The sequence below is a fragment of the Bombina bombina genome, chromosome 3 (genome assembly GCF_027579735.1).
Source record: "Bombina bombina isolate aBomBom1 chromosome 3, aBomBom1.pri, whole genome shotgun sequence".
NCBI lineage: Eukaryota > Metazoa > Chordata > Amphibia > Anura > Bombinatoridae > Bombina > Bombina bombina.
Genome location: NC_069501.1, coordinates 478918849 through 479063027, shown reverse-complemented (window position 1 = coordinate 479063027; position 144179 = coordinate 478918849). Strand labels below are relative to the sequence as shown.

Genomic DNA, 144179 nt, shown 5'->3' with positions numbered 1-144179 from the left:
GTAGCCACCATTCACTAACTAGTTCACAGTAGTGCACTGCTGCTTCCTTGTCTACATAGGTATGCTTTTTTTCTTCACAAAGTATAGCAAGCTTAATTATGACTTCCATGTTCAAATGTTATTGTGTATTCAATTTGAGTTTAGTGTCCCTTGGTTTCTTAAAAAAATGGCATACACTCACAGCCCGAGACTTACTGCATTCAGCTTCAGTAAACATTTAAAAAATGTACTGATTTTACATCTCTACACTAAAGCTACAATTAACCTTACAAGCTACCTAATTAACACCTTTACTGCTGTGAAATACAAGTGTGGTGCACAGCTGCAATTTTGCTGCCTTCTAATTAACAAAAAGCTATGGCAAAGCCATATATGCCTGCTATTTCTGAACAAAGGGGATCCCAGAGAAGCTTTTACAACCATTTGTGTCATAATTGCACAAGCTGTATGTAAATAATTTAAGTGAGAAACCCAAAGTTTTTTAAACAAATTAGTTTTTTTTTCTTTTATTATTTGGTGGTGGAATGGTGGCATGAAATATGCCAAAATATAAGCAAGTTCAAGATGGTGTTCCTTTTTATACTAAGCATGTTTCCTCTCAGTCTTATAAGGTAATGGTCAATCTAAGATACATACATGAACATTCTAGTGGCTGCTGCACATAACTATTTTCTCAGATTTGTCATGGGAAGTTAGATTCTAGTTTTTGTTCTCAGGCTTTTACTATGAACCTTTAGAAATGTTCTAGTTATGCCCATTACAGTGCTCAGAAAATAATGCGTGCAAGAATATCATTATCTAGATTATCTTTACATTCGAAGGATCCTTGTTATGGACAGTTCATTTTTTTTTTATAATTATGTTTTTTATTGAGGTTCTAGAACTTATAAACAAAAGCAAGGTTACAAAATAGTTGTGGACATAAGCATATGTCTACACATTGGCGGGACTGTCAATAAAGTCCATCATATATACCAAAATTTTAACATGCGGTACAGTATTTTTTGAGTTTAAACAGCATAGTGGTAAAGAATTTTAACAGTACACCTCTAGTACATTATAAGATAAAAAGTAATTTTATACTTTTAGACATAAGCACAACTAGGTATTGTAATTAACCTATATAATCAATGTCCAACCTCTTGTATTTATGGCGGACTATTTCCCATTTAAATAGCTGGCCACTTATGGACCAGGAATAATAAAAATATGAAAACTTAGGAATAGTGTTATCGAGATCAAGAGGATAAGGGATATACTGTATATGTAAAGAAGCATGTTATGAAATTATTTTAGTGGTATCAGGTCAGTTAAAGTGCAGCTTATGCCAGAACTAAGAAGTAAGGTCTATGATACGTGAGTATTTTAAAAGAACGAAGTAGAGCCTATTTCCCAGCTACATATTGCCTCAGTATCTGCAATGGGGTATCAGTTGGGTTTACTAATATGTATGTATATTCTATCAGCCAATCGGAATTAAGGTAGAAAAAATCCTATTGGCTGATGCAATCAGCCAATAGGATTGAGCTGGCATTCTATTGGCTGATTGGAACAGCCAATAGAATGCCAGCTCAATTCTATTGACCGATTGCATCAGCCAATAGGATTTTTTCTACCTTAATTCCGATTGGCTGATAGAATTCTATCAGCCAATAGGAATTGAAGGGACGCCATCTTGGATGACGTCATTTAAAGGAAAGAAAATAAGTTTTGGCTGGGAATGAGATCCCTCATTGGATGAAGAGGATGCTCCGTGTCGAATGTCTTGAAGATGGACCTGCTCCGCGATGGATGGATGAAGATAGAAGATGCCGTCTGGATGAAGACTCCTGCCCGTCTGGAGGACCACTTCTGCCAGATTCGTTGAGGACTTCGGCCTGGTTGGGTGAAGACTTCTCCCGGTAAGGGGATCTTCAAGGGGTTAGTGTTTTTTTAAGGGGGTATTGGGTGGGTTTTAGAGTAGGGATGGCTGTGTGGGTGGTGGGTTTTAATGTTGGGGGGGGGGATTTGTAATTTTTTTACAGGTAAAAGAGCTGATTACTTTGGGGCAATGCCCCGCAAAAGGCCCTTTTAAGGGCTATTTGTAATTTAGTGTAGGGTAGGGCTTTTTATTTTGGGGGGGCTTTTTTATTTTGTTAGGGGGATTAGATTAGGTGTAATTAGTTTAAAAATCTTGTAATTTGTTTATTTTCTGTAATTTAGTGGGGGGTTTTGTACTTTAGATCATTTTATTTAATTGTATTTAATGTAGGGAATTTATTTAATTATAGTGTAGTGTTAGGTGTTAGTGTAACATAGGTTAGGTTTTATTTTACAGGTAAATTTGTATTTATTTTAGCTAGGTAGTTATTAAATAGTTAATAACTATTTAGTAACTATTCTACCTAGTTAAAATAAATACAAACTTGCCTAGGTGGCGGCGACGTTGGGGGAGGCAGATTAGGGGTTAATAAATGTAAGGTTAGGGGTGTTTAGACTCGGGGTTCAGGTCAGGGTGTTAGGTGTAAACATAAATTTTATTTCTCCATAGGAATCAATGGGGCTGCTAAACACTGCTTTTTTGCAGGTGTTAGACTTTTTTTCAGCCGGCACTCCCCGTTGATACCTATGGGAAAATCGTGCACGAGCACGTACAACAAGCTCACCGCTGACTTAAGCAGTGCTGGTATTGGAGTGAGATGTGGAGCAAAATTTTGCTCAACGCTCACTTCTTGTCTTTTAATGCCGGGTTTGTAAAAACTCGTAATACCAGCGCTGTCTGTAAGTGAGCGGTGAGAATAAACTACTCGTTAGCACCGCACCCCTCATAACGCAAAATTCGTAATCTGTCCATAAGCATTTTACTACTATCAAATTTACTGTGTTCTCGTGTTTTGTATAATTAAAGGGACATTAAACCCAAATTTTTGCTTTCTTGATTTAGGTAGAACATACAATTTTAAGCAACTTTCCAATTTACTTCTATTATCAAACGTGTTTCATTCTCTTGGTATCATTTGTTGAAGGAGCAGCAATGCACTACTGGTTTCTAACTGAACACATGGGTGAGCCAATGACAATCGGTATATATATATGCAGCCACCAATCAGCAGCTAGAACCTAGGTTATTTGCTGCTCCTGAGCTTACCTAAATAAACCTTTCAGCAAAAGGATAACAAGAGAAGGAAGCACATTAAATAATAGAAGTAAATTGGAAAGTTGTTTAGCATTGTATGCTCTGTTTAAATCATGAATGTATAATTATGCCTTTACTGTCCCTTTAAATAGATACCTAGGTGTAAGTATCATGCATGTGTTTTGAACACTATATGGCAAAAAATGTTAGCACAATATATAACTGTTGACAGCAGTGTTTGTACAATATGTTAAAGTCATTCATGCAAAACTCTCTCCATCATCATGTTTTTCACATTGACATATAAGAGATAAAGCAAGTGTTCTAGTGGATGGTACAGGCCAGTCTGGAGCAGGGCAGGCCTTTGACCATTAGTAGATTTTTTTTATACATTCCAGCACCCTAGGATTTGCAGTAATTTTCACAACTTCCTTTGCCCAAGGCTGCTGGATGCCACACAAATTAATATTGCTAATTGGGATTTTGAGCATTTGACTTGGCTCTTCTGTGTTATTCAAGATCTTCTTAAGTGAAAAGTCCTCTCAAACAACATAGCAGTGGTGTCCAAAGTCAAACTCCAAGGCAGATGATACAATTGTTAGGCATACTTTTCTTAGTCACCAAGAGGTTCCTGTAGTTGAATAGAAGCAACGATCTGGAAACTTTAATGAAGTGTTGTTTTTTTTTAGGTATTAACTAGATGAGTGTTTAAGCTGCAAGTGCTACACTGCCATTCTCACTATTTGATTTATTTCCTAAAATGATGAGGGTCCAGAGCCCTCCATAACATACAGGATATATTTCCCGCCACTAGGAAGAGGTCAAGAACCCATACAAGAGCTTTAAATCCCTCCCACCTCCCATTTCTCTCTTAGATTTGTTCTTGGCCATGTAAGAGAAGGTTGAGAATAGATGAGGGACCCAAAGTCTCTTACTTGTGTATACTATAGCCAGAGGATGCATATACATAATATATATATAATTTCTTTCATACATCTCCCTACATCATTTCTCAGTTTTTACAAACTTTGCCTCCTTAGGAGGTGGTGAAGCATGATGTGCTTGATTCTTCAGTGAAAGGTGCTTCTAAGGATATTGAAGCCCAGTTCCTCTCTAAGTACAGTGTTTATCTGAGGGATGTGATACCATGTTTTCACCTATGAGAAATCTATTTATAAGGCTCTCTGTAAATTCGGTTGCAGGGATTAATCTGCTGCTTCCCTTTATAGATCAACATTATACTCCTCTACCATTACTTCTGCTGATATGTTTCAGTACTGGTTTGGCTGTCTGCTATATGTGGATGTTTGTCTTATGGTAAGTATATATCTTTTTTAAGGGACACTCTCAGCTATGGAAAGGCACTTTATTTTGTAAAGTTCTGAATGTATATGTGTAAATATATTGGTCATGAGACAGGTTGTTTTTATTGTTGTCTCTTTTTCAGAGAGCTATAACGCTTGTTTTTATTCATCATATTAACTATGACGTTTTCTTTTTAATAAGCATTGTTTCCAATTCCTGAAATATGCTGTATTTAAGGAGAATGTGATATTTTGCAACTAATGTTACTTTTTATTTTTGTTTGTTACATTTATTTGCCATGATGTCTCAAGCTGAACCTGCCTCTGATATTTCTACCAAAGCTAAGTGTGTTTGTTGTAATAAAGCTGATCTAAATTCTTCAGCTCAATTATGTGGCTTCTGTTTTGATAAATTATTACATGCTGATAATATTTCTATGAATACAAATGCATCCACTATTATTCCATTTGAGTCTAATGCAAAAGGCATTCCTGCAGAAATTAAAGATTTTATTGCTGCAGTCATAAAAAAGGCTATGACTGCTATTCCGCCTTCAAATAAACATAAAAGGACTTTACAAACTTTTCCTAAGTCTAGTGAATTTTGTACTGACCAATTAGCATACTGATGTATCTTCTACTAATGGAGGTTCCTCTGATTCAGAATATCCTACATCAGAGACAGAAATTGATAAATATTCTTTTTTAATTTAAAATTGAACATAGTCGCTCACTTTTGAAGGAAGTTTTATTTACTTTGGGTATTGAGGAGTCTAAACCTCCTGATGATAAATCTTGTAATCGTTTAAATTCTGTATTTAAGACTACTGTTATTACACCTGAAGTTTTTCCAATTCCAGATGCCATCTCTAATGTGGTTGCTAACGAATGGTCTAAACCTGGTACCTCTTTTAACCCTTCTTCTAGGTTTAAAAAAATTGTATCCTTTGCCTATTGCTAATTTGGAACTTTGGGAAACAGTCCCTAAGGTTGATGGAGCTATTTCCACTCTTGCTAAATGTGCTACCATTCCTATGGAAGACAGCATTACTTTTAAAGACCCTTTAGATAGGAAGCTTGAATCTTATCTTAGAAGGGCATATTTACATACTGGCTATATTATCAGACCAGTTATATCTATGGCTGATGTTGCTGCTGCTTCTACTTTTTGGTTAGACAGTTTAGCTCTCTGACAGCACAAGGAGTTTGGAATCCTCAAGAGGAGAGGTTACCAATCAATATTTTGGAACTCCGTGCTCTCTTCAGAGCTCTTCAGGCTTGGCCTCTATTGAAGAGGGAACCTTATATTTCTTTTCAGACAGACAATATCACTACAGTGGCATATGTCAATAATCAAGGGGGAACTCACAGTTCCCTGGCTATGAAAGAAGTATCTTGCATACTTTCTTGGGTGGAATCAAATTTCTGCCTAATCATGGCGATTCATATCCCAGGTGTAGACAATTGGGAAGTGGATTATCTCAGCCGGCAATCTCTTCATCCAGGGGAGTGGTCTCTCCACCAAGATGTATTCTATCAAATTTTACAGATGTGGGGTTCTCAAGAGATAGATCTGATGGCCTCTCGTCTGAACAAGAAACTTCCCAGGTACCTTTCGAGGTCCAGGGATCCTAAGGCAGAAATTATGGACCCTCTAGCAGTTCCCTGGTTTTACCAGCCTGCTTACATTTTAATGGAACAATCCTATGTGTTTCTTATAGCACCAGTGTGGCCTCACAGAATTTGGTATGCGGACCTTGCCCTCTTCCTCTAAGACCAGGCCTTCTGTCTCAAGGCCCGTTCTTCCATCTAGATCTTAAATCTCTACATTTGATGGCATGGAAATTGAACGTTTAGTCCTCAGTCATAGAGGTTTCTCTGACTCCGTAATTAAAACTAGGATTCAGGCTCGTAAGCCTGTTTTAAAGAATATATACCACAAGGTTTGGAAAACCTATATTTCTTTCATGTAATTAGCAAGAGTCCATGAGCTAGTCACGTATGGGATATACATTCCTACCAGGAGGGGCAAAGTTTCCCAAACCTCAAAATGCCTATAAATACACCCCTCACCACACCCACAATTCAGTTTTACAAACTTTGCCTCCTATGGAGGTGGTGAAGTAAGTTTGTGCTAGATTCTACGTTGATATGCGCTCCGCAGCAAGTTGGAGCCCGGTTTTCCTCTCAGCGTGCAGTGAATGTCAGAGGGATGTGAGGAGAGTATTGCCTATTTTGAATGCAGTGATCTCCTTCTACGGGGTCTATTTCATAGGTTCTCTGTTATCGGTCGTAGAGATTAATCTCTTACCTCCCTTTTCAGATAGACGATATACTCTTATTTATATACCATTACCTCTGCTGATTCTCGTTTCAGTACTGGTTTGGCTTTCTACAAACATGTAGATGAGTGTCCTGGGGTAAGTAAATCTTATTTTCTGTGACACTCTAAGCTATGGTTGGGCACTTTGTTTATAAAGTTCTAAATATATGTATTCAAACATTTATTTGCCTTGACTCAGAATGTTCAACATTCCTTATTTTCAGACAGTCAGTTTCATATTTGGGATAATGCATTTGAATCAATCATTTTTTCTTACCTTAAAAAATTTGACTCTTTTTTCCCTGTGGGCTGTTAGGCTCGCGGGGGCTGAAAATGCTTCATTTTATTGCGTCATTCTTGGCGCGGACTTTTTTGGCGCAAAAAATCTTTTCTGTTTCCGGCGTCATACGTGTCGCCGGAAGTTGCGTCATTTTTTGACGTCCTTTTGCGCCAAAAATGTCGGCGTTCCGGATGTGGCGTCATTTTTGGCGCCAAAAAGCATTTAGGCGCCAAATAATGTGGGCGTCTTATTTGGCGCTAAAAAATATGGGCGTCGCTTTTGTCTCCACATTATTTCAGTCTCATTTTTTCTTTACTTCTGGTTACTAGAAGCTTGTTCACTAGCATTTTTTCCCATTCCTGAAACTGTCATTTAAGGAATTTGATCAATTTTGCTTTATATGTTGTTTTTTCTCTTACATATTGCAAGATGTCTCACGTTGCATCTGAGTCAGAAGATACTTCAGGAAAATCGCTGTCTAGTGCTGGAACTACCAAAGCTAAGTGTATCTGCTGTAAACTTTTGGTAGCTATTCCTCCGGCTGTTGTTTGTATTAATTGTCATGACAAACTTGTTAATGCAGATAATATTTCCTTTAGTAATGTACCATTGCCTGTTGCAGTTCCTTCAACATCTAAGGTGCAGAATGTTCCTGATAACATAAGAGATTTTGTTTCTGAATCCATCAAGAAGGCTATGTCTGTAATTTCTCCTTCTAGTAAACATAAAAAATCTTTTAAAACTTCTCTCTCTACAGATGAATTTTTAAATGAACATCATCATTCTGATTCTGATGACTCTTCTGGTTCAGAGGATTCTGTCTCAGAGATTGATGCTGATAAATCTTCATATTTATTTAAAATGGAATTTATTCGTTCTTTACTTAAAGAAGTACTAATTGCTTTAGAAATAGAGGATTCTGGTCCTCTTGATACTAATTTTAAACGTTTAGATAAGGTATTTAAATCTCCTGTGGTTATTCCAGAAGTTTTTCCTGTTCCTAATGCTATTTCTGAAGTAATTTCCAGAGAATGGGATAAATTGGGTAATTCATTTACTCCTTCTAAACGTTTTAAGCAATTATATCCTGTGCCGTCTGACAGATTAGAATTTTGGGACAAAATCCCTAGAGTTGATGGGGCTATTTCTACCCTTGCTAAACGTACTACTATTCCTACGTCAGATGGTACTTCGTTTAAGGATCCTTTAGATAGGAAAATTGAATCCTTTCTAAGAAAAGCTTATCTGTGTTCAGGTAATCTTCTTAGACCTGCTATATCATTGGCTGATGTTGCTGCAGCTTCAACTTTTTGGTTGGAAACTTTAGCGCAACAAGTAACAGATCATGATTCTCATAATATTATTATTCTTCTTCAGCATGCTAATAATTTTATCTGTGATGCCATTTTTGATATTATCAGAGTTGATGTCAGGTTTATGTCTCTAGCTATTTTAGCTAGAAGAGCTTTATGGCTTAAGACTTGGAATGCTGATATGGCTTCTAAATCAACTCTACTTTCCATTTCTTTCCAGGGTAACAAATTATTTGGTTCTCAGTTGGATTCTATTATCTCAACTGTTACTGGTGGGAAAGGAACTTTTTTACCACAGGATAAAAAATCTAAGGGTAAAAACAGGGCTAATAATCGTTTTCGTTCCTTTCGTTTCAACAAAGAACAAAAGCCTGATCCTTCATCCTCAGGAGCAGTTTCAGTTTGGAAACCATCTCCAGTCTGGAATAAATCCAAGCCTTCTAGAAAGGCAAAGCCTGCTTCTAAGTCCACATGAAGGTGCGGCCCTCATTCCAGCTCAGCTGGTAGGGGGCAGGTTACGTTTTTTCAAAGAAATTTGGATCAATTCTGTTCACAATCTTTGGATTCAGAACATTGTTTCAGAAGGGTACAGAATTGGTTTCAAGATGAGACCTCCTGCAAAGAGATTTTTTCTTTCCCGTGTCCCAGTAAATCCAGTGAAAGCTCAAGCATTTCTGAATTGTGTTTCAGATCTAGAGTTGGCTGGAGTAATTATGCCAGTTCCAGTTCCGGAACAGGGGATGGGGTTTTATTCAAATCTCTTCATTGTACCAAAGAAGGAGAATTCCTTCAGACCAGTTCTGGATCTAAAAATATTGAATCGTTATGTAAGGATACCAACGTTCAAAATGGTAACTGTAAGGACTATCTTGCCTTTTGTTCAGCAAGGGCATTATATGTCCACAATAGATTTACAGGATGCATATCTGCATATTCCGATTCATCCAGATCATTATCAGTTCCTGAGATTCTCTTTTCTGGACAAGCATTACCAGTTTGTGGCTCTGCCGTTTGGCCTAGCTACAGCTCCAAGAATTTTTACAAAGGTTCTCGGTGCCCTTCTGTCTGTAATCAGAGAACAGGGTATTGTGGTATTTCCTTATTTGGACGATATCTTGGTACTTGCTCAGTCTTTACATTTAGCAGAATCTCATACGAATCGACTTGTGTTGTTTCTTCAAGATCATGGTTGGAGGATCAATTTACCAAAAAGTTCATTGATTCCTCAGACAAGGGTAACCTTTCTGGGTTTCCAGATGGATTCAGTGTCCATGACTCTGTCTTTAACAGACAAGAGACGTCTAAAATTGATTTTAGCTTGTCGAAACCTTCAGTCACAATCATTCCCTTCGGTAGCCTTATGCATGGAAATTCTAGGTCTTATGACTGCTGCATCGGACGCGATCCCCTTTGCTCGTTTTCACATGTGACCTCTTCAGCTCTGTATGCTGAATCAATGGTGCAAGGATTACACAAAGATATCTCAATTAATATCTTTAAAACCGATTGTACGGCACTCTCTAACGTGGTGGACAGATCACCATCGTTTAATTCAGGGGGCTTCTTTTGTGCTTCCGACCTGGACTGTAATTTCAACAGATGCAAGTCTCACTGGTTGGGGAGCTGTGTGGGGATCTCTGACGGCACAAGGAGTTTGGGAATCTCAGGAGGTGAGATTACCGATCAATATTTTGGAACTCCGTGCAATTTTCAGAGCTCTTCAGTTTTGGCCTCTTCTGAAGAGAGAATCGTTCATTTGTTTTCAGACAGACAATGTCACAACTGTGGCATACATCAATAATCAAGGAGGGACTCACAGTCCTCTGGCTATGAAAGAAGTATCTCGAATTTTGGTTTGGGCGGAATCCAGCTCCTGTCTAATCTCTGCGGTTCATATCCCAGGTATAGACAATTGGGAAGCGGATTATCTCAGTCGCCAAACGTTGCATCCGGGCGAATGGTCTCTCCACCCAGAGGTATTTCTTCAGATTGTTCAAATGTGAGAACTTCCAGAAATAGATCTGATGGCGTCTCATCTAAACAAGAAACTTCCCAGGTATCTGTCCAGATCCCGGGATCCTCAGGCGGAGGCAGTGGATGCATTATCACTTCCTTGGAAGTATCATCCTGCCTATATCTTTCCTCCTCTAGTTCTTCTTCCAAGAGTAATCTCCAAGATTCTGAAGGAATGCTCGTTTGTTCTGCTGGTAGCTCCGGCATGGCCTCACAGGTTTTGGTATGCGGATCTTGTCCGGATGGCCTCTTGCCAACCGTGGACTCTTCCGTTAAGACCAGACCTTCTGTCGCAAGGTCCTTTTTTCCATCAGGATCTGAAATCCTTAAATTTAAAGGTATGGAGATTGAACGCTTGATTCTTGGTCAAAGAGGTTTCTCTGACTCTGTGATTAATACTATGTTACAGGCTCGTAAATCTGTATCTAGAGAGATATATTATAGAGTCTGGAAGACTTATATTTCTTGGTGTCTTTCTCATCATTTTTCTTGGCATTCTTTTAGAATACCGAGAATTTTACCGTTTCTTCAGGATGGTTTAGATAAGGGTTTGTCCGCAAGTTCCTTGAAAGGACAAATCTCTGCTCTTTCTGTTCTTTTTCACAGAAAGATTGCTATTCTTCCTGATATTCTTTGTTTTGTACAAGCTTTTGGTTCGTATAAAACCTGTCTAAGTCAATTTCTCCTCCTTGGAGTTTGAATTTGGTTCTGGGGGCTCTCCAAGCTCCTCCGTTTGAACCTATGCATTCATTGGACATTAAATTACTTTCTTGGAAAGTTTTGTTCCTTTTGGCAATCTCTTCTGCCAGAAGAGTTTCTGAATTATCTGCTCTTTCTTGTGAGTCTCCTTTTCTGATTTTTCATCAGGATAAGGCGGTGTTGCGAACTTCTTTTGAATTTTTACCTAAAGTTGTGAATTCCAACAACATTAGTAGAGAAATTGTGGTTCCTTCATTATGTCCTAATCCTAAGAATTCTAAGGAGAAATCGTTGCATTCTTTGGATGTTGTTAGAGCTTTGAAATATTATGTTGAAGCTACTAAGTCTTTTCGTAAGACTTCTAGTCTATTTGTTATCTTTTCAGGTTCTAGAAAAGGCCAGAAAGCTTCTGCCATTTCTTTGGCATCTTGGTTGAAATCTTTAATTCATCTTGCCTATGTTGAGTCGGGTAAAACTCCGCCTCAGAGGATTACAGCTCATTCTACTAGGTCAGTTTCTACTTCCTGGGCGTTTAGGAATGAAGCTTCGGTTGATCAGATTTGCAAAGCAGCAACTTGGTCCTCTTTGCATACTTTTACTAAATTCTACCATTTTGATGTTTTTTCTTCTTCTGAAGCAGTTTTTGGTAGAAAAGTACTTCAGGCAGCGGTTTCAGTTTGAATCTTCTGCTTATGTTTTTCATTAAACTTTATTTTGGGTGTGGATTATTTTCAGCAGGAATTGGCTGTCTTTATTTTATCCCTCCCTCTCTAGTGACTCTTGCGTGGAAAGATCCACATATTGGGTAATCATTATCCCATACGTCACTAGCTCATGGACTCTTGCTAATTACATGAAAGAAAACATAATTTATGTAAGAACTTACCTGATATATTCATTTCTTTCATATTAGCAAGAGTCCATGAGGCCCGCCCTTTTTTTGTGGTGGTTATGATTTTTTTTTATAAAGCACAATTATTCCAATTCCTTATTTTATATGCTTTCGCACTTTTTTCTTATCACCCCACTTCTTGGCTATTCGTTAAACTGAATTGTGGGTGTGGTGAGGGGTGTATTTATAGGCATTTTGAGGTTTGGGAAACTTTGCCCCTCCTGGTAGGAATCTATATCCCATACGTCACTAGCTCATGGACTCTTGCTAATATGAAAGAAATTAATTTATCAGGTAAGTTCTTACATAAATTATGTTTTCTTGGTGTTCTACACATGATTATTCCTGGCATTCCTTTTGGATTCCTGTGATTCTCCAGTTCCTTCAGGATGGTTTGGATAAGGGTTTGTCAATTTGCCAATATTTTGAAAGGACAAATCTCTGCTCTTTCTTTTTACAGATTGCTAATCTTCCTGATATTCACTGTTTTGTCCAGACTTTGATTCAAATTAAACCTGTTATTAAATCTATTCGTCCTCCTTGGAGTCTTAATTTGGTATTAAAGACTTTGCAGGCTCCTCCTTTTGAGCCTATGCATTCTTTGGACATTAAACTACTTTCTTGGATAGTGTTGTTTCTCTTGGCTATCTCTTCTGCTAGAAGAGTCTCTGAATTGTCTGTTCTCTGTTGTGAGTCTCCTTATTTAATTTTTCATCAAGATAATGCAGTTTTGCAGACTTCTTTAAAATTTTTTGCCTAAAGTTGTGATTTATAACAACATTAATAGGGAACACTAACAGCACTAATAAAATCAATTCAGCAAAAAAGCCTGAGTAGCATCAACATAATATTTCCAAACTCTTACCACATCCAAAGAATGCAAAGATCTTTCAAGAGTATTCTTAGGATTAGGACACAAGGAAGGATAAATAATTTGTTGTTTAACCCCTTAACGACCGAGGACGTGCAGGGTACGTCCTCAAAAAAAAGGCAGTTAATGCCTGAGAACGTACCCTGCACGTCCTCGGTGTGGAAAGCAGCTGGAAGCGATCCTGCTCGCTTCCAGCTGCTTTCCGGTTATTGCAGTGATGCCTCGATATGGAGGCATCCTGCAATAACCCCCCTTGGCCATCCGATGCAGAGAGAGCCACTCTGTGGCCCTCTCTGCACCGGACATCGATGGCCGGTATCGTTGGTGGGTGGGAGCTTACGTGGGAGGCGGGTGGCGGCCATCGGTGCGCTATGTGGAGTGGAGGGGGGCGGGATCGGGGGGGGGGGGAGCTACGGGGGCGCGCACGGGAGCGCGCGCGTGCACGGGGGTGGTGGGCGGGCGCGTGCACGGGGCGGGAGCGGGTGGGAACCGCTACACTACAGAAAAAAAAAAGTTAAAAAGTAAAAAAAAACAAAACTTAAATGCAATCTAAGGGTTTTGGAAGGGGTTGGGGGTTGGTCTCGGTGGGGGGGGAAAGCTACACTACAGAAAAGGGAATTTAAAAAAAAAAAAGGCTCATTTTGTTACAAAACTGGGTACTGGCAGACAGCTGCCAGTACCCAAGATGGCGCCCATTATTGCAGAGGGGAAGGGTTAGAGAGCAGTATGGTGGGGGATCAGTGAGGTTGGGGTCTAAGGGGGGATCCTACACATCAGCATATGTAAATATGCTTTTTTTTTTTTTAAAAAAAGGGCCAAATACCTTTTATTTTAGTACTGGCAGAGTTTCTGCCAGTACTTAAGATGGCGGGGACAATTGTGGGGTGGGGGAGGGAAGAGAGCTGTTTGGGAGGGATCAGGGGGTCTGATGTTTCAGGTGGGAGGCTGAGCTCTACACTAAAGCTAAAATTAACCCTGCAAGCTCCCTACAAGCTACATAATTAACCCCTTCACTGCTAGCCATAATACACGTGTGATGCGCAGCGGCATTTAGAGGCCTTCTAATTACCAAAAAGCAATGCCAAAGCCATATATGTCTGCTATTTCTGAACAAAGGGGATCCCAGAGAAGCATTTACAACCATTTGTGCCATAATTGCAGAAGGTGTTTGTAAATAATTTCAGTGAGAAACCTAAAATTGAGAAAAAATTAACGTTTCTTTTAATTTGATCGCATTTAGCGGTGAAATGGTGGCATGAAATATACCAAAATTGGCCTAGATCAATACTTGGGGTTGTCTACTACACTACACTAAAGCTAAAACTACCCCAAAAAGCTCCCTACATGCTCCCTAATTAACCCCTTCACTGCTGGGCATAATACACGTGTGGTGCGCAGTGGCATTTAGCGGCCTTCTAATTACCAAAAAGCAACACCAAAGTCATATATGTCTGCTATTTCTGAACAAAGGGGATCCCAGAGAAGAATTTACAACCATTTATGCCATAATTGCACAAGCTGTTTGTAAATAATTTAAGTTAGAAACCAAAAGTTTGTGAAAAAATTTGTGAAAAGTGAACAATTTTTTCTATTTGATTGCATTTGGCGGTGAAATGGTGGCATGAAATATACCAAAATGGGCCTAGATCAATACTTTGGGTTGTCTACTAAAAAAAAATATATACATGTCAATGGATATTCAGAGATTCCTGAAAGATATCAGTGCTCTAATGTAACTATCGCTAATTTTGAAAAGAAATGGTTTGGAAATAGCAAAGTGCTACTTGTATTTATGGCCCTATAGTTTACAAAAAAAGCAAAGAACATGTAAACATTGGGTATTTCTAAACTCAGGACAAAATTTAGAAACTATTTAGCATGGGTGTTTTTTGGTGGTTGTAGATGTGTAACAGATTTTGGGGGTCAAAGTTAGAAAAAGTGTGTTTTTTTCCATTTTTTCCTCATATTTTATAATTTTTTTTATAGTAAATTATAAGATATGATGAAAATAATGGTATCTTTAGAAAGTCCATTTAATGGCGAGAAAAACAGTATATAATATGTGTGGGTACAGTAAATGAGTAAGAGGAAAATTACAGCTAAACACAAACACCTCAAAAATGTAAAAATAGCCTTGGTCCCAAACGGACAGAAAATGGAAAAGTGATGTGGTCATTAAGGGGTTAATGTTGTGTAGATGTGTGAGAGCGCCACTTAAAAAATGTATAAATATGTGTAGTATTTAAATCGTATTGTTAAGCTGCTGTTATATAAAACAACAAAAGAAAAAATGTCAGACACACTAACAGTGCTAATAAAATCAATTCAGTAAAGAATAATATCAATAATAAAATATTTATTTATGTAAAAAAACAGTGAAGTGAAGTTGATTACAAAGAATGCAACAAGGCGTTTTCGCACCAAACAATAGGAGAGGTGTATACAATCTAGTAACTCTAGACAGAATGGAAATACAAGCTGAGTTAGGCAAGGAACTCTCTCCTTTGCAATGTTGTATGTATGGCAAAAAATAAGACTGTAAAGATATACATATAAAAAGCGATAAACAAACCGCAATAAAAACTAAATAAAACAGTAAAAAGCAAAATAGCCGCAACTTACTGGTCTTGCCAGACAAATCTAAGTGATACTCATTACGTGTTTCTGGGTCACGCCCCTTCATCAGGTGTAGAGTAACTAAGATGTGACTTGCTTCTATATAGCCCTTAGATGTCACACATCCGGTTTAGCGTTATCCAATACGATCTCAGTAATTATTTGACAGACAGACTATACCGCTGCTTGTTAAAGGGACATGAAACCCCACATTTTTCTTTCATGATTCAGATAGAGAATACAATTTCAAACAACTTTCCAATTTACTTCTATTATTTAATTTGCTTCTTTCTCTTGTTATCCTTTGCTGAAATGTTTATCTAGGAAAGTTCATGTGCAGCAGAGAACCTAGGTTCTAGCTGTTGATTAGTGGCTGCATATATAAACTGATTGTCATTGGCTCGCCCATGTGTTCAGTTAGAAACCAGTAGTGCATGGCTGCTCCTTCAACAAATGATACCAAGAGAATAAAACAGATTAGCTAATATAAGTAAATTAGAAAGTTGTTTAAAATTGTATTCTCTAGAAAATTTCATGCTCTATTGTATTCTCTGGGTTCCGGTGGAGGAGGAGCTACACAGTTGCAGCTGAGCTCGTCTCTCCAGCCTTCTGGACATTTTCGGTACTCTCTTCGCGCCAGCCCCGGGTCTGGGGCTTCCCTCTGGACAGTCACAAGAACCACTCCGGAACCGTCAACAGTGGCACACCACCCCACTGTTGGGCCCTCATCACTAGCTACCTGGCCTTTAGATAATATTCTACAACCCACTGAAGCCAATACAAGCTAAAAGGTCTTCTTCGCTACATCTAGCATTACTGTCCTGGACTGCCTCTACTATCAATAAGTCTAACTTCCCCTGCTGCTCTTTCTTTGTTTTCTTCCCGAACTGAGACGCCCTTATCGGACCCTGGTCCTCCCCTCTCCCTGTACCCGCCATCCCTGACAGCCAAGCGTGAAAGTTGGTGCTCCAAATTACCCTTCTGCGGCTGCCCTGTCTGCCAGTCCTGTCGGCTGGGATTCACCCCTCTCCCTCCCCCACCAGTGCTGCGCGGGGGGGAGTTGGAACCGGTTTGGGAGCGTGGACCGGGAGTACAGTTTGTCCCTCTGCTGTTCGGCCGCCCGGTGCGGCGCCGCCCACTCCCCCCCCCACCTGTGCTGTGTGGGGGGAGTTGAGCGCGGTCTTCGGCTGGGGAGCCGACTCGGGAGCGTCTGGTGTAACCTCGGGGCCAAAACCGTTTGAAAACGATCCGGCGACCATCAAGGAGGCTGGCTGATGGCTGGATACTACAGGAGGGGGTGAGTTCTCTAGTTAAGATACATTGCTTCTGGGAACAGTTGCCGAGGGCCAGAGAACAATTGTGGGATCATCTTTTGGTCTGTGTGGATCTATTTACCGGGGCTAACAGGGGCCTGAGTCTGAAGATGGATAAAGAAAGCTAAATTTTTAGGTGTCATCAGACACAAGAATGCTCTGCTGAACTTTCCTGTGATTTAGCAAATATTTACCCTGAAACTTATTCTTTAGTTTGGAGAGTTTTGTCATTATAAAATTACCTGTAGAAGATTAATACACCCCAGTGCATAGAGGGACGCTCTGCAGAAGCAGTTATTGCACACATAATTGTGAATATCTGTGGTTTTGTGTTTCACTTAAGCAGCATTAGTATTTTTTAAAGTATATTTAAACTTATATGCTTTATGTTAGCAAAGGCGGTGGCAGATTTTTGTTTTTGTTTCTTTCATGTTGCAATAAGCCACGCTAGAATCTACATGCTCTATTTAAATATATAATGTTTAGGTTATGATTTTCAGTTTGACATAAGGTTGAAGGTTGAGCTATTTTTTATAATTAGAGTAAACAAAACTGTTATTCTAAGGAAAGGGAAAAAAAAGAAAAAAAACATATAGCAGAGAAGATTAATTTACTGGAAGTACATAGTATTTATCCTCCTTGTGCTAAAAAGCGTTAAAGACCCTGAAAGGCAATTTGTAAAAAATTAGCCTCAGCACAGCATAATTTAACTGATGTTTGAAGTATGCAAGTCAAAAGGGTCCTTACTTAAATTAACCTCTTATGTGGGCAGTATTAACACTGATCTATAAAGCTCTGATTGCTTCTGTTAAATCTGAGACTGATGAGGGAAGCCCAATAGTGATTTATGTCAGACTTACTGGCAAACCAAGCCAAAATCCAGAATTCATAATTCTGAACATTTCATGTAATAAGCACTGCTGGGGCCCCCATTAGTCTCTCTTTTTTTTTTTTTTTATTATTAACGGGTGCTGAGTTCACTGCATCTATTCCTGAATTTTTCAAACTATATTAGACAGTTCATTCACTCTCACCTAAGTTCTAGGCTTGTTAGGCCTACTTCTTCACTATAGTTAACCCATTGCTGCTAAGAGTTTCTCTAGAAATATTACCACTGTTTTACAGGGTAACCTGTCTATACTGAGCAAAGGCTGACCTAATTATTACATAGTACCTATCTAAAGACCCTGAAAGGCAATTTGTAAGGCCTATAACTAAGCACAGTCTGAAACTAACCTATCTCAGGCTCTCCCTAACAAACACCAGGCAAAATATAAAGTATATGCATCTTTAGCTATAAGTATTGTTCCTAGCCCTATCGCCTCTTCTGCAACAGGGAGAAAATAAGGGTATAAATTTCAGGTCAAACTCCTTTTTCTTTAAACATAATCTACAGGAGGTACCTGCTTGCCTAATCATTATTATAAGCTCTTGTGGGTCCCATCTGTGTTTAACCTAATATTGAAATCAAGGGAAGTTCTGAGTATATCCTCTTAAAAATACCACAGACGCCCTGACCGAGCCTCAAATCCCGGCCACATTACCTCCACTATCCGATACCTTTAACATGCAAATTTTGATTACTAAAATCTCAGAGGCCCTGACACCTAATTTCGATGCACTTAAGACCGAGATCAAGCAAGATATCACTTTACTGTCACAAGAAGTTAGGCAATTCGCCAATAGAATCAACGAGGTCGAACAAAGGGTTTCAGACCTGGAAGATCTGACTACATTACATAGTGCCAACTTAGAGGCAGCCAATTCATCTATCACTATATTGCAGGCCAAATTAGAAGACCTCGAGAATCGCGCCCGTAGGAACAATATACGGATAATTGGAATTCCTGAGGATGGGACCCATGAGAACTTGAATGTGTTTGTTTCAGAAACATTGCCGCAACTCCTTAAAATGCCCCCTAACTATCCTAAAATCATAGTTGAAAGAGTGCATAGGCTAGGAAAACCCTGGATAGATAACAAAGGGAATCACAGGCCAAGACCTGTGATCGCCAAGCTTCTTAATTTTCAAGATAAAGTCACGCTGTTGCAATTTTTCCATAAGAATCAACCCATACTGTTAGGAGAATCTAAAATCCTCCTCTTTCAGGATTTCTCAATTGAGACATCCTCCAAGAGAAGAGCATTAGCTCCAATTTGCTCCAAATTAATCCAACAAGGCCACCAAGCCACCATCATTTACCCAGCAAAATTGAAAATTACAGATGGTGCAAACATCCGTGTTTTCAACTCTATCTTGGAGGCCGATCAATATTTAAAAGAATCTAATCTGTTAGTCAGACAATTGCCAGGTCAAAAATAGGACATCAGTATCTTTTAATTTACTTCTTCCCTGTCTTTTGCAATTCTCTTTTTCTTTTTCTTTTTTTTTGTTACATGGAATATTCTAGCCAGGATGCTGTGATTGGGGGGAACTTGGAAAGTTCCTGTTTTTACTTTTTCTTCTTCTTGTTTCTCTCTTCCCCCTTTTTTTTTTTCTCCCCTTCTTCTTTCCTCCTCTCTTCCACCCTGCGGGACACCATTCTTCACCACTTAGATGGCAAACCTTAAAGTAGTATCTTGGAATGTGGGTGGGATTTCCACCCCATCAAAAGAAAATCTATCCTCACGCACCTGAGAAAACTAAGTACTAACATAGCATTCATACAAGAGACTCACTTATCCCCAGAAGAGTCTTTAAAACTTAAGGCTACATGGGTCAAAGAAATCTTTTTCTCCCCAGGTGTGGGAAGGAAAAGAGGGGTAGCCATCTTGCTAGGGAAAAAATAAATTCAGAGGTTATGTATAGTGAAGCAGATACGCAGGGCAGATTTGTATTGATAAAGATAAAAATTGACAGAGAGATCTATACTCTATGTAACATCTATGCCCCCAACAAGCTTGATCCAGTTTTTTGGTCTAAAATACAGGCCAAGATCCTTTCTGTTCAAGAGGGACATCTGGTTCTTGGTGGAGATTTTAACATGGCCCCTAATTGCCCACTAGATAGATTTAGACTCATGACAAAATCAACTAAGCAAAAAAGAGATAATTTAGAAGCCAAACTACTGAAATCAATTATGCAGAATCTGGCAATTAAGGATATATGGAGACTTCAGAACCCCGATGCCAGGGACTTTACTTGCTTATCTAAGGCCCACAAGACACTGTCCAGGATCGATCTACTTCTTATCAATAATGGGGTGTCCAGGTCAGAGGTGAAGTCGGGTATCCTTCCCATCTTTCTCTCAGATCATGGTCAAATTTATGTAGAGTTCCAAATGAATCAGCTTAAAAACAGAGCATCACGTTTTATTTTTCCCTCATTTCTCGCATCAGACTTGAAGTTTAAGAGCTGGCTCAAACTCAAGTTTGCTGAATATGTCTCTCATAATCAATATTATATAGACTCACCTTTGCTTTTCTGGGAGGCCGCGAAGGCTGTTCTTAGGGGGGAAATAATAGCCTATACCGCCATGAGAATGAGGAAAATAAGATCAAGAGAAAATGAAGTCACTAATTCAGTAATTAACTCTTATAATTCCTATCTTCTGGAAAACTCTCCAAGGAACTGGGCGAAATACATCAGAGCTAAGAATGTCAGGGACACCTTCGCGGTCTTCCAGGAAACACAGAGAGATTTAAAACTTCAAGCCAGACTATATAGGTTCGGGAATAAATCTGGCAAACTTCTTGCCAATTTGGTCAAAAAAGAGAAAAAATCATCTTTTATTGATCATATACAACAGGATGGCGTTTCTTTAGAAAAACCTGAAGAGATCGCACAAGCATTTGTTAGCTACTATCAGGATCTCTATTCCTATAGAAGCTTGGATCTTCAACAGAAAAGGCAATTCTGGGATGAAATCTCCTACCCTAAAATCTCAGCTGATCTGGTTCAAACGCTCAACGCCCCATTATTAGAGAACGAGATTACAAAGGTCATCTCAGATCTTCCTCCCAATAAATCACCAGGCCCAGATTGCATGCCGAATGAATTTTTAAAATTATGAACATGGAGATAGCACCTTATCTCAATAACTTATATAACAGCATTTATTCTAAGGGTGATCCAGTATCCACTTCTTTCTCTGCCTCTAATACGATCTTGATCTTGAAGGGTGGGAAGGATACCTTACTAAAGGAATCTTACAGACCAATAGCCCTCCTAAACGTGGATTACAAAATTCTTTGCTCTATTTTTGCCAGGCGCCTACAGTTATCATTGGCCAATATTATCCATCCAGATCAGGCAGGATTTCTATTTAAAAGAAACTCCTCCGCAAAAATTAGAGAGGCCCTGGTCACAACAGAATATTTTGAGGTAATGTTGAGGAGCCGGGGGGAGGAGGGCGCACCTGATCTGGCCATTGTTTCAATAGATGCAGAAAAAGCCTTTGATTCAATCCCCTTTGACCATCTTTTCACATCTTTAAATAAGTTTGGGTTTAAGGGAGAATTCCTGAGATTTATCACCAATTTATATAAAGAACCATACACAAGATTGATTGTGAATAATATTATCTCCCCACAGATAACTCTCGGAAGAGGGACCAGGCAGGGCTGCCCTCTTTCCCCCCTGCTCTTCGACGTCTCAATAGAACCCCTGGCGATTATGATCAGACATCACCTCTCGGGAATTAAAATCGGAAATCAGATTATAAAAATAGCTCTCTATGCGGACGATGTCCTATAATATCTATCTGACACTCAAACCAGCATACCAAAATTTTTGGACATTGCCGCTAGGTTTGGATCTTTCTCAGGTTACAAAATTAACCAAGCGAAATCTGAATTACTATGGCTTAGAAAAAATAATAATTCCCCTGCCAACATTCCTTTTAGCTTGGCAATAAATTCTTTTAAATATTTAGGAATTTTTATTTCCTCTAACCCTACAGAGCTGTATGATCTTAACATCACCCCAATCTTAAAAACCATAAGGGAGAAACTGAAGAATTGGCAGGGCCTTCCAATATCTATCTCTGGCCGGATAGCTTTATTTAAAATTGTATTATTACCAAAACTTCTCTACGTACTCCAGAACACCCCATTAATTATATTGGAAAGGGATATCCGCTCACTTAACAGTGCACTCAGTAAATTTATATGGCAAGAGAAGAAACCAAGGATCTCGTTAAAGAAACTATCTCTCTCAAAGGAGTACGGAGGCTTTGCCTTGCCCAACATTCGCCTTTATAACTATGTATTCCTTGTGCGAATAGTTGCTGATTGGATTTTTCGGAGTAATTATGTAACAAATAACCTATTAGAGGAATCCATATCTCATCCGTATACTCCTTCAGCACTAATTCATTGTCCACCTAAAGAATTACCAAGGGAAATTAAACTGTGTAAAACTCTTATGAGCCCACTGAAGGCCTGGTGGAAAGTAGGGGAACTCCTATCTTTAAATTGTAAAGTTTCGCAATTTTTGCCACTTCTGGGGAATCCGAAATTTCCGGCAGGGATAAGCTCACCACTTTTTAAGACCTGGCATACCCAGGGCTTGGACAGGGTGGTACATCTGATCAATCAAGAGAGAAAATGTGTTAAAGCTTTTGAAGAATTAAAAAAATAATTCAAAATTAATAACAAGGATTTTTATGCATACTTACAAAGCAGACACTTTGTTACAGGGCTTATGAAAGAAACAGATTGGACTTGGTCCCTGGGCAAATTGGAAAGCTGGTTAAAACTCTTCGAAAATGGTCAGAGGTCAATCTCCTTATGCTATCAATTGATTAATTTTAGCAAAGGGAATTTGGAGTTAGAGAAAATCACCCTACTATGGAACCAGATGATCCCTCATTCCAATATTGATACTGAATTCATTCAATTATCAATTCAGAAAGTGGCTCAGGCTACCTTGTCAGCCACCTGGCGAGAATCGCATATCAGATTAATACATAACTCTTATTTTACCCCCAAAAAAGGCAGTAAAATTCGTAACCATGGCTTCAGTCACTGCCCAAAATGTTCATTGCGGGCAGCAGATCTAATGCACATGGTTTGGGATTGCCCTAAAATAAAACATTTTTGGTGGAAGTTAGAGTTCTGGCTTACTAAAACACTAAAAATCTCTCTATCAGCGATAACACAGTTACAAATTATATTTGGGCTACCGAATCAAAATCCACATCAAATAAACGATAAGTTAATTCTCCTGTCCATATTGGCATCCAGATATCTTATCTTTAAAAATTGGAAGCTTAAGACACCATCATCTATTCCAGATATTAAACACTGTTTAAAGAAACAATGTCTGTTAGCACAAAGAGACGCCAATTTAGATAATGAAGAGGATATTAGACAATTTTTCAGTAAATGGTCAGTATTTATCAAATCTCTGCCAGACATGGAGATAAATGATATAATTTTCCCGTTTAGAAACTCCGAATTGATACTCCTAGGAGTCTGGTAATAATTTTAGTAGAGAGCACCAACTTATCAGGCTGTTTTAGCGTACATTCTCTGAGATCCTGTTAAACACAGTCCCTCGGGTGAATGGGGGGAGTGAAAATGGATAGGAAGGGGAATTCCCCTTGCCTTTTTTCCCCCCATTTTTTTATTATTTTCTTTTCTTTTTTTTTTTTTTTCTGCTGGGTTGTTTTATGGCGGTTGGGTGGGGGTTATAGATAGAACTAAAAATCAGCTGATGAATATGAAAGTAACGAATCAGAAGAGCTAGGGCTTAATCTAAGCTAATATCAAATCCTTTTTTATTTCTTCTTCTTTTTTCTTTCTTATATAAGATACGTTGAATCTATATCATTAAGACAGTCAAGACTGATTGTAGATTATTCTTGTTTTTTGCCAAATGTTTAAACTGTGTCTTGCATGGTGTTAATAAAATGTTGGAAGTTAAAAAAAAAAAAATTGTATTCTCTATCTGAATCATAAAATACATTTTTTGGGGTTTTATGTCCCTTTAAGGTGAAATAGTAAGTTCATATTAGCGTATATAGCAACAGAACTTTTTATCCCAAATACAAGCGACTATCTTTAAAAAGGGAATGTATACTATTTATTTATTTGCATATATATTAGCGGAACACTAAGACTATTAGTGATCTTAAAGGACCAGTAAACACAGTAGATTTGCATAATCAACAAATGCAAGATAACAAGACAATACAATAGCATTTACTCTGAATTTCAAATGAGTAGTAGATTTTTTTCTAACACATTTCAAAGTTATGTATATTTCCACTCCCCCTGTACCATGTGATAGCAATCAGCCAATCACAAATGCATATACGTATAGGCTGTGAATTCTTGCACATGCTCAGTAGGAGTTGTTGTCTCAAAAAGTGTAAATATAAAAGACTGTGCACATGTTTTTTAATGAAAGTTAATTGCAAAGTTGTTTAAAATGACATGCTGTATCTGAATCATGAAAATTGAATTTGACCTGAGTGTCCCTTTAAAAAAGAATTACAATTAGGTGAGAAAAAAAACATTACTTTGTTTATCATTTGTCAATGCTATGGCTATTTTTTAACCGGGTCTTAACAATCAATACAACAATGCTAAGGTCAGAAATATACGGAAGTTTTTTTCTCAACTTATATTTTTATATCTTGGTTACACTATATCATTATGTAAGGAAATGAAATATTGCATTTGATGTATGACATTATATAACATATATTTTCTGTCTAAAGTCAACTGTTACTGCAGCTAAGGGAACACAAAATATATTCTATATATAAGGTTAATTGTATATACTTTAAAATGTTTAAAAATATAAGGCAAATTAGAATATATATTGTGTTTCCTTACCTGCAGTTACAGTTGACTTTAGACAGAAAATATATGTTATATAATGTCATACATCAAATGCAATATTTAATTTCCTTATATAATGATATAGTATAACCAAGATATAAAAATATAAGTTTATCGTATTGGATAACGCTAAACCGGATGTGTGACATCTCAGGGGTATATAGCAGCAAGCCGCATCTTACTTACTCTACACCTGATGAAGGGGCGTGACCCAGAAACGCGTAGTGAGTATCAGTAAGATTTGTCTGGCCAGACCAGTAAGTTGCGGCTTGCTGCTATTTTGCTTTTTACTCTGTTTTATTTAGTTTTTATTGCGTTTTTTTATCGCTGTCTTATTTTTTGCCATAGATACAACATTTTAAAGGAGAGTTCCTTGCCTAACTCAGCTTGTATTTTCATTCTGTCTAGAGTTACTAGATAGTATACACCTCTCCATTTGTTTGGTGTGATAACGCCTTGTAGAGTTCTTTGTAATCAATGCAACAAGTTTTTTACATAAATAAATATTTTATTATTGATATTATTCTTTACTGAATTGATTTTATTAGCACTGTTAGTGTGTCTGACATTTTTTCTTTTGTTGTTTTATATAACAGCATCTTAACAATACCATTTAAATACTACACATATTTATAAAAATTTTAAGTGGAGCTCTCACACATCTACACAACATTAAACAACAAATGATTTATCCTTCCTTGTGTCCTAATCCTAAGAATACTCTTGAAAGATCTTTGCCTTCTTTGGATGTGGTAAGAGTTTGGAAATATTATGTTGATGCTACTCAGACTTTCAGACAGACTTCTAGTTTATTTGTTATTTTTTTCTGGTTCTATAAAAGGTCAGAAAGCCTCTGCCATTTTTTAGCATCTTGGTTGAAACTTCTGATTCACAAAGCTTATTTGGAGGTGGGCCAGTCTCAGAGAATTTCAGCTCATTCTAAAAGTTCAGTTGCCACATCTTGGACTTTCAAATGAAACTAATGAGGCCACTTGGTCTTCTTTGCATACCTTTATTAATTTTAACATTTTGATGTTTTTGCTTCTTCAGAAGCAGCTTTTGGTAGAGAGGTTCTTCAGGCAGCTGTCTCAGTTGGATTCTAGTTGCTATAATTTAAGTTCTTTGAATTTTAAAGAAAATAGCTGTTTTTCATTTTATCCCTCCCTTTATTATTTCTCGAGGACTTCCACATCTTGGATATTATATTCCATCAGTAACAAGCTTGTGGACTCTCGTCACCTATATGAAAGAAAACATAATTTATGTAAGAACTTACCTGATAAATTAATTTATTTTATGGTGGCGAGAGTCCACGAGGCACACCCATTTTTTGGGGTTATGATTTTTTTTTAATAAAGCACATTATTTATCCTATTGCTATTTGTTATGCTTTTACTCCTTATACACCTCATCAACTTGGCTATATGTTAAACAGAGGTATGAGTGAGGTGGGGGGTGTATTTATAGGCATTTGAGGTTTGGGAAACTTTGCCCCCTCCTGGTAGGAATGTATATCCCATCAGTAACAAGCTTGTGGACTCTCGCCACCATGAAATAAATACATTTATCAGGTAAGTTCTTACATAAATTATAAACTTATAGCGCAGGACCAGAAGTTAAAGGGACATAGAATTCCAAATATTTATTTCATGATTCAGATAGAGCATACAATTTTCTTTTATTTTTCCGATACTTTCAATAAAGTTTTTTTAATTAAATAATTTTTAAATACAAGCACTGGTACAAAGCAGTTACAATTTCCAGAGGCAGATTTAAAGTGTATAATGACCATAACTGGGTCTTCCTCTGGTATGGCAGGTTGTTTTTCATCAAATAGCTAATTAAGTCCAGTGTATATATTTTTTTAACAATACAAAAAAGAACAAAACTAAAAACAGGAAAAGATTGCAGACGTTAAAGGTAAAGTATAACATAGTTGCGGCGCAATGTATCTGGACTTACAAGAGAAGGTGGGTGAAAGTGAACAAGGGAAAGAAGCTTTATTGGTAAGTTCTGAGGAGGGACAAGGGAAAAGTAGTTGGGGTGTTGTGATGTGATAGTGTTGGAGGAAGATGGTTTGGCTATGGTTGAGATGCATGGCATATAGTCTCTACAATTAGTGAGCTCTTATTTATCCTATAAAATCCATTTTCCATTAGGAATATAAGCTTGTCTGTTTTTTTGTAACTATAAATATAATGTTGGTAACTGGGGTGATTTTCAGAATTGAGCAATGAGTAGTTTGGCAATATTTAATCCTATTTGTAATAAGGTGGACCTAATTTTACATCTGTATTGTGGGTGTTCATTAAGTAGCACCAAGGTAAGAGAACAAATTCTGTTCCCAGTAGCACACGAAAAGATTGCTCTATAGCCTTCCAGAAAGGGGTTAATTTGTTGCAGAGCCACCACATATGGAGCATATCACCAGGAAGGTTCCAGCCTTTCCAACAAAGTGGAGATGAGGCAGGGTAGTTATTTTTGAGTCTCACTGGTGTTAGGTACCAGCATAAGAGGATTTTAAAGTTAATTTCAATGTGAGGTAGAGGATTTACAAGTGTTACAATAAGTTTGTGTAGTGTATGGGGGAAGAGTAACAGATTGTGCTGAGTTTAGTATATGCTTAGCAAGTGAGAGAGAGCAATTTGAAATAGTTGCAGATAAGCATACTTGTTCAAAAGGGGTTGGGGGTCTGATAAGGTCCTGTCTGAATTGAGCAGTTTGTAGGAAGTGGTGTAGCTGGGAGTATTTTAGCCAAGATGTAAAAGAACCTTTTAATATCTGTTGAAGGTCTGTATGTGCCTTACCCTGCCTTGGTCCAGTAAGTAGGCGATAGGGACTGAGTCTGGGATTTCATTGACAATATTTCCTTTCTTCTCAACAAACTCCATATTTGGTGAGATCAGTGAAAGTGGGGACATGTGTGAAGAAATGGCCGGAGTTGTTTTTAATAGTCGGTCCCAGGTATCAAATATGTGCCTGGAGAGGGGGAAGGATTTACATGGTGGGGTTCTTTGGGGAGCCAGCATAAAGGACCCAGAGAAAGAGGTTTTAGGATTTGGGAGTCTAGTGAGATCTACGCCTTGGAGTCTTTACTACAGTGCCAGTCAAGAAGTCTCTGGATTATTATAGAAAGGTAATATAGTATAATGTCGGGCACTGCTAAGCAACCATCATATTGAATATACAATATTTTGGGCAATATGGTCATTTTGATGGATTGGATTCTGCTCCACCAAGAAAGTGTTTTTTTTGCCATGTTCTAAAGGAGTGTTGAATTGATTGGAGTAATTGTTTATATTTAAACAGTTGCAAATTGTGTGGAGACAACAACACCCCTCAGTACTTCAGGTGTGAAAATTGATGTTTGAAAGGGCAAACAAGGCCTAAATTTTGAAAGTTTGTTGTGCTCAGGGATGCATTAAGAATGTCTAATTTGTGATAGTTGATAAGAAAATGTGAGAGTTTACTAAACCTGTCAAACTCAGATATCAGCGCAGGCAGAGAGAACGAAGAGGATGAGAGAGTGAGGAGGACCTTATCCGCAAAAATTGCAAGTTTATGAGTATTGGGGCCTACTGTTAGTCCCTAAATATTTGGATTGTTCCTTATGTGGGCTGCTAAAACTTCCATCGAATACAGTTGGTTCGGACCTTAGCAGAAAGGTTTGGCATAAGGATGAAAACTTAGTTTGAGCATGATGTTGCAGAACCTAAAATATTTAAGAGTTCCCTATAGAAAATCCAAATACAGCCTATCAAAGGCTTTCTCTGCATCAGTGGAGACCAGAATGGATGTAATGCGGTGTATTCCATGAGGTGCAACACATGAATGGTTTTGTCTCTGGCCTCCCTGTGTGGAACAAAGCTGGCTTGATCTACAAGGGTGTAGAACCTCTTTTGTATAAGGGTGGTTAGAACTGGAATACGTTTGGCCAGTATTTTGCCGTAGATCTTGATATCCTCATTCAAAAGAGTGGTAGCTACCTGGTTCAGTGGGTGGTTTGTCCATTTTGGGTGTAACTGAAATGAAGGCCTCTAGGAGATATGGTGAAAAACAGCCATCATTGTCTAGGGCATTGAATAGTGTGGTTAGGTTGGGGGTTAGAATATGTTTAAAAAATCTATAGTATGCGGCCTACAACCCATCTGGGCCTGGACTTTTGTGTAAATGAGTATCTTTGATGGCTGCTAACACTTCTTGGGCAGTAATCAGTTCATCTAATTGTTTGGAGATCTGCTCGGAAGTGTCGGTAATTGGGAGTCAGCTAAGTACAGAGAGGAGTGGGCGGTAGTAGTTTCTAAATATTTCGGCAATACGCTTACAGTCAGAAACAAAGTCATTGTGATTAGTAGGGAAGGACATCTTGTGGATAAAATTGATATTGGCACGCAATTTCAGAGCTCTAGCAAGTAAAGGACCAGCTTTGTTGCCTTCTACAAAATAAAGTTTTTTAAGATAAAAGACTTTTCTATATGCCTCTCTATTTAACAAATTATTTAGGTCTTGCCTAGTTTTGCACAGCTTAGTGGCACATTCAGAGTCTGTAGGGGTTAACATATGAGAGTGTTCTAGGTCGCAAAGTTGTTGGAATAGGAGATTGTATTCTTTGGTGTAGTTTTTAACAAGGATGGCTTTTTGTTTTATAAATTCACCACGAATAACAGCTTTATGCGTCTCCCATATGAGGCTTGAGGAAGACTGAGGTGCTTCATTGTATCAAAAGTATTTATTTAAGGTACACATGATTTATTTCAACAATTTGCGGTTGGATGAGTAGGGTTTCGTCTAGTCTCCAGCAGAAGTGAGTGTGTGGTTTGTCAGGCCACATCATAGATAATTATACCATGGAGTGGTCAGACCATGGAGTCAGTTCAATATTTGAGATATCAGTCATGGTCAAGCTATTCTGATCTATAAAAATATAGTCCAGTCCAAGTATGTTTGGCAAAAGAAAAGGTGGGTTGGAGTCTCCACACATAAATAAGGGTGGCATCTTGGAGAGATTTTGCGATCACTCTTATAGAACCCTGGGATACAGAGCTTTTTTGGTGGGAGCAGTCTAGAAAGGGTTCAATGGCAACATTACAGTCTCTGGCAAAAATGATTGTCCTTTTGGCTACCCCTAGTAATTCCCTCAGTGCCTTTTTAAAAAGAACACATGGCCAGTGTTTGGGGCACAGATATTTGTTAATGTGATGCGTCTGAAGTTAGTGAATCTGAATCCTGGGAGGCCGCAGGGTCCAAAGTCTGTAGGACTTTGAAGAAATTATTATTTTTGGTATTTGAGGTAGTAGGGCCCTTATGTGATTTATCTGGCCATGGGGTGTGTCTAGATACCATTTGTTAATAATGTGTGAGAAAAATATAGAAGCAGTCCTTGCAGGTCGCTATAGCAATAAGATTATGCAGATGTATTAGTTGATGATCTTGATGGGGAATATTTGCACAGGATAAAAATTGTTGAAAAGGGGTCAACTGGACATAGAAAGCTGAGCATAGTAAATATACCTGTCCAGTATGGAGAAAAAAGTTTGTACATATCCCAGTATTTGGTCAACAGAATATGGGGGAAATAAAAAATGGGTGCAATTGAGCTGCTTATCCCTATTTGAGTCTCTCTGTTGGAGTATGAGTCACCCACTTTCAAGGGCAGTAACTGAGCAATCCAGGTGGTGTAGTCCATGGAAGGAACGGGGAATCTGTGCAATCCTGTGGGCTATGCCGCAAGCTTGACCGCAAGCAGAGGTCTGCAGGCTGATGGCAGTAGCTGCATGTGTGAAGTCCAGCTGTTATGTGGGGGGTGAATGAGGGAGTGTGCCACGCAAATTGTGGCCTGTACTTGTTGCTAGCAGCAAAGCTGTTGGGGGTCTCATGGAGATATTATGCCATCTGCAGCCTCACAATCAGCCTTAAGGTGAAGTGTAAAATAGCGGAGAGATGTGGTTCATGTATAGCACCATATTGTGCCATTAATTGCATAGAATTTGCCATGGAAAGCACCTACAAAGTTGAGCAATAATTTATGCGGCCATGTTGGTTACTGGCGGCAACCCTTTCCAATTAGCTTATATTAGGAAGGTAAGTTCAGGAGTGTGCATTGTTGCAGAACTATATGGCAGCAGTTTTGCAACAATGTTATACAGACATGTGCATGCTTCCCATCTAGATATCACTTAAACAAAGAATAACAAGAGAACTAAGCAAATTGTATAATTAAGTAAATTGGAAACTTTTTTAAAATTATATTTTCTATCTGAATTATGAAAGTTTTTTGGGGTTTTTTTATGCCCTTTTAATAGGCAGCTGAAGGACTTTATATCCTACTCTGCATGCTATTATCTGATTCAAAGACATTACCCAGAATTTGCCTTTTGATCCCGTTATAAGGTCTGAATACCATTTTTCTCACATTAGATAGCTTTATTTGGGGAAATCATAAGATATAATTCACATATAGTAATGAATACACAAGACTCATTACTCTACTCCTATTATAGGGAGAAAGAAAATATCACCCCGGATCCCAATAAGGAATGAACACAAAACAACAAGATTCAATGGAATCATGGTCAAGAGATACAAAATCTGGAATAAATGTATAAGTGAAATTTTATATTTCTAGGACAATTATAAGATTGACTGATTATCAACCTTTTTTATAGTTATCACCAACTTGACCAGATAAGATTGCATCATTCCACATTGTTTACAACTGAATTTAGTATTTAGTTCTAACATGGGGGTAGATTTAACAAGGGCCGAATGGCCCTTGTTACCGAGTTCAGGCTCACCGGAAACAGCAGTTATGAAGCAGTGGTCTAAAGACCGCTGCTCCATAACTTGTCCGCTGCCTCTGAGGCTATGGTCTTCAATCCGCCCGATCCTATATGATCGGGCTGATTGACACACCCTGCTAGCGGCTGATTGGCTGCGAATCTGCAGGGGGCGGCATTGCACAAGCAGTTCTGGTGAACTGCTTGTGTAATGATAAATGCCGACAGCGTTTGCTGTTGGCATTCAGCGATGTCTGTCGGACATGATACGCTACAGTGTATCATGTCAGACAGATATTAGTAAATCTACGTCTTGGTGTCTACTCACAGTCAGACAATATTTCTCAACTTTTCATTCCCTGGTTATATTGTGTGGGTGGTTTTCTTATATCTTAGGTTTGAACATCACCTAATCCCAATGTGCCAGTCTCTCAATATCACTGGTCATAGTAAGAAATTGTTTAATTAATGTTTTTTTACTTCCTTGTTTTACCTGGACACACAAATCCATAGGTCCCTAATAATCTGTTCACATTTATCTAGGTTTTGGAGTTGAAACTATTAAATACCTCTTTCATTTGGCTGCAGATTAGTCTGGATGAGTAGCTTTAGAACAACAACGTAAAGTTTCTTAGAGTTTGTCACTGACTTTAATGTGAAATATTGTCATACTAGAACATCTAGTATTCGAAAACAATATATTTTTCCATAAATGCTTTATTTTTCAGGGGGTGTATCTTCAGCGGCTTTTGGACACGTTTGGTGGACTTGCTCAGCCACTTGCTGAACAAAAACATTTGCATTAATCACTAAATGTGTAGGCACATGGCCTGAATTGCTTTACTATATAAATACAACTCAAGGTTAAATCCTCATCCATTAGTATTCCACAGCTAGATCCTTAATAGCGATAAAATTGAGAGGGATTCATCCCATACTGGAAAGTTTAAAACAAACATTATCTCATATGGCAGTAAGAAACATCACAAGATGATAGGTACACATTTCTCAAAACATGGGAACAACGGGTGTTAGTTTTTTCTCAAGACAACATGTTTTATAGGATAATACTAAAGATCTTACAGTCAACAGTTATACTGCTATTACAATATAATGAGAATTGGATAAATTACACATGATAACTCATGAGATAACCCCGTTTTCTTTAGGTAGCAACAAACTGTTAAATACTTCTGGTTTGCTTCTACACTTTTGATGTTTCTCCTAATTTTTCTCTTTGTTTCTCACACTGTCTCATTTCCAGATTCAAATATTCCTATATTATTAGTGACTTTTATAGATATTTCTTTCCTATGGCATGGAGAGTCCACAACGTCATTCCAATTACTAGTGGGATTTTCAACTCCTGGCCAGCAGGAGGAGGCAAAGAGCACCCCAGCAAAGCTGTTAAGTGTAACTTCCCTTACCCATAATCCCCAGTCATTCTCTTTGCCTCTGTCAATGGAGGATGTGTAAAGATGGTGTCTGAAGATATTTTATCCTTTTATGGGTACTTTTCCCTGCAAGCAAGGATTAGGGGCTATGCTGTGTCCATGTCAATCTCTTTTGTAAGAGTAATGGTTGCTATTAGCAGTTAGAAAGTGGCGAGGTTATCTTTGCTTTATGTCTAACATTATTGCTATCCCTTCATAGAAAGCCAGGGTTGGTTACTCGGTTCATTCTTTTTCTTCAGGTCCCTGTTAGTGGTCGAATGAGGCTATCAAACTTGCAGCTGCTGTGACTGCTCCACAGCAGAAATTCCCTGGAGGGTAAGTCTTTTCTGTTATATCTAAACATACAGGTTTATGAAGGAAGGCTTGGGAAGATCAGGGACCTTGTATATAATTTCATATATATCCGCTAGTTTGGAATATTTGCGGCTGAGCAGTTAACTGAGACAGGGATTTTTGCCACCCCCATTGCCGGTCTAATGTACAGGATAGACCCAGGCTTCATGGTGTGTTTGGACTTGGTATCGTAAGGATGTCTGATATTGTCCCTCACTTTTTATTTCCCTGCATGTTCGATTTTTACGGTTAATGTGGTGTTTTTACTTTACTGGGTCACAGTATTGGTATGCATGCTTGTTTTTTTCCCCTCTAACTGCACAGGCTATAATGTCTGACGTTTTTCCTCAACTGCGTAGGTACTATTCTACTCAGATAGTCACGGGCCAGCTATCCTTCTCTCAGTCCCCTTCATTTATGGATTGCAATTGCGGTGGTATAACCGGCTTGCGTTTTAAGGGACAGATACCAGCAATCCGCAGCAAGCCGTTTTTTGAATTGTCGAGTCAAAGGAAATAATTAGAGCCACCATTTTGGCGGATACTTGTCTCTCTTCTCTATCTTTCTCTCCTATTCTACTAGCTGTTATCGTTGAGGTGCTATTGAGCTTTTAATGTTCGAAAATCTGTCAAATATCGAACATCAAACCAACTTTACCACGGTGCTTCTAGGAGGAGGTAATGGATACTTCTAATAGATTTTTGGCGATCTACGATATAGGTGGACCTTATTACGTGGTCCTTATAGTCTTTTGATCAGCCATGAATATTTGGGCGCTCTGCAGCATATGCGCAACGCCATATAGAGAAGGGGATGATGGGCTCTATTGTTTTCATTCCACAAACAGAAGGTAGGGTGAAAAGCGCCGTTTTTTGTGAAGTACAAAAGCTTTAGGTGGCATATGTGATTGCTTGTTGCGGCTCTCTAATATGAACTCAATAGCTTATTCTAAATTGCCGATGGGATTTGGATAATACAGCTTTGGTTCAGTCCCTTTTGTTTAGGAGCAGATTTGTTCTCTCTAAATGTGATCTTTCTCCTGTGGAAAGAGACCTTTACTTATATCTTGATTTATGCTGCTTAGCATTTTCACCATTATGTCGGCTTACTTGTTATTTATTTATTTATTTATTTATTTATTTAATATGTGTGCATATTAACTAAAAGTTATAGGTTCACCCTTTCTGTCCTCAGTAAGGGTTTATTCTGGATGTGAATATAAGCCTTTTTTTTGCTTATATTATCTCTTGTCTTCTGGGCATTTTAAGTCTGTATAGGTTTATAATAGTTCCATATCTTACTTCAGGGAAGTTTTATTCAAGCCATGGTATTAGCATAGATCTGCTAAAATAATTGTAATGTGGGTACTAGTTTTCTATCTTTTACAGAGACTTTTTGAGTGTATCTGGGATTTCTTATCCTTTACTGTCATCTTGTGGCTGTTCATGTAGTTTATCTACTGTAGATATCTTCTTTTGTTTCAGGAAAGAATAAGTTATCTAAAATTATCCTTTTTTTGGTGTCCCACAGATGTGATACATTCCTCTGGTTTAGAGGTTTATCCTGGGGATAGTATCAAATTATACGGATTCATTCCTGGTGGTAATTTACAGGTAGACATGACCTATTTTTTTCCTGTTTTTCCATGTATTGTATAGATTATAATACTTTTCTTCTAACTTGTTTTTACCTTTATGGGTATTATGTAGTATGCGTACAATTTTCTTAGTTTTCTGAGAAACCTTGACGCTGCCATATTTTATTTATATCTGAGTTCTATGGCTGCTTATTATTATTACTTCTATTTAAGTGATCCTTTTTGTTTAAGGATTTTTAAATATGTCGTTGTCCTTTATAGCATAATTTCTGAGACTTGTTTGCTCAGACATATGTCCTTTCATAATGAGGAGACTATTTCTTACCTTGTTTTTTTTGTTTATTTAATTATCCTTAACAGAGATAATTTGCTCTGAAGTCTACTACTTCATGCATTGTCCTATATATCTCATATATATTATCATGTAAGGACTCTAAACCTTATTTCTCCTCATATTCAGGTGATTCCTGAAAGGGTCTGTGTCATATGTTAAACTGTATAAGTTTTCCTTTTAGGTTTCTCTACTTGGGTAGGGCACAATATTTTTTATCTCCCTCAAGTTGAGGTGAATTCTGCTATGTCTGACATTTTGTTCCAGTTCCTGTAGAGGAACAGGGACAAGGATTCTGTTCAAATCACTGTGTTGTTCACAAAAAGGAGGGAACTTTCTGTCCCATTCTAGACCTAAAGTGACTCAACAAATTCATCAGGGTTCCGTCTTTCAAGATGGAAACTATTTGTTCCATTCTTCCATTGGTTCAGAAAGGTCGGTTCATGACGACCATAGACCTGAAGGACGCGTATCTACATGTTTCCATTCTGGGATCATCTCCAGTTTTCTAAGGTTTGCCTTTCTGGACAAGCATTTCCAGTTTGTTGAACTTCCGTTTGGTCTTGCCATGGCTCCCAGAATATTTACAATGTTTTTGGGGGCTCTTTTGGGAGTTGCAGTGGAGACTTACCTAGACGATATCTTGGTTCAGGTGTCATTTTTTCAACTAGCAAAATCTCATTCTTAGATGTTGTTATCTTTTCTACGTTCCCATGGATGGAAAGTGAATCTGGAAGAGAGTTCCCTTGTTCCAACTACAATGGTGTGTTTCTTAGGGACTATCATAGATTCCTTGTACATGAAGATTTTCCTGACCGATGTCAGAAAATCCAAAATTCTTGCTTAGTGCCTTTCCAGTCTGCTATTCGTCCATCAGTGGCTCAATGCATGGAGGTGATTGGTCTGATAGTTGCTTCCATGGACATCATTCCTTTTGCTCAGTTCCATCTGAGACCTCTGCAACTATGCATGATCAGTCAATGGAACGGAGACCATTAAGGTCTCTCACAGACGATAGATCTGGATCCCCTAACAAGAGACTATCTCTTGTGGTGGAATTCACAGGAAAATCTGTCTCGGGGCACTTGCTTCCTGAGACCTTCCTGGGTGTTTGTGACTATGGACGCCAGCCTGTTAGGCTGGGGAGTAGTTTGGGGCTCTCTAAAGGCTCAGAGTCTATGGACCCGGGAGGAGTCTTCTCTTCCCATAAGCATCTTGGAGTTGAAAGCAACCTTCAACACCTTGCCAGCTTGGCCTCAATTATCAGACAGACTTTTCATCCCGGGGAGTGGGCTCTCCATCGGGAAGTGTTCTCTAAGATAACCCTCAGGTGGTGGTGGTGGGGGGGTTCCGGAATTGGATCTGATGGCGTCTTGTCAAAACGCCACGCTTCCGAAGTACGGTTCAAGATCAAGAGATCCTCAGGCTGCTCTGATAGATGCTCTAGCAGTTCCTTGGATCTTCTCTCTGGCATACTTGTTTCCTCTGTTTGCTCTCCTTCCACAAATCATTACTCGTATCAATCAGGAGAGAGCATCTGTAATTCTAATAGCTCCTGCATGGTCTCGCAGGATCTGGTTCGCAGATCTGGTGAAGATGTCATCTCTTCCACCTTGGAGGTTACCTCTGAGGAAGGACCTTCTACTTCAGGGTCCATTTCTCCATCCAAATCTGGATTCTCATAAGCTGACTGCTTGGAGATTGAATGCCTAGTTTTTGACTAGCTGTGGTTTATCTGCAGGGGTCATTAATACATGTTTCAGGATCGTAAACCTGTTCTCGCAAGATTTACCATAAGGTATGGCGTTTCTCAGGGAGCCGGGTGGGGATTCCCCGAATTTTATCTTTTCTTTAGGATGGCCTTGAGAAAGGTTTGTCAGTCAGTACTCTGAAGGGTCAGATTTCTGCACTGTCTATTCTTTTGCACAAAGGTCTGGCAGATTTACAAGATGTTCAAGCTTTTGTTCAGGCCCTGGTCAGGATAAGGCCTGTGTTTAAATCTGTTCCTCCTCCTTGGAGCCTTAACCTAGTTTTTAAAGTTTTGCAGCAGGCTCCATTTGAGCTGATGCATGTTGTTGATATAAAATTGTTATCTTGAAAGTTTTTGTTTCTCCTTGCTATTTCTTCCGCTCGCAGAGTTTCTGAGCTTTCAGCTATGCAGTGTGATTTTTCATGCAAATAAGGCGGTCCTTCGTACTAAATTGGGGTTTCTTCCTAAGGTGGTGTTGTATCGAAACATTAATAAGGAAATTGTTGTTCCTTCTTTTTGTCCTAATCCTTCTTCTCGTAAGGAACATCTTTTGCATAACTTGGATGTTGTGCACGCTCTAAAATTTTACTTTCAAGCTACTAAAGATTTTAGGCAATCTTCTGCCCTTTTTGTTGTTTTCTCTGGGAAGCGTAAAGGTCAGAAGGCCACTTCTACTACTCTTTCCTTCTGGTTAAGAAGTATGATTCATTTGGCTTATGAGACTGCTGGACAGCAGCCTCCTGAGAGAATTACGTCTCATTCCACTAGGGCTGTCTCCTCTTCTTGGGCTTTCAAAAATGAAGCTTCTGTGGAACAGATTTCGAAGGTGGCAACATGGTCCTCTTTGCATACTTTTTCCAAATTCTACAAATTTGATACTTTTGTCTCGGCTGAGGCTTCCTTTGGGAGAAAGGTTCTTCAAGCGGTGGTGCCTTCTGCCTTTTTTCTCCCTCCCTGTTCATTCTGTGTCCTCTAGCTTAGGTATTGGTTTCCACTAGTAATTGGAATGACATTGTGGATTCTCCATTTCTTAGGAAAGAAAACAAAATTTATGCTTACCTGATAAATTTCTTTCTTTCCGGACATAGAGAGTCCATGACCCCGCCCTCTTTTTAATTGTAATTCGGCAGCTTTTTTGAGTAAACCTCAGGCACCTTTTTCACCCTTGTGTTTCTTCTTTTTCCATTTTCCGTCGGCTGAATGACTGGGGATTATGGGTAAGGTAAGTTACACTTAACAGCTTTGCTGGGGTGCTCTTTGCTTCCTCCTGCTGGTCAGGAGTTGAATATCCCACTAGTAATTGGAATGATGTTGTGGACTCTCCATGCCCGGATAAAAAGAAATTTATCAGGTAAGCATAAATTTTGTTTATACATGAGTGTTAATAGCTTCTAGATCCGACAACTTCACACAATATTTTAAAGTGGGAATTAATCTGAATATCTAATATGAAAAGGTACATCCATTAATATTTTCTTAAAGGGGCAGACAACACCAAAATTGTTATTGTTTAAAAAGATAGATAACGCCTTTACTACCCATTCCCCAGCTTTGCACAACCAACATTGTTAGATTAATATACTTTATAACCTTTAAACCTCTAAATTTCTGCCTATTTCTAAGCCACTACAGACAGCCTCGTATCGCATGTTTTTTTATTAGCTTTTCACAACAGGAGACTGCTAATTCATGTGAGCCATATAGATAACATTGTGCTCACGCCCGTGGGTTGTGGATGACACTACACTAATTGGCTAAAATGCAAATCAATAGATAATAAATAAATAGCCACGTGACCAGGGGGATTTCAAAAGAGGCTAAGATACAAGGTAATCACAGAGGTTAAAAGTATATTAATATAACCGTGTTGGTTATGCAAAACTGGGGAATGGGTAATAAAGGGATTATCTATCTTTTTCAACAATAAACATTTTGGAGTTGACTGCCCCCTTAACTTGAATTGTTTTGGGGCTAGTTTGTTTTTTACATGTTTAGCAAGAGCGTAATTTGATTAATAACAAACAGGTTTTACCAGTGTACTATCTTTAATAATGAAAACACATCAGATTTTATGTAGACAAATTGCTGTTTGGAAAGTAGTGTAACCTAGCCTGTACAGACATCTAATCAATTGTGTGATAACATTTTTAAATGTTTTGCTGATATCCGAAGTCTGGGGATGAAAGAGTAAGAGACTTACACGATTAATTATTGACCTACATTTTTATCTATAATGAGATCTGAAGAATAGACCCCAAACAGTGTGTCACATTATTAAGTGCAAGTTGACAGTTTGCGTCTCATTTATACTGATTGGAAGTAAATTATAAAGTGGTATCTTGATTTCAGCCGCTCTCCTCTTCTGTAAAACAGAAATGACAAAAACAAAAGTGTTACGATACATGGTTAAAATAAAAGGTTATATAGTATTTAAAAATAGTAATTAAAAAATAAGGGGAGAACGTGACATTCCTTTTTCCAAAACATTTCTCACAATTTAAAATGAGTAAAGCCATTTTAATTTTAGTGACATCACAAAATGAAAGACATTATTATGCTGTTAATATCTTTTGAATCCTACCTAGTGGGTATAGAGTTTCATACTATGTAGAGCATGCCCTCTCTCAAATTAGAGATTAATCGTCCACTAAAATGTAGGTCATCACTGTTCCCAATGCCAAACAGAGCATTTTTGACAGCGGGGGATAGAGGCAATTACATAGCCCCTATCTTCCCCTTTACTTTTATTACAGGGAAATAGGACGCCTATTTGAAATAAGGGGTTATATGCCTCTCGTATTTTCAGGTTATCAACATGGCAAACCAGTGAGTATTCCCTTCAAATATGGGGGGGGGGGAGAAACTCATATGTGGGAAGACAAAAAAAATTCTATTGAAAACATTAAATTATAATATAGTCACAAACCCTACATGTTCCTTAGTCAGAAAAATAAATAAAGTTTAATAATAAACTATGCACTCCTCCAAAAAAGCAACAATACACCTGTGGTTAAACATACCCAGAGAACGAAGAAACATTGATAATAGGAGTAAATTAGAAAGTTGCTTAAAATTGCATGCTCTATCTGAATCATGAAAGAAAAAAATTAGTTTCAGCATCCCTTTAAGGCTTGCATATGAATATATGGCTATTGAATGCACAAATATTTTTCCTAAAAATGTTGAGTCATGCAGGATAGGTTGCAGTGTACTCACAATTGCAGGTGTGGACACAGTACTGATATCACAAGCAAAACGGAGGAGGCTAACCAAGCCCCAAATTCAATTAATAAACAAAGCCCTCCAGCCTCTAAAGTTTAACCCCTTACCAACGTTAAGGCATTCCATGCCATCCTAACTGTGCTGGGCTTTAGTGCCGTTAGGACGGCTTGGAATGTCCTAACAGTTTGGCTGTACTGAAGCAAATGGCGCTTCCTGAATGGGATTGTGGCCTGAAGGACATGCATAGAGTCATATGTACGCCCAGAGGAAGAAGCAGAGCAGCGCGGCTCCAAAGCAGTCTCCAGAGAGCAGCGGCAAACCCAAACAGCACACGGGCTGAGCTCAGACTGAGCGAAGAAACCTCAAAAGTAGCTGGAGTAGGAGAGGTGCTCACCGAGGAGAGGAGAATCAGTCCGGCAAATCACAGAATAAAGAAGGAGGCGGCACACTTGGTAAATGAAAACTAAACAGGAACTTTATTTCATATTTCCAGTCGCTGCACACACACTACCAACAAGAGACGGAAGAAGGGGGCGTGTCCTTATGCGTTTCGTGCCGTGCGGCACTTAGTCATATGTACGCCCCCCTGACCCAATCGCATCATTGTTGTTCCAATGTAGACAAATTAGGCCCGTCATGAAATGGTTAAAACAGACATTTATTGTGCAAACATCCAAAGAAACAGCAACATTTTGGGCTGGTTCACGCCCTTCATCAGGCTTAACCAATGTTATTCCCACTGGTGTTTAAATATTCATACAATGTGCCAGAATCACAGACTTTTTGGTGTTATATCACCTAGTGGTCAAAATGGATCATAGCATTTTAAAATATATATATATGTGTATACAGTATATATATATATATATATATATATATATATATATATATATATATATTTAGCAACAATACAATGATACAAAAAGACAATAAGTGGAACAACTCAATTCATTAAATCTTTTCTTATAAAAGGGTTAAAATCAGATAAAAAATGTATCTATTCATATTTTGATGTATCAATATAAACAATCAAAAAAACTGACCAATCAAAGTCACGGTTAATTCCCGTTGGTGTCATTGAGTCAAAGTGATAGATCCAATGCATTTCCCTTTTTTTTCCTGTCACCACCTTTCCTAGAAATTTTTATTTTTTCAATTATTTGAAAATTCAGTTGGATTATATTATGTCCTTTCTCCAAGAAATGTGCAGCAACAGGAGCCTCTTTATTTTGCAACGTATGTTTGATTTGTGCTCCATGACTCTGCCCCTTATCTGACTGGTCATTTGACCTACATAGATCAGGAAATAAGTGCACTTAATAACTTACGGCTAGATTACGAGTTGTGCATTAAGGTAAAAAAGCAGCGTTAACAGGTCCTAATGCTGCTATTTTACGCCCGCTGGTATTACGAGTCTTGCAGGTTTAGGGGCACCGCACACTTTTTTGGCCTTCCCGCAAACCTACTTACGTAAACTTTGTAAACCCTTTTTTCTATGGGACTTCCATAGCGCCGGTATTACGAGTCTGTCCTGGGAGGCCAAAAAGTAAGCAGAACACCCTCTACCTCCAAGATCCCTAACGCATTCTAAAGTCAGTAGTTATGAGTTTTACACTACAACGTGGTAGCATAAAACTCATAACTAAAGTGCTAAAAAGTACACTAACACCCATAAACTACCTATTAACCCCTAAACCGAGGCCCTCCCGCATTGCAAACACTATAATAACATTTTTAACCCCTGATCTGCCGCTCCGGACATCGCTGCCACTATAATAAACATATTAACCCCTAAACCGCCGCACTCACGCCTCGCAAACACTAGTTAAATATTATTAACCCCTAATCTGCCGCCCCTAACATCGTCGCCACCTACATTACATTTATTAACCCCTAATCTGCCACCCCCAACGTCGCCGCCACTATATTAAATTTATTAACCCCTAAACCTAAGTCTAACCCTAACCCTAACTTAAATATAATTTAAATAAATCTAAATAAAATTACTAGCATTAACTAAATTATTCCTATTTAAAACTAGATACTTACCAATAAAATAAACCCTAAGCTAGCTACAATATAACTAATAGTTACATCGTATCTAGCTTAGGGTTTATTTTTATTTTACAGGCAAGTTTGTATTTATTTTAACTAGGTAGAATAGTTATTAACTATTTAATAACTACCTAGCTGAAATAAATACAAATTTACCTGTAAAATAAAACCTAACCTAAGGTACAATAACACCTAACACTACACTATAATTAAATCAATTCCCTAAATTAAATATAATTAAATAAATAAATTAAATTAGCTAAATCACAAGAAAACAAAACACTAAATTACAGAAAATAAAAAACAAATTACAGATCTTTAAACTAATTACACCTAATCTAATAGCCCTATCAAAATAAAAAAAGCCCCCCCAAAATAAAAAAACCCTAGCCTAAACTAGAACACAGCAGAACTATTCAGCGCTAGGATCTGATATTCCACCCACTATAATGCAATAAATTGATATATAATATACCCAATAAAATAGTGATGATAATAGATCTTCACAAATGTATATATTTGTATGCGGCAAAGTCCTCCATAACCCATTGGATATACTCAAAGTTAAAGTTGTGCCAAAGAAAGTACCTTTAATTTTCAAATAAAGTGGAATGTTGCTTTTACACCAGGTACTGTTAGCTTCCAATGTCTTTTGTTGATATCTTTCTCTTTGCTGCTCCTTTAAATCCATTTTTTCTCAAGCCCTAGCCTAAACTAAACTACCAATAGCCCTTAAAAGGGCCTTTTGCGGGGCATTGCCGCAAAGAAATCAGCTCTTTTACCTGTAAAAAAAGATACAAACACCCCCCCAACAGTAAAACCCACCACCCACAGAACCAACCCCCCAAATAAAATACTAATTAAAAAAAACCTAAGCTCCCCATTGCCCTGAAAAAGGGCATTTGGATGGGCATTGCCCTTAAAAGGGCATTTAGCTCTATTGTGGCCCAAAGTCCCAAATCTAAAAAATAAACCCACCCAATACACCCTTAAAAAATCCTAACACTAACCCCCGAAGATTCACTTACCGGGAGAATTCTTCATGCAAGCGGCAAGATGTCCTCAACGAAGCCAGCAGAAGTGGTCCTCCAGACGGGCAGAAGTGGTCCTCCAGACGGGCAGAAGTCTTCATCCAGACGGCATCTACTATCTTCATCCTTCTGGCGCAGAGCGGGTCCATCTTCAAGACATACGACGCGGAGCATCCTCTTCAAAAGATGTCTTCTTCGTAATGAATATCACTTTAAGTGATGCCATCCAAGATGGCGTCCCTTAGATTCCGATTCGCTGATAGAATTCTATCAGCCAATCGTAATTAAGTTAGAAAAAATCCTATTGGCTGATGCAATATGATTGAGCTTGCATTCTATTGGCTGATTGGAACAGCCAATAGAATGCCAGCTCAATCCTATTGGCTGATTGCATCAGCCAATAGGATTTTTTCTACCTTAAAAGAGCTGATTTCTTTGGGGCAATGCCCCGCAAAAAGGCCCTTTTAAGAGTTATTGGTAGTTTAGTTTAGGCTAGGGTTTTTTATTTTGGGGGGCTTTTTTTATTTCTGTAATTTAGTGTTTTTTTTTGTGATTTAGCTAATTTAATTTAATTTATTTAATTGTATTTAATTTAGGGAATTGATTTAATTATAGTGTAGTGTTAGGTGTTATTGTAACTTAGTGTGGAGCAAGAGAGAAAAACACGACGGCACTACAGGTGCTGTGTCCCTAATTTTATTCCTTTCTCTTCTATAATAGGAGAGAAAATTTGATAAATGAGAATATACAATGGGACTTAGGTGCTGTACATTGGAAGAAACAAACTCGAGAAAATCAATTGCAAATGCAATTGGAAGAATGTACTTGGGTAGCACTCAACAGCACGGATTGGAAAGAAATTACAACTGATACCATAGGACATGTAGATCAAAGAAATGGGGGATTAAAACTTAACATTTAATAGTGTTATTAAAAAGGGGGATATACACGTTAAAAATCACAGTAAGTGTGAAAGTGAGTGAGAGGAGACCTGAGGCAAAAAATGTCTCAGGAATGGTAAGTATTTATTATGAAAAACCAAACTGTGTTCTCCAGGGGGTACCAAGCACATTAAATAGAGGTGAAGTTATCAATGTATATTGCCAGGTTCAATATCTGACTTCAGACAATGTTGGTATTATAATAACCCCTATTGGTAGTTTAGTGGGTAAAAATGGGGTCTCCTGCACAGGGAGAAAACCCCCAAGTTAAGTATATATGGTAACTCCTTCTAGGAGATTCAAGTGGGAAAAGTTACCACCTCGTTATTGTAACTTAGGTTAGGTTTTATTTTACGAGAAAATTTGTATTTATTGTTGTTAATAACTATTTATTAACTTTTCTACCTAGTTAAAATAAATACAAACTTGCCTGTAAAATAAAAATAAACCCTAAGCTAGATACAATGTAACTATTGGTTATATTGTAGCTATCTTAGGGTTTATTTTACAGGTAAGTATTTAGTTTTAAATAGGAATAATGTAGTTAATGATAGTAATTTTATTTAGATTTATTTAAATTATATTTAAGTTAGGGGGTGTTAGGGTTAGAGTTGGATTTAGGAGTTAATACATTTAATATAGTGGCGGCGACGTTGGGGGTGACAGATTAGGGGTTAATAAGTGTAGGTAGGTTGCAGCGACATTGGGGCGGGAGATTAGGGGTTAATAAATATAATGTAGGTGCCAGCGATGTTGGGGGCAGCAGATTAGGGGTTAATAAGTATAATGTAGGTGGCGGCGGTGTCCGGAGCGGCAGATTAGGGGTTAATAAATATAATGCAGGTGTCAGCGATGTCGGGGGCGGCAGATTAGGGGTTAATAAGTGTAAGATTACGGGTGTTTAGACTCAGGGTTCATGTTAGGGTGTTAGGTGTAAACATAAAATGTGTTTCCCCAAAGGAATCAATGGGGCTGCGTTACTGAGTTTTGCGCAGCTTTTTGGCAGGTGTTAGACTTTTTCTCAGCCGGCTCTCCCCATTGATGACTATGGGGAAATCGTGCACAAGCACGTATGACCAGCTCACCGCTGACTTAAGCAGAGCTGGTATTGGAGTGCGGTAAGGAGCACAATTTTGCTCTACCCTCACTTCTTGCCTTTTAACGCCGAGTTTGTAAAAACCTGTAATACCAGCGCTGCAGGTAAGTGAGCGGTGAGAAAAAACTGCTCGTTAGCACCACATAGCTCCTAACGCAAAACACGTAATCTAGCCGATAAATTGCAAAGATAGTCTTACATGTTAAATAACTTGAAATAAAATATTTCATTCAAATATATTGAACATTGACAACAGTGAATAATGCAAGTCGTACAAATAATCATGTCGATGTACAAGGTACAAAATTATATAAACAAGCACAATGCATAAAACTGAAATAGTGAAATAATACTATAATACCTAGTGAAAACATGAATATGAACTGTCACAGCAACGTGAGGATCTATATGAACTAGGCATATCATTTAACCTATGCAAAAACATATTGTGCCCTAGCATAATTAATAGTAATGTTGCCAAACTTATGTTATACTAATATATGTAAAGTAAAGAGAGAGAAAGAAAAAATAGGGTAAGGACCTGTTGCAGCACCTTCAACATAATTGAGAAACAGAGAAAGAAAAAAAAATATGATAAGATGCTTATGACCGGCAGCAGGGAATCAAGAGTATCTAAATATACATAAATGTATACATACATATATAGGGTAAGTATATATGAGACTAAGAAGCATTGTCTAATGTACACACCGCTAAACCTGGTGCCGCCCAGGATAACTCAGTCTTTAATTTGCCCCTGCTTGAGGTGGCTGAAGAATAAAGATGTGCATTTGATTCTTCAGAAAGAGGGTCTTTCAGTGTTTATTGAGGCCTGGTTTCCCCTCTTTTTTCCACCTTATTGGACATTTTTCATAAACATTCCATAATTGGCCACAGGTACTTGTCTTCTGCCTCTCTCTATGGATCTACAATATACTTCTATTTCATAACCTCTACTGATATGTTTTAGATCTGGTTTGGCTGTCTGCTGCTTGCTTATTAGCCTGTGTACGAGTGTCTATTTGTTAGTATCATAGTATCGTCGGCCTCTGGGTTTGGCGTGCTAAATCCCTTATAGCTGTTAGTTTATTTCACATGCATTTTCTTCATTCTGAAAAAGCATTATCTGAACTTCTGAAGTAATTTTAATATCTCCTGCTTTGTTTTGCAGTTTGGCTTAGTGTGCATTGTACCCATGAGTTTATTTAAAAAGCTACTTAGGAGGGGGGTAAGTGCTTGGGGTAAGTGCTTTCCATTCCTTAATAGCTTTTTAAGGGGGTTATAGTGTTTATTGCATTGCTTTGTTATATGCTATAATGTAGCTGTCTGATTCTGTCCCTACAGCTACCCTGAATACCTTTCTACCATTATTAGGTTTGCCTATTGTAAAAAAGCTGATGTACCTTTTCTAGCTCATTTATGTTACTCCTGTACGCCTTCAAACAAGCGTTCTACAAGAAGGTCAGTTCTACCAGTTCTATGTGCCCTGAAGCCATACATACTGTTATGTCTTCTGATGGTGAAGTTTCCTCTAGCAATAAGGAATCTGCAACTGATGTTAAACCTCATATTTCCTCTTTTATGTTTAAAGTTGAACATATTTGTTCTCTTTTAAAAGAGATCTTTAATTACTTTGGGGTTTAAAGATTCTAAAGTTTCTAATAATAAGCTTTGTAATTGTTTAAATTCAGTTTTAAAGACTTGTTAATCTCCCTGAGGGTTTCCCTGATGCTGTCTCAGACATGATTTCTAGGGAATGGTCTAAGCCAGGTAATTAATTTACTAATTCTGCAAGGTTTAAAAAGTTTTACCCTTTACCTGCTGCTAATGTTGATTTGTGGAAAACTGTTCCCAAGAAAGATGGGGACATTTCAACTCTGGCTAAATGTACTACTATTCCTTTGGAAGACACTACTTCTTTTAAAGACCCTTTAGATAGAAAATTACAGTCTTTTTTTAGAGAAGGGCCTTTTTACAAGCAGGGTATTTGCTCAGAACAGCTATTTCTATTGCTGATGTGGCGGATGCTTTAACTTACTGGTTGTCTAGTCTTTCAGACCAGTGTTGTGATGACTCTGCTAGTGCAAATCTTTTGGGTTTACTTAAAAGTACCAATTCTTGTGATGCTGTGTTTGATATTATGAAGATTGTCAAAAGCATGTCTGTGGCAGTTCTTGCCAGGAGAGCATTATGGTTTAAATCCTGGTGTCAAAATCCAGATTGTTATCTCTTTCTTTTCAGGGAAAGAAGTTGTTTTGTTCTGAATTTTTCTGATTCTATATCTACTGTTACTGGAGGTAAAGGGGCTTTCTTCCTCAAGGTAAAAAGTATTACAGACAGTTTAGTTAACCCCTTCAATGCGCATCATGAGGCATTCTTGTCATGCACATCACTATCTGTATGCACGTGGGGACGTCAAAAAGTGGGGCAGAACTGGGAAGATGTGTAGATGCATGGGAGCTGAATCTCATGGTAGCTCCCATAGCAGCTACAAACCTGCTCTTTCAAATGATGCTGATCTTGGAGCAGTACCACATATCATTTTAAAAATAAAGTTGGAAAAACACGTGAGGATGTGTTTGAGAATGGGTCATTAAATGCGCATAAAAAAAAAATCTGGAATGTGTAGAGATCCCTATTAAAGTTTATTTTCTAGTGGACAAGTCACTCTCTCAAAACTAGATATGAACTGTGTCTGTATAGTCAGGTGATCACTGGTAAAAAATAAACACCATGCAAGAAAAAAGGTGCCTTTATTTCTGTACTACGCAATAAGGCCTCTAATCTATATTATAACCCCAAAAGCTCAAATGGGCCCCTATTTCACATGTGGCTACCCATGATGACTATTTAGTAAGGTGATCACAGTAACAGCAGTGGTCACTTGGCCAATCTCAGTATTATTTACTAAAACCTAAGAAACAACTATACTTTTTTTTTTTTTTTTTACAGTTTTTGCCGCAACTATCTCATATGCCATGCATTATAAATGTAATAATGATAATCTGCTGGGCCTGCTGAAAATAAACCCAATATATAATTTGTATGGGTCATTCACTGAAATTTGATTTACAATAGGGTTTAAATGTAGTTAGCAAAAAAAGCTCAAAATTGGCTTAGCACTGAGGTAGAAAAAGGCTTAGCAGTGAAAGTTTAAGGCAGACTTTGGTAGCAAAAAGATATGTAAACAGAGTACAATTGGTGCACCGAGAGTGGGATGTTTCCCTTGTCTGGGTTGCAGTAATTGTAACTCAGGGATTAAAGGTGACTGCTTTTATCAACCCCAAACTGACAAAAAAATATTTTATTTCAAGTTATTTAACATGTAAGACTACCTTTTGAAATCTATGTTAGTTTGTGTCCTTGTTCCCTGATCTATGTAGGTCAAAAAGACCAGACAGGTAAGGGACAGAATCACAGAGCACAAATCAAACATACACTGCAAAAATAAAGAGGCTCCTGTTGCTGCACATTTCTTAAAGAAATGACATAATATGAGACAATTGCATTTTCAAATAATTAAAGAAATACAAATTTCTAGGAGAGGAGGTGACAGAGATAGTATGTTGAAAAAAAGGGAAATGCATTGGATGTATCACTTAGACTTAATGACACCGAAGGGAATGAACCGTGACATTAATTGGTTAGTTTTTTTGGGTAGATTTTGGACTGGTTATGAATTGATACATGAATTTGGCGGCGCTATACAAATAAATGATAATAATAATACATGCAAATAATAATAGATCATTTCTCATCTGATTTTAACCTTTTTATAATAAAAGATTTAGTTCCACTTATTGTTTTTTGTATCATTGTATTGTTGCCAAATGTGCGATATAACACCAAAAAGTGTGTGATTGTGGCACATTGTGAGACTATTTAAACACAGGTGAGGTTAACATTGGGTAAGCATGATGAAGGGCATGAAATAGCCTGATAGGTTCAGTGTACCCTCTATCTGCTGTTCTCCCCTCCAGTAGGCTCTTTTGTTTGCCCACTATGACACCCATTCTTAGTTCAGATTTTCCCAGGAGCAGTGGTGGTTGTGTAGCACCTCTGTTGAGCTGCAAAGGTTCCATATATTATGTGTGCTTTCTTCACCAGCTTGTATATATTATGTTTGCTTTCTTCACCACCTTTGTTAGCCCTCAAATTAGCCCCCCAAATACTCAAAAACTAGTGCAGAGAGGGCTGCATGTAGCCCATGAGTCATCAGTTGGCCATCCCTGATGTAAAGTAACTAAAGGTGGTTAAGAAACCAATGTGCATAAAGCCCACATTTTTTCCTTTATGATTCATATAGAGCATACATTTGTAAACAACTTTCTAATTTACTCCTATAATCAATTTTTTTTGGTTCTCTTGGTATCTGTTGAAGAAAAAAGCTCAGGAGCGTGCTGGTATCTGGAGAACTATATAGCAGTAGTTTTGCAAGAATGGTATCCATTTGCAAGAGTACTAGATGGCAGCACTATTTACTGCAATGCAGTGCTCCAGATGCCAACCTAGGTAACTCTTCAACAAAGAATACCATGAAAATTAGGCAAATTTAATTGAAGTAAATTGGAAACTTTTTTTAAATTGTATGCCCTGTCTAAAACACTAAAGAAAATGTTTGGGCTTCATTTCCTTTTAAGTGCACAAATGATCGACTGTACCTTATATCAGTTTATGCTATTATGATAGGTCATGCTGCTCATCAGGAGAATACTATGATCATGTGTATATGAATATCTTCACATATATTATATTAAGGATCATTAAACACTAAATAAATGCTAGATAGAATAAGAATAATTTGCTGATATATTGTTAAATTGTATTAATTTAATTTCCTTATTTTATCTTCTCAGCAGAGGTCAGTTAGGGACAGTTATAAAGAGGTTATAAAGTAACAATCTCAAAAGAGTTTAATCTCCCTTTTATTGTATGATATCAGATATATGTAAAGTCTTTTTTTTAAGTTCATCTATATTAAACAAAGAAATTTCATTTTTTTGTTCTATATATTTTTTATAATACAAGAAGGATGTCACATTTTGGTGAAAGATGTACTGATTATTAAATGATATTCATTGTTAATTGCTAGTTTGGCCCATTACACATGTAGTGTTTCTGAACTCAGATCTGACTATTTGTTTTACTTTTATGAACCATGCAGGCAATAAGGAAACAAAATAACACATTCTGATACTGCAATACATTGTGCAGTAACTATTAGTTTAATGATAGACTCTCTAGAAGTGTTTCATTTTACCCTGGTTTCACATACAACTAGGTTTCAAATCTCCATGAGATCACACCCCATATTTTAGGGTCAATATTTTCTTTTTTATGTTCAGCATATGCTGTCTAAATATGTCTCTTATTGGCCTTGAAGTCTCTCCTACATACTGCTTTTTGCATGGGCATTGTCGGAAATGAATCACCACTACTCTAATTGTATCCCTGGATGTCTACTGTTCTCTTAAATATTAGTGAGGGTCAATATTTTTTAAGGACTATGAATCCTCTAAGTCATTGTTTTTTATTATTGAGGAAATAAAGAGGCTATAGTTTTTCAAGTTTTTCTTAGTTCATGAAAAGTTTTTATATTTTATACTGTAAATATGTTTGTGTAAATTAAAATATTTTTGAATAACCTTGAAAAAAGATCTTTAATAGAAGTTTCTTGCAGTTGAAGATGCTTAGCACCTGACTCCATTTGAACTGATTACATAATAAGGTTACACCTGGAGTAAAATTTTGGGCACCAAATATTAAAAAGACATTGCCGAACTATAATGGGTTCCGAGAAGAGCTACAGAATTAGTGATAAGCTACTAGTATAGGTGAGTCACTTTTGGTCTGTTTACTGTACAAAAGAGACACCCGAGTGATGATATAATTACGTTACATAAATATATTTAGAGTCCATATAGAGAGGAGCACTGCTTATTCCTAAAAATGTTCCTCACACTAAAAGTGACATTAAACACTTTAAGTTTGCAGTATAAAATCTTTAATTATGTCTAGTAAAAACAATTTGCAATATACTTTCATTATTTATTTTGTCCCCTTTTCCTAATGTTTAATTCTGAAACTGTGGGCTTTTCCCAGGGGTCGAGTCCTACAAAAGTCTGGGAACTCACCAAGACTTCCACCCCCTCACAATATACATATATATATATATATATATATATATATATATACTCACACTTACACACACTGTATGTATATGTATATAATCTATACACTTTGGTTAAAGGGACAGTCTAGGCCAAAATAAACTTTCATGATTCAGATAGAGCATGTAATTTTAAACAATTTTCCAATTTATTTTTATCACCAATTTTGCTTTGTTCTCTTGGTATTCTTAGTTGAAAGCTTAATCTAGGAGGTTCATATGCTAATTTCTTAGACCTTGAAGGCCACCTCTTTTCAGAATGCATTTTAACAGTTTTTCACCACTAGATGATTTTAGTTCACGTATTTCATATAGATAACACTGTGCTCGTGCACGTGAAGTTATCTGGGAGCAGGCTGTGATTGGCTAAACTGTAAGTCTGTCAAAAGAACTGAAATAAAGGGGCAGTTTGCAGAGGCTTAGATACAAGATAATCACAGAGGTTAAAAGTATATTATTATAACTGTGTTGGTTATGCAAAACTGGGGAATGGGTAATAAAGGGATTATCTATCTTTTAAAACAATAAAAATTCTGGTGTAGACTGTCCCTTTAATGAAAGCAAATTAAACCCAATGAAGGGTTGAATGGTTGCCTCTGTCACAGAATCTCACCCACTAAAGGTGCAATAGTCCTATTTTTGCTGAGGGGAGCTAAAAACCCCCAGAGCAAGCCTTACAGAAATGTAAGCACCATGTGTTACACACATTGTGGGGTGATCACACAGCAGGACCTCTGACAGGCTTTCATTTAGTGTATTGTAGAAAGTGTTATTGCCCATTACTAGAGAATCTCACTATTCCTCTAAACAGACTGTGCTCCAGCACCTGCCACCAGCAGCAGCAGTGTTTATTGAGGTGTTTCTGTTCTCTCTCCAGAGGACTCTTAGTTCCTCCTGCAAAAACAGTGCAGGAACTCTGTTCCCATGCATTCCCGCTCGAGTTGCCCCCTGGCTTTTCCACTTCCTGTTAAATACACATTATTATACTACAAACACAGTTATTGGATACATAAACTAGTGGCTTATTTTTAACTCTTTCTTATTGGCCTCAGGTTCATTTTAGGTGGTGGTTTTAAAAGGCAAAACAAGCTATTTCAATTGCAAAAAAAAAAAGCAAAACAATATCAAATACATTTAATACAGAGAACACAATAAGAAGGAGGACAAAACAATGTGTATGTTTTGCTAGCAAAAGGACAGGTTTAACCAGTTTTAAAACATTTATTTTGTATTGAAATCTGCAATGCTTATATATGACTTGACTTGAATGTTCATTTAACCCCTTAACGACCGAGGACATGCCAGGTGCCACGTCCTACAAAAACAAGGTATTTGCAGTGATGCCTCGATATTAAGACAACGTACAATACCCTTTTTTAATCAAACGATGCAGAGAGAGCCACTCTATGGCCCTCTCTGCATCTGCCAGCGATGGCGCAGATCGTTGGTGGCGTGGGAGGGATAGCAGGGAGGCGGGTGGGCGGCCCATCCCTGGAGGGGGCGGGAGAGGGGCAGAAGCTGGCAGAAGGGGGTGGGAGGGAGGGAGAGGAGATATATATGTTTTGGGAAAGGGATCTGGGAGGGGGGCAGGGGAATGAGGGGGGCAGCTACACTTTTTTAAATTATTTTTATTTATTTATTTTTAAAAAGGAGCAAAAAACTTAGGAAAGGTAGAGGGGGGAGGGTTAAAGAGCTGCCTGTGAGGGGTCATGGAGGTTGGGAGGTAAGGGGTAATACTACCCAGCAAAAAATGTATTTTAAAAAATAATAATAATAAAAACATAACAAAAACGTATTTTTATACTGGCAGACCTTCTGCCAGTACTTAAGATGGGAGTGACCTTTGGGTGGTGGGGGAGGATAGAGAAGGGGTGGTATGTGTCAGGTGGGAGGCTGATCTCTACACTAAAGCTAAAATTAACCCTACAAGCTATCTAATTAACCCCTTCACTGCAGGGCATAATACAAGTGTGGTGCACAGCAGCATTTAGCGGCATTCTAATTACCAGCAATGCCAAAGCCTTATATGTGTAATATTTCTGAACAAAGGGGATCTCAGAGAAGCATTTACAACCATTTGTGCCATAATTGCACAAGCTGTTTGTAAATAATTTCAGTGAGAAACCTAAAGTTTGTGAAAAAGTAAATGTTTCTTTTTTATTTGATCGCATTTGGCGGTGAAATGGTGGCATGAAATATACCAAAATGGGCCTAGATCAATACTTAGGGTTGTCTACTAATATATATATATATATATATATATATATATATACACACACACACACACACATGTGAAGGGTTTTTCAGGGATTCCTGACAGATATCAGTGTTACAATGTAACTATCGCTAATTTTGAAAAAAATGGTTTGGAAATAGCAAAGTGCTACTTGTACTTATTGCCCTATAACTTGCAAAAAAAAAGCAAAGAACATGTAAACATTGGGTATTTCTAAACTCAGGACAAAATTTAAAAACTATTTAGCATGGGTGTTGTTTGGTGGTTGTAGATGTGTAACAGATTTTGAGGTCAAAGTTAATAAAAGTGTGTTTTTCCATTTTTTTTCACCATTTTTTTTATTATAGTAAATTATATGATCTGATCAAAATAATGGTATCTTTAGAATGTCCATTTAATGTCGAGAAAAATTGTATATAATATGTGTGGGTACAGTAAATGAGTAAGAGGAAAATTACAGCTAAACACAAACACCGCAGAAATGTAAAAATAGCCCCGGTCCCTAACGGTAAGAAAATTGAAAAATGGTCTGGTTACTAAGGGGTTAAGATTTGAAAGGGACAGCATACTATATTTCTTTCATAAGGTGAGGTGATGAGAGTCAACAAGTTCATTACTTCTGGGAATTCAACTCCCTGCCACTAGGAGGAGGCAAAGATCCCTAAAAACTCCAAGAGCTTTCCATCCCTCCCACCTAACTGATTATCCAGTCTAATGTATAACCAAGTAAGGAGAAGTAAGAAAAGGAAAGAACAGGTGAGGTGCATTAATAGAACTGCTGCAAGAAAAAATAGAATTAAAAAAATCGGGTGGGCCTCCTAGAATCTCACCACCTTGAAAGAAATTAATTTATAGGGTAAGAATACATTTTGTTTCCTTTTGTAAAATGAGTCTACAAGTTTATTACTTCTGGGAAACTAATACCCAAGCTGTGGAGGCCATGAGTAATGAGCTCATGACAGAAAATTTGGAAAAGAAGGCAGGCACCTAATTTCCAGACACTGCTGCCTGGAGAACTTTACTACCAAAAGCTGCTTTCGAAGAAGTAAAAAAAAAAAATTGTAATATTTAGAAAAGGAATTTAAGGATAACCATGCTGCTGCCTTGTAAGTTTGTTATACAGAAGCCACATTTCTAAAAGCCTAGAAAGTGGAAACTGGTCTGGTAGAATGAGCAGTCATTTTAATTTGAGAATACCTTCTTGCCTCCTTGTAAACTTTGCTGATTAACAATTTTAACTAAGAAACCAAAGAAACAGCCGAAGTCTTCAGAATTTTGCATGGACCAGAGAAAAATTGACTAGAAGATTATCTAAAATCCTTAGTAGTCTGAAGATAAAACGTAAAGCTCAAATTCTTAGATTTTAACAAAGAGAAGGAACCACAATCACTTTAATGACCAGTCCCTGTGACACCAGGAGTAATTGTGTCTTTCTGTAGCAGCTCTCAAGAAAAAATGGGCCTTAAAACGGTCTGAGGCCCCCTTTCACCAAAGAATCTTAAGAGCACCTCAATTCTTCACCTGCCACCTGGGAGGCAAAGTTTAGATGGAATAACCAATGAGGTGTGAGGGATTAAAAGCTCTTGGAGCTTTTAGGGATCTTTGCCTCCTAGTAGCAGGGAGTTGAATTTCCAGAAGTAATGAACTTGCCGACTCTCACTACCTTACAAAAGAAATACGGTATGCTGTCCCTTTAAACACTTAAATTAACATTCAAGTCATATATTTGCATAGCAGATTTGAATACAAAATAATTGTTTTAAAGCATTAAAACCTGTCCTTTTATTAGCAAAACATGCACATTGTTTTGGAGAATTTCTTCTAGTATTGTTTATCTCATTTGTGGTGGCCAGTTAGGGACAAATATTTATAAGATCCTCACAGATCAAACAATCAGTTTGTAAAATTTTGGAGATAAGGGGTGATGGTAATTGAAAAACTGGCAAAATAAAGTATTTAAGTGCACTACAACAATTTTTTACCTTGCAAAATCAAACCTTTTATATGGAGTTGCATTTTAAAGTTACTGCCCCTGTGAAAGATCTGTGATCTCTTTAGTTGATTAAAATGAACACTAATTATAATACAACTTGACGATTCTAATACTACTGTGATAATATCATAATAAAATTAAACAAAAGATAACTGTTCTGTGCTGACCTTTGTTCTGTATTTTAAAGTCCTCAGGCAGAAGACTATCTTGCCGGTTCCCCAGCACAAATGCAAGAAAAGAAAGAATAAGGGCATCCATTATGGCTATGATAGCAAGGATGTAGGCCCAGCGAATAGTGCAATACCCAATAGAGTATTTATCTGTCTTATCTCCACACATGCGCTTGACCTCAACAGAATCCCAGCCATCAGGGTAAATTAGGCACCCGATCATCAGGCCACCTGCTGCAAAAATAAAATAGTATAAATTAGTACCACCATTTATATTTAACATTCAGCAACTTGTTAGATTGCTTTAAACAACTCAGAATATATTGCTTAGTAATTCTACCTGATGGTATGAGACACTTATGTTACACTTGCCAACTTCATCTGTGATCGACACAATATACGTATACAGGTGTGCCTCGCTTTATTGCGCTTAGGAGATATTGCTCTTTTTACAAATTGAAGGTTTGTGGCAACCCTGTTTTGAGCAAGTCTATTGGCGCCATTTTTCCAATATATATACACATATATACACATATATACACATATATACACACCTAAATATATACACTACCAGCAAAAAGATTACAACTCGCTGAAGGCTCAGATAATGGTTAGCATTTGTTAGCAATAAAGTATTTTTTAATTAGGGTACGTACATTGTTTTTATTAGAGATAATGCTATTGCACACTTTACAGACTACAGTATAATGTAAATATAACTTTTATATGCACTGGGGGAAAAAATATTGTTATTCTCTTTATTGCGGGGGTTTGGAACAAAACCCGCAATATCTCCAAGGTACGCCTGTATTTATATATATAATCAATGTTAAGAAACCTTACGCTCAGCAAACTGCGTCTCAAGGCTCCCAAAGCAGGCAATGCAAACAGGGAATTTTAAACAAACAGCTTTTTTATTGCTTAAACAGGTGGCCTGGTCCAGACGTTTCGGCTCCTCCTGGAGCCTTTATCAATGGAGGCCGTGCAGACATAACAGGACAATACAGAAACCACTACTTAAATACCCTTAAGACTAACAGCCCTCTAACGCCTAGATTACAAGTTTTGTCGGTAAGGGTGTGCGGTACTAACACGCAGTTTTCCCTTACCGCTCACCACAGACAACGCTGGTATTACGGGTTTTTAGAAACCTGGCGTTTGCCGCAAAAAAGTAAGCCTAGAGCAAAATTTAACTCCACATCTCACCTCAATACCAGCGCTGCTTACGTTAGCGGTAAACAGGTAAAACGTGCTCGTGCACAATTTCCCCATAGGAATCAATCGGGGAGAGCCGGATGAAAAAAAACCTAACACTTTCAAAAAAGCAGCGTAAAGCTCCTAACCCAGCCCCATTGATTCCTATGGGGAAACAATAGTTATGTCTATACCTAACACCCTAACATGAACCCCAAGTCTAAACACCCCTAATCTTACACTTATTAACCCCTAATCTGCTGCCCCCAACATCGCCGAACCATACATTATATTTATTAACCCCTAATCTGCCACCCCCAATGTCGCCGCAACCTACCTACACTTATTAACCCCTAATCTGCCGCCCCCAACGGCGCTGCAACTATATTAAATGTATTAACCCCTAAACCTAAGCCTAACCCTAACACCCCCTAACTTAAATATAATTTAAATAAATCTAAATAAAATAACTAACATTAATTAAATTATTCCTATTTAAAACTAAATACTTTACCTATAAAATAAACCCTAAGATAGCTACAATATAACTAATAGTTACATTGTAGCTAGCTTAGGATTTATTTTTATTTTACAGGCAACTTTGTATTTATTTTAACTAGGTACAATAGTTATTAAATAGTTATTAACTATTTAATAGCTACCTAGTTAAAATAAAGACAAATTTACCTGTAAAATAAATCCTAACCTAAGTTACAATTACACCTAACACTACACTATAATTAAATTAATTACCTAAACTAAATACAATTAAAAAAAATTATCTAAAGTACGAAAAAAAACAAACACTAAATTACATAAAATAATAAAATAATTACAAGTTTTTTAAACTAATTACACCAAATCTAATCCCCCTAATAAAATAAAAAAGCCCCCCAAAATAATAAAAAGCCCTACCCGATACTAAATTACAAATAGCCCTTAAAAGGGCCTTTTGCGGGGCATTGCCCCAAAGTAATCAGCTCTATTACCTGTAAAAAAAAGTACAATACCCCCCCAACATTAAAACCCACCACCCACACACCCAACCCTACTCTAAAATCCACCCAATACCCCCTTAATAAAACATAACACTAACCCCTTGAAGATCACCCTACCTTGAGAAGTCTTCACCCAGCCGGGCCGAAGTCCTCAACGAAGGCGAGCGAAGTGGTCCTCCAGACGGGCAGAAGTCTTCATCCAGGCGGCATCTTCTACCTTCATCGATCCGGCGCGGAGCGCCTCCATTTTCAAGACATCCGACGCGGAGCATCCTCTTCCAACGAAGTCCAACTGAAGAATGAAGGTTCCTTTAAATGACGTCATCCAAGATGGCGTCCCTTCGATTCCGATTGGCTGATAGAATTCTATCAGCCAATTGGAATTAAGGTAGAAAAAATCCTATTGGCTGATGCAATCAGCCAATAGGATTGAGCTTGCATTCTATTGGCTGATCCAATCAGCCAATAGAATGCCAGCTCAATCCTATCGGCTGATTGGATCAGCCAATAGGATTGAACTTCAATTCTATTGGCTGATTGTATCAGCCAATAGGATTTTTTCTACCTTAATTCCGATTGGCTGATAGAATTCTATCAGCCAATCGGAATTCAAGGGACGCCATCTTGGATGACGTGATTTAAAGGAACCTTCATTCTTCAATTGGACTTCGTTGGAAGAGGATGATCCACGTCGGATGTCTTGAAGATGGAGCCGCTCCACGCCGGATGGATGAAGATAGAAGATGCCGCCTGGATGAAGACTTCTGCCCATCTGGAGGACCTCTTCTGCCCGGCTTCGATGAAGACTTCTGCCCGGCTTCGATGAAGACTTCTGCCCGTCTGGATGACTACTTCGCCTGGCTTTGTTGAGGACTTCGGCCCTGGCTGGGTAAAGACTTCTCAAGGTAGGGTGATCTTCAAGGGGTAAGTGTTAGGTTTTATTAAGGGGGTATTGGGTGGGTTTTAGAGTAGGGTTGGGTGTGTGGGTGGTGGGTTTTAATGTTGGGGGGGTATTGTACTTTTTTTTTTACAGGTAATAGAGCTGATTACTTTGGGGCAATGCCCCGCAAAAGGCCCTTTTAAGGGCTATTTGTAATTTAGTATAGCGCAGGGCTTTTTATTATTTTGGGGGGCTTTTTTATTTTATTAGGGGGATTAGAGTAGGTGTAATTAGTTTATTATTTTATGTAATTTAGTGTTTGTTTTTTAGTACTTTAGATAATTTTTTTAATTGTATTTAATTGTATTTAGTTTAGGTAATTAATTTAATTATAGTGTACTGTTAGGTGTAATTGTAACTTAGGTTAGGATTTTTTTTACAGGTAAATTTGTCTTTATTTTAACTAGGTAGCTATTAAATAGTTAATAACTATTTAATAACTATTCTACCTAGTTAAATAAATACAAACTTGCCTGTAAAATAAAAATAAATCCTAAACTAACTACAATGTAACTATTAGTTATATTTTAGCTATCTTAGGGTTTATTTTACAGGTAAGTATTTAGTTTTAAATAGGAATAATTTAATTAATGTTAGTTATTTTATTTAGATTTATTTAAATTATATTTAAGTTAGGGGGTGTTAGGGTTAGGGTTAGACTTAGGTGTAGGGGTTAATACATTTAATATAGTTGCGGCAACATTGGGGGCGGCAGATTAGGGGTTAATAAATGTAGGTAGGTGTCGGCGATGTTAGGGACGGCAGATTAGGGGTTAATAAAATTTAAGTAGTGTTTGCGATGCGGGAGGGCGGCGGTTTAGGGGTTAATATATTTTTTATAGTAGCGGCGATGTCCGGTTCGGCAGATTAGGGGTTAATTTTTTTTTTTATTGTTTGCGATGTGGGGGGGGCGCTCGGTTTAGGGGTTAATAAGTAGTTTATGGGTGTTAGTGTACTTTTTAGCACTTTAGTTAAGAGTTTTATGCTACGGCGTTAGCCCATAAAACTCTTAACTAATGACTTTTAAATGCGGTACCAGTCTTGACAGGAGAGGCTGTACCACCCACTTTTTGGAAGACTTGTAATACCGGCGTTATGCAAGTCCCATTGAAAATATAGGATATGCAATTTATATAAGTGGATTTGCGGTATTACCGAGTCTGGCTAAAAAAGTGAGCAGTACACCTGTCATTTCAAGATTCGTAATACCAGCATTAGGAAAAAAAGCAGCATTGGGACCTCTCAACGCTGCTTTTTAAGGCTAACGCAAGACTCATAATCTTGCCATTTGGGAATACCCGTATTCTCCCACAGACATCCGGTCTCCATGCGGCAGCCTTCCACACTGGCGTCGGCACAGGCGTGTGACGTCATTGACCCGCGACATAGGCACGTAATGGCAACAAGACCGTTGTCTAGGAAACAGTGCCAACACACTGCAGCGGTGTGTCAATTGCGTGAGAGACGGATGTCTGAAGGTGATCAAGCAATCACCAAATGTTAACAACATTTAAACAAATATAAAAGATATATATATACTGTTTTACAATATATACTCAAACAATAATGCTACTATCTATACACACTGGTATCAAGGTAGCAAAATAATGCAACTGTATACATCTAATGATAGACAAGCAGCCCATAGACAGCTAGAACTATAGAAGATGATAATAATATATACACAATCTTACAACAGCCCTACCGAACTGCTAAATAAGAGAACATAAAGTATATATTTCAGTCTACTATATTTACTATATACTATTTATTTGTAAAGTGAGATAAGGTGGCAGCAGCACCCTCTACCCATTCATCTGGTCCATAATTTGCCCCCTATAAATCTTTTGTTTATTATAAAATATATTATGGTGCTGTGGAATCTGTTGGCACTCTACAAATAAATGCTAATAATAATAATTCTTTCATAGATAAACAGATTGCAACAAATGGGTAGTTAGAACAAATCTAACAGAAACTTTCAAACACAGGTTAGAGTTGCAAGGGTGGTCTGGACTTGGGGGCAATTACCCAGCTCCCCCCCCCCCCCCCCCCCCGCCAGCATCTAGTAAATCGCAAGTGGTTTAGTTTAACAAAAAGATAGAAGACAATTTTTTTTTAATACACTGCATTATTTTATTATATATCTTGCGTGTCAAGGTTTGCGGCTTCTGAATTTTTTGTCTCCCTCCGAGATTTTAGACAAATTTGTCAAGCCCTGGATAAGTTATAATAAATCAATTTGTTAAAAGCCTGCAGCCGTGAGCACTTTTTCAACAGAAAAGCTCCATCAGACCTTTAAGGGTGTAAAGTATCTGTTCTCAGAAACTGACTGATACAATAGCCAATTCAAACCTCTTAAGGTTGCAATAAAGTCTATTCAAGTGACCCTTTATTTACTGTACAATGCAAATACTCATTTATATGTGACATTAACATATTGTAATCCAAATCTATCCTCCTCACTTATTAACCCTGTGAGTGTTATATGTATCTTGGTATGATACGCATACTTCAACAGTTAAATCAGGACACCAACATGTACAAATGGTGCGTTTTTCTTTAAATATTTGATTATAAATTACACTCACACTGTTGAAAGAACTTATATCCTGGATTTTAACATTCCTGAAACTGTAAAGTGTGAACTGCTTCCTTGCTACATTGTATTTGCCCAGGAGACCTTTAAACAAGGTTTCACTTTCATGACCAGGTTTATAGAAGAGGCACCTCTATAAACACTAAGTCAAACATCATTACAACAGTGCGTTTTAAAGTTTTTGCGTTTACATTATTGAACCCACAGTCACAAAGGCATGTTCCAGTATACAGTTCAATAAGACTTTATTACATGGCATGTTGTACTAGAGTCCCCTTATTGCATAGCACAGAGTGGGCAAAGCCGTTATCCACTTCTCCTTGCGCTCTGATAGTCATGCCAGCCTTTGTCCATCAACCAATCAGTGGCAGCACAAAGAGTAAAAAGAGGATGGCATAAAGAGTGTAGTGAATGGTACACATAGCAAAAAAGATGGACCAAAGGTAAAATAATATGACACCAAGGTCAGGGCAACAGTGACACAACAAGGACAGTGGGTAGTACTGACCAAATGGTTTTACTAGGTAGCAGGTACCTAAAGCCTAAATGTAATAATAACTAGACATGTGCATTTAGAGGTTTCGGATGCCTTAGAATGTGGCAGAAGGTGGTCACTCGCGGCATTCGGCTATTTTCAGGGTGAGATTTCTTCTTGTTAAAATGTACAATACACTAAGATCTTTGCAAATCCAGATCTTAATGTGTTGCACTTTCACAAGAAGAAATCTGGCTTCAAAAAACTGAATGCCGTGAGCGGCTGAGTTCAGAGGCATCTGAAAACTCCAAATGCACATGTCTAGTAATAACTTAATACTATCCTATTACCAGGGCCGGACATTTTAAAGTAAATCAGACCAACCCCACCCCCGTTTTTTAGTTAACACTCGCTTCTTCAGGGTGATTGAAATGCTGTGCTATAGCGCAACTGTTTGCGCCACAGCAGGAGACAGTGCTGCACAAGAATCCTCCTGTGCAATGTTAAATTACACCTTGCTATGAAACCTGGCCGCCTGCGAGTATGGTAAATATCCTCCAATGTGTGACATCTAGCACTACAGAAACACACTCATATGAACGCGGACCCTACATACACACACATCACACATACACCCTCTTACACTCATATGCAAGCACATCACACATACACCCTTTTACATACACTCATATGCACGCCCATCACACATACACCCTCTTACACTCATTTGCAAGCAGATCACACATACACCCTTTTACACACACTCATATGCACGCACATCACACATACACCCTCTACACACACTCATATGCACGCACATCCCACATACACCTTCTTACACACTCATATGCATGCACATCACACATACACATTCATATGCATGCACATTACACATACACACTTTTACACACACTCATAGGCATGCAAATTACACATACACCCTTTTATACACACTCATATGCACGTACATCACAAATACACCCTCTTACACACACTCATATGCACGCACATCACACATACACCCTCTTACACACACTCATATGCACGCACATCACACATACACCCTCTTACACACACTCATATGCACGCACATCACACATACACCCTCTTACACACACTCATATGAACGCACATCACACATACACCCTCTTACACACACTCATATGCACGCACATCACACATACACCCTCTTACACACACTCATATGCACGCACATCACACATATACCCTTTTACACACACTCATATGCATGCACATAACACATACACCCTTTTACACACACTCATATGCATGCACATCACACATACACCTTCTTAGTCTTACACACACTCATATGCATGCTGTCATGTAAAAGATGAGATATCATTGGAAGCTACGTGCACAAATATCATATTGATTAATCCATTCATATAGGAAGCTATGTAACTGCATGAATTGGCAAAATTATGAACAAACGCTGGAATGGGTGACATCAACCCCCCTTTCCCTGGCTACACAGGAGAGAACAAAGGATTAAGACCTTTGTACAGATAAGACTGATGGGCCATTCAAAGTAATTTTAGCATATGGAGTCCTCAGGTTTATGTGCCCATATATGGGTTTCCTGTCTAAAAACCTGAATTCACTACAGACCACCTGTGAAGACAACAGACATACAGTCTAAAACTGACCTTTGAAGCCAGCTGAACCTCAGGAAGATAGTAATTAACACTTACTTGGCAATCAAATGTTAGATCACAAAGTCTCTTGGAGATTCTCAATACACATTCTGGTCTGAAAGGAACATATGCCAAAATTCACTTACAGACATGTGAAAACAGTTTGAGATTTTAAATAAAATATTTAATTTATACCTCAGTATGATTTAAATATAAATAGATAAGTCTGAGAGATTGTCTGTTTGTATAATATTAAATATGAAGTGAATTGAATAATAGCTCCATTGGTAGATTTAAAATGTGTTCCAAAATCTCAGAATAATAACACTGCTTCTTTTATTTCAGATATCTGATAAGTGCATGTGTAATTGGCGCTATAAATTATATCATATGTTTTTATACACTCAGCAAGATATATACTGTATAATAATCAAATGTAAGTATAGCTATATGAAATTACATCAGACTGCTACTCACAAGGTATGTATGTGATATTAAGATGATAACTGGAAGAGGTGGAAATATTATATCAGGATATGAACTAAAATACTAATTAAATTCATGCTGAAAGTATTAAAAATCCTTTTAAGTGCCATAATGAAGTGGAATATACTCATGTTTAGTATGAAAATACTCATGTTAAATAGTATTAAATAATCCCATACATATTGGACATATTGTTTGCTGATACTGGAAATTATAAATGTATTTAATGAACACTTTAAATCAAATACTAAACTGTAGCAGTATTTGATAGTGAAACTGTTTGACAGTGTCTGCTGCCACCAATGGTTCAGAAATAGTATTGCAGCCAAAAGGGGTTGAAATTAAAAATACATGCCTCTCCAGGGGCCAATGAGATGTTTAGCTTTGAAGGGCCTATCAGAAGACAAGCACCGATTGGGGCGTTAACAAAATTCTTCAATGATTATGAAATAGAAGTGGACTTTAATCACTGGATAAAAGTCTGATGCACAGGAGTAAAAGGTTCATGCTGCTAAATTTGAAGTCACTGACTTATCCGGCTGCCTTGGATTACAGGAAGCAACAGTGGGCCTAAACATGTTATTTCCAGAATTGCATATACCTCTTTATATGACGATGAAAATAATTTATTGGAAAAGCTGAAATCCCAACCGATTAAGTGGTAAAGTATAAGCGATTGTTATGTATATTTAATATTTAAATCAAAGGTATTCTATAACTATAATTAAATTGTAGCTTTGATTTAGAAAGGGTATTTTACACTTTAAATGTATGTCCCATTGGCCTGTGTAGCTTAGAAATAATTATATTGATGCCAAGTTATTTTATTGCTAGGAAAATTAATTTGTATTTTGGTATTTATAAGTCAGTCTTACTTATTGTGAAATCTCTTAGAAATTGCATATAAATTGACTATTGTGTTAATAATATACAATTTCTCTGATTGTTATAAATTCAGCATTATAATTTATAGGTTTATGTGGTGGCAGTAAATTAGAATTGTTGGCTAATTATAGACTGTTCTGATATTCTCACGTGTGGTATTTTAATAAGCGATTCATTGTGAATAAGGTTAATGTGTAGAAATATCTTTATAACTGGCTTTGTATAGTATAATTGTAACAGCATAGACATACTTAGATTGGCCATAAATAATACGATATTTACTACGTAAATAAAGTCATTGTGTCTATAAAGATTACTAATCTGAACAAAGGATTAAATGTTAATTTTTAATATTCATAATTACAAGACGTATACAACATTTATTGGTTGGCAACTGCTGAGATAAGTACACCAACAATGCACATACATTCATTTTTTAAATAATCTTTTATTGAGGTTATTATAAATTGCAATAAAGAACAGTTATCTTCACACAAAAAGATACGTTTACAGATCATATCCAACTCAATGATGCATAATACAGAGCTCAAGAGTACTATCATTAGACAGAAGTCAAGATGTTATCTGGAAGGCCTGAGAACAAGACTATGAAATCATAACAAGGAGATGTATATGTGGGAGAGGGCTTGTAATAAAATTGTATAGTAGGGAGTAACGGCCATTCTATGAATGAACTATATTGTTGAATATATAGTAATAAAACCTAATTTTTTATTTTAGTAGTTAGTGATGTGTATATGATTGAATATGAAAATAGTAATAACAAATGAGATTTAACTTTGTATCTTATCTGAATTGCGTATTCTTGATTAGTTCACAAAAAGCAATACGTAGATATGTAGGTATATGAATAGTAAAATAATAATAACATATGAAAATTAACCTTATAGCTTATCTGAGTTGCGTATTCTTCAGTGGTTAGCAATATATAGATATGTGAAAATGAAATAGGAATCATAGTAATATGTAAAGACAGCGCGCTAAAGCCGCTCTAATGTGTTAAGATAAAGCGATGTTTAGAGGCTCTCAAGTTAAACAGGTATCTGGAGGAGGTTATGACAAACTATGATGAGTTAGCTCATTGAAAAATAAGTATAATATCAAAGTTGCAAAAAACCGTATTACCCATTTGCTGCGAGACTGATGTAATAGCGAGTTATGCTATATCTTTGTCTAATCATATATGTGTAGGCCGGGCTGGGACTGTGTGAGTTCCCTACACTATTATAACAGGTGTAGCAGCTACGTCAGTCTAATGACTAGTAGGGACCAAACTGATTGTCAATTAAATTATCCAGCAATTCTAGAATGATGTAAAGCCACAACTTGTGTTTAACAATATGGCTGAATGTGGGCTAAAATAGCACATTCCTGGCAAAGTTTTAAAATATCAAAGCAGTGATGGGTGGGTTAAAGGAAGCAAATAGGCTTGGTTCTTACTTTGATAGGGATCTAATAGATAAAACACTTGCTGGTAAGTATTATATATACAAATGAGAAGGAGAGATGGTTAGCTAGCCAAGGGATATTGGCTTCAAGAACCAGATACATTATAGAAGGGTAGATTAAATCACAAGTTACAAAGTTCAGTCAAATGAGTAACCGTGTGGTAGGAAAAGCATGTAGTCCTGCTATTCAAACAGAAGGGGGATGGGATTTTTACATGCGTGGGAGAGCGCAACAAAAATGTGCAACATATATAAACATTTACTGTGTAACTTAATAAGTGCACTCAAATATAATTCAACTGTATAGTAAGAGTTAATAGCTTCCAAGACAGTAGCTCAGTCCGAAAGGAAATTAAGCAGAGGTAGGTAATAAGGATTCTGCGATTCCCTGTTGTATATGGGGTATTCATCCAATACCAAGTCTATGTTGACCCGACACCCCAGGAATGAAGCATAGATAGTCCAGTAATATATAGCTTATAGGCTTCCACACTGCAGTATAGACAGGGAAATGACCGTTAAATCTCACCACCCTCCATAGTAAAGGTTTTCTTGTATCCTGAGCATTGCTTATGTCCCATTCGCAATTCAGGAGATTGGCCGCATCTACCCAGGCTTTGGCTAAGGGCGGGTTTACATATGTTTTACTTCTGTTTGTAGAAGGGGTAGGATATGGAGAGTTACTGTTATCCCTCTTCTGATTAGCCTGCATATCACCTGTCTTCATATTGCTCACTTTATTGAGCTCCTGAACTGGGTTTTGTAAAGCATAGAGTTCAGTGGAAAGGCTAGTTAGCCTCGGTTGCTTGGGATAGTCCTGCAATGTTAGATCTGTCCTCTCCGTCATGTGAGATATTTCCTCATCTCCCTCTGTATACTGTGGACCCGCCAAAATCAAGAGCTGGTCAAAACAGTTAAGCATTTTACGTTCAAAGTCAGCTAGTAGGGCTATTATCATTGTGCAATGTTCCTCCTCCATTTCTACTTAAGTAAGCAGAGAGACTCAGTTTAGAAAAGGGCACTAATGGATATTGTGCCGATTACCCCCAGAACAGTGGGGGGGATTGTTGTAAGTGTGCAGACTCATGAGCTGCCAGAGAACTTGACAATCCGGATGGCGTAGCGGGAGTATTTCTTAATAAATATATATTAGTCCAGTGATCTGCAACCTTTTTTTTGCTGTGGCACACTCTTTTACAATAAAATATCCTGTGGCACACCACCCTCCCAATTTTTTACAAAATCACACATTGTAGCCTAATACAGGATATATATACAGTATATATATTTTATATATATATATATATATATATATATATACATACACACACTGTACTGTGCTGTCATGCCATGCCTCCTACAAACAATACATGACATATTGACATTCATTCACAAACAATCATAATCATTGTCTGTGAATGAATGTCAATGTCATGGTTGTAAATGATGCCTGATGAGCCTGTCACATACCTCCCAATATTTCAAAATTTGAAAGAGGGACACCCCCGCACCTTTGTTAGTCTGACGCGGCACACCTGAGGATCTCTCACGGCACACTGGTTGAAAAACACTGTATTAGTCAACTCAGAAACTGGTGAGGAGTCATAGTTAGTCGGAATTGTCAGGTTAGTCATCCGAAGTTAGCCGCTGTAGGTTCTTTTTGATCCTCCATCCACAGAGCTTCTCCATGAAGTGGCCAATTCCTGTTGGCGCTCTGCACCGCCCCCCCCCCCCCCATAGCAAATATTTTTTATTGGATAGAAATTATCACTTGTTCAAATACTGATACTACTTAAATCTCCATTAAATCTTGGACTCAATTGCTTACAGTTTGTGTAATCTAATGATTATACAGCAATCTGACATGCCGTTGAACACTGACAGTTATACAGAAATATCTAAATAATATCAATAATGAATATAACAATTACATTAATAGTAAATATTGTATGTATGATAACTAAATAACACCAATAATGGATATTAAAAGGAAATGATCATTATGGTTAAAAATATGATCGTTATATAAACTCCATAATGCATAAAACATTCAAGGAAACAGATATGTTGCAAGGAATGCCTCCCCAACAAAGGATAAACTATGTGATGAGGGGATAAACTATAAGAAATCAATTATTGTATGTGTGAGAGTGCTACATATAAATCAATTGTGATTATGAACAGAAAGAGTGTAATGACAACTTGAGTGAATTAAACTGCACAACAACAACACAAAGTGAATGTGTTAGTGTGGTAAAATGCGATAAAATAAAATAGGTGTTCAACATGTTGAACTAATTTTTGTATCCTATTAAAGAATATTTGAGTGATCATACGTATGTGAATTCACAATATTAAAGGATTACTAACTTTTGTTTTTGTTATGCAAAACAGAACAAACATTTAGCATTGCATTTATCACAACAATGTAGTGTACCTTTTTTTTTTTTCCAGAAACGAAGCTCCCTTTTTCAGAAAAATAAAGTTTTATTTTATCTTCATTACATCACATAATCCAGCCCTCAAATGTAGGCTGTCTAAGGTCTAACATACTTGCCAATTGGATGGCGAGTATTTGCATAAAATTATACTACATTATCGTCATTCCATGCATGCGCAATATGATTCTCTTAGTCTCGCATGCGCATATTGTGGCACAGAACGCATGCACACTTTAAATTTCGAACGATGCGATAGGTATTCCAGCCATTCTACAGTACAATGTATTTCTATGCTAGCGATCCTGTATTGCTTCGATATTTGCAATATCTGCTTTGAAGATTTCAAGAATATATATAATATGACTCTGACATGTAATTGATAATTGAATAAACATTGAATAGATAGATTTATATTTTTAGTCGAAAAAAAATAATTTTTTCCTAATAAAATTAAAGACAGTTATTGATATGTAATTTAGGGTAGCCTTCTAAAATGTCTTTTGAAGGGGTGCACTGTAAAATAAAAATATATTTGCGATGGTTATGGAGCCATTAGCGGAAGCCATTAGGCAGGACACCCAAATCCAGGGTCTGTTACTGCATGATTCAGTACAAAAAGTGGCATTATTCGCTGATGATCTTACACTTTCATTGCCGAGCCGACCTTATCGCTCCCACCGCTGATGGCTCTTATTGAAAGATTCGGTGTACTCTCTAACTACAAAATAAATGTAGCCAAGACGGAGGCGTTCTCGATTCATCTAGACCTTCAAGAACAGAGAACTTTGCGACAGCAATACTCCTTCAAATGGTCTACTAGAGGTATCCGGCACCTTGGGGTCTTCTTGTCTCATGACAAGGAGACGGTCCTCCATGAGAACTACCACACCTTGTTGAAGGCAGTTGACAAACACCTGAGAGCAAAGAAATATGACGAACTCTCCTGGATGGGTAGAATTGCAGCCCTGAAAATGATGCTACTACCCAAGCTAACGTACATTATGCGATGTATTCCCCTCCCAGTCCCAGATAAACTTCTGAAAAATTTTCAGACCCTTTTTAATAGATATGTCTGGAACAACAAGAAACCCAGAGTCGCGGCCTCAATCTTACAGTCCCCCCTAGATCAGGGAGGGCTGGGATTGCCAAGCGTGAAGATGTACTATGAGGCGGCAATGATCTCTCATGTCTCAGCTTGGGGACGAGACCTCCCTCCCACGAGATGGAGGGACCTGGAACAGGCATCATTGCCTGCCTATATAGATCTATCTGATTTGCTGTGGTTCCCCCCGCATCTTGCTACCGTACACACCATCTCTAACTCAATTGTTAGAGGATGCCAAATGCTATGGTATAAATTACGACACCACACTCAGATCGCCCCCCATCCCTCTCCTATTCAACCTGTACTCCCCATACTTCAGACCCTCCCCAATATGAGACTGAACTGGTGGCGGCAGATCGGAATTTTGACAGTAGGTGACTTCTATGTAGAAGATCGGCTTCTAACGCAAGACGAGATGGTGGCGAACTTTGAGGTCCCGAGGCAATTGGAATTTGAACTTCTAAGATTAAGATCCCTACTAAAATCCTGGGGGTTCCTGAGAGATGCCCCACGGCCTCTTACGGCTTGGGAAGCTCGATGGAAAACGGGCCTCCAGACCTATAAACCCCTCACGACACACTATCGATGCCTACTGGTTCCCCCCACAATTCCTAAGACGAGACACATGCTCTCCTGGGAGGCAGAACTACAAACGGTATACTCCCCTAAGAAATGGACATTGGCCATCGCCAAGACCAAGGCGGCCTTACATTGCACCACGATGTACGAGCTCTACTTTAAAATGCTCACTAGGTGGCATCTGGTCCCAACCAGACTGCAGACCCTCTATCCTAATCACTCCCCTTCCTGTTGGAGAAACTGTGGTGGCATTGGCACCCCACTACACACCTGGTGGACTTGTCCCAACCTAAAGGCGCTCTGGGGTAAGACCAGTAAGATCTGTTGCTTGATGGGTCTTCCAGAGATAAAGGACCCCGGAATAGCTCTTCTACACTTGGGCTTAGAGAAAGTGCCTCCGCACCAGAGAACCCTTCTTATATATATACTCACCTCAGTTAAAATGGCAATTGCCAGGAACTGGAAAAAAGTGCACCCTCCAAAATGGCAGAGTGTAATGGAATACCTGAATTATGTCAAGTCCATGGAAGACTTTGTCTACAGAATCCGGCGCAAGTCGGAAACTTTTTGTCTTGTCTGGGAACCCTGGGAAGCTTACCTGCAGAGCCTCAGAGCTAAATCTTAGGACTCCCTGCCCCCTAGTGTTACTGGCCCCCGATACGGGTCCAGGACGGTCTGTCCACCCTTCCCCCCCCACCCCCCCTCCACTCAATGAACCCCTCCCCCCCCCCCTCATCTAATATCCTCTCCCCCCTCAAAGGGGGTACTTCAGCCCGCAACAGCGCAAGGATGACTGAATCTTGATTTAACCCTCTTGGAGCGGTGGCCCTTGTTGGCCCCTTGCATCCGCTCAACTGCTTATACAGGCAATACCCACATAGCAACTGACTACTAGCGTAATTCCGCTTTTATAAAGCAGATCAAAAGGCGGAATAAAAAAAAAAAAGACGCCAAAACCTTAAACCTACCAACTGACAACGACTCTCCTAACCTGTAAACGCTCCTACTCACTCCTTATTTCACCTCCCACTCAGGTATAGTTTGATCTCTAGATCTGCTAGGAATGGAGGTAAAAACCTGGTTATATTATGCAATATCTATGTCATTTCAATGTAATGCGAGATACCATTCTTGTGATTTCTGTGTTTACTCGATACTTGTAACGTTTGAAAGAGTTGTGATAACCTATGTATATAATAAAAAATTATATTAAAAAAAAAAAAATATATATATTTATTGTTGATAGTGAATGAAAGTGGGGAAAGTGCGGTATACATACTCTAAATATTATACATTTTTTCAATAAATTTATTGAAATATAAATGTTATGTGTTTTTTTGACATACCTAATATTTATTTAAACATTAAACTCCTATAATATTCAAGTATTCAACTTTAATTGGCTGCACTGTTATTAATAATTAAAGATACAGGACAATATTTTAATTTAATTAATTGGGATGTACACATAAAAATTTGTTTATGCTGTAGTATTGAACACAAGATTTGATGCTTGATTTCTGTTCTTACAAAGAGACGTCTTACAAAGCTCTATAGTAATAAATATAAATGATTTCTTATGGCACACATTTGTTGATAGTACCACATTTTTGAGCACATATATTTAACTATTGTGACATTTAAAAGATATTTCATTCTTCAATTAAATTATTTCTTAAGATTTTTATACATCATTTTATAATGTTGATTCTTCCTATACCATTTTTAAAAAAAAATCCCATAAATTATATCATAGATATAACAATCAGATGCACATCAATTTGTTTCCTTTCTTTATTTAATCTATTAAAAGGGACAATTAAAAATATTTTTTTATTCGTTATTGATAATGATAATACTATTACCAAAACCATTTCAAAATAGAAATAGAAATTTATAATAATATAATTTTTATTAGTATATATATATATATATATATATATATATATATATATATTCTATTCGTAACAGCATTAAAATTCAATGTAATGGCTTTATATATGAATATATTGTGAATGTGAATAATAAGCAAAATCTTCTAACCAGCCGTATGCAAATATTAAATTTTATGGTTGAAAGATTGTAATTAATATATGATTTGTAATAATCATATATTTTGCTTGTCCATCATAGGCAGATTCTATTTTGCATTACATAATTCGACCGCAAAAAAATAATAATGCCCAAACAGTAGTTGTTTCAAATGCATTGTGTGTTACAGTGTATATAATGTTGCTCATTAATTCTAGGGCGATTCTCGAAGCGCTCACACGCTAGATGCTTACGTTTACTGCGCAAGAGGATTCTGATGCAGTATTGATAGAGCGTGTCTTCTTCCCCATAAGATAGTGACGTATCCGATGACGTTGCGCTAACTCATGCATGCGCATTGCGTCTAGGAGTCACCATCTTCCAACTGGAGTTGTTAAGCCGGATTGGAAATCAGTAACGGCGAACAACTCAGTGGGTTTGGAAACATTTAATATTTCAAACAGCAATATATTAAAAACGCTAAATATTTATAACAAGATCAACATTTAAAAAAGCTTGATTTAAAGGTATACTATTTTGACTACAGTGTCCCTTTAAGTGAGTGTAATAATGGGATTGCTAAAAAAAATTGTGTATTATCATAAAAGTGCATAGGACTAGAAATAATCTAGGAGTGTGTTTATATGTTGCCTAACGTTATATAGGCCGTTTTAATAAAATTAGGGACAATTCTCTACTCTTAAAGATAGAATTGTAATTATTCCTCTAAATACGGGATTTTACATTATAGTGGGGTATTATTTTCCTTTATTAAATGACTAGATTCCCTGTATAGAATTCCTTTAGATTGTGTATATTCTGAGTAATATTATTTATGTATTATTTCAGTGTATATTATAGATTTGTTTTAAAATTTTCTTAGTCATGTATCAATTTCCTGTATTGGTCTGATCTTATCATTTTCATATGGTGAACTATCTCATGAGCAGTATAACATATCTTTTCCATCAGTTCAATGATTCATATTATAATCATATTTATTTCAAAATATGCTCAGTCTCATGTCAATTTTCTATATTGATATAATTTTATCATATTCCTATGATAGCTTTTCTCATGGCATAACTTTTCTCATAAATGCTCATGATCAATATTGTAATCTATTATATTTTCATGGTCTTATAAGTAAGAGAAGTAATTATTATGTTCATTCAAGCCAATTGGCTGTACTGAATTGATTAAAAAATCCATCTACTTTCACATTGTAGCAGAGTTTTAGTTATATCTCCTCCTCTTATGCCCAAGTTGACTTTTTGAATACCTGTACATTGTAAGTTACTAACTTTCGCTTGATGATATTTGTGAAAGTGATATGCTACCGATGTGATAGATTTCCCATTTTGTAAGTCATTGGCAGCATTTTTGATATTGCATAGGTACTCCTGTAAATGTGTTCGTAGTTTAGGAGTCGTCATTCCAATATATACTTTGAGACAATTACATCGGAGGGCGTATTTTACTCCTGTTGTGTTGCAGCTTATATATGATTTAATTTCATGTTTTTTGCCAAATCTATCATGAATTGACGTGATTTTTCGCATATGTCTGCAACTAGAACATGTGCCACACAGGTATGAGCCATGTGCTATCTTGGTATTGTTTTTTTCTTACTAGAGAAATGGGTTGAACTGATTAGATCTTTTAAGTTTCTACTCCTTCTATAGCTCACATCTACTTTATTGCCTAATATCTGCTTTAAGGTAGCGTCAGATTGCAGGATATTCCAAAGTTTGTTAATCACATTGATTACTTTCTGGCTGTAAAAGTTGTAGGTTAATATTAATTTGATTTTACCATCAGATTTACGGAACCTGGATTTCAACAGTTCTTGTCATGGAGTTGATCAAGCTCTTTGTTTAGCTTTTTTAATAGATGTTTTACTATATCCACACTTTAATAATCTTGTCTCCAATTCTTGAGCTCTCATATTAAATTGACTGTTTTCTGAGCAATTACGTTTAGTTCTTAAAAATTCCCCTAACGGTAGGGATTTGATGGTACTGGCTGCATGGGCACTTGTACTGTATAACAGTGTGTTGGTTGCCGTGGTTTTTCTGAATAGGTCTGTTCGAATCTGTCCATTTTCCTTTTTGAAAATTCTCAGAGCTAGGAAGGGTACCTCTGTTTGGTTCATGTGATAAGTTAATTTGATATTACACTTGTTATTATTAAGTTCTTTTAAAAAACATTCCAACTTATCCTTGGGGTCTTACCATATGAATATGATGTTGTCAATATACCTCAGCCATATTGGGATATGCTCAGAATATTCATCATGTGTATCAGAATATACAGTATTTTGTTCCCACCATCCTAGGAATAAATTCGAATAGGTTGGTGTGCATGCTGTGCCCATGGCAGTTCCCCTTTTTTGTAAGTAAAATCTGTTATTGAAGACAAATAACTTTTTCTTTAATATGAACTCTAGTAATTGGAGAACAAACTCATTATGGTTATCATCTTCCTCAGAAGACATGTCTAAAAAGTGTTTGACAGCTTTTAAACCCAATTCATGGTTGATGCTTGTGTACAATGCCTCTACATCGGCTGTAACCAGTCATGTATCTTTGTTTAACCAGATATATTGTAACTGTTGTAAAGTCTCCATAGTATCTTTGACATAAGAAGGTAACTGAGTTAGAAATTATTGTAATCTTATATCAGCGTACTGACTGGCTTTCTCTGTTAAGTTGTCATTGTGAACTTTAGGTATTAGATAGAACGTGGATTTTTTAGGGTTAATTACTGTTAAGAATTTATTTTCTTTTGCTGAGATTGTACTATTTACTCTTGTTTGAGTGATTGGATTGTGGTATTGAAGATGGAGATCTTGAAGAGGACGTGACCATAGTTTTTTTTATAACAAGTTACATCTTTTAATTGTCTGCTTCCTGTAAGTACATTTTATTGGGCCATATTACAATATTTCCGCCTTTATCAGCTTGGCGTATTGTCACATCATCCCATTGTTTTATTTCTGTTAATGCTTTCATTTGCCCTTTACTTAAATTTCTAATGGGAGATTGTATATCTAGTTGGGAAATTTCGGTGCATACCACTTCATGAATATGATGAAATTATATCAATATAGAAAATTTACATGAGACTGAGCATATTTTGAAATAAATATGATTATAATATGAGTCATTGAACTGATGGAAAAGATATGTTATACTGCTTATGAGATAATTCACCATATGAAAATGATAAGATCAGACCAATACAGGAAATTGATACATGACTGAGTACATTTTGAAACAAATCTGTAATATGCACTGAAATAATACATAAATAATATTACTCAGAATATACACAATCTAAAGGAATTCTATACAGGGAATCTAGTTATTTTACGAAGGAAAATAATACCCCACTATAATGTAAAATCATGTATTTAGAGAAATAATTACAATTCTGTCTTTAAGAGTAGAGAATTGTCACTAATTATTAAAATGGCCTACATAACGTTAGGCAACATATAAAACACACTCCTAGATTATTTCTAGTACTATGTACTTTCATGATAATACACAATTTTTTTTAGCAATCCCATTATTACACATAGCGTGGGTTGTCAGTGCCCAAGGCAAGGCAAGTATTGCGCCCCCCCAACCCCATTTTAGATATGCTGCTTCTTACATTTGGGACAAACCAAGCAAAGACCCAAGCCTGGTAGATCACATAAAGCAAGGGACACTGTCTCCTCTCCCACAAAATGCTCCCTTAACCATCTTTACTGGATAACTAACAGTTATTGCTGATGATACCCATATCCCCAAAATATGTCCCTTGTCATAAGCAGCTGCTAATCAGTAGCGCCTTACAAACAAAGCCATGAAAATAATATATTGGCAATACAAGAGGCAGTGGGTGAAGCATTATGCAAGCATTATGTGCTATCCCCCTGTGATCAAACCCTGTCTGCAGCTCTCTAGAGCTGGGCAAATATATACAATATTAAATTTTAAGATTTATTCTCATTTTACACATGGGTGGAAAGCCCCCCTTAACCCCATCTGGTGGTGACATGTCCTGATCTGTAAAACTTCATGGTACAAATACTGCAGACCACAGGGTGCACCCACCCCCACATTGCAGCAACCCATATTGTATATGTGGTGCAATAGGTTTTTGGTAAGTCGTTAAAAAGAGGAAAAGGGGACACACAGGTTGGCAGCTGTTACATAAGGTTGTCCCTGCTGGGCAGACTGTCTTTTGGGTGCCAATGACATATAAAAGTGGGGTATATATTCTACCTTAATAAATATAACAATTGTAAGTAATCAATATAAAAGGGGCATGGGACAGACAACCCAGCATTACATACATATATGGGGGGAGGGTGTATGGTATTTAGGGGGGTGCTGTTAAATTTATTTACTAACACAAATTATAGTTATTTTTTTTACTTTAAATGCAGTAATGGTTGGTTTAATGTAAATAAAAAAGGCAATGAGCACCCAAACCCTAAAAATCGGTAAAAGTCCACACCTCAGGAGTCCAGCAAGAAATAGATTCAAGATGGTGAATTCATAAGACTTCTTTGATAGGAGACAAACACAGTGAAATGCCTGGTGAGCAGCACAATCATGGTGCCAGACAGCACACAAATCCCTAAATCTACTTCTGCCCTAGGAAGATCATGGAGGGGAAAAATCAAATACAGGAAACAAGGCCTCATTTTTGTCAACTGTCACAAATATACTTTTTTTGTGCAAGGACAAGATGGCGTAAGTTGTAATCAGAACCCGGTCAAACATGAAAGTATGGTCTCTGATCACCCCACCATCCCACTAACTAGGTAACTGGGGTTAACAGAAAGGCAGAGCCCAGCCATGCTGCCACCAGTGCCACGGGTTTGAAAGAGATTTATTGCACTTTTTAAGGATTCCTCCCCCCCACCTCTGCTTAGAGATCCTTAAAAAGTGCCCCAGGCAATGCATGGCATTCTGGCTCTGGGTCTTTTGTTGGAAGGGAACTTAATTGTTGGGTAATAATAGAACCGTAATTAAGCTGCATTTTGCATGTTGCTAGTATCAGGCAAAAAAAGGGCCATAAGTAAGTCTGGTCCTGACACCTTACCTTAGTCGCGGCATCACCACATTCCTGACGGGTCGCAGAACAGAGCTGGGGGCCTGTCAGAATTTTTAGCCTCCCTTCTTCCTTTTGCTAAGTTGAGGCTGGAAGTGCCCCTCAGAATAATGCGCCCGGGGCAACCGCACCTGTTGCCCCCCCCACGCTACGCCACTGCTTGACCATGCTTAACTACTTTAGTAACAAGGAAAGCTATGCTGTTATCACCTATAGTTAATTTAAACTTTATATGCCTTGTAGCCTCATTCAAATCTTTAACAAAATCCAGAAGGGATCCAACGTCACCCCACCACATACCAAATATATCATCGATATAGCACCACCAACAGGTGCCATATTGATGAAATCCAGAATTGGTGAATACAAATTTTTCTTCAAAAATATTCATAAAAATATAAGCGTAATTGGGGGCGACGTTGGATCCCATTGCAGTTCCCTGGATTTGAAGGAAAAAATCATCCTCAAATAGAAAATAGTTACAGTGTAAAATCAATTCCAGCAATTGTAACAAAATATCTGTATGTGGTTTTGAAAACTTTTTATCATTACTCAATACAGCTTTAACTGCTCCCATACTGCTTTCATGTGTTATAGAGGTATAAAGACTCTCTACGTCTAAACTACATAGCAGAAATTTATCTGTTGCAAATTCCAATATATCCATTTTTCTTAAAGTCACTAGTATCTTTCAAGAATGAACTTGCATTTGCCACATATGGTCTCAATAGGCGATCAAGAAAAAGACACATTGGTCAACACTGAATCTGAGCTAGCAACAATAGGGCGGCCAGGTGGTCTGTTTAAATTATTATGAATTTTGGGTAATGTATACATTACCGGAGTACATGGATGTTCTTAGAACATGTACCAATGCCCAGAAGAGGTGGCAACATGGAAAGGATATTAAAACAATGAGAATCCTTTTGGATTTTCAAGTTAGGGACTATGGAACCTAATGGGTTAAATAAAGATTGGGATCTGGCAGTCTTTCTATAAATGTTGCTTTAGGTAGGTAGGAATATATTTGATGAATGGATAAGATTGATAAAAAATTGGAGTCTAGAAAGATTATCTCTTTGTATATAAGAATCTACTGTGAAAAATGGTAATTATTTTGAAAAATTATAAATAAGGGTCCATTGAGTCATAAATATGAATTATGGCTCTATGTATCTAAGTCTGAGTAGGATTAGTAAGGATTTTTAATGTGTTTTTTTGTTTTTGTTTTTTAAATATATTTCATAAATGTTCCCTTTAATGATATTACCTTTAAGAGTGAAACATAAAGAGTTAAACATTTAGGGTATTTATTGCTCCACCTAGTGGTGTAAGAGTATAAATTGTAATGTATTCAATACACCTGTTAGCATGAATAAGGAAAATACTCCCGAAACTTGCTGCTATTTTCTATTGTGCTTGAATATTAAACCTTAATATTGCTGCCACTTGCCTTGGATTTCTTTATCAATATTTAGGAGATTGGAGTGGGTCTCCTTGTGGCATGCACAGACCGTTGAGTGCTGGACTGACTGTTTGTTCTTTTATTGCTAAATATCAGACACTCTCATGTCAATATGCAAACCACAATCCGATTGGACATAATAATGATCCTGATTGGATGATAGTCTATGACGTCACGATCAAAGGCGGAGTTTCGAGGGGATAAAAACCTGCCGTATTGGCACCACCGTAACCCTTTGAGAAAGTCGTATTGTTCGGCGAAAAATGTCAGGGGAGGTTGGGGAGAAAATGGGCTCTAACTCTAAAATGTTGCAAGGGAATCTAGCCTTATAATTTAGACTTTAAAACTACAAGCGCATCCAGTTAAGCTCTAATAGAGTTGATATACACAGAAACAGGATCGCTATTTAAAACTATTAATGTAGAACTATATGTGTTAAATTGGAGGAATTAGTATAAATCTCCTTACCATTGTGCATATATAATTTGAAGTATCAGGAAATGACTTGCAAACCGCATATGTAAATTAGATGTTCAAACAGCATTTTTTTGACCAATTTATGTAAAATTTCTCTAAAAAAGGTGGCCTATACATCCCCTGATAATAAATAGTTAAAATACAGTTTTTTGATGATAAATTACTGGAGAGGATAAGATCAATACACCTAATATTTAGACGCCTAGATTTAGAGTTCTGCGGCCAAAGGGGTGCGTTAGCTACGCGTGCTTTTTTTCCCACGCACCTTTTAAATACCGCTGGTATTTAGAGTTCACAGAATGGCTGGGTTTTCAGTGCGTTAGGCTCCAAAAAGGGAGCATAGAGCATAAGTTAACGCCACTGCAACTCTAGATACCAGCGGTGCTTACGGAAGCGGCCAGCTTCAAAAACGTGCTCGTGCACAATATCCCCATAGAAAACAATGGGGCCATTTGAGCTGAAAAAAAACCGACCACCTGCAAAAAAAAACGCGTTCAGCTCCTAACGCAGCCCCATTGTTTCTTCCTACGTCTGCACCTAACACTCTAACATGTACCCCGAGTCTACACACCCCTAACCTTACACTTATTAACCCTTATTCTGCCGCCCCCGCTATCGCTGACACCTGCATATTTTTTTTAACCCCTAATCAGCCACTCCGTAAACCGCCGCTACTTACATTATCCCTATGTACCCCTAATCTGCTGCCCCTAACACCGCTGACCCCTATATTATATTAATTAACCCCTAATCTGCCCCCCACAACGTCGCCTCCACCTGCCTACACTTATTAACCCCTAATCTGCTGAGCGGACCACACCGCTATTATAATAAAGTTATTAACCCCTAATCCGCCTCACTCCCGCCTCAATAACCCTATAATAAATAGTATTAACCCCTAATCTGCCCTCCCTAACATCGCCGACACCTAACTTCAAGTATTAACCCCTAATCTGCCGATCGGAGCTCACCGCTACTCTAATAAATTTTTTAACCCCTAAAGCTAATTTTAACCCTAACCCTAACACCCCCCTAAGTTAAATATAATTTTTATCTAACGAAATAAATTAACTCTTATTAAATAACTTATTCCTATTTAAAGCTAAATACTTACCTGTAAAATAAACCCTAATATAGCTACAATATAAATTATAATTATATTATAGCTATTTTAGGATTAATATTTATTTTACAGGCAACTTTGTATTTATTTTAACCAGGTACAATAGCTATTAAATAGTTAAGAACTATTTAATAGCTAAAATAGTTAAAATAATTACAAAATTACCTGTAAAATAAATCCTAACCTAAGTTACAATTAAACCTAACACTACACTATCAATAAATTAATTAAATACAATACCTACAATTATCTACAATTAAACCTAACACTACACTATCAATAAATTAATTAAATACAATATCTACAATTATCTACAATTAAACCTAACACTACACTATCAATAAATTATTTAAATAAAATATCTACAAATAAATACAATGAAATAAACTAACTAAAGTACGAAAAATAAAAAAGAACTAAGTTACAAAAATAAAAAAATATTTACAAACATTAGAAAAATATTACAACAATTTTAAACTAATTACACCTACTCTAAGCCCCCTAATAAAATAACAAAGCCCCCCAAAATAAAAAATGCCCTACCCTATTCTAAATTAAAAAAGTTCAAAGCTCTTTTACCTTACCAGCCCTGAACAGGGCCCTTTGTGGGGCATGCCCCAAAGAATTCAGCTCTTTTGCCTGTAAAAAAACCACATACAATACCCCCCCAACATTACAACCCACCACCCACATACCCCTAATCTAACCCAAACCCCCCTTAAATAAACCTAACACTAAGCCCCTGAAGATCTCCCTACCTTGTCTTCACCTCACCGGGTCCCGATCTGTCCAGAAGAGCCTCCGATGTCTTGATCCAAGCCCAAGCGGGGGGCTGAAGAGTGAACTCCATCCTCGGGCTGAAGTCTGGATCCAAGCGGCGGCTGAAGAAATCCATCATCGGCTGAAGTCGGAAGTCCATCATCGGGATGAAGTCTTCTATCAAGCCGCATCTTCAATCTTCTTTCTTCTGGAGCGGAGCGGAACCATCTTCTTTCCAACCGACGCGGATCCAACCTCTTCAACCGACGCCTACTCGCCGAATGACGGTTCCTTTAAATGACGTCATCCAAGATGGCGTCCCTCGAATTCTGATTGGCTGATAGGATTCTATCAGCCAATCGGAATTAAGGTAGGAATATTCTGATTGGCTGATGGAATCAGCCAATCAGAATCAAGTTCAATCCGATTGGCTGATTCAATCAGCCAATCAGATTGAGCTCGCATTCTATTGGCTGTTCTGTTTGTAAATATTTTTTTATTTTTTGTAACTTAGTTCTTTTTTATTTTTCGTACTTTAGTTAGTTTATTTCATTGTATTTATTTGTAGATATTTTATTTAAATAATTTATTGATAGTGTAGTGTTAGGTTTAATTGTAGATAATTGTAGATATTGTATTTAATTAATTTATTGATAGTGTTAGGTTTAATTGTAGATAATTGTAGGTATTGTATTTAATTAATTTAATGATAGTGTATTGTTAGGTTTAATTGTAACTTAGGTTAGGATTTATTTTACAGGTAATTTTGTAATTATTTTAACTATTTTAGCTATTAAATAGTTCTTAACTATTTAATAGCTATTGTACCTGGTTAAAATAAATACAAAGTTGCCTGTAAAATAAATATTAATCCTAAAATAGCTATAATATAATTATAATTTATATTGTAGCTATATTAGGGTTTATTTTACAGGTAAGTATTTAGATTTAAATAGGAATAATTTATTTAATAAGAGTTAATTTATTTCGTTAGAATAAAATTATATTTAATTTAGGGGGGTGTTAGGGTTAGGGTTAAAATTAGCTTTAGGGGTTAAAAAATTTATTAGAGTAGCGGTGAGCTCCGATCGGCAGATTAGGGGTTAATACTTGAAGTTAGGTTTCGGCGATGTTAGGGAGGGCAGATTAGGGGTTAATACTATTTATTATAGGGTTATTGAGGTGGGAGTGAGGCGGATTAGGGGTTAATAACTTTATTATAATAGCGGTGTGGTCCGCTCAGCAGATTAGGGGTTAATAAGTGTAGGCAGGTGGAGGCGACGTTGTGGGGGGCAGATTAGGGGTTAATAAATATAATATAGGGGTCGGCGGTGTTAGGGGCAGCAGATTAGGGGTACATAGCTATAATGTAGCTGGCGGTGGCGTGCGGACGGCAGATTAGGGGTTAATAAGTGTAGGCAGGTGGAGGCGACGTTGTGGGAGGCAGATTAGGGGTTAATAAATATAATATAGGGGTCGGCGGTGTTAGGGGCAGCAGATTAGGGGTACATAGGGATAACGTAGTTGGCGGCAGTGTACGGAGCGGAAGATTAGGGGTTAAAAAATTTTTATAGAGTGGCGGCGATGTGGGGGGGCCTCGGTTTAGGGGTACATAGGTAGTTTATGGGTGTTAGTGTACTTTAGAGCACAGTAGTTAAGAGCTTTATAAACCGGCGTTAGCCCAGAAAGCTCTTAACTACTGACTTTTTTCTGCGGCTGGAGTTTTGTCATTAGAATTCTAACGCTCACTTCAGACACGACTCTAAATACCGGCGTTAGAAAGATCCCATTGAAAAGATAGGATACGCAGTTGACGTAAGGGGATCTGCGGTATGGAAAAGTCGCGGCTGTAAAGTGAGCGTTAGACCCTTTCCTGACTGACTCCAAATACCGGCGGTAGCCTAAAACCAGCGTTAGGAGCCTCTAACGCTGATTTTGACGGCTACCGCCCAACTCTAAATCTAGGCCAGATTTAGTCCAACTACAGTAGCCTGCCTAGTTATCTAGAAACATATATATATATATATATATATATATATATATATTATGTGGACATTTCTACTATAACGCATTGCAGCAGTGAACCTAGTTACTCTGTAATTAACAGGCATATACACAGTTTAAGTGGTCACCTAAAAATACTTGTATATGTTGTGTGACAGTTTTCAATTTAAACTTACTGCAGCATGAATCTAGGTCACAAAAAATATATATATACATGTCATGATGATGCTGTGATTGAGACTCACTGCAACAATAAACTCGGCTATTGATTCACCTAACAGTTACATCATATATACACTACTGATAGTATAATTAAGATTCTCTGCAGGAGCTAACAAAGCCATTCAGGAATATATATGTAAATAAATGTATACCAGCTTAGCCAGGATATATATTAGACTGTGAACTGGGGCCCACCTATCTTCAGTATAGAGATGAGACTCCAAGTGCAAGGAGGTTTAGATAGATAAATAAATTATTTAAGAAAAATAGTAAACCTTATCCAGCGCTACACATAAAGTCATAAATTAAATAAGGAGAAGGGGCTATGAGCATCTCCAAACTAAACACATTTACACAGTAGTCAAAAGGTAATGCAACATAGTTTATTGCTATTGCATAAAGAAATTATGTGCAACAATTGAAACAAAAGGATAAAATTAATCTATCCTAAATCAAGCATATGCAATTCATTCATTACCCCTCACACATACAGTAGAGCTCTATTTATCAACGGCTCAGTGCGTCCACTGTTTGAAGCGAAAAAGTTTATGCAAGTATACAGCTGTGTTTAAGCAGTATTCTTCCTATTGTGTGTGTCTGACTGGATTAATTAAAGGAAAGTCCAGCGTGGTACAGAGCGTGTTTGCTGGTGTTCATTAATACTGTCGGGGCAGGCATATATGTTAAAGTCCCTGTACCAAGTCCCCAGGACTCACTCTATTTTGGAGAGAGCTGAACAAGTGCCAGAGGGGCCGAGTGTGTCACTCAGCAGGGATAATAGCAATTTACTCCATGTCAGTGCTTAGTCACAATGCATTATTTGTGTTACCTGAGTCTTAAATAATTGTGATTCTTCACCCCCGTGTTAATATTAGAACAGGATAACCACCGCTCACCACATTTCCAAAGATTAGATATCCCCAGAGAGTTGTCAAGGATCCAGTCAAAGGTAATTGTAAATTCAAAACGCTGAAATTCCAGGCAGCGTGGAGATCGGCAGCAAGCCGAATTGACTGTTGCTACACGTGTTTCACCCTACGTCACAATGGGCTTTCTCAAGCTGAATGAATCAATATCCGGTACACAGATTCAGCTCCTTTTAAACACAGACCCCACAGGTGAATTTGAAACAGTATAACAGTTGCACATATTAAAGCAAATCACTGATATTCTTGCCATTTTAACCAAATACAGAATATGAGACAATATCAATTGTTGCTACTTAGGACTACTGTGATATCCATCACCAAAATTAAACAAAATAAATCAAAAATAACACAATTTATGCTTACCTGATAAATTTATTTCTCTTGAAGTGTATCCAGTCCACGGATCATCCATTACTTGTGGGATATTCTCATTCCCAACAGGAAGTTGCAAGAGGACACCCACAGCAGAGCTGTAATATAGCTCCTCCCCTAACTGTCATAGCCAGTCATTCGACCGAAAACAAGCAGAGAAAGGAGGAACCATAGGGTGCAGTGGTTACTGTAGTTTAAATTTAAAAATTACCTGCCTTAAAATGACAGGGCGGGCCGTGGACTGGATACACCACAAGAGAAATAAATTTATCAGGTAAGCATAAATTGTGTTTTCTCTTGTAAGGTGTATCCAGTCCACGGATCATCCATTACTTGTGGGATACCAATAACAAAGCTAAAGTACACGGATGAAGGGAGGGACAAGGCAGGAACTTAAATGGAAGGAACCACTGCCCGTAAAACCTTTCTCCCAAATATAGCCTCCGAAGAAGCAAAAGTATCAAATTTGTAAAATTTTGAAAAAATATGAAGCGAAGACCAAGTCGTCGCCTTGCAAATCTGATCAAAAGAAGCCTCATTTTTAAAGGCCCAAGTGGAAGCCACAGCTCTAGTGGAATGAGCTGTAATCCTTTCAGGAGGCTGCTGTCCAGCAGTCTCATAGGCTAAGCGGATTAAGCTTCTTAGTCAAAAAGAAAAAGAGGTTGCCGAAGCCTTTTGACCTCTCCTCCGTCCAGAGTAGACAACAAACAAAGCAGATGTTTGACAAAAATCTTTAGTAGCTTGTAGGTAAAACTTTAAAGCACGGACCACGTCCAAATTGTGTAACACAAGGATGGAACAACAATCTCTTGATTGATATTCTTGTTAGATACCACCTTAGGTAAGAACCCAGGTTTGGTACGCAGGACTACCTTATCCGAATGAAAAATCAGATAAGGAGAATCACATTGTAAGGCAGATAGCTCAGAGACTCTACGAGCCGAGGAAATAGCTACCAAAAAAAGAACTTTCCAAGATAAAAGCTTGATATCTATGGAATGAAGAGGTTCAAACGGAACTCCTTGAAGAACCTTAAGAACCAAGTTTAAGCTCCATGGGGGAGCAACAGGTTTAAACACAGGCTTGATTCTAACTAAAGCCTGACAAAATGCCTGAACGTCTGGAACATCTGCCAGACGCTTAACTAGCCGAAAATCCTTTTTCCAAACCTTCTTGGAGAAAAGATAATATCCTAGCAATCCTGACCTTACTCCATGAGTAACCCTTGGATTCACACCAATAAAGATATCTACGCCATACCTTATGGTGAATTTTCCTGGTGACAGGCTTTCGTGCCTGTATTAAGGTATCAATAACTGACTCAGAGAAGCCACGCTTTGATAAAATCAAGCGTTCAATCTCCAGGCCTCAGAGAAATTAGATTTGGATGGTTGAAAGGACCCTGAAGTAGAAGGTCCTGTTTCAGAGGAAGAGACCATGGTGGAAAGGATGACATGTCCACTAGATCTGCATACCAGGTGCTGCGTGGCCTCGCAGGTGCTATCAGAATCACCAATGCTCTCTCCTGCTTGATCTTGGCAATCAGTCAAGAGAGCAGAGGAAACGGTGGAAACACATAAGCCAGGTTGAAAGACCAGGGCGCTGCTAGAGCATCTATCAGTGTCGCCTTGGGATCCCTGGACCTGGATCCGTAACACGGAAGCTTGGCGTTCTGGCGAGACGCCATGAGATCCAGTTCTGGTTTGCCCCAACGATGAATCAGTTGTGCAAATGCCTCCGGATGGAGTTCCCACTCTCCCGGATGAAAAGTCTGACGACTTAGAAAATCCGCCTCCCAGTGCTCTACACCTGGGATATGGATAGCTGATAGGTGGCAAGAGTGAATCTCTGCCCAGCGAATTATTTTTGAAACTTCTAACATCTCTAGGGAACTTCTTGTTCCCCGTTGATGGTTGATGTAAGCTACAGTGGTGATGTTGTCCGACTGAAATCTGATGTACCTCAGAGTTGCTAACTGAGGCCAAGCCTGAAGAGCCTTGCATATCGCTCTTAGTTCCAGAATATTTAATGGAAGGAGAAACTCCTCCTGAGTCCACGATCCCTGAGCCTTCAGGGAGTTCCAGACTGCACCCCAACCTAGAAGGCTGGCATCTGTCGTAACAATTGTCCAATCTGGCCTGCGAAAGGTCATACCTTTGGACAGATGGACCCGAGATAGCCACCAGAGAAGAGAATCCCTGGTCTCTTGGTCCAGATTCAGTTGAGGGGACAAATCTGTGTAATCCCCACTCCACTGACTGAGCATGCATAGTTGCAGCGGTCTGAGATGTAAGCGTGCAAACGGCACTATGTCCATTGCCGCTACCATTAAGCCGATTACTTCCATACACTGAACCACCGAAGGGCGCGGAATGGAATGAAGAACCCGGCAGGAATTTAGAAGCTTTGATAACCTGGACTCCGTCAGGTGAATTTTCATTTCTAAAGAATCTATCAGAGTCCCTAGAAAGGAAACTCTTGTGAGTGGGGATAGAGAACTCTTTTCCTCGTTCACTTTCCACCCATGCGACCACAGAAATGCCAGTACTACATCCGTATGAGACTTGGCAATTTGGAAGTTTGACGCCTGTATCAGGATGTCGTCTAAATAAGGGGCTACTGCTATGCCCCGCGGCCTTAGGACCGCCATAAGTGACCCTAGAACCTTTGTAAAGATTCTTGGGGCTGTAGCTAATCCCAAGGGAAGAGCTACAACTGGTAATGCCTGTCTTAAAAGGCAAACCTGAGAAACCGATGATGATCTTTGTGTATCGGAATGTGAAGTTAATCATCCTTTAGATCCACTGTAGTCATATATTGACCCTCCTGGATCAGTGGTAAGATGGTACGAATAGTTTCCATCTTGAACGACGGAACTTTGAGGAATTTGTTTAAGATCTTTAGATCCAAAATTGGTCTGAAGGTTCCATCTTTTTTGGGAACCACAAACAGATTTGAGTAAAAACCCTGTCCCTGTTCCTCCTTTGGAACTGGATTGATCACTCCCATAACTAGGAGGACTCGTACACAGTGTAAGAATGCCTCTCTCTTTATCTGGTGTGCAGATAATTGTGAAAGGTGAAATCTCCCTTTTGGGGGGGAAGCTTTGAAGTCCAGAAGATATCCCTGGGATATAATTTCCAACGCCCAGGGATCCTCAACATCTCTTGCCCACGCCTGGGCAAAGAGTGAAAGTCTGCCCCCTACTAGATCCGTTTACGGATAGGGGGCCGTTCCTTCATGCTGTCTTAGAGGCAGCAGCAGGCTTTTTTAACTGCTTACCTTTTTTCCAGGTCAGGTTTGGTCTCCAGACCATCTTGGATTGAGCAAAAGTTCCCTCTTGTTTATTATTAGAGGAAGTTGATGCCGCACCTGCCTTGAAGTTTTGAAAGGCACGAAAATTAGACTGTTTGGCCCTAGATTTGGACCTGTCCTGAGGAAGGGCATGACCTTTTCCTCCAGTGATATCAGCAATAATCTCCTTCAACGAGGCCCGAATAGGGTCTGCCCCTTGAAGGGAATGTTAAGTAGCTTAGATTTTGAAGTCACGTCAGCTGACCATGATCTAAGCCATAGCGCTCTGCGCGCCTGTATAGCAAAACCAGAATTCTTAGCCGTTAGTTTAGTCAAATGAACAATGGCATCAGAATAAAAGAATTGGCTAGCTTAAGTGCTCTAAGTTTGCCAAGTATGTCATCCAATGGAGTCGCTACCTGTAAAGCTTCTTCCAGAGACTCAAACCAGTACGCCGCAGCAGCAGTGACAGGGGCAATGCATGCAAGGGGCTGTAGGATAAAACCTTGTTGAATAAATATTTTCTTAAGGTAACCTCTAATTTTTTATCCATTGGATCTAAAAAAAAAAAACACAACTGTCCTCGACAGGGATAGTAGTACGCTTTACTAGAGTAGAAACTGCTCCCTCCACCTTAGGGACTGTCTGCCATAAGTCCCATGTGGTGGCGTCTATTGGAAACATTTTTCTAAAAATAGGAGGGGAAGAGAACGGCACACCTGGTCTATCCCATTCCTTATTAATAATTTCTGTAAACCTTTTAGGTATTTGGAAAACATCAGTACACACCGGCACTGCAAAGTATTTATCCAGTCTAAACAATTTCTCTGGCACTGCAATGGTATCACAGTCATTCAGAGCAGCTAAAACCTCCCTAAGCAGCAAGCGGAGGTGTTCAAGCTTAAATTTAAATGTAGAAATATTAGAATCAGGTATCTTTCCTGAGTCATTAACATCACCCACTGACTGAAGCTCTCTTTCCTCAGCTTCTGCATATTGTGAGGCAGTATCAGACATGGTTCTTAAAGCGTCAGTATGCTCTGCATTTTGTCTCACCCCAGAGCTATCTCGCTTACCTCTAAGTTCAGGTAGTCTGGCTAATACCGCGGAGAGTGTATTATCCATGACTGCCGCCATGTCTTGTAAAGTAAACGCTATGGGCGCCCTAGATGTACTTGGCGCCATTTGAGCGTGAGTCCCTTAAGCGGGAGTCAAAGGGTCTGACATGTGGGGAAAGTTAGTCGGCATAACTTCCCCCTCGTCAGATTCCTCTGGTGATACATTTTTTAAAGACAGAAAATGATCTTTATTGCATAAAATGAAATCAGTACTTTTGGTACACATTCTAAGAGGGGGTTCCACCATGGCTTTTAAACATAATAAACAAGGAGTTTCTTCTATGTCAGACATGTTTATACAGAATAGCAATGAGACTAGCAAGCTTGGAAAACACTTTAAATCAAGTTAACAAGCAAATATAAGAAACGGTACTGTGCCTTTAAGAGAAACAAATTTTGTCAGAATTTGAAAAACAGTGAAAAAATGCAGTAAATCAAACGAAATTTTTACAGTGTGTATAATAGGCTAACAGAGCATTGCACCCACTTGCAAATGGATGATTAACCCTTTAGTTCAAAAAACGGATAAAAAAAACGAAATAGACGCAAGCTGTGGCCCTACCTTCCCCAATAAACGACTTTGGAAAGCCTTTGGGCCCTTTAGAGATGTCCTATAGCATTCAGAGGGCCTTTGAGGGAAGCTGGATGTCACAGTTTGTAATTTTAACTGCACCAACTGTAACTTTTATACTACAACAGTGGAAATTGTTTCTAGTCAAAATTTAAGCCAGCCATGTGGAAAAAACTAGGCCCCAATAAAGTTTTATTACCAAAGCATATATAAAAACGATTAAACATGCCAGCAAATGTTTTATATTGCAATATCATAAGGGTATTACCCCTGGGAGTAAGCATGATACCAGTCGTTATTAAATCACTGTATTCAGGCTTAACTTACATTAATCCGGTATCAGCAGCATTTTCTAGTGTTTTCCATCTCTAGAAAAAATTATAACTGCACATACCTGATAGCAGAATAAACTGCACGCCATTCTTTCGCTGAAGTTACCTCATCTGTGTAATCCCCTCAGACATATGTGAGAACAGCAATGGATCTTAGTTACAACCTGCTAAGATCATAGAAACCTCAGGCAGATTATTCTTCTATTTACTGCCTGAGATAAAATAGCACAACTCCGGTACTATTTAAAAATAACAAACTTTTGATTGAAGAAAATAAACTAGCTATATTTAACCACTCTCTCCTACAACGTCCTTGCTTGTTGAGAGTTGCAAGAGAATGACTAGCTATGACAGTTAGGGGAGGAGCTATATTACAGCTCTGCTGTGGGTGTCCTCTTGCAACTTCCTGTTGGGAATGAGAATATCCCACAAGTAATGGATGATCCGTGGACTGGATACACCTTACAAGAGAAATAAAGCGTTTACCTAATCTCATATATGAAGGCTAACACATTCTTAAAGGTATATATAAAAATCAAAAAATATATATAGTGTCCAGGATAAGGCTATTTCCAAAGTGTCAAGAACTAAAAATATCAATGTGGCATAACTTAAGGTAGTTATTAGATACTAACCACTCTATATATTCCTAGCGAAAAGGGAAAAGTTAGATTCTTAATAGTAGGTATCAAGTGTTACTTGCAATAAATATCATAGTAAGGACAAATGCATCAGAGTGTATCGCACCAGCTTTATCATACCTCCCAACATTTAATATAGCCAAAGAGGGACACTTTTCTCCCCGTTAACAGAGCTCCGCTAGCCGCCCCCCACAAATAGAGGGGACACACATATTTACACACACACATATTATACATACTCATACACACTTTACACACACACACACACATTTAAACACACTCATATATATTTATACACACTGATAAACACATTCATACACACATATTTACAAACTCATACACACATATTTACACACAAACACATTTACACACACTCATACATATTTATACTCACTAATAAACGCATATTCATACACACAAATATTTACACACACACATTCATATATACACACATTTACACCTACACATATATACATAAACACACTCATACACATTTATACACACATTTACACCTACACATATATACATAAACACACTCATACACATTTACACACACATTTACACCTACACATATATACATAAACACACTCATACACATTTATACACACATTGATAAACACATAATCACACAAAAACATATTTATATACATATTTACACACACACACACACACACACACACTCATACACACACATATTTAATAAAACACATTTAGGAAATGGTACTAGGTCCATATATGTAACAATAGCACACTAGCAAAGGCAACCTGACAGCCTAGTTCCTAAACTTACCACATGACCTTAACCTTGTAAATGCCAAGGGGAAAAGTAATACTGGTGTACCCAGACCACATGATGAAGTATACACAATCCTATTGCTTTAAATATAAGGGCAATATTCCCCAATGGGCTAATTTATCACCACTCCATTCGATAGCCAGATCGTAACTAATTCCTTTCCCATAAGTCCTTATGCCCCAGCCCCATTAATTCCTCCTGGTACTTAACCCATAGTTGTGCTGCTACTTCCTGGTGCTTGCTGTGATCCTGGGTGCTGCTGCCCTGCACTGGGCCAGGGAGGGGGTGCTGCTGTCCGCTGTTACTATGGGGTAAGTTCAGGCTCATGTACAAAACACTTTACTTGTTCCATTGCACAGATGAGCCATAGGAAACCACAGAAATAGTGCGTCCTGCACCTAGGTGCTACTAGTGCTGCTGGGTGCTGTTGCCATGGCCAGTTCTTTGCCATTGCCCTGCCATGAACCAATGAATGCTGAGCTTAATATGGGAGCAACTCAGTAGAGCGTGCGCGGCTGAACAAAAAAATTATCTGAACCAGTCAGTGTGAAGCTGATCTGCTGGCGGGAATGCTGTGACGTGTGTGAATGTGTGACAGTGTAAATGTAGCAGGGATGAGCTTGAAAGCATGCACTTAAGTTAACTTGTTACTGTTCCCACTTTCCTCTCTTATTCACAGGACAGTGCGCATGATAACACATCATTCTGCTTATTTATGAACTGCAGCAAACACAGTATATATATATCATTCTGTTCCTATATCTGGCCGGCAGCGGGCCCTCACCAGAGTGGCGGACCTCCCATGGCCTGGTCGCAGTCGCGTATGTTGCGACACTAGAAGTTCTGTTCCTGGTGAATTGTTAAACTAATGATTCTCCTTATTTGGAATAAACACACTAAATGTTAAATAAAATACAATCAAAGCTATCTGAATCTTTACAAGATTATACTCTTAAAGCTAACAAAAATCAGACTATGTCCTCTGAAGGTTGTAGCATACCTTGTGATTGTAAGATTAGTTTTCTGGTCATTAGAATTATAAGATTTAAGAATTTCTGATATTGTGTTTTATTATGATTATCAGGAGAAAATATTATGCATTTTTTCTTTGAATAATTTAAAGTCCCTACATTTTTTCCTAAATTCTCATTTTTTTTTTATTTATCCACATTGACTTGGATTTATTTCTTTTACTTTTATAACCATGTGGTATGTCTTGATGTTTATACTTATTTAACAAAGTTTTAAATGTTATCCATTAATCCCCTTTATTTTTATTACAGAATACTTTGTCACAATTTATGTTATTTAATGATTTCCTTAACTCATAGAATTTTGCTTTCTTAAAATTAAAAGTCTTAGTATAACCCTTATAACACTACTTATAATGACATTAATTGCCTCAATTAAAAAAAAAATGATCTTTTCCATTTCTAAAATGTGTCATAAATACTCAAAGTTAATGGGTAAAAGGATATTTGACTTTCAAAGCTGTTAAGAGGTGGAATAATTTAAAGGAACCTCAAGCCAGCAAGCTCTTCAAAATGTGCCAAATATTATTATTTAATATAAAATATAGAAACATTAAACAGCATAACAACACTGTGAGCCTTAACCTTTTTACTGCTGAGCCATTTCCACCTATGTGCTGAGCTGTTTTGGAGTTTTAGGTGGCGCTTCCATTTAAAGTGATATGAAACCAATTCAGGCAGGGCATACAATTTTAAAACCATTTCCAGTTTACATCTATTATCAAATTTGCTTTGTTCCCATAATATTCTGTATTGAAGAGATACAGATTCAGGTGTCTGGAGTACTACATGGCTGGAAATAGTTTCAAAATATTAAGAAAGAAGCAATAAGGATAAGTAATCCTTATCAAAAAGACATGGAATGCAGCACTCAACTACTCAAATTGGCCACAATTCATATGTGTTTATTTCAATACATTTTAATTTCTATCACACGTGTGTATATCAGAACATCCATAAGGATCAAAGCAAAAAAAAAAAAAGGAATGCAAACCAGCATATCACAAAACAAAAATCTGACCAAACGTGATACACACGGGAGACGTCTCCTGTAAACACAAATTTGTGATAAGACATAGGAAACATACAACACCTCCATCAAAGGGCAACCCCACAATCGTATACTAGGGAGCTGTTGCCTTGATTATAATTGAGGATCTATGTAGTAACCCATGAAACTATCCATAAAATAACACGTTCACAGCGCTAATATGCAAAGAAACATAGATTATAATTTAGATCACAGAAACAAAGTATCAAACTCGAATACCAAAACACCTCTATCAGAGCGCAACCCCAAACTAATATGTAAGGTAACTGTTGTCTTGATACAAGTATGAGGATCTATGTGGTTATTTGTGATACTTAAGTATGTATAAACATAAAAATACACTGAGTAATGGAGTGACAGAATAAGTGTATCTTCATAAATAGTTCAGACACAATATCGGTGAGTAGAAACATAAGCGTCACTTCAAAGCTCTTAAATCACTTTTGTCCACCAAATCTATAAGTCTGAGAATCTTGCATGGAATAAAACAATCCCGGCACAAAGCCTTCCAAATCTGTTAGTCGATTAGTAAATGTGCAGGCTAAAATCCTGTATCGTGTAAGTATGGAACTATTAAGTCTAGTTTCACGTGTTATGAATACACACGGCAAGCACAAATCAGCAATGCAGTCTTTGGTTGTAATATTTTATGACTCACAGTGTCTTTGTGTTGTTCTGAATAAATGACCTAGGATTGTTGTCTCATCGAATAATGAAAGTTAGTTCAACTTCAGCATCTCCACCGTGTATCATGGAACCGCCTACACGCGTTTCATCCCCTTCCTTGTCAGGGACTTCCTCAGGGATCAGTATGGCAGGAAATAATGCTGATATATATTGAGCTCTCTTATGGATATCATTCTTGCAAAACTGCTGCCATATAGTGCTCCAGGCACGTGGATGCTCCAGAGCTTACATCTCTGTTTTTCAACAAAATATACCAAGTGAAGGGAAAAAATTATAGTAGAAGTAAATTAGAAAGTTGTTTAAAAGTGCATGCTCTATCTGAATCATGGTGGTGCCAGTGGTGCCGATCGTTGGTGGTGTGGGAGGAGTTAGGAGGGAGGCGGGTGGGTGGCCCATCACTGGAGGGGAGTGGGAATGGGTGGGACTGCTACGCTACAGAAAAAAATCTTTAGAGGGGTGTACAGCGGCAGTGAGTGGGAAGGAGGGAGGTGACTCCTATAATGGAAAGGGGATTAGAGGGTGGGAAAGCGATCTGGGAGGGGGAGGGGATAGGGTAAAGAGGGGGGGAGCAGCTACACTACATAAAAAAATGTTTTTTTGTTTTTTTTAATAAAAAATAAATAAAATTTATAGCAAACTGGGTATTGGCAGCTGTCTAAGATGGCAGGTAGTAGGTAGAAAGGGGAGGTTCAGAGAGCTGTTTGGGGGGGGATCAGGGAGGTTGGGGGGTAAGGAGGGATACTACACTGCAGAAAATAGAAAAGAAAATGATTTCATACTAGCAGACTTTCTAATTACCAAAAAGCAATGGCAAAGCCATATATGTCTGCTATTTCTGAACAAAGGGGATCCCAGAGAAGCTTTTACAACCATTTGTGTCATGCACAAGCTGTTTGTAAATAATTTCAGTGAGAAACCTAAAGTTTGTGAAAACAATTTTTTTATTGCATTTGGCGGTGAAATGGTGGCATGAAATATACCATATGGGCCTAGATCAATACTTTGGGTTGTCTACTTTTGATAGGTAAATATAAACCAAAAATGATCTATTTCTGTTTAAATGTAGTGATGGCAAAAATGCTAAAAATGCACTGGTCTTTTGGGGAAGTTTTAGTCTGAAATGCCTGGTCCTTAAGGGGTTAAACCCTACTATAGGTCATTTTTAGTGAGAAACCCCCACACATTGGGGTAGATTTGTTAGATTTGTATAGATGATTACCCAAATATTAATTACCACTCAGTCTCACACCAGACCTTAGGTTCAATAGTTAATACCTAGAACCTTTGTTTTGCTCATTGATCTGAGGGTGACTTATGGAAGTCAAACAGAGGAAAATATATTATATACAAAATAAGACAAAACTTAGTAAGTGTTGTTTGATTAAGTATGTCTGTGCGGGCTGCGTAAGAATAGACAGCAGATGGTTAAACACACAGATCGTAGGTAGTGGCTTAATGCACAGTATATGACTATATCTGCAAAGATATAGGAACTTGAATAACAGCACAATTGTTCAGAGATATTACAAGACTGTAAGTAGTTGAAGTAAAGCAGTTTGGAAGTAGTTGAATCTCACAATGTAGCGGTACAGATGATACTGGTTGGTAATAATGTATGAACAGTCACTTGAAATGGTAAGTACAAATAGTATCCGGAATTGCAAAGCAAATAAGCACAGTCTTGTTATAGCTCAAAAGTGGTTACAATACCGTGATCTGACGGGCAGCCTCAGCAGTCCGTGGCAATCTGGAAAGATATCTGAGCTCAGTCTCAACCGCTGCAGACATCACACGCCGACTGCGTGGTTGTAGTTAGAATTGAGGAGAAGGAAGAATCGTACCCGTTACCCAGGATAGAGCCTATTGGATTCCAGGAGGTAGTCTGGTAGACACAAGCTGAGGTGAAGTCCTGCCAAGGTAAGGAGGATGCAGAAGATTGCAGGAACACTGTAGTTCTGTAGGATCCACAGTAAGGAATTAAACTAGTTAGTATAGGATTGTTTTATTATGATAGCTTCACTTACACTACCCTCATTCACTAATAGATGGGCATTATTATTAGCCTCAACACGATTGTCCAAAATATTCCAATGGCTACACCCCCCCCCCCCCCATTACGTAGTTTTTATTATGAATGGCACACTTTCTCACATCATATTTTCCAAGGTAGCGCACACTCCTCGATGACGTCCCTATCTTCAGGGATTCACTCTAGGTACATTGTACAAGGTGACTAGATAGACTATAAGTCTCCTAAAACATCGCCTTGATAGCACATTAGTTTTTTTACCATTTTGCTATATTAGGTATTTGTTTATAAACTTAGATATAAGTAAGTCACACCCCATTTTCACTAACCAATGGATCATCCCATGATCTTCGATTTAATAGGGATTCACAAACTAATATTTTTCGATACACCCACCAACGTCATGTGGACGTATTCACACATCCCCACATGACGCGGTCATTTCCAATAGCATATCCAATCACGCATCAATAATCACATTCTGGTACACACCCCTTGATGACATTGTTGATCAGTGTAAGTTCTTACTGCATAAACAAACAGAGTTGCAATACAGCATCAAACCTGCTTAAGTTTGCAAATAAAGTACATCTACATTAATCAGGTAAAAGTTTTTGCTAGCATATGAATCACTCAGTACTCTTAAATGCGGCATTTTCTCAAAAGACCCAATATAAATTGTATTCTGATTTTTCAATATGGAATATGTAGAAAAACACATGCAAAGACTGCAGTTTGAAATATATTACGATCATTTCACTATAACCCAAAGGAAAAGGTTGATGGAACTCATATATACTGTATATTTGCATTTATGTCATAACATGCTGTCATAGCAATATATCAACACAACTATCAAAGCATTGATTTAGGCAAAGAGAGTGGAATAGGACAAAGCTTGTTTGAATATGTAAAATTATATATAGGGCTCTGGCCCTCAGGGAAATAGGGTTAATATGGGGCTATATACATGTGTGATTTTATTAGATCACCAATCTTTATGGGGTCACTCATATGTCTATATCTCTATTTAGGGGGCCCTATGTTCACATCTAACCATGAAATGTTTATGGGTATTTGTCATTAGGCAACAGTATTATGGTTTATCATTTTTTAACTGCTTGGGCTATCATGAAATATTGTTATTTATTGTATAGTGTATTATAAAATATATGTAGGACATGGGTAGATGGTTAATTGTTAATTGATTACAATTGCTGAAACATGTGTTGGGAGGAGCCTTCAGGCTCATTTTAGATTTAAAAGCCAGTGCTTCCATTAGTTGAACAGATGCCTGAGGAAACAGCTAGCTGAGCTGAGAAACGCGTTGCAATTTGTTACAACATTTGTTTTTATATCAACTTGGGTGAATTCAAACACCCTTTGTTTTTTATACTCAAATATATGTTGTATTGTATGGAAGCCTGAGCCTATTTTACCTGTTTAACCACCTGGAATCCCTGGATCCCAACATCTTATTGCAGGATCAGTGTCGCTGGGCCACTGTGATTTTCCAGCTTGCGTCATTTAGCACACTTGGTGCTGCTCTCCTTGTGAGTATTATTTCAGTACAAGATCTGTTTTATTCCACCACCATCTCAGTGTTGAACTAGGAGGCGCCCTCTTTTTTTGTGATTGTTTTTCACAGATTCCTGATTGTTGTTGACTATTCATGAGAGGAGGAGCCCACATCTTCCGAATCGGTTCCATTTAGAATACAATCACTGATGAATTACAACCATTGATGAATACATCTGGACAATCCAGAACACCTGAACTTGCGATATAAGCTCTTACAAAGACTCAGTTAAGATATATATCTAAAACTGCTTGTTTTGATTGTATGGTTGTATTATATGTTATCTATCTACATCTATTATATGATTATAGATTGAATTACAAATATTAGTCTATTATATTCAAATCACATATATAGTCACATTCACCACTAGATAGATCTACATTAATATTATTATCATATTATTCCATTGGTATTATTATAGCGCCCCCTACGGTTGGACACCCCAGTGTCACAACAGTTGTTTGCATTTTTGAAAGTAGATCAACAACTAAGAGGATGGTGTTGTTATTGGATGAAGGTGGAAGCTCTACAATAAAATCCATGGCAATATCTTGCCATGGCCTGTTGGCTATGGGAAGAGATAAAAGGTAGTACAAATAGAGATTACCACTGGCGCTTATAAAATAATAAGCTAGGAATTATACTACCGTAACAAAGTGTGACTTATCTAAGTGTATTTGTATAAAGAATTTTCTTGCGTGAATCAAATAAGTCTCAAATAAGTATGTATATAGAATAAGTTTAAAGATATATATAGAAAAAAAAAGTGTCTATGAAATTGTATCAATGAATTCAATAGATGAGTCTATGTATGCAGACAATATAGCTGGTGTTCAAAGAATTAAGGAAAATAAATGTGATAAATAATTCTGTGTATACAGACAATATAAAAGATGTCCGTAAATGGTGTCCGTAAAATAAGGAAATAGATTAGATAGATAAGTCTGTATATACAGATATTATAAATGGTGTCCGTGAATATAAACAATGTCCTTAAAATAAAGGGATAGATGTGATAGATAAGTCTGTATGTGCATGCAATATAAATGGTGTCCGTTAATTAAGGAGATAGAATTGATAGTTAAAAATACCTTATTTAATAAACTTAAAACATAAACTCAAAACATTAAAATGTGATCACATATGAATTAGAACATAGGGACGTCTCCCTATAAACAAGTAGGTATATAGTCGATTAGCCTTACAGAAATATAAGGCAATAAAAGTTTAAAACTTGATCAATATCGCCACTTTGGGTGTGTAACAGTCATATCATGCAAAACCGTAAGGTACCTTACAAGTGTCCGTTGAGGATCGAAAACACTTCTGAGCCGATGTACTGCTTCTTTGAGCGTCCTTGTGTGTTGTGCTCTTTCGCGGCTTGATACAAAAAACAAGCCTCTGATGCTATTCGTTGTTGGAAATCACACCTCTCTTCTGATAGGTTGTGAGGGTGCACGCTGGATTTTATGCGTGTAAAAGTATAGATGATCTTTAACGAGATGTTTGAATGCAGCTGTTAGGATTCTGCTTTGGCAAGCTTAAGCAAAGGAACTTGCAATATTAGGAATCCGCTGTTGTAGTAATGAAGTTTTATATTCAATTATTAGCTGATCAGATCCTTGGTCCTCCTTATGGCTTTTTCTCCCAAATCATACAAAATACTCCAGACAGGTTAGGTGCACCCTTATAAAGGTGATTCTTGTATTCCAATTGGTTCAGTGATCAAGGCGGTTAGGTAAATTCCATAGAGGCACACCTTCTTCAATTTAAGGTGGACTTTCGGGTTACAGTCTTTTGTATGTAAAGGAAGTATTAAAAATTCTCTAGATAATCTTCTTGCTGTATAACACTTTTAGCAATGGTTAATAACATTTCTAAAAAAAAAACGATTAAAATAAACAGACATGAGTTGTCTGTATTAATCAACTAAATTGATTAATATGATTTGCTGAAACTATATGTATATATATATATATATATTTTAAAAATAGATAAATAAACCTAGACCTAAAAAATATTTATAATGAGATATTATATTCTAAATAAGATGCATTTTAAAAGATTATATGTAGACAATCTCTTAGTAGATACGGCTAAAAATAGATATGTGTAAGTTTTAAGTATGTGTATATATATATATATACACATGTTTAAATCTATATATGTATATATATCTGCAAAAGTGAACATTTAAATAATTGAGGGCAAACTTCACTAAAGGACAACTCACAATTGGAAAGCCCACAGTACTTAAAGGGGACATACGTGTGATTCCACTCGTTATATATATGGCAGAATAGGTAGAATTTATAAAAATAAGGAGATTTTTAATTCTGAATTTAATCCAAGGGGCTGAAGGGTCTGTAATGTATATATGGTCTCAGATTCCATTCTGAGGAGTTCTACTTCTAGATTCCCTCCCCTCCAATTAGGTGTGATCTTTTTAATCCCCCAAAATTTAAAGTCTGACAGATTATTGTTATGTTTTTCTTTGAAATGCTGGTACAAATATGTGTCTTTTTTGCCTTTCTCAATTGTCCATAGGTGTTCTCGGATTCTTTCCCTAAGGGTTCTGGTTGTTTCTCCAATGTATTGTTTATTACATGTGCATTGGATCATGTATATCACCCCTTTATTTTGGCATCTAATAGTACAGTCTATTTCGTATATTTTTCCAGTGTGTGTGGACATGTAATTTTTTGTTTTATAACTATATTGGCAGGACTTACATCCAAAGCAAGGAAAAAATCCCTTAATGTCATTACCTAATAAACTGATTTGTTTATTGTTATGATGTTCAGTCTTAAACTCGCCCGGAGATAGAATAGTTTTAAGGTTTTTTGCTTTTCTATATAAGATATTGGGATAGGGAGAGACTTTATTGCCTATTATTGGATCGTTTTGTACCAAATGCCAATGTTTGTTGACAATCTTTTTTAGGGTTTTAAAATCATCATTATAATTAGTAATTAGTGGTACATTGATAATGGTGTTGTCTGGGACATTTAATTTAGATCTTTCTTTATATATAAGGAATTCATTCCTATCAGTTAGTTCTACATCTTTTTTGGCTTTGGTTACTATCTCTTTCTTATAGCCTTTTTCTAAGAATTTTATTTCAAGGAACTCTGCTTGTTCCAAATAGTCAGTTATTTTAGAGCAATTTCAACGTAATCGAATACATTGTCCCTTGGGTACATAAGAAAATATGTAAGGATGTAAGTCCTGCCAATATAGTTATAAAACAAAAATTTACATGTCCACACAAACTGGAAAAATATACGAAATAGACTGTACTATTAGATGCCAAGATAAAGGGGTGATATACATGATCCAATGCACATGTAATAAACAATACATTGGAGAAACAACCAGAACCCTTAGGGAAAGAATCCGAGAACACCTATGGACAATTGAGAAAGGCAAAAAAGACACATATTTGTACCAGCATTTCAAAGAAAAACATAACAATAATCTGTCAGACTTTAAATTTTGGGGGATTAAAAAGATCACACCTAATTGGAGGGGAGGGAATCTAGAAGTAGAACTCCTCAGAATGGAATCTGAGACCATATATACATTACAGACCCTTCAGCCCCTTGGATTGAATTCAGAATTAAAAATCTCCTTATTTTTATAAATTCTACCTATTCTGCCATATATATAACGAGTGGAATCACACGTATGTCCCCTTTAAGTACTGTGGGCTTTCCAATTGTGAGTTGTCCTTTAGTGAAGTTTGCCCTCAATTATTTAAATGTTCACTTTTGCAGATATATATACATATATAGGTTTAAACATGTGTATATATATATATATATATATATATATACACATACTTAAAACTTACACATATCTATTTTTAGCCGTATCTACTAAGAGATTGTCTACATATAATCTTTTAAAATGCATCTTATTTAGATTATAATATCTCATTATAAATATTTTTTAGGTCTAGGTTTATTTATCTATTTTTAAAATATAAATATACATATAGATTCAACAAATCATACACATTTTGGTACGAGTCACAACTTAGTTGATTAATACAGACAACTCATGTCTGTTTATTTTAATCGTTTTTTTTAGAAATGTTATTAACCATTGCTAAAAGTGTTATACAGCAAGAAGATTATCTAGAGAATTTTTAATACTTCCTTTATATACAAAAGACTGTAACCCGAACGACCACCTTAAATTGAAGAAGGTGTGCCTCTATGGAATTTACTTTACCGTCTTGATCACTGAACCAATTGGAATACAAGAATCACCTTTATAAGGGTGCACCTAACCTGTCTGGAGTATCTTGATAAAGCCCTCAGAGGGTGAAACGCGTAGAATTTACTCCAGACCTTTGTACTACATTTATTCTACACTTACAAGCTGCGATCCAGCCCCTCAAGTGGACTCTTTCATTTTTATGATTTGGGAGAAAAAGCCAAAGGAGGACCAAGGATCTGATCAACTAATAATTGAATATAAAACTTCATTACTACAACAGCGGATTCCTAATATTGCAAGTTCCTTTGCTTAAGCTTGCCGAAGCAGAATCCTAACAGCTGCATTCAAACATCTCGTTAAAGATCATCTATACTTTCACACGCATAAAATCCAGCGTGCACCCTCACAACCTATCAGAAGAGAGGTGTGATTTCCAACAACCAATAGCATTGGAGGCTTGTTTTTTGTATCAAGCCGCGAAAGAGCACAACACACAAGGATGCTCAAAGAAGCAGTACATCGACTCAGAAGTGTTTTCGATCCTCAACGGACACTTGTAAGGTACCTTACGGTTTTGCATAATATGACTGTTACACACCCAAAGTGGCGATATTGATCAAGTTTTAAACTTTTATTGCCTTATATTTCTGTAAGGCTAATCGACTATATACCTACTTGCTTATAGGGAGACGTCCCTATGTTCTAATTCATATGTGATCACATTTTAATGTTTTGAGTTTATGTTTTAAGTTTATTAAATAAGGTATTTTTAACTATCAATTCTATCTCCTTAATTAACGGACACCATTTATATTGCCTGCACATACAGACTTATCTATCACATCTATCCCTTTATTTTAAGGACATCGTTTATATTCACGGACACCATTTATAATATCTGTATATACAGACTTATCTATCTAATCTATTTCCTTATTTTATGGACACCATTTACGGACATCTTTTATATTGTCTGTATACACAGACTTATTTATCACATTTATTTTCCTTAATATTTTGAACACCAGCTATATTGTCTGCATACATAGACTCATCTATTGAATTAACAAAAATGGACTATACAGGCTAAATAAGCCTGTTGGTCCTAAAGAAATGCTTTTATTGCACTGTAAAATGGATTATAGAAATTAATTTGGTGGATTACTGGAACTTGCAATTGAAGAAAGTGTGTGGCCAAACTTAAAATATAACCTTTATTTATTTTATTTTTAAAAAAGACAGCATAAATTGTGTGTGTATGCTACCCTGGAGAGAGTTAAAAACACACTCTCTGTTGATTGTATAATACTTAGCTTGTATGATATCACTGATATAAAGTACTTGGTAGCCCTGTTGTAAGACCAAGATTGTATTCTAGGTGTATCTGTATATTTGTCTATCTAAGGACTGTGTGGCCTAATATATGGCCAATCCTTCAGATTATCCCAAGTGGGTATTAATATATGGTATACCTATTATACTTAAACTTAATGGTCTTTGTAGGTAAATATGCTTTTAGGGCATTATGAACATCAGTGTTCAGCTATATAACCAATATACAGTAAGCCGATACTAATGTATACACTTGCAATAAAATATCTGATTTCAGCTAGTGGTGATTTAAGACAGTCTGAGCCCTGTAGTACTACACCTAATGGTGTCAGAATAATTATCGTTATAGCATCTTAATAGATTCTGGGAATTCCCAACCGGTCTGGAGCTGTATTTGAAGTGAATATTTAGACTAAAGCTTCTTTATTGTGCTTAAATCGCATACAAACTTATTTTTTCTGTCACACTGTTTTTGCTTCAGTAGTGCTACAGCGTTACTAAATTACAGCTTGTGATAGTTTGACACTATGTGTCTAATGTTTTATTATCTTAGTAATGCCTCCTGTAAGCTTGGTAGTGCACTTTTGCACTTTACTGCTTCTATGATAATGTACGATATTACTGAGACAATATTGTCTTAAATCCTTATCCCCTAGATTGATGTTACCCACACGTTGCAGTATTATATTATGCAAGTGCAACGGTTAACCATTTTTTACGCTAGGATAAATAATAATAGCTACTACTTAAGCCTGTGAAAAGCCACAGGTTACCAAGTACGGATTTACTAAGATTAGTTTTTAAGCTAAGATATTTCTACTTATTTTAACAACAAGAGAGGCAATTAAAAAATAGCGAGGACCCCTGACGCAGCGTTTCACTAACGCATCCTCAGAGGGGTTACCCGGGCCGGCATACTTCCGGAAGTATATAGTATTCTTATGTCCCACCTCAGAGGTCTGATTGGTCAGGGACTGCTGTTGCTATTGGTGGAGCTCGTGTCAATCTTAGAATGAGTGCTGTCACGGAGGTTGCTACGGAGACGGCGTGTAACCGCCATGGTTACTGAATAACAAAGAAATTGTTCTCAAAAATGAATACAACAGTGTTTAACACTACCTTGTTCAATTCGACCTGATTATAATTTATCTTTTTACGCAGGTATATGTACTTATAGTTTCTTATGGGGAAAAGCGAGACTGTTTACTTAGATGTAACACCATTAATGTATGATTTTTGGAATGTTCACAGTACTTATGTTAAGTACTTAGGTGATATGAAAGTGAAGAGTGATGCTAAGGGTGAAAATAAAAATAAAAATAAAACTTATAAACAAAAAACAGGTGTTTGACCTAAAACGTGAATAGTGCTAAGTATAAAATAAAATAAAACGTCTAAGGGCATTAAGTTAATTTAGTGAAAAGAATCTCAGATCCAACTGAAGTGGGGATTCTTTTTATTATCACGCCATAAACAGTTGGCTAGGAATGAAACCAACTATTAAGTAGTGATTCATTACTATGTGATAACTCAGTGTTTGAGTGTGGTATAGTTAAGTGTTAAATTTTAACTCAGAAGAAATTAATTACTAAAAAATCAGATTTTAATGCTACTCAGTGGAGGAATGTGTTAATACCAGTGTGATAAGTGATACCTGTGAAGCGATTTTTGAGTGTGAATAGAGGTTAAAATCTTGATTTTAATTGTTGTGTCACATTAATTGTGAAGAATCATACTTATTCAAAGTATGACATGTTGGATATGTTCTATCTCAGGCCATATAGTGTTATTTAATCCCTATATTGATTTTTATATTATATTATTCCAGATAAACATGATAGTTGTTGTTATCATTGAGTCCATGAGGTTTAACACTGTTCAATAGGTGTATCCATCTACACTCCATTTTAAGTAGTGTTTGCTCTAGGTTACCTCCTCTAATGCCTAGAGTTGCTTTTTGTAATACTGAAAATTTAAGCAAGGAATCATTGCTATCGTGTTTGTGATAAAAGTGCCTAGCTACACTTGTTATTTGTTTGTTTTTCTCCATGTCCTTATGAGCATTTTTAATATTCCTGCTGTGTTCCATAATCCTTGTCCTTACTTGTCGTGTCGTCATTCCGACATAGAACAGCTTACATGGACACTGGAGAACATATACAACACCTGTTGTAGTACAGGAGAAATGGTCAGCTAGTGTATGTTTATTATCATATTTGTCTTCAATATCCTTGATTTTCAATACCTTAGGACATGTACTGCATGTTCCACATGGGAACATGCCTTTTGATTGACACGCTCTTTTAGGCATATGGATATAGTGACTTTTAACCAGTGTGTCTTTTAGGTTTTTCGGTCTTTTATATCCTATTGAAACTTTATCCCCGATCTGAGTTGTGGTTGTAAGAGCCTTTGTCTATCTTGCTGTAATGCCTGTATTTTAGCTTTTTTTATGGACCTTTTACTATAGCCTCTTTCTTGTAGCCTATTAGATAGTTTAGAGGCTTCTTGCTTAAATGTACTCAAATCAGAACAATTCCTCCTCAGCCTTGTGAATTCCCCTTTTGGGATGGCCTTAAGAGTACAGGGGGCATGGGCACTAGTATGGTACAGTAGGGTATTGGTTGCTGTTTGCTTTCTGTATATGTTTGTGCTCACCCTTCCTTCTTGGTCTACTTGTATTTGCAGGTCTAAGAAATTAACTGATTGTTGACTATACTCATATGTGAGTTTGATGTTCAATCTGTTATTGTTCAAGACTTCCATGAACTCACATAATATTGGTTCGGGGCCTTCCCAGATGAACAGTATATCATCTATATACCGAATCCAACAAGGAATGTACTGCCCAAATCTATCATTGTCTCCAATGAATACCGTTAGGTTCTCCCACCATCCTAGAAACAAATTTGCGTACGTGGGTGCGCAGGCTGTACCCATTGCGGTACCCTGTGTTTGTAAATAGAAGCGATCTTTGAATGTAAAATAGTTGTGATGAAGTACAAAATGTAATAAGTCTTTGATGAACTGATTATGATCATGATTATCATTCACATTTGTGCTCAAATAATAAGAAATTGCCTGTTCACCCAAATGATGTTTTATATTGGTGTACAATGATTCCACATCTGCTGTTATGATAAAGGAGTTTGGAGATAGTGTCATGTTGTTTAGTTTTTGCAGCACCTCCATAGTATCCTTAACATACGATGGTAGTGTGTATAGATACTCTACATTACTAAAATTATCAACATTACTGAAAAACAATTTTTATCACAACAACATCCTACTACAGCCACATTCTATATGATTCCCAAGATACATAAAGACACTCAGAAACCTCCAGGCCGGCCTATAGTGTCAGGCAACGGCAGTTTGACTGAAAAACCGAGTCAATACATAGACCAACGACTCAGAGAGTATCTATACACACTACCATCGTATGTTAAGGATACTATGGAGGTGCTGCAAAAACTAAACAACATGACACTATCTCCAAACTCCTTTATCATAACAGCAGATGTGGAATCATTGTACACCAACATAAAACATAATTTGGGTGAACAGGCAATTTCTTATTATTTGAGCACAAATGTGAATGATAATCATGATCATAATCAGTTCATCAAAGACTTATTACATTTTGTACTTCATCACAACTATTTTACATTCAAAGATCGCTTCTATTTACAAACACAGGGTACCGCAATGGGTACAGCCTGCGCACCCACGTACGCAAATTTGTTTCTAGGATGGTGGGAGAACCTAACGGTATTCATTGGAGACAATGATAGATTTGGGCAGTACATTCCTTGTTGGATTCGGTATATAGATGATATACTGTTCATCTGGGAAGGCCCCGAACCAATATTATGTGAGTTCATGGAAGTCTTGAACAATAACAGATTGAACATCAAACTCACATATGAGTATAGTCAACAATCAGTTAATTTCTTAGACCTGCAAGTACAAGTAGACCAAGAAGGAAGGGTGAGCACAAACATATACAGAAAGCAAACAGCAACCAATACCCTACTGTACCATACTAGTGCCCATGCCCCCTGTACTCTTAAGGCCATCCCAAAAGGGGAATTCACAAGGCTGAGGAGGAATTGTTCTGATTTGAGTACATTTAAGCAAGAAGCCTCTAAACTATCTAATAGGCTACAAGAAAGAGGCTATAGTAAAAGGTCCATAAAAAAAGCTAAAATACAGGCATTACAGCAAGATAGACAAAGGCTCTTACAACCACGTCAGAAAAAACAGGACAATAAACCAAGACTGATTACGACCTACAACCCTCAAATAAAACAAATAACAACGATAATAAATGATCACTGGCATATCTTAAAGAATGATCCCCTACTAGCAACTCAGATCGGGGATAAAGTTTCAATAGGATATAAAAGACCGAAAAACCTAAAAGACACACTGGTTAAAAGTCACTATATCCACATGCCTAAAAGAGCGTGTCAATCAAAAGGCATGTTCCCATGTGGAACATGCAGTACATGTCCTAAGGTATTGAAAATCAAGGATATTGAAGACAAATATGATAATAAACATACACTAGCTGACCATTTCTCCTGTACTACAACAGGTGTTGTATATGTTCTCCAGTGTCCATGTAAGCTGTTCTATGTCGGAATGACGACACGACAAGTAAGGACAAGGATTATGGAACACAGCAGGAATATTAAAAATGCTCATAAGGACATGGAGAAAAACAAACAAATAACAAGTGTAGCTAGGCACTTTTATCACAAACACGATAGCAATGATTCCTTGCTTAAATTTTCAGTATTACAAAAAGCAACTCTAGGCATTAGAGGAGGTAACCTAGAGCAAACACTACTTAAAATGGAGTGTAGATGGATACACCTATTGAACAGTGTTAAACCTCATGGACTCAATGATAACAACAACTATCATGTTTATCTGGAATAATATAATATAAAAATCAATATAGGGATTAAATAACACTATATGGCCTGAGATAGAACATATCCAACATGTCATACTTTGAATAAGTATGATTCTTCACAATTAATGTGACACAACAATTAAAATCAAGATTTTAACCTCTATTCACACTCAAAAATCGCTTCACAGGTATCACTTATCACACTGGTATTAACACATTCCTCCACTGTGTAGCATTAAAATCTGATTTTTTAGTAATTAATTTCTTCTGAGTTAAAATTTAACACTTAACTATACCACACTCAAACACTGAGTTATCACATAGTAATGAATCACTACTTAATAGTTGGTTTCATTCCTAGCCAACTGTTTATGGCGTGATAATAAAAAGAATCCCCACTTCAGTTGGATCTGAGATTCTTTTCACTAAATTAACTTAATGCCCTTAGACGTTTTATTTTATTTTATACTTAGCACTATTCACGTTTTAGGTCAAACACCTGTTTTTTGTTTATAAGTTTTATTTTTATTTTTATTTTCACCCTTAGCATCACTCTTCACTTTCATATCACCTAAGTACTTAACATAAGTACTGTGAACATTCCAAAAATCATACATTAATGGTGTTACATCTAAGTAAACAGTCTCGCTTTTCCCCATAAGAAACTATAAGTACATATACCTGCGTAAAAAGATAAATTATAATCAGGTCGAATTGAACAAGGTAGTGTTAAACACTGTTGTATTCATTTTTCAGAACAATTTCTTTGTTATTCAGTAACCATGGCGGTTACACGCCGTCTCCGTAGCAACCTCCGTGACAGCACTCATTCTAAGATTGACACGAGCTCCACCAATAGCAACAGCAGTCCCTGACCAATCAGACCTCTGAGGTGGGACATAAGAATACTATATACTTCCGGAAGTATGCCGGCCCGGGTAACCCCTCTGAGGATGCGTTAGTGAAACGCTGCGTCAGGGGTCCTCGCTATTTTTTAATTGCCTCTCTTGTTGTTAAAATAAGTAGAAATATCTTAGCTTAAAAAACTAATCTTAGTAAATCCGTACTTGGTAACCTGTGGCTTTTCACAGGCTTAAGTAGTAGCTATTATTATTTATCCTAGCGTAAAAAATGGTTAACCGTTGCACTTGCATAATATAATACTGCAACGTGTGGGTAACATCAATCTAGGGGATAAGGATTTAAGACAATATTGTCTCAGTAATATCGTACATTATCATAGAAGCAGTAAAGAGCAAAAGTGCACTACCAAGCTTACAGGAGGCATTACTAAGATAATAAAACATTAGACACATAGTGTCAAACTATCACAAGCTGTAATTTAGTAACGCTGTAGCACTACTGAAGCAAAAACAGTGTGACAGAAAAAATAAGTTTGTATGCGATTTAAGCACAATAAAGAAGCTTTAGTCTAAATATTCACTTTAAATACAGCTCCAGACCGGTTGGGAATTCCCAGAATCTATTAAGATGCTATAACGATAATTATTCTGACACCATTAGGTGTAGTACTACAGGGCTCAGACTGTCTTAAATCACCACTAGCTGAAATCAGATATTTTATTGCAAGTGTATACATTAGTATCGGCTTACTGTATATTGGTTATATAGCTGAACACTGATGTTCATAATGCCCTAAAAGCATATTTACCTACAAAGACCATTAAGTTTAAGTATAATAGGTATACCATATATTAATACCCACTTGGGATAATCTGAAGGATTGGCCATATATTAGGCCACACAGTCCTTAGATAGACAAATATACAGATACACCTAGAATACAATCTTGGTCTTACAACAGGGCTACCAAGTACTTTATATCAGTGATATCATACAAGCTAAGTATTATACAATCAACAGAGAGTGTGTTTTTAACTCTCTCCAGGGTAGCATACACACACAATTTATGCTGTCTTTTTTAAAAATAAAATAAATAAAGGTTATATTTTAAGTTTGGTCACACACTTTCTTCAATTGCAAGTTCCAGTAATCCACTGAATTAATTTCTATAATCCATTTTACAGTGCAATAAAAGCATTTCTTTAGGACCAACAGGCTTATTTAGCCTGTATAGTCCATTTTTGTTAATTAAGTATTTCATATGCTTATGCACTGCTCCTTAAGTGTTCAGGTATAACCCTTAAAATTGCATTACTTTAAGCAAAAATCAAAGATAAGAAACAAAACACTTAGGTAGATAATTTAAGTTTAAAAAATAAAGGTTCAAAATCTCTTCCTAATCATCTATTGAATTCATTGATACAATTTCATAGACACTTTTTTTTCTATATATATCTTTGAACTTATTCCATATACATACTTATTTGAGACTTATTTGATTCACGCAAGAAAATTCTTTATACAAATACACTTAGATAAGTCACACTTTGTTACGGTAGTATAATTCCTAGCTTATTATTTTATAAGCGCCAGTGGTAATCTCTATTTGTACAATCTATTTTAACCTAAACTACTGAGGAGGAGTTGTTTTATATCCGCCAGGCAATTAGGAATTATAGTAAGCGCCAACCCTCTCTTCACCACATCACAAGAGATAAAAGGTACCCATACGGATGGATTCTTTGGTGTTTACATTTGGAGCATGTGGAACAGGTTTAGGTATACTGTTTTATACTATTTTCCATCTTTGTCCACCAGAAATCTCTTTTTATTAGATGTAAAGTTTTACAGAATCCCAGGTGTCCAGAAATGGGGAAGTCATGTGCAGAATGCAGAATTTGATCCCTGAGGGAAGTTGGGACGTAAAGCTGTTGTCAATGATAAAGTAAACCATCTGAACCTTTACGGAGTTCAAGTTCAAGGGTTGAAGTATCCTTTTGTTGATGGATTTTGAAGTAAGTTACCTTGTCGATGATAAGACCAATGAACCTATCCAAAGGTATAATTGATGCTGGGTAAAGAGAATTTGTGGGTCTGGGGTCTTTTCTTGACAGTGCATCTGCCTTCGTATTTTTATTACCAGGATGGTATGTTATTATGAAATTGAATCTTGTAAAGAATAGACTCCAGCACACCTGACGTGAAGTTAAAGTTTTGTTGGTTTTCAGATACTCTAGGTTTCTATGATCAGTATATATAATTATCTGGAAAGTAGTACCCTCAAATAAATGCCTCCAAAATTCAAGTGCAGCTTTAATAGCTAGTAATTCTTTCTTGCCAATAGCATATTTTAATTCAGCAGAATGCATAACCCTAGAATAAAAGGATACTGGATGAAGTGGTTCTTTAGGAGATTTCCTCTGAGAAAGTGCGGCTCCAATTGCAAAATCAAAAGCATCAACTTCCAACACATATTGTAGCGTGGGGTCTGGAAATTTTAAAATTGGAGCCGAAACAAATTCTTCTTCAGGAGATTTAAAGATTTGTTGGCATGATGATTCCAATTGTATTTAATGTTCTTCCAAGTGAGAAGAGTGAGTGGTTTGACGATTGCAGAAAACCCTTTAATAAATTTTCTTTAGAAGTTCGCGAAACCAAGAAATCTTTATACCTCTTTTTTGGAGGTAGGAATGGGCTGGTTTGTGATTGAGTCTACCTTGTTACTTTCCATATGTACTCCTGAAGGGGATATATGATAGCCAAGGAAACAAATGGATTCAGTGTTGAATATGTATTTTTTAAATTTTAGTATATAGGTGATTTTTCCTGAGTCTAGACAAAATGAATCTTATATGCTTGACATGGTTCTCTAAAGTGTCAGAATAAATCAAAATGTCATCCAAATAGATGACAATACATATGTCAAGAAGGTCTCGGAAAGTGTTGTTTATAAAACATTGGAAGGTAGCTGGGGCATTACAAAAGCCTATAGCAGGCCTGAAACGTTGTATGTTTGTCTAAGACCCTAGTTGATGAAGAAATAAAGGTCTTTTAATTATCGGTGGCTGGAACAAATTATTTCATTGCTTGGAGCATTACACCAAAAGCCAAAAGGCATGACTGTTTATTTAAAAAACTGTAACGTGTATGGAAAGCTGTCAACCACTCATTCCCTGGTCTTATTCTGATGAGATTGTAAGCTCCCCTAAGGTCTAATTGTGTATATATTGTGGCTCCCTGTAGTCGTTCAATCAATTCAGGGATAAGGGGTAGAGGGTATCTGTTCTTTTTTGTGTGTTTGTTCAGCTCTCTATAGTCAATGATTGGTCTAAGACTATCGTCCTTATTTCTGACAAAAAACATACCACCACCTGCTTGAGAAGTGGATGGTCTTATGAACCCTTTCTTAAGGTTTTCATCTAGGTACTGTTTAAGATGTTCATATTTGGGTTCTGACAGCGGATAAATGTGACCATATGGTATGGTGGAACCAGGTAGAAAATCTATAGGACAATCATATGGTCTATGTGGCGATAAAGATTGTGCCTCAATTTTGTCAAATATGTCATTAAAGTATCTGTAGTAGTGTGGTATATATTGGTCATCTATATATAAAATAGAATGAGATGGAAAACAGGTATTAGAACAGAATACAGAATTGACGTGAATTGTACCTTTTTCCCATAATATGGTTGGTTGGTGTTTTTTCAACTAAGACAACCCCAAAATTATAGGAAAAAGGGGTGAGGGGATAACTTCAAATGTACAGAACTCAGTATGACCAGAAGAAAAAATGACTTGTAGGGGGACGGTGGGTGTGTTATAGGACCTGAGTTAACAAAAGAACCATCTACTACCCATATGGCTAGTGAATTCCGTTTCTTTATTAAGGGAATTTTATAAGTGTGCACAAAACCTAAATCAATAAAATTCCCAGTGGCACTGGAGTCAATAACGGCCTGCGTTGTTGCTTGCTGAAGATCCCACTGTAGGGAAACAGAAAGGGAGAAATGAGAAGAAAGTTTAGAGACACTATTATGATTTTGACAATCTTTAGAGTTGTGTGTCTTACCCCTTTTTTGTTTGAGTAAACTAGGACAGTCCTATACTCTGTGGTCTTTGGCAGCACAGTACAAAGATAGGTTATGTAATCTGCGTCTAGCTTTTTCCTCAACCTTAAGTGGTTTTTACAAAAGCTATCTCCATTAGTTCTTCCATAGATCTTGTAGACATAGTAGGATTTAATGAGTAAGATTTTTTGTAAGAGACCTCTGATAAACTCTTCTCAGATTTCTTCTCCCTGAGACGGCGGTCTATTGATATAGACAGCGTCATGAGGGATTCTAAATTGGTAGGGATATTTCCACATGCCAATTCATCCTTCAATAAAGCAGAAAGTCCAATACAAAATAGTTTTTTTAATGCTGGATTATTCCATAGAGTATCAGGAGCCCATCTTTTGAAATCAGTAATATACGCCTTCACTGGGTGTTTACCTTGGCGGAGGGCTCTTATCTCGGTTTTAGTGCTGTTTTGCTTATTATGATCCACATATAATAGTGACATTGCATTAAAAAAGGAATCAAGGGAGTTAAGTATAGGATCATCATTTTTGTAATATGCGTTAGCCCATGCCCTGGTATCCCCTCTAAGGTAGGATATGACTGTTAATACTTTCACTTTTTTAGTGGAGTAAGTTCTAGGCTTAAGCAAAAAATACAAAGTGCAGGAATTTTTAAACTCTCTGAAAAGGGATCTGTCTCCAGAAATTTTTTTGGGGGGGCATATTGAGGTTCAGGGACAACGTCAGAAGTTGAGGCCTTATTGGATAAATAATCCCTTATAAACTTCCTCAAATGCTCATTTTCAGTTTGAATGTCCCTAAGACCCTGTAACATGAGATCCATATTCTGAGCCAAGGATCCTACATGATTAGTAAGCTCTGTGATATCCATTATTTGGGTAAAATAAGGCTAGGTAATATGTTAGATTGGTATAGATGATTACCCAAATATTAGTTACCACTCAGTCTCAAACCAGACTTTAGGTTTGAATAGCTAATACCTAGAACCTTTGTTAAGCTCATTGATCTGAGGGTGACTTATGGAACAAATATGTCAAACAGAGGAAAATATATTATATACAAAATAAGGCAAAACTCAGTAAGCGAGTGTTGTTTGATATAGTATGCTTGTGCTGGCTGCGTGAGAATAAGCAGCAGATGGTTAAGCACACAGATCGTAGGTAGTGGCTTAGTGCACAGTATATGACTATATCTGCAAAGAAATAGGAACTTGAATATCAGCACAATTGTTCAGAGATATTACAAGACTGTAAGTAGTTGAAGTAAAGCAGTTTGGAAGTAGTTGAATCTCACAATGCAGCGGTACAGATGATACTGGTTGGTAATAATGTATGAACAGTCACTTGCAATGGCAAGTACAAATAGTATACAGAATTGTAAAACAAATAAGCACAGTCTTGTTATAGCTCAAAAGTGGTTACAATACCGTGATCTGACGAGCAGCCTCAGCAGTCCGTGGCAATCCGGAAAGAGATCTGAGCTCAGTCTCAACCGCTGCTGACGTCAATCGCCGACTGCGTGGTTGTAGTTAGAATTGAGGAGAAGGAGGAATCTTACCCATTGCGCAGCATAGATCCTATCGGATTCAAGGAGCTGGTCCCGTAGACACAAGCTGAGGTGAAGTCCTGCCAAGGTAAGGAGGATGCAGAAGATTGCAGGAACACCGTAGTATCCTCAGTGAGGAATTAAACTAGGATGCCGACTGGAAATAATCACATAGATAACCAGCCAAATATAAAAGACTAGAGATAAGTAGCACTAACAAGTAGCACGTTAGACTATCAACAAATTACCTAGTAGTGAACAATAGGAAGGCGGGGCCTTAAATACGATGAAAACCCATGTGATGAAGAGATTTAAAGGGATAAACCCCATATAGAACTTCATCATGACAAGATTTAATAAAGGGCGAGTGAACATGATTCGCTGTATGATTCACTGCCCTTCGTCATCCACCTGGCTCAGTACTGCTCCCAACCCGAAAATGGAGGCTACTGTGTGGACACAAAAACGTTTGGTTGGGTTAGGAGTGGCCAGTACAGGGGCAGAAATCAAGGCTTTGGAAGGCGGCCTCACACCCTGGGGACAACAGGATCTGTCGGGGCAACCATTTTCGGGTTAGATCAGTTTAGGGGTTTGGCCAGGGCACTGTAGTTGGGGACAAACTTGCGGTAGTACCCTGCGGTCCCTAGGAAAGCTAAGACCTGGGTCTTGGTCTTGGGGGTTGGCCAGTTCATGACTGCCTCAATCTTGGACCTCCAAGCCCCCTATCGTACATTTGTCGGGGTTCAGGGTCAGACCGGCAGCCCTGATGCGTTCTTGAACGACGCCTAGGTGGACCAGATGGTCCTCCAAGGTGTTGCTGTCGATCACAATATCATCCAGGTAGATGCAGGCATAATCCTAGAGGGCATCCACAAGGTGATCTACCATCCTCTGGAAGGTCGCAGGAGCATTCTTCATCCCAAACAGCATGACCTTAAACTGGTATAGGCCGAATGGGGTGATGAATGCCGACTTTGGGATGGACTCGGGGTCCAAGGGAATCTTCCAGTACCCCAGAGATCTAGGATGGTCAGGAAGTTGCCACAGGCGATCCGGTCTTGCAGGTCATCGACCTGGGGAATGGGGTAGACATCGGTCGTGGTTCGGTCATTGAGTCTACGGTAGTCTATGCAGAATCTGGTGGTCCAGCTTGGGTACCAGTACCACCGGGGAGGCCCAGGGACTGTTGAATGGTTCAATAACACTTAGGTCCAGTATTTCCCTGAGCATGCTGTGCATTCTTTCTCTAACAGCCCCAGGAACCCGGTACGCCAGCTGTCGCAGGGGCGTCTGCCCCGGGGTCTTCACTCTGTGTACTGCCACCTTGGTGTACCCAGGGATAGTGGAGAACATGTCTCGCCGGCTCCCTAGCGTCTGTCGGACTTGCTCTTTCTGCCTAGTTCGCTAGCCTCTGGTCCTAGATGGGTCCTAGAGATTCCTAGATGTTCTGCTAGGTGAATGTCATGCCCTATAAGCAGCAGGTCATACCGATACTTCTGCAGTACCACCAGCTGGCGTTTGGGCAATGGACCTTTCTTCCTCTTGGCAATCCTGTACAGGAGCCCTCTCTCCCACTCAAAATGGTTCCCCCCCCCTGGGCCCTTGGGGTCAGCCCCTACCCAGTCATGGTAACATGGTAAGGATCTAGGGTCGGGTAGCTCAATGTCTCCTGGGCGAAGTCAGTGGGGGACGCCCAGGATATCTGATCAGGGGGCAGGGCAGGAGTCGGGGTGGAGTGGCTTACCTGGGTCCACAGATCATGTGTCGTGGCCTGGCATTCGGTAAACATCCGTGGGGTTATCCCACACAAAGGCTGAAGCAAGGTAGCCGAGGTCGTTTCCCAGCAAGACCTTGGCAGGCAGATCGCTCATGATCCATACTTCCACAGCACGGGAGCTGGCACCCCAATCCAGGTGCACCCGTGCGGTAGGGATCCAAAGGACTGTACCCCCAGCCACACGAACTGTAAGAGTTTTTCCTGTTTGGTCTGAGTTGGGAACTAGGTGTGGTGGGAAAAGGGTAACCGTGGCTCTGCTGTCTCAGCCGTTGATCCAGACATCTTGGTGGTGGTGCCGGCGGTTGTTGCCAGTGGCTGGGTCCACCTCATGCAGGACCCCAACCTCCTCTTCTGCCCAGCTGGCATTGTCTGGAGGGCCCTCTGCATCCAAACAGTGGGCGGCAGCTCGGTAACCTCCGGCAGGATCTCTGGTCCACTGAAGAGGAGGGGGACTCCATGGCTTCCACGTTGGACATTCCCATCTGATGTGGCCCACCTGTCTGCATCCATAGCACCCCTGAGGTGAACTGGGCCCTGAGGGGCGGATAGGTGTTGGTCAGATCTGGGGGTACTGGGTGGGCACCTGGGGCGGCAAGGGTTGGAGCAGAGCGGGTCACTGGTCAGGCTTCAGGGATGGTCTGATGCTGGGCATCCAAGTACTGATCAGCCAGGATGGCTGCTTGGTCGGCTGTTTTGGGCCCATTATCTTTAACCCAGTCCCGTACCTCTGCAGAGAAGTGGTTGTAGAAATCCTCGAACAAAATGAGCTAGGTAGCATTGTACAGGGTAGTTACGTGGCAGCCTGTGAACCAAGAGTCCAAAGACCGGGTAAGCCGGTGGGTCCACTCCGTGACCGACTGCCTGTCTTGCCTCTTTAGTTCCCAGAACTTCAGCTGGTGAGCCTCTGGCATGAGACCATAGTGGGCAACGATGCACTCCTTCACCTGGTTATAGTTCTTTCGGTCTCCCGGGGGCACAGTGCCCGTCCGGACAGCTTCCTGAGCAGGAGCGTGAATCCGTCGGTTTTGGCAAGACTGGGTCTCAAACACTTTGAGGTAGCTGTCGATCTCCTCTTCATTGTCTTTGAAGGCTCGAAAAGCCTCTTCGGCCAGGGAGGTGGATCCAGGGGGTCCGGCACGGTTCCCCCTATAGACTTTTTGATCTCCAATATCCGGACCCGGGTGGCATCTGGGATTATACGAGTGATAACCTCCTCAGATGGGGCAGTCCCATAGAGGTCCAGCTGCCACTGGATCTCTCTCTGGAGTTCAGACATCATGGTTTCCCTAGTTGATGCCTCGCTGGGCTGTTCGCTGTCCCGGCTGCTAACAGCCTCACTAGCTGGCTCGCTAGGCCGATCACCTTCCATGAGTTTGGCTATGATTGCCGCCTTGGACTTGTTGCCGACAACTTTCCCCCAGGCTTCCAACAAGTCTTTCAGTGTCCTCTTTCTAAACCCAGCGTACTGTTGCTCAGTTGGTGATTTGGATGTTCCAGGTAGACGGAAGCATCCCATCGCTGCCAACCAATTGTGATGAATACCGGCTACCCCGACTGGGTAGCTCCACTAAAGGGTTCTTCCTATACCTGGAACATGCTGCTATGTAGCGGAGAAAGTGATTAAAGCGGAGACCACCCAAATAACTAGACAGACTAGTATTCAGGTGAAACACAAAAACACAACTTTATTGTGGAAACACACTGCTTTTATACACAAACTGATCAAGATAAAGAGCCTTATCAGAGCCCCTGATCTCCCACTATTCCCGCCCCTCCAGACAGGCTGGCACCTCCCATAGTGTCCATTGTCTTATAGAGTCCCAGCTGAACAGTGGTATTCTGGGGTGATCCCGGGAAAGCGGCAGCACTTCCCAGGTGTCGTTGGAAAGCCCTTAGTCCCCAGGTGCTACAGTCCAAAAAGCTGGGGAGCGGAGCTATGGGTGATCAAACATACACTTGGAAGGCTAAAGGGAATTAGGAGTTGTAGGGGGGTCCGGAACCCCCAGTTCCCAAGGGAGCTTCCCTCCTGTAATTACTCCACCTCTTGCCCTCCCTAAGGGGTACCTATCCCAAAAGAGCAGAGCTCTGGGGTGAAGGGCCACTGAAGCGACCAGGTGTGAATATCAGTGGGTATGTGGGGAGGTGCGGCCAGCCGGTAGTTCCAGGATCCCGGCTGGTCGGAGGGGGGTGGGCGGTCAGTGACCAGCTCTTCCGGGAGGATGTAAAGCCCACAAAATAAACAAAACCAAGTGTCTGGGAGATTGTGAAAGCTCTCTAAAATCCAAATCTGGGGAGAAATGTGAGGGGCTAGGTAGTAGGGGGGTGGAGGGTTAGCCTTGGCAGCCTGATATCCGTGACACTTCCATTTTAGGCGGATCTGCTTTATAAATGGATCCCACTATATACTGTTTTCAGCAGATTAAAACGATACCATTATTCTATGTATATATCATGACACGTGAGAATTCTGCAACAAGTTGTTTGAAACAAAAGTAAACTTTTATTAACATTGTAATAAACAAGATTAGAAAATAATTATTTTTTCTAAACTCTGTTTAAAAATGGCCCTTTGGGTATATGTATATAACTTTGATCTGCACATAGGTGAATTTGTGGTTTTATGAATAAAATCCACAGAATCAAAGATTTATATTAAAAGGATAAAAAAAATAGTCCAAGTGTGATACATTACTTTAGTAAAACAAATATTTATTTAACCTTATAATGTTCAAAATATTTACAAAAAATGTTAAGATATACATCTGTACAACATAAATTTGGAAATACTTTAGAAATACTTTGAATTTCACAATAAAAAAAAATATTTAAAACAAATTGCAATAAAATGGACAGCATACTATAACATTGTTTTTCCCTTAATGTGTTTCCAATTACTTTTTTTTACCAGCTGCAGAGTATAAAATATATGAGATTTGCTTTTTTAAGGTTTATTTGTGTATATTAATTAGCTGATTTTGTGTTTTTAACTCACAACCTAATAAAATGGGTTGAGCTTGTAGGTATAATCAGATGATCTCATTACTTTATCACATTGTGTACATATACCTGCTTCTTTATCTTATCTGTCCATAAACCAATCACGAATACTTATCTCATTCTATAACCCACTGGGAGTATTATTTCTTCTACTGGCTGTGCTAACACGGCTTGGCCTTGAGGCCAAAAACATTAAGGATGGCTGGGGATACCACAGGCTAAATAAACTATTTTAGTTGAAATATGTCTTTATTAAACGCAATAATATTTCAGAGACAGCACATCAAAGAATTCAAAAAAACCATGCCAGAAGGCATAAGGGTACAATTTTAGATGCATACATTTCCATAGCTTCCCCTGCCCCAGATCAGCCAAGTTAGCTAGAGTGAAAGAGTCCTTGTGGCTGACCAGATATATTATGTTACTATACATGTACATTGCCCCTTTTATACAAACTTATAAAACCATAATAATACTATAAAACAGTTTAAAACAAAAATAAAAACCATAACTGTGGTACTAGTTGTGAGCGACTACGCTCCTATCTGTTCTTGGTCCTGAAAGAGAATGAGATCTATCTACTGAGTCTAGTCTTGATGGGAAGGTGAGATTTTGGGATACCTCTCACTCTATTTATAGTGTCCTCCGCTTCAACAAAAGGTACATTCCTATTCCCTCTCATTGATAATCCAGTAAAACCATATTTTAGTAAATTGTTCCCTGGAACCTTGAAGTGAGGCTGAGATCTCTGACATAGTGTAGATGTGTTCTATTTTATCTAGTATCTCTTGCCAAACTGGGGCCCTCACCTTCCAATGTCTGGCAATACAGACTCAAGTCCCTGTGCACAAAATCTTGATAAATGTGTTAATAGCTTTGTTATACTGTGGAAATCTGTAGTTCAGGAGAGCATGCACAGGTGTAAGAGTAATAGGTTCCTGTAATAACCTACCTAGGAGCCTCTGGAGTTCATCCCAGATAGCTCCTATCTGAGGGCATGCCCACCACATGTGTAGATATGTTCCCCTGTCCCCACACCCTCTGTAGCAATGGTTTGTGCCATTTTGTGTGAAGTGGCAAGTTTTCTCTGGGGTGAGGTACCACCTAAAGGCCGTCTTTAAGCAGTTTTCTCTTAAGTCAGCATTAATCAGTCCCCTACTTGATTTGTACAGCACCAGGTCCCACTGTTCTCTTGATAGATTCAGTCCAGTGTCTAGCCCCCATTTCACCACCAGTGCCGATTGGGTCAGCACAACAGCGCCCTGTAGGGCCATATATAGTCTCAATATCAGTTGCTTCTGTCTGTCAGGAGCGGAACAAATCCGCTCTAGAGTCGTCAAGGTCTGTGATGACCAGGGGTAGCAGTATCTGTGTATGGCTGAGGAGATCTGAAGGTATAGGAACCAATGCAATTTCATTGGGTGGATTTTATTTTGTAGCTGGGAGTACGTCTGAATTTTGCTTCCCTCCAGAAAGTCTGCCACCCTGTATAGACCCTTATTGAGCCACTTCCCCACCTGTGTGCGCAATTCGAGTGGTAAGAGAGAACCCACTGGTTTAATTCTAGAGTTTGCTGGAAGGAGCTTCAAGGGTCCCATGAGGGATCTCCATACCCTAAGAGTATCTACCGTGGCAAGTGTTCTGAAGTTTCGGCTATCAAACGTGTGTCCTACTTCCCATAGAATATCTGCTGGGGAGTCAAATCCCCCCAGATCCGCCTCCAGTCTAGTCCAAAGAATATTGTGATTGTTCTTACTCAGCAGAGAGGCTTGTGCCAGCCTGGCTGCATGATAGTAGTCTGTTAGGTTCGGTATACCCACCCCCCCTAGCTGTCTGTGTCTTGATAATGTATGTGAGGCTATTCTCGCTTTTCTGTCATTTCTTAGAAAGCCATTGAGGGATGCTTGTAATTTGAGGAGTTCTAACCTAGGTACCAGTGATGGGAGAGCCCTAAAGAGATATAATATCCTGGGGAGGATATTCATTTTAATCGCCGAGAGTCTTCCATACCAAGAAAAATTGTAGACTCTCCATTTTTTAAGCTCCCTTTCAATGGCCTTGTATAGTGGGGCATAATTCAGGTCGTATAGATTATGATATGAATCTGAGATTTTGATGCCTAGATAGGTAATCGACTTTTTGGCCCACCCAAATTCAAAGTTAGCCTCAATCAATTTTTTTGTATGTGGTGGAAGAGAGAGAGGTAAAGCCTCACTTTTTTTCTAGGTTGATTTTGTATCCTGACACCAGTGAAAAGTCGTTCAGAGTCTGGTAAAGGTTGGGTAGGGAGATCAAGGGCTTAGTCAGAGTCAGGAGTACATCGTCCGCAAAAAGCGACAGTTTGTACTCCAAGTCCTTCACCCGCACCCCCGATATATCTGGATTATGACGTATGGACGCCGCCAGTGGTTCCATGCATAAGGCAAAAAGTAGTGGCGACAGGAGACAGCCCTGTCTTGTGCCATTGAGGATCTTTATGGGTCTAGATTGGAAGCCTGCCGCCCTAATGACGGCTGTTGGAGCAGAATATATCCCTTATCGCCTTCATAAATGCCCCCTCAAACCCCATCTCAGTCAGGATAGATGTCATGTAGGTCCAGTCTATTCTGTCGAATGCCTTCTCCGCATCCAGCGAAAGGAGCAGAGAAGGCGTCCCAGTACCCTTCAGGAAGTCTACCAGGGCTATGGTTCTCCTCATGTTGTCAGGAACCTCCCTATCCGTTATAAAGCCCACCTGATCCGGATGGACCAAAAGTGGGGCAATCTTCTAGAGCCTATTGGCCAGAATTTTTGTGAGGATTGTAACATCCTTATTTATCAGAGAAATTGGTCTATAACTCTGACACATCTCGGGATTCTTGCCTGACTTGGGTATCACCACTATTTTAGCCCTTACATCAGCATGACATCATTACAGAATTTCCGCAGATGAGTGACTAGATCTGATTTGAAAATTTTATAATATTCCACTGGGTAGCCATCCGGTCCTGGCGCCTTGCCCACTTTCAATTCCTTAATAGCTAATAAAATGTCCCCCGTCATGATGTCAGCATTCAAGTCCTCACTGTCTTGTTTGGTTAGTTTATTAAGCTTAGCCTTAGCTATCAGTTGTCTGAAAAGCTCTTGTGTGTGTGGAGTGTGTTCCAATTTTTTACCATCATAAAGTGTGGTGTAATATTCTGTGAATGTGTCAGCTATCTCTTGTGGGTGGGAGGTGTGCCCCCCGTCAGCTTTTCGCAGCAATGGAATGGAGAAGTTCCTAATTATTTTTCACAGTTTATGGGCTAAGTATCTGTCTGGTTTGTTTGAGTAAAGGTAGTAGTGGGCCTTCAGTGTCTGCAAAGCCCTGACCGAACTGAAATCTAAGAGTTTAGCTAGTGTCTTTCTCTTTGCTTGGAGTATCTTGAAAGCGGAAGTGGATAGTGTTTGCTGGTGACGCTTCTCCAAGATCTCAATCTCCAATTGGAGTTTATTTATAACCTCATAGGCCTTTTTACTAGCCGTTGACTTTGCTTTGATCAATAACCCCCTGAGATACGGTTTATGTGCAGCCCATGTGTGGATAGAATTATTAGGTGTCCCCTCGTTCATAGACCAGTATTCACCTAATGCCTTGGACATACTATTAGCGCTGCGGAATCTGTTGGCGCTCTACAAATAACCGATAATAATAAAATAGTTTGGGGTTTAACTGTTGCAGGATCAAAGGTCAATGACTGCTGTCTACTTAAGTTTATAATATCCTCAATTTGTATCAGAGAGTGGTCAGACTACACACATGGTTGGATAAACGAAATAACCACATTCGGTAGCAAAGTCTGACTAAGGAAAATATAATCCAGGCTAGAGTAGGACTTGTGGGCGTGAGAGTAGAATGTGTAATCTAGTGTCGGTCCATATTTAGCCTCCCAAGAGTCTAAAATGTTATGCGTAGCTAGGGAATCCCTAATGGACTTCGCAATTTTGTTGTGTCTGTGCTGCCTGTTATTCAGCTTAATCCCTATCAATGTTTTGTGAGGAGATAGAGAGATGTTAAAATCTCCGGCTAGTATAATATGGGACTGTAACCACTGTGTCAGGAGTTGTGAGATTTGTCTAAAAAAAATGTCCTGCTTCTCATTGGGGGCATAAACATTACAGATAGTGACCAGTGCATTCTGTATACGGCCCCTAACAATAAGGTATCTGCCTTCGTGATCTGCTATTACTTCCTCCGTGCTAAATTGAAGCGATTGGTGTATGAGAATGGACACCCCCCATTTCTTTGTATCTGTAGTTGAATGGTAATGTATGGGAAAGTGTTTAGACCAGTAACTACGGATCCCTGTTTGGTAAAATGAGTTTCTTGTAACATTATGAGATCAGCCTTTGCTCTAGAATATTGGGTGAGGGCTGTTTTATGCTTAACATCTGTGTTGAGGCCTCTCACATTATGTGAGATAATTCTAATGTTATGGATCTTTCCAGTCCTTCTGTCTAAGGTGGGCCCACCCACCTCCCCAAGAAGCGACTTGTACCACATAAAAATAATCTAAATAAACACATAATAAAACAAAACAACAGCTAAACTTTTAAAATACCAAGGTATAGAGTGTACGAGCCTAATGCCCATATACCCAAGGTGAACATATTTCAAAAGTAACCTACTAAACAAGCCAAACAGGCGTGCAGTAAGAAATTTTAAGAAAACAGTTTCAGCTGTGTGTGTAAAGGAGAATTAGAAAGCTTGTAATTTTCATACTCCCTCCTATTATTCATTTCAAACACAAGCTCCGGAGATTCCCTAAACCATATATAGGTAAGGTGACCCTCCTTCTCCCTTAGTCCCATAGACCCATAGTGTCCTCGGTCTCTGGCTATTATAGTTTAGTCTTTCATATGTCCCCAGAGTCAAAGCATGGGCCCCCCACCCTTCAAGTGGTTTGCACCAAATATCTCCCAAAAAAGGAGGCGGAAAAGGAGGAGGTCAAGTGCAAGACCCGAGCCCCCATAAAAGTCCTGCCAAAAAAAGAGAAAGGTTATTTCAACACTTATCTGCAAAGTCAGGTTTCCCGGCTGCATGAAAGACCTGGAAAAGTTCCAGTTGTGTCGTCGAGATTGGGTGGTTGAAGTGCTCGGTTCCCCCTCTCCTCCTCCAGGGTCACTAGAGGGAAGCCGGGGAGGTTCTAGACCCAGGTGCTTACAGATCTCAGGGATGTCGCATGGCTCTTTGATGGTGAAAGTTACCCCATTTTGGATGATGTTGAGTGCAAAAGAAAACCCCCAGCGGTAATTAATCTGATTTTTCCTCAGCAGTAATGTGAGCGGTCTCAGGGCTCCTCTCCGTTGTAGGGTTCTCACACAGAGGTCCTGAAAGAATTGGACCACCGAGCCCTGAAACTTAAAGGTCGGGTTTTTCCTGGCTGTAGCAAGGATAGCTTCTTTTCTTTTACAAGATATGACGAGTCCACGGATTTCATCCTTACTTATGGGATATCGCCTCCTGGTCAGCAGGAGGAGGCAAAGAGCTCCACAGCAGAGCTGCATATATAGCCCCTCCCTTCCCTCCCCCTCCAGTCATTCTCTTTGCCTGTGTTAGTGATAGGAGTGAGGTAAAGTGAGGTGTTAGTTTAGATTCTTCAATCAAGTGTTTTTTATTTTTAAATGGTACCAATGTGTACTATTTTACTGCTGGGCAGCTTCTGGAAGAACCAGTTAGGGGAACTTGTGAGATTTTAGTCTCACTGCGCCTCCCATATTGGTGCTGCCTGGTCCTGGACTTAGTGAATGTTTCCTAAGACCTTTCTTTCTTCACAGGACCTCAGGAGAAGAAGTGGATCTCTTGACACTGTGAGGAGTTGCATGCTGTTCCTCAGCATGGAGGTAGGTACAGTCTTTTTTATTTCTGGGACTTTATTGCTTATTCTCAGAAGAGGACTGTGCTATCCTATTATATTCTAACAGGATCCAAAACAGAACAGGATCAATGTTTGTAGGCTCTAAATAGGGCTGGCTATACTAGTGGGCGGAATGTCATTTATAGTAGAAGCAGATGACAACCCACATGTGGTTAAATTTTCCCTGACAGTCCGGTATCAATTGCAATGGCCGGAAGCGCTGGGAGGTTATTGTACTGCTCAAATGCGAGTACATATACAGGCATAACTTTTTATTAGAGTGTTTTTTTGGGCTGATGCTGGGGACATGTAATAGGGTGTGTTTCACTGTATAATTGTTTTTGAGGTACATGGCGTTAGATCGCCATTTCTTAGCTTCCCGGGTCTGATGTTGTTTACGCCCACGATGGGCGGGGCTTCTCCTTGCGCGCTCAGCGCAGTTACGCATAGCTCGAGCTCCGACAACTTGAAGGCAGTGTTTTGGTGCAGCTACTAGGTCCGCTTGTCATTATTATTTGCAGGCGGTCCTAGTCACGCTGTTGGAGGATAGCAGTGGTCACGGAGGTAGGAACCACAGCAGAGCTGCGGAGAGGTGACTGGGGTATTAGCAGGGCCCATGACAAGGGTGCGAAAGCATACTTTGAGACGCTCCTAATTGAGGCTAAATTAATTTAATTCTTGGGTTCTCTGTGTAAACGTTTAAGAGTAAGGACACAGTTCACTGAAATTTTTTGCTAAATTGTTTTAACAAGTGATGTGACCACGCTTGCATTTCAAATCTGTTATTATGGAGGACATTGAAAACGTTACATGTGCTATGTGTTTGGATGCTATTGTGGAATCCACTGGTACATTGTGCCCTACATGCATTGAAAGGGCTTTAAAATGTAAGGAGCAAATTTTCTTTAAGAATTTTAATAAAGATATCTCCAATGATGGTTCTCAGACTGAAAAGACTCAGGGTATGCCGCATTTTTCTCCCCAAGCGTCACAGCCTTTAACGCCCGCACAAACAACGCCATGCTTGTCTATGGCGTCTACTTCTTTCACTTTGCAAGATATGGCTGCAGTTATGTCATCCACTCTCACAGAAGTTTTGTCTAAATTGCCTGTGTTACAGGGCACACGATGCAGGACAGAAACCCATGCGGTTCCTGCGACTTCTGATGCTTTGTTGGCTATCTCCGATATACCCTCCCAGGGATCTGATTTGGGGCAATGGGGGGTAGGGAGCTTCTGTCTGAGGGGGAACTTTCTGACCCAGGAAGTGTGTTACCTCAGACGGACTCGGACGTCATGTCCTTCAGATTTAATCTTGAACATCTCCGCCTGTTGCTTCGGGAGGTTTTAGCGACTCTGGACGACTGTGATTCTATTGTGGTACCGCCAGAGAAATTGTGTAAGATGGACAAATGCTTAGAGATTCCTTCTTATTCGTATGTTTTTCTGGTTCCTAAGAGAATTTCAGAAATTGTTACGAGGGAATGGGAAAGACCGGGTATCCACCCTCTCCTAACTTTAAGAAAATGTATCCTATAGCTGACTCTGTCAGGGATTCATGGCAAACGGTTCCAAAGGTGGAGGGAGCTATCTCTACCCTGGCTAAGCGTACGACTATCCCAATTGAGGATAGTTGTGCTTTCAAAGACCCCATGGATAAGAAGTCGGAGGGTCTTCTGAAAAAGCTATTTGTTCATCAAGGGTTTCTATTACAACCGACGGCCTGCATTGTACCAGTCACAACTGCGGCTGCCTTTTGGTTTGACACCTTAGGAGTCCCTTAAGACAGAGACCCCTTTGGAGGAAATATTGAATAGAATTAAGGCCCTTAAGCTGGCCAATTCCTTTGTTATGGATGCCGCTTTTCAAATAACCATGTTGGCAGCTAAGAATGCAGGATTTTCCATTTTAGCACGCAGAGCATTATGGTTAAAATCTTGGTCTGTGGATGTGTCTTCTAAATCTAAGCTTTTGGTTATCCCTTTCAAAGGAAAGACCCGATTTGGGCCTGAATTGAAAGAGATAATTTCTGACATTACGGGAGGTAAGGGTCACCTCCTCCCTCAGGATAAGACATCTAAACAAAGGAGACAGAGTAATTTTCCTTCCTTTCAAAATTTCAAGGGAGTCCCTTCTTCCTGTTCTGCTAAACAGGAAGGGAACATAGCTCAAACCAAGCCCGTCTGGAGACCCAATCAGGCTTGGAACAAGGGTAAACAACCTAAGAAGCCTGCTGCTGCCCCCAAGACAGCTCGCAGAGTTTCTGAGCTTTCGGCTTTACAATGTGATTCTCCTTATCTTATTTTCCATGCTGATAAGGTGGTGTTATGTACCAAACCTGGTTTTCTTCCTAAAGTTGTTTCTAACAAGACTATTAATCAGGAAATTGTTGTTCCTTCCTTGTGTCCTAATCCTTCTTCTAAGAAAGAGCATCTGCTTCATAATTTGGACGTAGTCCGTGCCTTGAAGTTCTACTTGCAGGCGACTAAGGATTTTCGTCAAACATCTTCTTTATTCGTTATTTTTGCTGGGAAACGTAGGGGTCAGAAAGCTACGGCTACCTCTCTTTCTTTTTGGCTGAAGAATATCATCCGTGTTGCATATGAGACTGATGGACAGCAGCCTCCAGAACAAATTACGGCTCATTCTACTAGGGCTGTGGCTTCCTCATGGACATTTAAAAATTATGCTTCTGTTGAACAGATTTGCAAGGCTGCAATTTGGTCGTCTCTTCATACTTTTTCCAAATTTTACAAATGTGATACTTTTGCTTCATCTGAGGCTGTTTTTGGGAGAAAGGTTCTTCAAGCAGTGGTGCCTTCTGTTTAGGTCCCTGTCTTGTCCCTCCCTTTCATCCGTGGCCTATAGCGTTGGTATTGTATCCCATAAGTAAGGATGAAATCCGTGGACTCGTCATATATTGTAAAAGAAAAGGAAATGTATGCTTACCTGATACATTTATTTCTTTTACGATATGACGAGTCCACGGCCCACCCTGTTAATTTTCTAAAAGACAGGTTTTTATTTTTGTTAAACTTCAGTCACCTCTGCTCCTTGGCCTTTCCTTTCTCTTCCTAACTTCGGTCGAATGACTGGAGGGGGAGGGAAGGGAGGGGCTATATATGCAGCTCTGCTGTGGAGCTCTTTGCCTCCTCTTGCTGACCAGGAGGCGATATCCCATAAGTAAGGATGAAATCCGTGGACTCGTCATATCGTAAAAGAAATACATTTATCAGGTAAGCATAAATTTCCTTTTTCACAAAAGCGAAACATTCGAACAATCACATCCCTCGGAGGGGCATTCTCCTTGGGTCTCGCTCTTAAAGCCCTGTGGGCTCTTTCCATCTGAAAGATGTTATCTTCTGATTGTCCTGTTATAGCCTGGAAGAGTAAGGTTAGATATCTATCCAGCTCACTGGGAGGTATGGACTCAGGAATTCCCTTCAGTCTGATGTTACATCTGTGGCTGCGGTTCTCCAGATCTTCCACCCTTTCTTGGATTGAATCTAATTCTAGTTGATGAGAGGATACTTGTCGATATAGTAAAGACACCTCCTCCAGTGTTGTGTTGTCGCTGTCTTCCAGATTAGATACCAGGTTGCCTAGGTCTTGGACATCTTGCTTGATATCTTCAAGGCTGCTTATTACTGTCTGCTGCATAGCGACCATCTTTTCCCATAATTTTTCAAAACTAGTGGCTATGTCTTGTTTGGAGACCAGTTGTCTAATGTCTGCCTTAGTTACTGGCGTCATATCCTCCGTATTAGGAGTGGTGTTAGAATCTGAATCTGCATCCTCTTCTGGATCTCTTATCTGGGCCTCAGCCTGCTTATCTCCTTTTACTGGTTTAAAAAAGAGGCTTGCGGTGTCTGTTTTGCCCCCTAGGGCGGATTTAGGTGGCCCTCTCTGGGACATGGTGGGGAGATGTAGTTATGTTGTACAGGTCCTGTTAAGGTAGTCTCCCAGCTATTTGAGGGGATTCCCTCATCTGTTGTTAATGTTGTGTTGAAGAGACTAAGAAGGGGTTTTCTCCCCCCCCCCCCCTCACCTTATTCAGGTCTTGAGATTCTTATCAGTCCCCTTTCCTTTTTATATCCTTAATAGCAAAAAAAAAAAAAAAGGAGGTCATGCAGATGGGCTCTATACCCTCTCTCCCACTCATGTCAGGCGTGATGTATAGGCTTCAGGCCCTTATAAAATTATCTTCCCCCAATCCGGGTGCTATGTGGCATGTGCCCCTTAAAGGTTCATGAGAGTCGTTAGGTTTATATGCAGCCCTAACAGTGCATTAGCACGAAAATCCAGGCCCCGCTTCTCCCTTCTTGTATGTAGCAGGCCGTGTGCAATGGTCGGAAAGGTCTATGCAAAGGTTGCGTCTAGACCTGTATTTTATATGGGCTGAAGTGGTCCCCTCTCTGACTCCCTGCTCCTCACAAGGTACTCACATGGACGGTGGATAGTGTCCCAGCGTGAGCGGTAGCTCAGGTAGATATCTGCATGCTCGGGCTCTCAACCCATACAGCCGGTTCACCCTTGTGGCTTTCCAAGATGGCGATTGTGTTCCCAGCCCAGGTCTGCACCGGAGGTGCAGAACTCCTATAAGTGGCCTCCGATTACAGCCTGAGGGGTAGTTTCTTGTGTGTGGGACTCAGAGCATGATGTCCCGACAAATATCCGATTCTGTGTCAGCCTAATGCAGTTTTTAGCTCCCTTACACACTTTTTTTGCAAGGAGCTGTCAGACTACACAGCCTGCATCGTTCACCTCCAGGCTCCGCCCCCTAAATAAACTATTTTAAATGCCAATAAAAGGGTAATGGAAATACTTTTACACATATTAATACACTCTAGCAGGTAAAGTGGATCATTGTGAACAAATTAAGGGGGAGAATTTTTTGAGTAAACTGTCCCTTTAAGTGCTTGAACATTTGAACGTGTTGTTTGTAAAATGTTTCAAAATGATATCAAATTATTAATTGCAAATGTCCTGAATTGATAGCAATGTTTAAAGGGCCACCAAAGTCAAAAGGTTTGATGATTCATATAAAGCAGGCAATTTAAAAAACATTATCAAAACGTGCACATTCTTTTTATATTCACGCTTTCTGAGGCTCCAGCTCCTACTGAGCATTTTGTGATTCACTGATGGCTGTCACATGGTACAGGGGGAAGGAAAACTGGATTTGCTTTGAAATTTGCCAGAAAATATTAAGTGCTATTGTATTGTCTTTTTATGTATTTGTGAATATTCAATTCCACTGTATTTAGTGGTCATTTAAATCAAATAAAAACAAGAATGCATTAATTGTGTTAGTGACCATGTTTTTCTTTTACTTTGGCTTCATATCTTTTGCTGAGGTGAAGGTTTGTGAAAAGACTTTAATACACCTGTTTCTAATGGTCTTATTCTGCTGTTTACTAATTGATTTGACTAATTCAAGCTGCAGGTTTTCTATAGGATTGAACTAGCTTAGAAAAAGCAGCAAAACAATCACCTCAGCTTCCAAAATGGATTGAAGGGGGCAAATTGGTTTATGCTAAACCTAGTGTAGTTATGGAGTTACCTTTACAGGGTCTATATTAATGTGCCTCTAAACACAGACATATACCCATAATTTATTGTCTGTGTACTGTAAGTATAGATATGCCAATATAAAATAGTTGGAAAAACACTCTCAAATTCATTAAAACTGTATGTAGATTCCATACACCATGGCCTCTAGTTATCAAGCTCCGTAAGGAGCTTGATGACCTCTGTTTCTGGCGAGTCTGAAGACTCGCCAGAAACAGCAGTTATGAAGCAGTGGTCACAAAGACCGCTGCTCCATAACCTGTCCGCCTGCTCTGAGCAGGCGGACAGACATCGCCGGAAATCAACCCGATTGAGTACGATCGGGTTGATTGACACCCCCTGCTGGCGGCCTATTGGCCGCGACTCTGCAGGGGGCGGCGTTGCACCAGCAGCTCTTGTGAGCTGCTGGTGCAATGCTGAATATGGCGAGCGTATTGCTCGCCGTATTCAGCGAGGTCTGGCGGACTTGATCCGCAGTGTCGGATCAGGTCCGCCAGACCTTAATAACTAGAGGCCCATATCTTTAAAAGATATAAATAAACTACAAACCGTCCAAAAAAGGGCTACTAAAATGCTACATGGTCTAAAATATAAAACGTACAAAGAAAGACTCTATGATCTAAATATGTATAGTTTAGAGGAGAGATGGGAAATAAGAGTCATGATAGAAACCTTAAAATATATGAAGGGACTTAGTAAAGTGAAAGATGAAAGCATTTTCCATTAATATAAGGAATGCTAAAACAATGGGTCACAATCTTAAAGTGCCATAAAACATTTGAGTTATGTGCATATAATAAAAGGGTCAACTAAGGTAAAAAAGCTTGTAAGTATTTTAATAACATTTGCGAACATCTGCAAAATTACTTACACTTTATTGTTGCCAAGTGTAGCCTGTGGTATCCTATACACCTTGTGGTATCATATACACAAAGTGTGCATGTGAGGATAATTACTTATGCAAGCAAGGGGGGGGTTGAGGAGAGACAGCAGGTACTGCTATTGTCAGCAGGTACTGCTATTGTTACATGCTTTGTCAAAGCTTCAGCATTATACTGTGCACTGCTTTAGTCAGGTGCCTTATGACTCTTCCCCCTACCGTGCTTGTGCACAAGTGCATTTTGCAGAAGCTATGGCCTGGATAGCACCTTCCATATATCGAAATGCTTGGGGGGAGCTTTCTACAAACAAAACTATGCCTGAATGAAAGAGGTTAATGGGGGTTGAAACAGAAACTGTTTTGGAGGTAAGCTTTGGCTGCATTATATATTTAGAAACTTATGTTAGTTCATACTGTTTTATGTCCCTTTAAGTTGGTAGCAGGAAGCAGGTTCAGGAGAAATGTGAGGAAGTAGGTTTTTACAGAAAGGGTGGAGGAATTATGGAATAAACGCAAGGACTGTAAAATAATTAAAACATACCTGGGAAACACATAAACTATCCTAAGAAATAAGTAAGGTTACACTGCACAAATAATATGGGGAGACTTGATGGTTTTTTGGGGTTTTATCTACCATCAAATTCTATGTTTCTATCCTTTGTCAAATATGTTAAATATATAATTTAAAGAGAATTAAATAAACATATAAGGCTAGTTTAGGCTTCTCTTCAATCTGACTCATGGTAATAATAATGCAAAGCCAACCATAGGCGGTTCTACCAAATAAGAGGTCGCCTCATTCCTCGCTTAAACAGGGGCCTCACAGTGTGTCTCTATCTTCATTTTATTTATTTATTTTTATGTGCAGCATGTGCAAGGCATGTGGGCGAGTGACATTCTGCTGGTTACTACTGTTTACCCGGGACTACATGTTCCAGAATGCAGTGCTGCAAGAGGAAAGGTGTGGCTGAGGAGTTATATTGTGGACCTTCCTATCCTGAAAGTCTAAATACTACCCCTGTTGTCTCCTAAGTGTAACATGAGTACCATGCAGGGCAGTTACGGTGCACTGTGTGAACCACACACAACAAGTAGACATATGCAGGTGTGATTGAGAGGAGGGCAGTAGAGATTAGCCTGATCAATTAAAGAACCTGAGGATGTGAGAACTAGCCACACACACTGCTTGAAGAGAAGCAGGGAGCATGGGATAGCCTGTATGAGGGAGCTCAAGAGGATAATGCTTTATGTAATGGTGTTAATGATTAAAAAACAAAAACATATGCCCGTCCTTTACTAATTACATTCTCTATCCGTATTATTTCCTTCTCTCTCTCTTTCCTCATTATATCCCTTCTCTCTCTCTTATTCTGTCCCTATTCACTTTTTTCTAATTTTCTCTCTCCCCCTCCCTCTCTCTCTTTCTATTCACTACTACTCTGTCTCTCTTTACTATTTCTCCACTTACTCCTTTATTCTCTTCAATCTCTCTTTTCATGCTCTCCCTTATCTCTATCTGCCTATCTCTAGTCTATTAACACCTTCCTTTTCTTTCTTATATCTTTGCTTTCTTCTTTTCTCTCCCCTCTTTTTTCCACTCTCTCCCCTCTCTCTCTTCAATCTCCCTTCTCTCTCCCCTCTCCCACTCTCTTTCCTCTATCTTTCTCCCTTATTCTCTGTCTTTGCACTCTCTTTCTCAATCTATTTACGCGTTCCCCCCTATACTTTCTCTTCTCTCCTTCTCTAGTCTCCCTCTTCACACTACCTTATCGCTCCCTACTCTCTTCTTCTCTATTCTTTCTATCTGCTCTCTCTGATTCTTCACTCTTCTTTCTTTCTTTGCTTCTTTCTTTCTTTCTTTCTCTATTTTTGTCTCTTGTCTCTTTTTTATTTCACTCTTTACTTTCTCTCCACTCTATCATTCTCACTTTCCTTCTTCCCTTTTCTCTTTCTCTCCCTCCCTTGTTCCTCTCTCTCCTATATTAACTTTTGTCTCTTTCTTTCTCTTCTCTCTCTATATCTTTTACAATTCTTTTCCCACTCTCTTCATTCTCTTTCTTTTCCCAATCTCCAATCAACCTCATCTCTCGCTCCCTCTCTATTCACTCTCCATTTTCCCTCTTTCTACACGTTCTCTCTACTTTTTCTTTGCTCCTTCTCTTAACTGTCTTCTATTTTCTTCTCTCTCTCAACTTTTCTCTCTTCAATCGCTCTATTTTATCTACAATTGTTTCTTCTCTATTATTTTCTCTGTTTCTCCACTCTCTCCTTTCTTTCATGTTAACTCTCTCTCTCTCCTCTTTTCTCTATAGTCGAGAATATTCTTAAGCCCTTAGTTATTAACACCACTAGCTTTATAAAAGACACCACTGGTTTTCTTAACAAAATCAGCCAGATAACAGAATTGCCAGAGGATACTATACTTGTGACAATGGATGTAGAATCCCTGTACAGCAATATTCCACATAAAGATGGTATTGATGCCTGCTTAAACTCTCTTTGCTCAGACAGCTCTAGCCAGACATATAGTGCTTCTACAGTCAGTAAACTTACAGAATTTATACTCACCCACAATTATTTCATCTTCCATAACTCCATCTATTTACAAACCATGGGAACACCCATGGGCACAAAAATGGCACCACAGTACGCAAACCTCTTCATGGCTGACTTAGAACAGAGATTCGTAGCCACTCACCCTCACAAGCCCTTCAAATACGTTTGCTACATAGATGATATTTTCATCATATGGGCAGATGGATGCCAAATTGCACTCATCTGTATACAGGAAACACATAATTTGCTCAGACACCAAGGACCATGACAAACACCTCATCACACTGTTCCAATCATTCAGAGAAAAAGGTTACAAAACAAGGGTTATAAACCAACAAAATAACTCTGCCCTCCAAATGGAGCTTGATGCCCCTGTTTCTGCATGAGCCTTCAGGTGTAAAGACCACTGCTCCATAACTTGTCCGCTTGCTCTGAGGCTGCAGACATTAATCCACCCGATTTCATACGATCAGGCTGATTGACACCCCCTGCTAGAGGCCAATCACGAATCTGCAGGGGGCGGCATTGCACAAGCAGTTCACAAGAACTGCTTGTGCAATGATAAATGCAGACAGCGTATGCTGTCGGCATTTATCGATGTGCGGCGGACATGATACGCTACATCGTATCATGTCCACTCGCACTATAATAAATCGTCCCCATAATCTGTAACTTCCATAAAATTGGTCAGTATTGCTTCAGACTTGATAAAGGAAGGAACTCTTCCGAAAGCTTTCAACTTATAAATGTATAGTTAGTCCAATAAAAAAGTATCATTGCTCAATGCAATACTCTTGTTATATATATATATATATATATATATATATATATATATATATATATATATATATATATATATATCTCTCTCTATATATATATACAGTATATATTCTGCCTCCTTCCTATGTCTTCATTCTTTTTCTCTTAACTCCTCTCCTTTTCTCTGATTTGGGCATGGAGCTGATAGAGTGGGTGCAGGACAAGCTGTGTGATCTTAGGTTTGCGGTGGGTATTGGGTGGACAAAAGGGTTCAGTGCTTTATCTGAGGTCTATTATGTGTATGTAGATGACTTGGATGTTTTAGGGTCTGGGGACAGATTTTTTGTGGGTATGGTACTTACAGAGCAGCTTCTGTGTTGGGGCGATTCTGATCTGAGTTTAGATTTGAAAAAAACCCAAAAACAAAACATAGCTCTCATAGTACGTCAACATCATTGTATTATTCCAGCATAGTTTTAAAGTCTTCCCCTTCAGAGCAGTATTTCCTTACTCTGAGAAATTGAACCTGAGTTATATATTATTTAAAGGATTTTAAGTGACCACTTCATACATTCCTTAACCCCTTAATGACAACTGACGTACCAGGTACGTCCTGCAAAAACTTGCAGTTAGTGACAATGGACGTACCTGGTACGTCAGTTGTCTTAGAGAGTGCTGGAAGCGATCGCAATCGCTTCCAGCAGCTCTCAGGGTATTGCAGTGATGCCTCGATATTGATGCATCCTGCAATACCCTTTAGAAAGCATCCGATGCAGAGAGAGCCACTCTGTGGCCCTCTCTGCACCGGTAGCGATGGGGCCGTTCATTGGTGGGTGGGAGCTTACAGGGAGGAGGGTGGGCGGCCCATCGCTACCCGGCATCCGGTTCCTTCAAGTGCATTGTGCACGCCGGATGCCGGGAGCGTGCGGGGGGCTGCGTGCACGCGCGTGCGTGTGTGTGTGTGCGCGCGCGCAGCAATCACTGGCACTGCCACCAATGAATTTTGGTAAGAGGGAGGGGGGCAGCAAACTAGCATTTTTTTAAATAATAATAGGATCAGGATCAGGATCAGGATCTGGTGGGGGGTGGGGGTTGGGGCAGCTACACTACAGAAAAAATAAAAATAAAACATTTAAAAATAAAACAAAAACACTTTATTTTTTGGGGGAAACTGGGTACTGGCAGACAGCTGCCAGTACCCAAGATGGTGGCAATTAGGTAGGTGGGGAGGGTTAGAGAGGTGTTTGGGGGGGATCAGGGAGGTTGGGGGTTAAGGCAGGGGTCCATCACAGCTGAATAATTAAAAAAAACAAAAAACAAAAAAAAAACACCTTTTATTTTAGTACTGGCAGACTTTCTGCCAGTACTTAAGATGGCGGGGACAATTGTGGGGTGGGGGAGGGAAGAGAGCTGTCTGGGAGGGATCAGGGGGTGGGATGTGTCAGGTGGGAGGCTAATCTCTACACTAAAGCTAAAATTAACCCTGCAAGCTCTCTACAAGCTACCTAATTAACCCCTTCACTGCTGGGCTTAATATAAGTGTGGTGCGCAGCAGCATTTAGCGGCCTCCTAATTGCCAAAAAGCAACGCCAAAGCCATATATGTCTGCTATTTATGAACAAAGGAGATCCCAGAGAAGCATTTACAACCATTTGTGCCATAATTGCACAAGCTGTTTGTAAATAATTTAAGTGAGAAACCTAAAATTGTGAAAAATGTCACTTTTTTTTTTATTTGCTCGCATTTGGCGGTGAAATGGTGGCATGAAATATACCAAAATGGGCCTAGATCAATACTTTGGGTTGTCTACTACACTACACTAAAGCTAAAATTAACCCTTCAAGGTCCTTACAAGATCCCTAATTAACCCCTTCACTGCTGGGCATAATACACGTGTGGTGCGCAGCTGCATTTAGCGGCCTTCTAATTACCAAAAAGCAACGCCAAAGCCATATATGTCTGCTATTTCTGAACAAAGGGGATCCCAGAGAAGCATTTACAACCATTTGTGCCATCATTGCACAAACTGTTTGTAAATAATTTCAGTGAGAAACCTAAAGTTTGTGACAAAATTTGTGAAAAAGTGAACAATTTTTTTTATTTGCTCGCATTTGGCAGTGAAATGGTGGCATGAAATATACCAAAATGGGCATAAATCAATACTTTGGGTTGTCTTCTAAAAAAAAATATATACATGTCAAGGGATATTCAGGGATTCCGGACAGATATCAGTGTTCCAATGTAACTAGCGCTAATTTTGAAAAAAAGTGGTTTGGAAATAGCAAAGTTCTACTTGTACTTATTGCCCTATAACTTGCAAAAAAAGCAAACAACATGTAACCATTGGGTATTTCTAAACTCAGGACAAAATTTAGAAACTATTTAGCATGGGTGTTTTTTGGTGGTTGTAGATGTGTAACAGATTTTGGAGGTCAAAGTTAGAAAAAGTGTGTTTTTTTCCATTTTTTCCTCATATTTTATATATTTTTTATATTAAATTATAAGATGTGATGAAAAAAATGGTATCTTTAGAAAGTCCATTTAATGGCGAGAAAAACGGTATATAATATGTGTGGGTACAGTAAATGAGTAAGAGCAAAATTACAGCTAAACACAAACACTGCAGAAATGTAAAAATAGCCATTGTCATTAAGGGTAAGAAAACTGAAAAATGGTCCGGTCATTAAGGGGTTAAAGTTAGTTATATATTCTTTTTCTTCAATATACAATTAGAGAACAACTGTTTAATTTTTATTCTCACTTGCTAATTTGGAATAAATAATATTTAATTTTTTATGGTAAAAAAAAAGCAATTATATCAATAATAGACCACCCAACTAACTCATTCCAAGTTACTGTAATGTCATCAAAAAGAGCAAAGCACCAGACAGAGGTGAAAAAAAAGGAATAGGTATTTAGGCTTGTGGTCAGATTGTTGCACAATCACATTTTATGATCTAGTGGGGACACTGATGCAAGACACTTGTAATTTAATGTACTTATTTAAAGGGACAGTCTACTTGAAAATGTTTATTGTTTAAAAAGATAGATAATCCCTTTGTTACCCATTCCTCACTTTTGCATAACCAACACTGTTATATTAATACACCTTGTATCTAAGCATCTACAGACTGCCCCCTTATCTCAGTGCTTTTGGCAGACTTGCATTTTAGCCAATCAGTGCTGACTCAGAAATAACTCTACGGGAGTGAGTACAATGTTATCTATATGGCACAAATGAACTAGAAGTGTTTCATATTGGTCTGTTGACTTTTTATATTTAGAGTAATTCAAATTCAGATTTATTTGGTTGATATTTGCATTTTGTTTTGTGTTGAGAGGTCTCATATTCAACACAAAATAGTGCTAATGCTAAATAATGTACTTTTGGAGCCCTGACGTAAAGTATTAACAACTGAGAATCAAGCAAAAAATATAATAGAATAAATTATTTTATATTTCTACATATTAAATGTAAAATAAAGATTTACTATATGAAAATAAAAATAAAAATAGTGATTTAAAGGGATATGGTATATGACAAGGTGCCAGACTGGAAAGGGCTCAAGTGATAGCCAACATGACTTTTTTTCAGTGCCCCTACACCATAAAAGTCTATAACCTGAGGGTTTTAGCATACCCATACTATACAACATCCAGATGTTAGTATGCCATAGGCTTTCGTTCAGTCTATAGAAAATACTTTCAATTTGTAATATGAGCACAAAAATAAAACCGCTTTTGATTTAAATTGAGCGATGTTAGCACACAATTAGGGTTGCCAGGTGTCCTGTATTTAACTGGATAGTTCAGTATTTTAGCAGACTGTCTAATAATATCTTCACAAAAATATTGGATACTTAAATGTCCATGAGTGTAGTATCTCCTATGCCTCAATGCATTATAAATATGGAGCAGAAAGAAATGAGGGACAGTCAAAGGGGTCACATCTCTACAGATTACATCTGTTACTGGCAACCAAAGAAGTACAGTTATTGATTTGTACGTTAATGGCAGCCAAGCGGTAAAATGACTGCCTAATTGTGAAAAATAGAAATGTAGAATCAAGAGTGTAGTGCAAGGTAGAACTTTTGTGGTGGTGGGAGGCATTGTTTGACCCCACAGACCATCATGCCCAGTCATCTTTAGGTTATCTGTATTTTAATGGAGGACAGCTGACAATCCTACACACAATAGAGCTAATATTTTTGCACTCCACTTGTAATCTAGCCCATAGTGGGAAGAACTATGAACAAAATCTGTATCCTACAAATGCTGGAAATCAAATTGCTGCAATTTGCAGCATTTTTAAAATGTAGGTTATAGATTTTGCTTTTTGGCATCTCTAGGGAGTGTGGGACAAAGCACAATTTTTACACAAAAGTGTTAAATATCTCCTTAATGTACGTTAGATATGTTGTTCCTTACCTGCAGCCAGCTGCATCCACGCACAGACCTTGTATACGGTGGCAGAGTTGCAGAAAAAAAATAGACTGAAGCAGAGCATGGAGCCTAAGATCAGGAACATGGAGATACCAACAAAAAACATGGCTGTCTTGAAGGCCCCCGAGGGGATGCTTGCAAAGTCAAGTGCGCTGCCCTTGCAGATAAGTTCTGATGTCAGGGCATTTCCAATACAGTAGCTGAACAATCCAAAATAACCTGCTTGAGGGGTGTTAATACTGTCACCAATCCAGTAAGGCTGTATAAAGATTTCCATCATGATGATGGAGTAGCATATAGTAAACACAGCCCACAAGACACCAATAGCACGAGCATTTCTCACATAGTTGGTGTGATAAATCCTGGCTGCTTCCTGGGCAGGTAAAAGTTGAACCATGGCTACTGTATATGGAGGCTTTCATCAAATGCTTTACCTAAAAGGGAGAAATAAAAATTATGTTAAGTGACCTTGTAAAGCTAGAGCAATGAAGAGACAGAGATAAAATTAATTATTTGTGATTCAGACAGAGCATATCATTTTAAACAACTTTCAAATTTTCTTCCATTATCACATTTGCTTTATTCTCTTGGTATCCTTTGTTGATAAGCATACCTAGGTAGACTCAGGAGCAGCAATAAATTACTGGGAGCTAGCTGGTGATTGGTGGTTGCACACATAAGTCATCATTGGCTCACCCAATATATTTAGCTAACTCCCAGTAGAGTATTGCTGCTCCTGAGCCAATCTAGGTATACTCTTTAACAAAGGATACCAAGAGAATAAAGGAAATTTGATAAAAGAGGTCAATTGGAAAGTTGTGAAAAGTTTAATTTGATCTTTTAATAAGCTAAAACTGTTGTGCTGCTACATAGGTCCCATGAGTTCTTCCTGGAGAGGGCACGAGCAACATCAAACTGAACGCTGCAGTGGTGCTACCTTAACAAACCGCATGCATAAGATAATTGTACCGGAGGGTGTACTCAAAACCAAGGTGTAAATTAAAAAACAATGCTTTATTAAAAATGTAAGCCCATGAAATCACAATGATCTTACGCGTTTCGCACCATACAAGGTGCTTACTCATAGATACCAATACCATGCATGTACACTATTGGACAGAGTTACAGCAATGGCTCGTTGCTAACTCTATTGCATTAACCAAATCATATGTTCAAACAACATTACGCCTTGTGTCAAAAATGTTGATACCTGAAAGAAGTTTCAAATACATATTTACATTGTATACTCATTATTCATAGTAAATATGTGTTTAACCTTAGACCACTCAAACCATGTCAACTAAGCCACACAAATATAATATATATTATCATATTTCTTCATTAAAGGGACAAGAAACTCAACATTTTTCTTTCATAATTCGGAAAGAGAATACAATTTTAAACAAAATTCCTATTATATAATTTGCTTCATTTTTTTTAGATATACTTTTGTGAAGAAATAGCAATGCACATAGGTGAACCAGGCATCTGTGTGCAGCCCCCAATCAGCAGCTATTGAGCCTATTTAGATATGCTTTTCAACAAAGTATTTCAAGAGAAGAGAAAGCAAATTAGCTAGAAGTCAAAAGAAAAGTTATGCATGCTCTTTCTAAATCATCAAAAAATTGGGTTTTATGTCCCTTTAAAGTTTTATGATGCCCACTAGATTAAAAAAGATTTTTTTGAACAGAGATTTGTTTCTTCCAAAAGGATCATTTTTCCCCAAGGATACTGAGACCCCATAAAAGATTTTTCTTATCCAAGCTTAAAAAACATAATTTATGTAAGAACTTACCTGATAAATTCATTTCTTTCATATTAGCAAGAGTCCATGAGCTAGTGACGTATGGGATATACATTCCTACCAGGAGGGGCAAAGTTTCCCAAACCTTAAAATGCCTATAAATACACCCCTCACCACACCCACAATTCAGTTTAATGAATAGCCAAGAAGTGGGGTGATAAGAAAAAAGTGCGAAAGCATATAAAATAAGGAATTGGAATAATTGTGCTTTATACAAAAAAATCATAACCACCACAAAAAAGGGCGGGCCTCATGGACTCTTGCTAATATGAAAGAAATGAATTTATCAGGTAAGTTCTTACATAAATTATGTTTTCTTTCATGTAATTAGCAAGAGTCCATGAGCTAGTGACGTATGGGATAATGACTACCCAAGATGTGGATCTTTCCACACAAGAGTCACTAGAGAGGGAGGGATAAAATAAAGACAGCCAATTCCTGCTGAAAATAATCCACACCCAAAATAAAGTTAATGAAAAACATAAGCAGAAGATTCAAACTGAAACCGCTGCCTGAAGTACTTTTCTACCAAAAACTGCTTCAGAAGAAGAAAATACATCAAAATGGTAGAATTTGGTAAAAGTATGCAAAGAGGACCAAGTTGCCGCTTTGCAAACCATGATCAACCGAAGCTTCATTCCTAAACGCCCAGGAAGTAGAACTGACCTAGTAGAATGAGCTGTAATCCTCTGAGGCGGAGTTTTACCCGACTCAACATAGGCAAGATGAATTAAAGATTTCAACCAAGATGCCAAAGAAATGGCAGAAGTTTTCTGGCCTTTCTAGAACCGGAAAAGATAACAAATAAACTAGAAGTCTTTCGAAAAGACTTAGTAGCTTCAACATAATATTTCAAAGCTCTAACAACATCCAAAGAATGCAACGATTTCTCCTTAGAATTCTTAGGATTAGGACATAATGAAGGAACCACAATGTCTCTACCAATGTAGATGGAATTCACAACTTAGGAAAAAGTTCAGAAGAAGTTCGCAACACCGCCTTATCCTGATGAAAAATCAGAAAAGGAGACTCACAAGAAAAAGCAGATAATTCAGAAACTCTTCTGGCAGAAGAGATGGCCAAAAGGAACAAAACTTTCCAAGAAAGTAATTTAATGTCCAATGAATGCATAGGTTCAAATGGAGGAGCTTGAAGAGCCCCAAAACCAAAATCAAACTCCAAAGAGGAGAAATTGACTTAATGACAGGCTTTATACGAACCAAAGCTTGTACAAAACAATGAATATCAGGAAGAATAGCAATCTTTCTGTGAAAAAGAACAGAAGGAGCAGAGATTTGTCCTTTCAAGGAACTTGCGGACAAACCCTTATCTAAACCATCCTGAAGAAACTGTAATATTCTCGGTATTCTAAAAGAATGCCAAGAAAAATGATGAGAAAGACACCAAGAAATATAAGTCTTCCAGACTCTATAATATATCTCTCTGGATACAGATTTACGAGCCTGAAACATAGTATTAATCACAGAGTCAGAGGAACCTATTTCTGGAAGTTCCCACATTTGAATAATCTGAAGAAATACCTCTGGGTGAAGAGACCATTCGCCCGGATGCAACGTTTGGCGACTGAGATAATCCGCTTTCCAATTGTCCATACCTGGGATATGAACCGCAGAGATTAGACAGGAGCTGGATTCCGCCCAAACCAAAATTTGAGATACTTCTTTCATAGCCAGAGGACTGTGAGTCCCTCCTTGATGATTGATGTATGCCACAGTTGTGACATTGTCTATCTGAAAACAAATGAACAACTCTCTCTTCAGAAGAGGCCAAAACTGAAGAGCTCTGAAAAATTGCACGGAGTTCCAAAATATTGATCGGAAATCTCACCTCCTGAGATTCCAAAACCCCTTGTGCCGTCAGATACCCCCACACAGCTCCTCAACCTGTAAGACTTGCATCTGTTGAGATTATAGTCCAGGTCGGAAGAACAAGAAGCCCCCTATACTAAACGATGGTGATCTGTCCACCATGTCAGAGAGTGTCGTAAAATCGGTTTAAAGATATTAATTGAGATATCTTTGAGTAATCCCTGCACCATTGGTTCAGCATACAGAGCTGAAGAGGTCGCATGTGAAAACGAGCAAAGGAGATCGCATCTGATGCGATAGTCCTAAGACCCAACATTTCCATGCATAAGGCTACCAAAGGGAATGATTGTGACTGAAGGTTTTGACAAGCTGATATCAATGTTAAACTTCTCTTGTCTGACAAGGACAGAGTCATAGACACTGAATCTATCTAGAAACCTAAAAAGGTTACCCTTGTCTGAGGAATCAATGAATTGATTGGTAAATTGAACCTCCAACCATGAACTTGAAGAAACAACACAAGTCGATTCGTATGAGATTCTTCGAAAATGAAAAGACTGAGCAAGTACCAAGAT

The 144179-nt window shown here is 38.4% G+C and overlaps 1 protein-coding gene across 1 annotated transcript; it reads right to left on the bottom strand.

Moving 5' to 3' along the window:
• Positions 1–50550: 50550 nt before the first annotated feature.
• LHFPL5 (LHFPL tetraspan subfamily member 5) lies at positions 50551–140368 on the bottom strand. The gene is made up of 3 exons (XM_053705341.1): positions 139957–140368; positions 55682–55918; positions 50551–50585 (listed from the first exon to the last, which is right to left on the bottom strand). The coding sequence occupies exons 1-3, from the start codon at positions 140366–140368 to the stop codon at positions 50551–50553; spliced, it is 684 nt and encodes a 227-aa protein (XP_053561316.1).
• Between the last annotated feature and the right edge of the window lie 3811 nt (positions 140369–144179).

Bases quoted from the DNA above. Each gene is read 5' to 3' on its own strand.
- LHFPL5 (XM_053705341.1), bottom strand. From the start codon at position 140,368: ATGGTTCAACTTTTACCTGCCCAGGAAGCAGCCAGGATTTATCACACC. The intron at 55,919-139,956 runs GTAAGGAACAAC...TTATTTTTGCAG, and splicing joins GTGGATGCAGCTGGCTGCAG to CAGGTGGCCTGATGATCGGG. The intron at 50,586-55,681 runs GTCAGCACAGAA...CTAATATTTAAG, and splicing joins CTTTAAAATACAGAACAAAG to AGAACAGTAGACATCCAGGG.